General features: G+C 38.6%; 1 protein-coding gene and 2 long non-coding RNA genes across 3 annotated transcripts in view; 2 read left to right on the forward strand and 1 right to left on the reverse strand.

The window, feature by feature from the left end:
• Positions 1–11,906, reverse strand: part of etaa1b (ETAA1 activator of ATR kinase b) — a 12,973-nt gene extending 1,067 nt beyond the window's left edge. Inside the window, exons 1-5 of the mRNA XM_084093109.1 lie at positions 11,589–11,906; positions 11,199–11,327; positions 10,232–10,290; positions 10,039–10,145; positions 6,667–8,084 (exon numbers count right to left, since the gene is read on the reverse strand). Coding sequence (XP_083949235.1) covers positions 6,667–8,084; positions 10,039–10,145; positions 10,232–10,290; positions 11,199–11,327; positions 11,589–11,754 — 1,879 coding nt within the window. The 5' untranslated portion in view covers positions 11,755–11,906. The remainder of the gene's footprint in view (positions 1–6,666; positions 8,085–10,038; positions 10,146–10,231; positions 10,291–11,198; positions 11,328–11,588) is intronic.
• A 2,587-nt stretch (positions 11,907–14,493) lies between these two features.
• On the forward strand, positions 14,494–95,616 carry LOC311069195. The gene is made up of 3 exons (XR_014603496.1): positions 14,494–14,806; positions 17,301–17,450; positions 94,931–95,616. It is a non-coding gene; the product is annotated as an uncharacterized lncRNA (long non-coding RNA).
• Positions 95,617–125,181: 29,565 nt separating this feature from the next.
• On the forward strand, positions 125,182–134,244 carry LOC311069194. Its single transcript, XR_014603495.1, has 3 exons — positions 125,182–125,427; positions 132,634–132,752; positions 132,936–134,244. It is a non-coding gene; the product is annotated as an uncharacterized lncRNA (long non-coding RNA).
• Positions 134,245–143,787: the final 9,543 nt, after the last annotated feature.

The raw sequence follows: 143,787 nt of genomic DNA on the forward strand, positions 1-143,787 counted from the left end.
TTCTGTGGAATGTAACTGGGACATGTAAATCTTTTAACTCTTGAATTGTAATCTCGGAGTTTCAATGTTTAATTCAGCCCTCATAAACTTTTTCTATAACAGCAAGTACATTAGAAGACAGTCAGAGCCAATGTGATAGTTAAAGGTGCCCTAGAATTTGAAATTGAATTTATCTTGGCATAGTTAAATAACAAGAGTTCAGTACAAGGACATGACATACAGTGAGTCTCAAACACCATTGTTTTCTCCTTCTTATTTAAATCTCGTTTTTGAAAAACACCCCTGAAAAATAGGCGAATCTCCACATAACACCGACTGTGACGCAACAGTCGGGGTAATTAATATGTACGCCTCCAAAAATTTGCATATGCCAGCCCATGTTCAATACCAGGCGGAACTGCGCCCTCCCAGGATCTAACGTTACCTAGGCTACTTTCACTTTTAAAAATTCAGCATAACCACGCGCACGCGCGATCTGCTTGCAGTCGTCGAGATGGATGCATGTGTGTGGGAGAAATTTGGAGTTATCTTAAGAAAATATTGTGAAAGGCTTATTTGCTGCATGCATTTTCGTGTTGGATAGCTGCAAATGTGGAACTTCATCGCCGAGGAAGCACGCAGATAACTGTGGTAACAAACCAAGCCGTTCTATCGAACAGTATTTTTCAAATTTAACACTGTTAAGTATGTGTGGTGTGCAGGGCATGTTTGAACCCAAAATTGTCAGATGTAGGCTAGACGAAATTGCGTGGCAGATATAGTGTTGTAGCCGCGTCTGTTCGACTGGTAAAATGTGATAAGGCTACTCAGTTTTGTGGTAACGTTAGCCATGTTCTTCATGTACCAGCCTTTTTACAGCTTCGGCTGAAGTTGTCCTTGTGTTAATTGTCGTGTAATAACTTATGTATGACCTGGCAATAAACATTTTTGTAATTGTGTCTATAATGTGATTGGCTAAACTTATTTTATTTCGGGTGCGGGTCGGGTGTCGGTTCTATTTTAAGCGGGTCGGGTGTGGATTTTAATTAGTGCTGCTGTCGGAAAACGGGTCGGATGCGAAGCACTGCGGGTACGGATTTACAAATTCGGACCCGTGCAGGACTCTGATGTACGGTTGAACGCCTAATCTCTCCATTGTCACGCTGGACATCAGGGACCTGTTTGCTGTCACTCTGAGCTACTGTTATGAGCCCGCAGTGAAACAGCCAATCAGAGCAGAACTCCTCATTACTATTCATGACCCTTCCAAATAAGGTAAAAACCATAGACTGTAAAAAATATGGACAAAGCGTCTGTGACGTCACCCATAGACTTTCTGAAGAACGGTTTTGAAGCCGTTTATGGGGGGTATGGGCGGCGCCATCTTGGAAAATCTTGGGAAATCCTAACCCCGCCCACCTTCTGACGCAGCGCGCGTCACTCAGCTCACTCTGCTACTCTGGTTATCTCTGTGTATATTTTAGGCAACGAAATATGTTATAAAACACCATACTAACTCTTTTCGTTTTCATTTAAAGAAATCTTAAACATTATAGCCACACAAATGTGGTTCAGGCAACGCGTATTGATTATATTCACTGCACATAACGTTTGCCTATTTATAAAAAAACAAAATATAAAACACAAACCTGCCTCTTTTCGTTTAAAATATAATATAAAAATATTAAACATTTTAATATGGTCCAGGTACTATGTGCATTTGTACTAAACAACAGATTTTGCAGTAAACAACATTACAGATCATCTTTGTTGTATTAAAATTTAAAATGACAAAACTCAACCCAGTCTCTTTTTGTTAAATTTCAGTTTTATCAATATTAGCCATTATAAAAGTATAAGTAAAAGGTATAAGAAGCTATACAAATAAAGCAAACAATTCAGTCAAACATACAAAGTCAGCGCTCTAGTCTAACCATACAACGGTAAAGTTAAATAGCTTATAAAGTTATGAAACTTCCCCTCAGCCAAAACGATTGCCCAGGGAACAAATTATAGATTCACGAGACCAAAAATCGCCCATTAGATATAGACAAGACGAATTATATCTCATGTTTAACCACTACAGAGACGCCAGAGTCAGCGGCAAACGTCAGAACGACTAGCCGAGGAAAAGCTGTACCAGGCGGGGTGCATGAGCGCCGAGCGCCCGGTCATCGCTGGATCTCACAACTGGATAAAATTTTCATAAATCTTTAAATAAACCACAGATTTGAGCTTTAAAGGGACACTCCACCCATTTGCACTAAGCTTTGCATTGTTAGAAACCCAGTCATACTATTGAATGGTCGTGCAACACTCTCTCATTTTCCCCTGAGACGGGAGAAATCCGTTATTTACCTCTTACACTTCCTCCCACAATGACGCAAAAATAGTGTAAGAGGGGGGGATTTCTGTTGAGACTACAAGCACTAGTTCCTCATCTCTCCAATCTTTCCCAGGGGCGGGACCCGCTCACGCTACAGACCTATTACAGATCAGTGGGTGGGACTTTACTCTCTGAAACTGAAAGCAATATCCTCCATCTTGTTTGAAGCTAAGCTAACAGGCGCTGTGGAGACAGATGTAAAGTTATGACAATAGCGGAGGAAAGTACTCAATATGATTTCGGAAGTCTGATGCTTGAATCAGGTGTTTGTGGCTACCTTTACAAGCCGCATTATAGCGAAGAGCAGCCGAGGCAGAAGACCTGCCTGCCGCGGACGAGGAGCCCAGACTGGCTCGAGTTAGGGCGGACTGGTGGCGCCGGTGATCTCACTATGCAACTACGAACACAGAGATAGAGTCCGTCTGCGGCAAAGAATTTCAACGATGACAATTTCACCTGGACGAAATCTCTGAATAAGACGAGGACACGGACGTTTGTGTTGTGAACTATCCTAGTTTCGCACTGCATATGTTCTGACTGAACATCCCGGTACCATACAATAATTCACCTTTTCGAAAGAAATAAAAACGAGGAGTAATGCACTAATGAGTTCGCCAACTAACTAGACATTTTGTGTGAAATGAATTTCAAGCTCTGGTGGTAGCTAGCCTTGTAGACGGAAGAGTGATTTCTCTTATATGCAGATATGTGCTGTTCTGGATTAGTGGGAGTGGCTTGTGGAGCTGTGCAATGTGGTGCATTGTGGGAGTTGTTGTCTTTCATACAAATGCATCCTGAAGTTATTTTTTGTCTTTCCTCGGTCACGAAGGCACCAAATTCAAAATTTATTTTACATTTCGACTACATATATGACCCACTTTCAATAAAAAACAATGTTCCTATGGGTGGAATGCCCCTTTAAACAACTACATTCTCTCCTGAAAAACTCTTAAAACTACATTTCATGATACAGAAACAGTAGTATTATATTTCAACTGTGTTAAAAAATGGCGCTTCTTATGTTGTCATTCTCCTTCGCGCAGCCTAAGCGGTCAATCAAGCTGTCAATCAAAGTTAACCACACCCTTATTTGTCATACATTTTATATCTAAATACGATCTAAACTAACGAGTTAGAAAAAAAATTCACAGCCCTCATGGTTGTCAGGCACTCGGAACCTATCGAAAAATACAATAAAAGTCCATGGGACCAACCTGTAAAAACATGAATTTATGCTGTGAAAACGGACATTTTAACATTGGGGCTATGGACATTTGCTCCCTTTTGGGACCTCGCCCTAGCGGATTTTCGATGTATTGCAGTTTTTCGCACTTCCGGGTAGGCTTCATTTTTCAGATTAGAATGTTGCCGCTTGGTAAAAACAGACCATTTCATTCTAGGGCCAATTTCTAGGGTTGAAAATGGACCTGTAAAACCATATATGGACATTTTAAATGCCCTTAAATAAGCCATACCCTCTATGTAGATATCAGAGACAAAATTAAAATATTATTTCAACACATTCTAGGGCACCTTTAAAGTACAAGTTCATCCCAAAATAAAAATATAATTTTCGCATCCTCATGTCTTTCTGCAGAGGAAAAATATTTGAAGGATGTTTTTCATTGCTCTTTTCCAAGGACATAATCAAGTAGCGCTGAGTTAAAAAAAAAGCTTTTTCGATTCTCATTTTTATGAACCGATATCAATTCTTAAATCCAGAGAATGTCTCTTTTAATCTAATTCGCTTTACTACTAGTTATAACACAAAATAAACATGAATGAACACCAGAAGGTAGCCTATGTTGAAAGATACAATACAACTTCCTGAAATCTGTATTGGGTGAACGCTATGCGAAACTTTTCTGGGAGAACGCAAAATTATTGAAATAGCCACACTAAATCTTTGTGAGAGAGACACACTGAAAAACATTTACACTGAAAATATTCACTTCCTTTGTAGCTCTAAAATTTCAGTCACCAGGAGTCCTGCTAGGTTTAATGTTAAGGACACCAACGGCACTGGAGTATCTCACAAACATTCAAGAACAGCCATGTTGGAGTATGTGCAAGTGAATATAAGATTTAAGAGTGATGCCAAGGCCAATATTTTCAGTTAATAATCACTTGGGCCCAGTGTTAAAGGTGTTTTTTTTTTTGCCCTAATTTTGTCAAATTTCATAATTGATGAAATAAATGAATGGAATAGCACTGGGAGCACTTCGACTCGGCGCAGTAAAAAGTCACGTTGGTTCTAATGACAGAAGTGAGAGGGAGAGTGACTTTTTACTGTGCCGAGTCGAAGTGCTCCCAAGTGCTATTCCGCCATACATTATAGTTATCCTTTTTACCCGCTTAGAAAAGCGCCACGTTTTATTTTGTGTCACCCTACTTGGTCGTGTAACTACTCGTGTAACTGTATTTAAATAGGGAAAACGTGGAGGTGTTTGGTCGCTTCTAACTTCATCTCTGTTTGGATCCTAATGAATGAACTGGGCTAAGCTAAGTGCTATCAAAGTGTCGCCGCGCGCCAGACCGATCGAGTGCACGCACTGAGACGAGAGACGCATGTATCAACTCGTCTTAGTTAAACGTACAGTATGGAATTTTTTCTCAACTAGGGGTCGCTAACCTATTTACAATAACAAAGGCGTAGTTTGATGACGCAACATTTGCTAAGAATTATGGATCTTGTCGTCAACGTCAAGCCGACCGATCTAATAATGTTTATGGATGACTGAATACATCGATGTTTTTATCATGACTGTGATATGAAGCAGTTCGGGATTGCTAAGAGACAGCTATCAGCTCCACAAGCGACGCGAGTCCCGCGGATATAAAAGGAATATGGACATTTCATTCTACCGAACTACACGCGAGTGCAGAATTACTACTCACAGGTCAGTTTATTAGACAAATTAAACTTGTGAGGTAACGCAGCGCTGTTTCACTTGGTCTAACATTACACTAGCACACTAAACTGCATTTGAATGTGTTGAAATGTATGTGTTAACGTTAGTTTGTCTGTATGAGACTAGCAGTAAGCTAGATCAACATTAGAATAACATACAGATCATATTCTAACATTGTATCATTGTTGAACTATATAACATTGATTCGTTTTATGTAAATGTGCTCTGCTCACCTGTTTAATAAAGTACATGTAGGAGCAGTCGAGTCTCGGACGTGGAGCTCTCGTTTATATACTGTCTATGGGAGCTCTCGGCATCTCGAAAACACTGCGCTGATATTGATTCTCGTTTTAGTTCTCCTTTTTTATCCAAAGTCTGCTTGCCATGGTCCATAATGTTTGAACGAAACAACAACTGCGTGCAGATAGACATTGCGAACTACAGTGGTCCACGTCTGTCGTCTTGGTTACTATCAGAGGGCTCTAGTTCATAGCTCTGGTTACCATGGCAGTACAAGCGGAAACCAGGGACAACGCGGATATGACGCCATTGACTGCGACAAAACGGAAATAAAGAATCGTGCCGTGTCTTCGAATTAAATAAAAATTTCTCCTGGTTTGAAAGTTGTTGGAAACGGTCGGGATAATGTAAGTACACAACTAAAAAAAAAATATAACATAGATATAGTGATTTTTGCTATTTTTAAAGCAAAAAAGTTACATATTGTGCCTTTAAGGGAATAACAGTTTAATATGAAAAAACGGTGGAGTGTTCCTTTAAGTGCGATTACATGGAAAGGTCAGGTCAGGTTCCTTTATTTGTACCCGTAGGTAAATTAAGTTACAGAGAACAAGTTTAGGCTATTTCTCAAACATATAAACGATAACGCCATACAAACACTAAAATTAAGTGCGATTAATCATTCAGCCCTACCCAAAACACACCTAAAACATACATTATATATATATATAAAAAATTATTTTTTATCAGCGAGAATATATATATATATATATATATATATTCTCGCTGATAAAAAATAATTTTTTAGCAGTTAAAGATTTGGAATGTACTATACATATAATGTACAAATCTATTGGACTACTTTTAAGATAATTTTATGGTCCTTTGGTTTGTGCTTTCGTTGAATTGTAAAAGAGCATTGTGAATATTCTTGAGAAAAATTCTCATTTTCCACGGAAGAAAGTCATGCGGGTTTGGATCAACATGAGGGTGAGCAAACGATGACAGATTTTTCATTTATGTTTGAACTATTCTTTTAACAGGTTAAGCAAACTTGCCTATTACAGTCATCTCCTGTAGGAGTATTCTATGATGCAATTTCAGAGCTAATGTGCTGCAGGTGCCAGTGCCACAACGTACAAAGCTTACCTTTGTTGGTTAGCGTCATGGAGTCCGACAGATGTCTTTTGAACGTGTAATGGTGGGAGTTAGAAGTATTTCCTACGGTTGCGCTGTGTGGCATAACAGTCTTTGAGGTGTCCATGGATCCGGCAGAACCAGGCCTGGATCCTAAGGCACTTTTCACTTGATTCGATTTGTTTTGTGCATGTCCATAGGGTTGAGCACTATGACTCCCTAATACAGAGCTGGAACTTTTAGTTGTCGGTAACACACCGTAGCCCTGTTTAAATCCAGAGCTGCCACTTGTACACGGTACTGAGTTTGAGCGAGCAAATACGCGTGTGGATTTTGTGGGTTCTTGTGGTTGGCCCCTGCTATTGATGCCCATGTTCTGAGAACAAATGGTGTCAGAGGAAGGTGCTTTAGTTGCAAAGCTTCTTGATTTGTCATGTGCAAGATTTTTGTACTTTTTGCTGCATCTTTGCTGTTCTTGACTGGCCGATAACTTTTCCACATCATCGCAAGCCTGAAAAAGAAGATCATCGTCGTCTTCGTCATTCCACAGACCATCGGAATCAAACAGAGACTTCATGTCCTCCTCTGAAACCCCATCAAACTGAACAGACGAGGACTGACTTGAAACTCCACCATCTTTGGTCATTCCATCAAGCTCTCCTTGTTTTGTACCCTGGGATGGCTGTGTTGGCTGTTTTTCTTGATTCACAGGTGAAGTCTTTAGCAGCTTCTCAGTAGTGTGATTCTGGACAGAAGCAGGTGGCTTCAACCTAAAAGTGCTTCGATTAGACGTTTTGACATCAGGAAGTGTCTTGGTAAAGGTGCTGCTTTTGCTGGTGCTCTGTTGAGTTTCAAAACAGATGTTTCTGCCATTAGATACAGAGGGATTAACCTTGGCCTCAAAATTACTTTTCTTAGAGCAAGACTTGGACTGAGCAGTGCTCTGTTTCTGAGCTACATTCAAAGACACTGGGTTCTGTGTCATTTCCAACACAAATGTGTCATTCAGAAGGTCATCATTTTCCCAGTCATCATCAAACTTCGCCTCAGTAGCTTTAGGTGCGTCCACAGGAGCATTCTTGATTGCTGCAGAACTTGACCTCTGTCCAGCCTGAGCTCCAGCTTCAGTACTGCTTTCTGGTGTGCAGTTTGCTGATGGCGGGCTCAGTCTCCCACTTATGTGCTGAGTGGGACCATCAAACAGTGCCTGAAGCTCTTCCTCTTCCTGGCGGGCTAGAGATGAGCAGCCAGGTAGTTGTTCCAACGAGACCGGGATGGATGTTGATCTTTCTGTAGTCGCTGTACCATCACTTTGTAGCTTGAGTTTATTTCTTTTTTCTGTGCTCTCCTGTTGTTTCTCTTTGTCCTGACGAGTCATATTGATGTCAAACTGCTTGGCAAGTTTCTTGAGGTCCTCAACATTGCTCTGCCTAAAGGAAAAAGATGAGGAATTAATGTAAATCTGAAGAATCAAAAATCTCTGATATTAGTGTGTATGCCAAAACAAACTAAGGGTGCTCTGATTGATTGGGCACTGAATGTTATCGGCCGATTATAGCTTTATATAGTTTGATCGGTGGTCTCTATAAAGGCTGATCATATGACAAAATTCGCGAGACAATTTTTCTACGCACAGCTAAAAATACTTCAGTCTGGCATTTCTACCAGGCGTCTGAAAAGGATAATAAATTTGCAACGTCTTGGCAGAGAGTGGAGACATTGCAGCGACAGCAGCCCTAAAGCAACGACAGCAAGAAACTAGGGCTGTGATATTTTAGCGCATTTCTTTCCTTCACAGCACATTCCTTCCTCCCTAAAAGTACAAACTTGACGTCCAGATCAGCTGGATCAGTGATTGTCGTAAAATACAGTCTACTGTTTCTAAACTGCAGAACATGTTCGATAATAAAAAAGAGTTTCCAAAACTGCATGAAGCCACGAAACTGATACTGTTCCGTTAGCTTTCTGTGCGCGCTCTTCAAGACGGAGTGGAACCGGGACAATTAAAGTGAACTTTGAGCTTCGGGTTCGCCGCCTAAACAGTTAAATACACACAGAAATATGTCAAAATGCCCGGCTTAGTGAGTATTCACTTAAACACCGTCAGGTTATGTCTTATCTGAGCATAAACAGTTGGGAAATAAGTCGCATATGTAACAGAATATTGGATCCATGCATTCCATCTTAAAGAGACAGCAGCGTAATATTCCTGCTGACGTTTGTGTCAATGTTAATAAACAAAAGACAGAAAAATTCACTCACTGCTATTTAGAAGATTTAGTAGGATTAATCTATATTTAATGTATACAGAGGAGACTATGCAATGTTTTACATTTGATTACTTTCTGTTGATAAAGACTGTTCTGTTTTTTTATTATTATTATTTATTAAACAGGAATGCTATATTTGTTGAGCTCCAAGTTGTTTCTAATCACCTCTAAGAGAGGGAATGGAATATATTGCACGTTGCCTGCCGATAAATAATGAGTTTAGGCTTTGGCTTTGATAGTCAGTGTTACTGGTGTGACAGTGTTCAGCCGCACCACCGGTTACATCACTTGCCCACTGAGGCACCTCCCCACATCCTCGTTTTGACTCTTTTATAGTAATCAAAATCATTTAGTTCAGTTAGAGAACAGACGCTACAACTAAAAACTGAACGCGTATGGTCAATTCAGCGTGAGCCGAACAAGACTCGCAGCCCGGATCATCAGCAGGAATCAGATTTCACCTCACTCTTGACTGACAAGAGGATGGCGGAAGATTTGGTTTCAAAGCGAAATGTAAAAACAACTATTTAAGCGAGTTTGTCATTGCACTGTTTTGTTGTTGCGTTTTTCATTAAGAATAATGAACTCACCATTCAAGCAATTGCCGCTAATTCCAAAGTTGAGCTTCCATAGGAATTAATGAAAGCGCTCACTCTGCGCCAGTGGACACACACCGTAAAGGATTTAAAAGAGAGGTGGAAAAAGAGGGAAAAGTACCATATCCGTACCGGTTGGCCCGGATCGGCACGGAAAGGAACGGTTAAGAAAAGAGAACGGTTTGGCCCAACGGTGGAAAAAACGGCTAAAGTGGATTCGCAGCACTGAAAACAGCATCTTCTCTCCATGTTGGCAACACAAACCAAACTCTTACAGTCTCAGCTACAATTGTGACAACACGATCTTCATGTTTTCTAATCTTATCTCCACTTTTTCCACTTTTTTCAAAGTCACTGTGAAATGGGAAACCAGTGGTAAAATTGAAAAAGATGGTGAAGACAGTCATACAGTTGCAGCATATCTGACAGGTAATAAAGACATTTTATGCATGATAGTCAAAAAAAGGGTTGCGGCACACTTTAAGGATTGAGCCCGTTAGTGATCAGAGGACACGTACCGTGCTGAGATTCTCCTGACTCTGGGCTGTCTGATCTCTGGAGTGCAGGGTATGGCACTGTCTCCAATCCACTGGAGCACTGAGTCCCTTTCTTTAGACTTCTCAACCTTAAACATAGTATAACTATTAGATTAAAATTACCATTACATACATAGTTTCCATTCTATATGGATATGTATTGTTCAATACTTACTTTTGGTGCAATCCTATTGACAATTTCTGATATCTCAATGACTTTTGCATCTCCTCCTCCTGTGAATGGTTACAAATATTTAGTACTGATACTGATTAAGAAAGTGACATTTATCTGTTTAAGGTGGTATTATGTACAGTGGCAATCCACTTACAAATATATCTACAGTTGGAGTTTATACGACAATATACAAAGATGGAGTAATGCAAACACACAGAGCTGGATGTAAAAAGCTTGTAATTTTTCAATTTTGAACTTCAAGTCAGTGTGAACCGGAAGTTGCAACCGACTTTGCTTCAGTGTTGTCGTGAGATTTTCAAGTGAAACGGAATATTGAATAGAGGGCAGGGTTTTATTTTAGCGCACCTCCTCTCTATCCCTCGCTCATAGAAGACTGATGGTTGGAGGAAAGTGGTTAAGGATATTCCAGCCAAGCCATCAAACTGACATCATCAGAGAGGGAACGCCATTCCAGAGCAGAAGCACATTTTTAGATTTTGATAAAAGATTATCACAACAAACTAGTTTTTTTTTCCTGTGTATTAACTTGCATATCTCAATGACTTTTGCATCTCCTCCTCCTTAATTGTTCACCACAAGAATAGTAATGTGCACTAACAAAGTAAATAGTGTAAAGTTTACTTTCATGATGACTTTAAGTTTTATGTAATGTACAACTGTTGCTGCACTGTCACATCATTAGTTATGAAAAATATTTTTTTGCATCCATAAAATTAATAGGAAAATCAAATCTAGTCTTTTATTAATGTTTTTTTGTTCATTTAAATCAGATTGTTCAGTAATAGACATTACCAGACAGTTATTTAATATTTAAACAATTAATTGAATTGACGAGGGGGAAAAAACATGCCATATGTAAAAATTTTGCTCATACCACCAACCCTTAATCGCTACACAAGTGATTGAAAATAAATAAATACCGACTAAGTTTCATGATCACACTTGCCATTCACGTTTTGCGTGGGTGAGTTGGGATCCCAGATGATGTCTTGCGGAGATTCAGTCTCATTAGGCGAATCTCCGCTGTAACAACCGTTGAATCTGATTCTTGGTCGACGTTTTGGGGTTGTAAAATCTGAGAATTAAGGTAAAAATGTCAACAACACTATACTTTGTATGAAAAAAAATCACGTGGACACTAACAAGTAGCATCATGAGTTTTTGGACATGTACCACTGTAGAATAACTATTATTTGAAGCACACTGGAGTGCCATGCAAATAACATTATACATTAATATCGTTCAGTCGCACGGTAATACACCATGACACTGTAACAGTAAGTTACTTCTGTAAGGATAAACAGCTGCTTTCCGATCTGGTGTCTTACAAACTTACCTTTGCGACAGCTGTATGCAGTGTGATAAGACGGAGACTGTGACTGTTTGAGTCCGATCATTCGCGTCTTTGTTTTCACTTTATTCTGGGAAAGTTTGAGAGTTCTGCTCTGATTTTCTCTCGCATCTGAGATATGTCGCACACCGATGTTTCTCTTGTCGGTCATGGTTTATTTGAACTAATATGAACAATACCGCTTCAGTAGTCATAACTTGGTTGAAATAGCAACAAAACGTTCGCGATATTTGGTTTAAACACTGAAAGTGTTTGGCTACTCAGGTAAGAGTGCTCTCCTGATCGTCGCCATGTTTTCTGTACATTTACACGAAGACGCGTCTCTGATTGGTTCTTGGCATCTCGCGACATCTCGTGAGACTTTACATTCTCAATGCACTTTTTGTTTTTGTTGTCCACAAACAGTTTGACGGTGACCACGTACAGAATTCAGTACAAAAGTATATTTTAAATATTAAAACCAATTGTCGGGGGCGTAAGAAAAATAATATTAAGGAAATTAAAATAAGTAACTTAGGCCTAACAATGAACAAACTATCCTGTAAATGTAACCTAAGTGTAAGGTAAGTTAATATAACGTGCATACACTCCTTTGGACTTAGAAATAGTAAAACAGTGTATTATGGATGTGATACCAGATATGCTGACACTAAAAATAATAAGAAAAAAGTAAAATGCAAGGTATTGATTTAGTATCATTGATGTAGCCTAGGCCTAGTAAAAATGGTGAGTGATGTTTGCTGTAATTAAATAGGCCAGGCCAACATAACATATCACCTAACTAAATAGGCTATTATTATTAATAATAATAAAAACAGTAATTGCTAAATAATAAAAGGTAATTGGTCAAATATGGCATTTCTTTAATAAAATATCTTAAATTATGTTTAACTTAAAATAATCAACTGAGAGTCATTTGTTGTTGAATCAGACAACACTATTTGATTCATTTGCAGTGTTAAACATAATATCAGTATTTAGGAGAAGGTATTTCTTTACAATTATAGTTAAAATGGCATTTCCATCCATTTGGTTGTCCTCAGTAGACCATTACATGCATGTTGGAGATGTTTATCCCTCAGCAAGTCATTCAAGTCAGGTCACCTTTATTTATAAAGCCCTTTATACAATACATGCAGTAGCTCTAAAAAGAAAATAGTGTCATTGGTCAGCTGAGGTCAGTTCGGTGATCATTCAGTTCAGTTCAGTTCAGTTCGATGACTGTGTAAAGTTCATCAAATATGCCATCATACTCTCACTGGTTACTACACTACCGGAAGCTATAAGGTTTATTTAGAAGCTGGATTATTGTAAAGGATGTTACACTGCTTCTGTTTTGTAAATATTGCTGCCTGAATTTGTAAAAACAGCTATTCTCTATACTGTTCTTTATTTAGCTATTCAAAAGATTATTTAGTAATTTAGATAGATAGATAGATAGATAGATCCTATATCTTGAAGTTTGTATTGTGCAATATGTATTTTTGTATTTATAAGTCTTTGCCAATTGAAAGCACTAGATGGTGCCTGTATTCTTTATTAGAGGTGTGTGTGTGTGTGTGTGTGTGTGTGTGTGTGTGTGTGTGTGTGTGTGTGTGTGTAATGTTGTGGAGGCTGCACACTGAGTGTGCTGCTGATATAGAAATGCTGTACGGTGCGGTCAGGCTCCCCTGCTGGAGTGGTGTGTGTGAGGGCCAGACGCTGCTGTCAGCACTCACAGCTGACACACATACACACACGCCTCAAACTCTACCTGCTGAGAAGAACCACTAGTCAAAATAAAAACCTTTAGTTGAGACATGCTCCTCAGTAATAAATGGACAAGAAAAGGCCTCTATGAAAGCAAGGGACCTTGTAGTAGTAGTGTGTCATGGACATGTTAATGCACTGTAACAAAATGATTTGTCAGATTACACAGCATGGATGTTCCGGCATTAATATGTGCCTCTGCAATATAAGTGACTGATATTGAGTGCCTACAACTTTTCTGTTTGTAATAATATAAGGAAACACTAGTGATCCAATATTCGGGCCCACTAGAACCAAACCCTACCTTGTAAATGAATCTCACAAAAATAAGTCCAGGTTGTGTAATTTTTTTTTAAAAATTAAAAAAATAAAAAAAGATTGTATTTTTGCATATATAAAATAAAGCTTATTTTAGTACCAGTCTGACATAATTTAAGCACACAACAATTAATTACACAACTTTTTTTGTAAATCCCATTACTGTACTGTCTCATTTACTTAAATATTTGTAAATACTTTACAAATGAAATAATCTTTTATTAAATAGGCAGCCCATAATGAGAATGTAGTTATACAAATGTATGGAGAAACATGTGCTTGCCACAATGCTAAAAAGTATTAATGGTTTATTTTCTTAATGTAAAATATAATAAAATAAAAAAATAAATAAGGGGTGAAATACGATCCAAATATGTTCTTGACAGATTTGGTGCAATTCACCCATATGTGTTCAAATACAGAAAGCTGTATAAAACTGTTAAAATCATAATTTGTAGTGTGGGTCTAGACATTAAATTAATGTTAATTAAGGGATGATGAGGAATATGCTCTATCATTCTTAGCAAGCATCATTAATTAACAGATTAGAATTGGATCCCCGTATGAAGATATATATAGACATGGTTATTGTTCTGTCAAGTGTGCTTTTTGGGTCATATAAGCCAAAGCCATCTTCACAAAAGCATGAGGCACTGAACAGCGTGTTTAGAAGTCACCATAACACCCTCTGTCACACGAAATGTTAGCATTTCACAGAGCTGGATAGTTAAATAGGAAGTAAAGGGCAAAGACATGTCACTTTCAATCTGAATATGAGGCGTCACGCTGAGTTTCTTGTTTTCTTTTTTTCATCCGCAGTGTTTTCCGTCGCCTTTCCGCCACAAACGGCAAAATGCCAAAGGCCGCAGAGGGAGAGCATTCGGCTCCTGGAGCTTCAGCCGCCCAACCCCTCCGCTCTCCTCCGCTTTTTTATTTATCTGTTCCGCCTTGGTTGTTTAGACCCAATTAAAAGGCTAATTGTGGAGATCAGGGAGGATTGCATTGTTGTAAAAGTACGGAGCGCATGGCTAATTGCCGGAGCAGCTGCCAGTGTTTATGAAAAGCCGGGCGGATCTGCGGTTCTCTCGGAGGATAGCGAGCTCTCGTCCTCCTTCGGATGTGGTAGAGAGAGCCAGGTGAGCGGAGAGCATTCCGGGGCGGGACAGAACTGAAGCTGCAGAAATAATTACCACCACCGAGGGCTTCTCTTTCTCTTATCTTGGGCTCTCGCTCCCCAAAGCAGGCGAAACCTTGAGGATGACACCAAGCATATGTGGCAGAACTCGGCGATATGGAAGGGATCCAGGATACAGATCCTCTGCCAGCTTTTATCTAAATGATCTCACTCTTGTCTGTGCCAGGTGTTTTGGGTGGGAGTATGTGAAATAAGGCACACATCTTTGAGTCACCGCTGAGGCTGTTGTCGAGTGATGCTTTCTCCCATAGCAGATGGGTTTTTCACAAAGTAAACTTTAGGAACGTTGTTCCGCATGGTGGCAGCTTGTTTTGGATGGATGAATACCTTCATGCCGCTTCTCAAAAGCAGAACATGACACCTCTTGAGCCAAGTTTACTCTTTTGACATTGTCATGCTTTTAGCATTACTAAATGCCTTTTAGGTTACACGTTATTTTAAGGTGTCCTTGTTACAGTGTAATTATACATTGTACTGAGTAATGTGAATTAACAATATGTACTTACTATAGGGTTAGGATTAGGGTTGGTTTAGGGTTAGTTGCATGTAATTATGCATAATTACTGATTATACTATAGTAAGTACACAAAACATATGTAACAAGGACTTTTACATTGCAACTTTTTTTGGCATTATGAAAACTGTGACTTTAGAACATTATTTTGACATTACAGCATTCTTGTATGATTATCTGACACTGCATCATTATTATGGCATTTGTTTAGAATAATGATGCTTTATTTTACAGTGTCCTTGTTACATATGTTACATGTACTTACCGTAGTAATAACAGTAAATTATGCATAATTACATGCAACTAACCCTCAACCAAATCCTAATCCTATCCTAACCCTATAGTAAGTACATGTAGTTCCTTAATATTACTCAGTACTTAAATATATAATTACACTGTAACAATGACACCTTAAAATAAAGTATAACCTGAAAATATTTTACTATTGCGACATTTTGGCGTTACAACATTATTTTAAGAATTCTTAACATTACACTATTTTGTCATTACAACCTTTTTGTGCAACTTTCTTGGTATTCAATACTTTTTGGTATTACAGCATTTTTTTCGACATTCTTTGACATGGCAACATTTGGCATTACAAGTTTTTTGGATTTTTGACATTATATAATTCTTCTGGGTTCTGGCATTATGACATTTATCTGACAAAAAAAAAAACATTATTGTGAATTGAGAATGTATATTATTTTACTATTGCGACATGCTTTCGACATTAACACATCATTTAAAAGTTTGCACGATTCTTGACATTACAAAACGTTGTCATTAAACATTGTTGTTTAACTTTTTATCAATATTTTTTTGGTATTACAACAGTCTTTTGACATTACAGTATGTTTGACATTATTTTAGCATTACAATTGTTTGGTTATTGCAACATTCTTGGCATTATGCCAACATTTTGATGATTCATATATATATTACATTATTCGTTTGACATTTCAGCATTCTTTTTGACATAACATCAGCAGAAAATCATTAAGGTTAGAAATGGGTGATCCAATTAGAGTGATCAGAGTGAACTGTGGGTAATTAGACAGTTGTGGAGGTCTTCTACGTGCAACATTTTAGTGCACGTAGATCAGACGAGAATCTCTGGCGTGGATCTCAGTCGTGCTTTCAGCTCTTCCGGTATCTCTTCTCTTCTGTCCTCCTCTCACAGTGCTTCCACCCTCTCTCCTCCAAGGGAGGCCCAACCTGCCCGGCTGCCCCATCGCTCCTGCTCTCTCATTAATCTGTCCACAGGAACGTCCGGCTGCGCGGCAGCTTGACTGCTCATTTATTCTGTTTAGAATAGCGACGCCGGTGATAAATGTCCCGCAGAGCGCACATGTGCTAAAATATTCATAAATTGGAACTCTTAATTTGTGAAGGTGGAAAACCAATAAATTTCAGGAGTGGTGACAAGTCATGTTATATTTATATGAATATGCAGGCCATGGGTGAGACATTGAGATTAATACACAGTGTGCTTGCTATTAACCGATTCTAATTGCCTTTTTGCGAAATTAGCATGTCGACTGATGTGTGAGGAAACAATAACGTGTTTAAGGCTTTGATGTGGTTTCCTACAGAAACAGACCCAAATTTGAGAATTGTCGACAGGCATATTAAAGGAAGGAAATCACAATCCCAAATCTGAAATCAAGCCCCTCTGATTAAAGACAATGTGCACAGCTGTTTTACATCACTTCCATTTTCTTTTGTTCTTTGAACAACCCTTTAGGATTATGAAGCATTATTATTTTTCAATAAATCCAGCCATTTTTCTCTGTCGAGCAAACAGATGGCAATGAAAGCAGCTCACTTTTAAAGTTACTCTTACTATTGCACATCCTAAAGTCTACATTGTTCTGTTTTGCCAACGAAACTTTCGTCACTATGTGTGGATTCCTTGCAGGTGAGCACAGGGTGGCAGCTGCTTCCTGCAGTGTTTTCCTGCTCAGGTCAGTCTCTCCTGGGAAAGCAATGACAAAAACTAGGCCAGATGGTGCAGGAGAGCGAGGCAGAGTGGGCTGCTCTCAACCCGACCAACTGCACTGCATTCAAGGTGAGTGAAAACGGTCTCTACAGAAAAAAAAAAAAAAAAAAAAAACATTTCTTTAATATCTCAGTCATTACTCATAGACAGCATTGTGGTTAAACTACTTAAATAAAACTATTTAATTTAGACCATTTTTAGTTTACCTTTTTTTTTTTTTTTATGTGCTTACTATTTATTCTGTTCAAGTAATTCTTCCAAAGCAGCACAGTTGTATTGTATGTCAGTAATTGCTTACTGTATTTCTATGTTTAATTTTGTTTTTAGGAGAAACAAAATTTATGCTTGAATGAAGAGCAAACTTTGAGCAATAGACCTTAGTCATCATATATGAATTTTTATCTAAAAGTCTTTAGAATGGCATGCATTGTATAAATGTCCTAGATCACACATCATTTTCTAAACTGTTCCATGGAGTTTTTGTCACCTAACAGTAAATCAGAACAACATCCACCTACTAACGCCATACACTGTAAAAAAAATTCCGTAGTTTTTACGGAAAAAAACTGGCAGCTGGGGTTACCAGAACAATTCCGTAAAATATACAACAAAACAGTAATTGCTTTTACCGAATAACATGTACATTTTACAGTTTAAACCAGCATATAACACACTGGAGTTCTGTTATATTTACTGGTTTAAACTGTAAAATGTACGTGCTATTCTGAACAACATGTCAATTTTACAGTATAATCCAGTAAATATAACAGTAAATTTCAGTAATATGATATAAAGTTAATTTACCGTCCTATTGAAGTATTAATATCTGTTTTGTATACTGATAACCACCAATCACAGCAGTGATGAGAGTCACATGATCAATCAAAGCTCATCACAAGCAGTTCTTCCACAAGAAAGTTAATACTAATATAATAAAAGCTGCACAGTGTCATTCACACAAACATTAAACACCATCATGGTAACACATGAAATTTAAAAAATGCAATAAACATTAATTTAACAACATTAAATGTAACATAAACCCCTAATGTACATAACTGATTAGAAAAAACGAAGAAAACTATGAAGAAACAAACATAGTTATTTCAACAAAAATACATCAAATGTGAAGTGTCACAGGGAATTGTGGGAATGTCAATTTATGGTTTTTCACTGTAAATTATACAATGAGTTGTTTTTTCACTTTCAAAAACTGTAAATTTAACGGTATGTTACAGTAAAATTACATTAAATGTACCGTTAGATCTATCACAGTTATTTACCGTATATAGTACAGAAACTTTCTGTTAACCAATTAACAGTTTTTCACTGTAGCATTTTTACAGTCTTTTACCGTTAAAATTACGATCATTTTTTACAGTGTAGCAATGCCCCAGCAACTGCCTAGTAACCACCTAGAAATGACCCAGAACAACAACCTCTTACTAAAACCATAGCAATGCCCCAGCAACTGCCTAGTAACACTCTAGCAACCACTTAGAAATGACCCAGAACAACAACCACCTACTAACACCATAGCAATGCCCCAGCAACTGCCTAGTAACACTCTAGCAACCACTTAGAAACGACCCAGAACAACAACCACCTACTAACACCATAGCAATGCCCCAGCAAATGCCTAGTAACACTCTAGCAACCACCTAGAAACGACCCAGAACAACAACCACCTACTAACACCATAGCAATGCCCCAGCAACTGCCTAGTAACACTCTAGCAGCCACCCCACAACAAACCCAGCACAACTACCTACTAACACCATAGCAATGTCCCAGCAAATAGGCCTAGTAACAGCCTGTCAACCACCTAGCAAACGAACCAGAACAACAACCACCTATTAACACCATAACAATGCCTCAGCCACTACCTAGCAACACCAAAGCAACCGCCTAGAACACCCCATCAGCTGCATAGCAACTCCTAAGCGACCATCCAAAGCACTTTAACAACCACCTTGCAATGCCCCATGCAAACTGTTAGAATATTATAGTCACCAATTAGTAATGTCTTAGCAACGACTAGTGACCTGCTATAAGAAGACTATTATCTAAGACTGATATCTTGTTTTCTTTCCTTTTTCAAGGGAATAATTTTCTTTCATTGTCTTTATTTTGTAAGACTAATTATATTATTTCAAGCAAACAGCACAGCACAACTTATCTCGAATTTCTCTCTCCTCGTCATCTGTAACTTTCTTGTCTGTTCAGGCTTTGATCTAAAATTGGCCTCTGTTGAAGACTTGTGTACAGTAATTTTCATATGGGCTTTGAACATATTGAAAAGGCTCGTAGCTGCTGTCGCTTTTATCCTCCGATTCCTTTTCCCTGGGAAACGACGAGCATATGGCAAACACCCTCACTGGATTCTCAGACAACGGGAGGGACCGTATTCCGATTCCTGCATCCTGTCATCGGCGAATCCCAGGGTGCTACCCGAACCCACCCTCCCTCGCACATGCACAAACACACCGTCTCCTCTAGACTTTGAAATGCGCTCTGCACTTGTCTGACATCCTTAAACTGGAACACAATGCTCCAATCCCTCTATAATTTTGGCTTATTTTTTACCTGAATTTACTTAAATCACCTGCTTTCGACTGTGCTTAATTTGTCAAGTTAAAACAATTAACATTAATCCCAAGATTATTAACAAACAAATTAAATGTTAGTCATTTTTTGAAAATCTTCTGAAATCTCATTTGCATCCATGTTCAAATTGAAAAATAACACTCTGAGGTGTCGCACCATGTATTATGTCACTGACAACTCTGTTAGTTCTTGCATGTACCTTTTTGGAGCTTGACAGATGTGGTCGGAACATAAAAGTGCTTAAAATAGAATAGAAATACGGGTTTAGAATTATGTGAATGTGTAACTAACATATTTTCTTTATTGAGTGAATTAAGTTTTATGTAAGCTGGCTAGACCCCTGAATAGGGGAAAAAAATGGATGATCCTTTTTCATTAATCCTACATGTATCCTTGAAGCTTTGTTTGTTAATGCAGGGGAATTAAGGCACAGTAATAATGATCAACATGTCCTTCAATTGATAAATGAGCACACTTGATTTGAGAGCCACTTGACACCATTGTCACCTGAGAAGGAGTGAGAACACGTATAAAAGCCATCAGAGCCTCGTAAAATAACAGATTTGACAAACTCAGCATTTGTTGGGAGGCGGTCAATGTAATTTATTATCTTAATTGGAGTATCTCCTTTTTTTCTCTTGTAATTAATGTCAAGAATGTCTCCTTAATATAGGGCAATCACAGTAATTGGTATTGCTTAAAGAAGGAGAAAGATCAAAGCTTAATTTGCTCAAGTGAGAACACTGAATCGCTGAACTCTTTCAATTTAATTGGCCAACTTGTGTTTGTGTTTACTATTAGTGGTGTTTGCAAAGGCAAATATCATTGTAAGTATTGTTCAGGGGCACAAATACCCATTTGTCGACGAGTATACAGCATCTCCACCAATCAATTTAAAGAAAACCCTATTTGAGAGGTGTGCTATTAATTTGCAAAACAATCAAAATTACGGGTTTTGTCAAAAGGTTGATAAAATGGGCACAAGAATCCCATAGACTTACAATGACAAGAGACCTGAGCCAGCGACCAGAATATTTTCATTAATTACATAAATTTACATAAAATACCTCAGCTGAATCAATGCATGAATTGTTAATTAGAACAACTGTGTAATCTATTATTAGAAAAATAAATAAATAATAATAATAAATAAATAATGCACAAAGGTATTGGAGCGCATCCTGATTTTGCAGAGGTCCTGTAGTTCAACAACATATTTTGTTGATCCTGGAATAACATTTCTGCATGTCTGAAAATTTTATCTGAATCATATCCCTACCCCTAAACCTAACCCTACCCACAAGGTATCCCTAAAATCAGAGGGAAATGATAGTTGAATAACACTGATGTAGAAGCACCTTGTACAAACTAAACAATGCTGGGTCAATTATGGACAAACCCAACCGTTGGGTTAAACCAATGGTTAGGTTTGTCCATATTTGACCAAAACATGGGTTGAAACAACCCAACATTTTTTTAGAGTGTAAGCCTAAATTTGACATAAACTGTAAACGTGTCCCTCAAACCTGATTGGTTGATTGGAATGTTGTTTCAGGACCAACAAAGATGTTGATCCAGGAAAATGTTGTACTTGGTGAAATCAGGTTCTGCAGTCTTGGAAATCACCCAGAATTGTGGCGGTGAGATTTGCACAGGTAAGCACCACTCACATTATCGTCAGAAAATTGTGGGTTGTTCCTCTAGAGTTTACATAGGTATTAAGTTAAGTGTCGTTATGCCATTAATAGCAATACGAACTGATCTAATTAAAACGAACATATCTAATCTAATTTTGAATTAAATTAGAGTGAAGATTGCAATGGTGTCCACACGGACGGCATTTGTTTATTGACCGCTTTTTCTGATGTTTTCTACAAGGTCAAACAATTACATCTTCAGTGCAAGCATCATGCATTAAGCATCTCCAAGGATGTGTATCTCGTTCTTTCATCATAAAGAAAATACATGTGGCGCTCAAGCTCAGAAATTTGCAATTACCATAGATTATCACCAACACAGCGGTTTGAAGTAATTATAACAGGTCCCACATCGTCCATATAATCACCTCTCAATTTGAGCCTGTTTAGAGTAGTTTTCTGCAAACATGCATTAAATGGTGCCTGTAGCTCTCCCTTGGAGGCATATCACCGAGCTGGGGAGAACGCTCAGCCAGACTTTTATTACAAATCGCCATGTTGTATGCCATAGTTTCTTTGGATATCATTGTAGGCTTTCAAGCACAGTGGAGGGCAAGAGGATGCCAGCTTTTGTTAATTTATTATTGGCAATTAGCTCAAATTAGTTTTAGAGGATTCAGTAGGAGACAGAATACAATACTGTAAGAAATCTCAATGAAAGTATGTTCATTTTCAAGGAAATAAAGCATGAATAATAAAAGAAAATGTGTCAGTTTTACCATAGCATTCAATTCACACACAGTCTTAAGGTAATGATACACAGGGCAACTTTTTGAGCAATGTTGCTGGGCAATGTTGCCGTCAATGGGCAACCAGATGAGACACAGGGCCCACGACCGATCTAAATGATCCAGATATAAATGTATTGCCCATTTTCAATGGGAAAGTGCCTAAGCAACAATCGCTCGGCAAGATTGTCCAGCAACATTGCTCAAAAAGTTGCCCTGTGTATCATCACCTTTAATCAGCTGTGATGAGCAACATGACATTTAGTTGGTCACTTGGTTTTGATTTCTGTGCTGTCTGGGTACCTCAGCCTCCTGTGAGATTTCATTGGTCCAAAATCATGATCCACTTTGTGGCCTAAACAAGCAAAATGGTTAAAGGGGTACTTCACCTCTGGCAAAATAGGCTTTCGATAAAACTTAATTGGCAGCCTATACAGTAGAAAAGCAAAACATTTTTAAAATCGGTGCTATTCAATTCAAAAAGTAAGCGTTTAGCGGGAGTGAGTTACTTTGGGTTTCCAGTGAAGGATCCAGCACGTGGCTATAAAGGCTGCAAAGAATACGAAATAGAATACGGAGAGACGAAACAACGGGAAATCTGAAAAACCTGTGTTTGTGGTCAACATTTCAAACTGGATGACAACGATCACAGTGTTTTAGGCCAAACGGAGGGGAAAGGCTGACAGAAGCTGCCGTTCCATCAGTTCCATCCAAGCTTGAAGCAAAATGTTGTCGGCTATAATGCTGCTTAAAGAGTCGACATAGTACGATACAATTTTCAATGATAAACCTACCATTTCATTAACTGTTATTTTATGCTGCCTTCACATGCTATCGGAATTATCATAAATATGCTTTCCTAGTTAAAATTTGTACATGAACAAAGTCGTATTTTCCACTGGGATGCTGGGAATAATAATTTAATAATTGATACCCCAAGTTCCTGAGTTGCGCGGGCCATAAACTTCAAACATGGAGGGGAGAACAACTGTTGCTGTGACTGCTATTCTTTATTAGTTTTTTTTTTTTCTTCACAACTGCTACATCGCCTTGTCTTGTTGTTAAAGTAGTGCATATTTACACGTATGAATAATCTGAAGCATATTTTATGTTTTATACACTGCAAAAATAGCCTGTATTTGACTGAAATTCCAGAATCGTCAGCAAGATGATGAGCGTGGTGAATGTTTATTTAATTGTCAGTGAATGAAATGCTAAATATCTGTTTGGCTTTAATACGTTTCCTAAATGAGTCGTGTTCTTTCCGACAACAAAGCGCTTTACTGCGCCGAAGTGGGAAGTAGGAAATTTCAGATAGCACATAAAGGCAGCATTAATAACCCTCTGTCGATCCGACTGCCCGTGGGATACAGAAAATGCTTAAGTTTTCACAAAACTGTAATGTTTTTTTTTATAAAGATTTAATGTTGATAAATATTAACAGTGATTAATTTAAAGTAAAATTTGACATGATGCAATACTGACTAAATTTTAAAGAATATTTTTGTCAAAAAACAATAAGACTAAAACAAAAATATGGAGAAAAAAAAACAAAAAAACACTGCCTGTCATTGTGATCATGGCTGGATAGGACAAAAACTCAGAATGACATCGAAGAGAGAGATTTATTCAGTTGTCACTTAACTGTGTCATGTCTGGTTAGGAAATGGTGCAACTCTATATTAAACATCAAATATATTCTGACTCCCTTTGATTGTGCAACATTTTCACTTTCAGTGTGAACAGACACTTTCCGTTTTGATGGAAACTTGTCACGGCCACATCATGGATGATGATGGAGACGGCCAGTGTTAGTTTTTTGTTGTTGTGTGTGTGTGTTTATAATTCCACACTTGCTGTTATCTTTCCTCTACCCACTCAGAGCAGCTGTTGAGTTATTTATATCTGAAGCCACTGCAAATAGGCTGGTAATTAGAGGCAGGAGCCCTGTTGAACAGACACTCCAATAGCAGGCGGGCTTTGAGAGGGACATGGCCCACAATGCCCCTCTCTCCCAACCCGCACACCATCCCTCTCAGGGCTGGGAACAAGTGGGAGATAAACCAGAACTTGACTTCACTGAATAATTGAAGCCGTTTTTACAAGGGCAACAGCCCGCTATCTGACCTCATAAAGTGAGTACAAGAGACTATCAGAGCCTTGCAGGAAGAGAGGGAGAGGGAATTCAACTCGGCACAAATAACACAATGTTTGCATTTGGTAGACAAGGGACACAATGATGATTGCTTTTTTTTTTTTTTTTTTTTCATGTTATGCTTGAGGGTCATAGTTCTTTTACCACATTATTCTTGGAAAGATTATGTATAATTTATATCATTTGAAAGCATATGCCTTTCTATATGGTCTGTGTGTAAGTTATGAACCATTTTAGAGGCAGAGAATAGATGTAGTTTTCACACAAAGCTTAGCAACTCTAGCATGTTGAGTGAAAAGTCCTGTAGTTTAATGGTTTAGTCTCTTTTTCAAAATAAATAAATACATTTTTTTTTTTTTTTTTTGTGCTGAGGCTGTTTAGGTAACAGCAAAGACTTTATGTATTGAAGGGACTTTGGTAACACCTAACATGGTAAAACACACTGAGGTAAGAATTGCCTTACATGACTAAATAATAAGGTAAATTTAAAATTTTAAACATAAAATTACATTTTATGTCATATTTAGGCAACTTGCCATGCGTTTGAAATAGTGAAAGAACCATGTTATTTATTTTAAGCACATTTTTACAATGGTCTGATTGGGGGAAAAACATTAGGGTCTTTTAGAGTTGTCATTATTCAAAGTAAGTAGTAAATTAAACATTGACTAACAAAATGTTTTTAGTTTAATCTTAAGTGAAACTGCTGATTTTATATTATAGTTTAGCTTTTTTATGGCAAAATTAAGTTGTTAAAATGAAATGGTAGCATTTTGGCTTATGTCTAAATAAATATATTAATCAAGTATGGGAAGTTATAATAAATCATCTTTTTACTTTATGAATGTTTTTGTCTTATTGGATACACAATATTTTAATATTATTTTTGTGAAAAAATATGAATTTGGCTGTAACAAATTACAGTATTTTTTAATGGCAACTGTGACAACAGTGCCCTGGTTTCCTCTAAATTTGGCATTACTATACCATTGTACAGTAAGTTAGCAACATTATTTATTTAGAATAAAACAACATTACAGTCGATTAAATAGGAGACACTCAAAATTGTCTTCTGTAAAACAGTTTCAGTTGCATTTTCCCTCCTCCTCGAAATGATAGAGGAGAGAGGCGGAAAACTACTCCCATTGTGGGACTCTGGCTCCCAGGTGAGCCCTGATGCTTCATGCTAATTTCCAACTTTCAAAGCTTGTAAACTTTATCTAATTATACACAAGAACACACTACTGCGCCCAGGTTTTGGCAGGTTGCGGCTTTAATTTATGAAAAACAAATCTGAAATATGCAGATGTCTTTTGTTTGAAGCAGATGTTTAGTTCTGTTTGCCAGAATTCAATCAGCGGTCTCGTGGGGGTCCTGCATGTGATACATGTCCAAGGGGCTGTTTGAAGTCTGACGGGGACGCGGTGACACAGCGACTCAGTCACTGAAGTTCACCCCGGCCTGCAATGGCAGCCTGCAGCGGCATTTCGGGTTGCTTTGACATTGCTTTCAAGGAAAAGTTATGGAAATGCAGGCTGATCCAATAACGATGTGATATTTTATCCAGCTGGCTCATTTGTACCAGAGTAAAATGGTGAAGCTCATGTAGTCCTTGAGGCCTCAGATGTAATTCAGATGACCCCTTTTGTCTTCATGTCATTTACGGAGACAAGCTAGTTCTGAGCCTGTCGTAGGATCAGATAGTTTCCATCTTCATATGTGCAGCAAAACTGATGAGGAGAAGTGTCGAGGCAGACGGAAGAAGGATTTATTCCCAATGTAGAGCTTTTTGTGTCTCTGCCACGATGTGTTTACATCAGATGTGTTCCGACAAACACTGTCAGCTGCATTCATTTTTAATTAATGGAGCTCATTAAATGATGGGTTCGAAAAACGCAGCAATTATCATTTATCTTGATATATTATTTACAAGGTCTCATTCTCCTGGATGGGGAGGTAAATGTGTGCCGGGGGAATTCTGGGAGGTTACAGGAGGTTGGAGAACAGGCCGTTGGGATTTTGAAGCACCTGGCATCAGAGAGAGAGAGAGAAAAAAGGGCAGCGTTTGACTTCTAAGCGGAATACCAAGGACCATTGTTCAGAAGCTTGTTGTTTCGCTCCTTAATGAAGCTACATGAGGATATTAATGAGCAGTCTCTTCTAAACCCAGAGCTCATCAATTATTTACCCTTTCTTTACTCTCATCAGTTTGTTTTATTCGTCTGTTTCTTCCATTTGGCTTCTCCATTCATCTCTTCGACGCGTTTCGTCTCTTCAACAGATGGGTGCCGGTCTGAATTTCCGTCTAGCTTTGGTTGTTCTTTCATCTTGGGCCTTTGAGTGTTACCTAGCCTATTGTCAGCGGGACGGCAGAAAAACAAAAAGCTGGAAACGCAATATGACAGATTCACGCTTTTATTGGATGTTCATTGGAAGAGCAAAGCTGGGCATGCAGAGAGATTTATAATGTTGAAGTTTCACTTTTATGTTGGAAATGTTAGTCGTCGTGTCTCTGCTGAGATGAAGATAGAAATCATTACTCAACATCTAAAAATGTTGTCACCTCTATGTTGTTCCAAACCCGTATTAGTTTCTTTTTACAGTAAAATCTGCTTTACTATGTGCACATAACATTTACACGTAGCTTGAAAAGTGAAACGTCCAATATGGATGTATCGACAACATGTAAAAGTGTTTATGTATGCACAGCTTTAGAATTTTTTATGCATACTTTATATTATATTTATATTATAAGGTGCATTTTACAATTCTGTAGATATGTTTGAGTCCCTAACCCTTACACTCTTAAATGGAAAGGTTCTTTATTGCATCCATGGAACCTTTCTATTGTACAAAATGTTTGTTTTTGTTTTTGTGTTTTATGGAGGAAACAGTTTCTTCTGTCTTTACACTTAGAAAAAAAAGACAAAAAAAGAAGGTTATTTTAAGAACTGATCAATGAAAGGTTCTTTGGGGAACCCAAAATGGATCTTTTAAGGCATGCCGCTGTGAAAACACCCTTTTGGAACCTTTATTTTTAGGAGTGTACCCTAAACCTTACCTCTTCTCAACAATATAAAACATTTAATAGACATTTAAACCAGATAAATACATTAAATAAACGTGATTATTCATCTTGAACCTTAAAGCACTCATAAACAATTGTTTATAACAATGTTGTTAGAAAGCAAAATTCAAACATTTTAGATGCTTTCAATAGATTAATTATGCATGTTTCAGTATCTATGCAAATATTTAGTTCTGCTATAACTAAAAAAAAAAGAAGAATTTGCAGTTGTATTTTGTAATACGTTGTGATTGGTCATGTGATGCATGAGATCCAATGGCGCTTGGTTTCAGTGATGTCATCCAAAACCGCCATTTTGTATCTGAACATAAGCACAAATGACTGGAGGATTATCAGTGGGTAAAATGTTTCAAACACTTCCCCAGTTTTCTATTGTTTGGAAAAATAGATCGCAATTCGGTTTGGCACTGCTGATGCTGCACTTACGCATAAAAAGGAAACAGAATTGCAACTTGCCGTTTGAATATCAATCTAGTCTTTCAAATGAGGTGATCTATATTTCACAATAAGAGTCAATCTGACGACAGAAGGATCCTTCATCATAGTTTGTATATGTATCTTTAAGGTTTTCTCGTGTTTATTGTTCATGGAACTTTTTTGTGGACTCATATATGCGACCCTTGATGTCAGCCTCATTATATAACAGCTGCACATCAGTCATAACACTGTCATTGCCATGGCATTGCAATTAACTCCCTCAATATTGTCTTCTCTCGCCCCCAGACTTCAGCTATAAGTAGATTTTGTCCCTGTCCCTGCTTTCCCAAACCATGTCTTGGCTTGGAACTTTCCCCCTTTTGTGGATTCATGACAGATGCCTAATTGAATGATGAATGTTCCTTTATTACGCTGTAATTGAAGTGCCACATCTGTGATTGGTTGTGGGGGCTGCGACCCATCTTTGATTGGTCGGGGTTCCATGTGGCTGGCAGCTACGGCCCACTATCCATCTGTCTGCACATCCTCAGACCTTATTCTCACCTCACAGATCCATCGGATGGGTGGGGGCTACTCAGCGAATCATAATAAATTATGCAAACGAGGCCTTCAGCTGACAATAAGAACTCCGAGGTTTTGTTCGGGGGCCTGCTCGTCTCATCTTGACCCAGGCCTGTCTGATGCGGCCCTGTCCTGTTCTCCTACTCTTCTTCTACTCGCCTGCCTGACCTGACAAGCTTGCGATGAAGATTAATGACCCCACCCTGACTGACAGCGGCGGGAATTGAAGGGCAAAGGAGGTCGTTTATCATCCGGTGACAGGTGCCATTCAGTCCCGCAGCCGGCCCGGCTACCGAACACATGCGTTTTCTTTTCTGTTTTGTTTCTCCTTTCCTTAATCCCACCCCTCACCCCCAACCCCCGCTCTCCTACTTCAATGCAAGCTGAAGGCAATGCCTTAATAACTCACCCAGATTTAAAACTCATTCTTTGGAGCGAGCCTGACACGAAAATAAGAAAATCAATCCTGCACGTGTGCCGGGCCGCTACTTGCTGACTCTGAGGCACTCAGCTTTAATTTGGATCGGGAAGCTAAGGGCCAGCGCAGGAAGACATTTACAAAGCATCATCCATTATAATTTACCAATAACGCCAACTTTGGGGATCATTACTGCCCGAGCATTAATGATTCATTCTTTCATCTGCAGAGTTGTTCCCTCTGGGCTCCACTCTTAGCAAGTGAGGAATGCTTCTTGGAAATGCACCTCGCACATATCAGCTCTGTTTGAGCCGACTCTCCTTGTTCAAGATGTCTTATGCATTACTAGCAGTACATTGGACATAAAGTGGTGACTAGACATGTGCCAATATACTGTAATATGACAACATCACGATTATTAACTTGCACAGTGTTCTAATCATGGGCACTCCAAAATACTGTGAATAAATATTACAAATGAGCCTTTTTAAGAATGCATTTTAAGAATACTTTTCCAACAACTGGTTAAAATGTGAACAACCTCAACATGCATGAGAAACATCGTGGAACAAGTGAAGGATACGTGATGAATGGAAAATGCACATTAACTCTCTCACAAGATGGCACTAATGGAAGAGCAGAAACGCAGCCGTTACCCCGGTAATCCCTGTAAACAATGTAGCTGCGAAACAACTTGTTTCCGAACAGTATTTAAATATTTCAAACTAATATTTGTATCTGCAATGGTGTTCATCACAGCACCAAATTAAAGACTTAATAAGCTTTTTGTTTTCAGACATAAACATGTTTTACATTTTAATCTGGACTAAACCATCCTGTCCTAGCTGATAGCAACATGTTGCACAGACTGATGATGAAGAATATCATTCCAAAAACACGTTTTAATGATAATCCAAAGGGTACAATAATAACAAAAGGTAGCAGCAAACACTCTTGACTCAAACAAGACCAGACACTGAACACAGTATAAGGAGGAACTTAAGTACTGACACAAACAAGGTAAATTAATGACACTCAGGTGAAAACAACGAATTAATCATGTGCATAACCAAAGGCGTGGCAGGAAATTCACACAAAGGAACCCATGTGACTGATGAAAACAAACTAAATGTCCATGAAAACGAGACTAACAAACACAACTGACATGTGGTGACACTAGCCTAGACATTGATTGAAAAATTCATTATTATTGTTGCAACACTTTACAATAAGGCTACAAAAATTACTAATCTTAATGTTAATGGCAAAATTTACTGATACATTATTAAATTCAAAAATAACTGTATTATTTAATGGACCTGAACAAACATGAACAAGCAATGATCAGTGGATTTTTTTTTTATTTATTTTTTTTTTACTAATGTTAACAAAGAATAATAACTTCTGCAGCAAATGTAGCTTATTAGTTAATGGTGTGATAGGTGATTCTCAACAGAAAGTCTCATATCCTGATAGCAATCACTGTGTTAAGTGGTCTAAATGTATTTTTTTATAAATATATATATATCATCTGTGGAAGGTGTAGGACCATAAAATGTTTGTTCAAACATTGCATTCGGTCCGAATGAAATGATAGCATATGTGTTCCCTGTCAGTCAATGTGTGTTTGCACACCACTGCGCAGCCTGTTCACGCAGACATCTCACGTCATCAGCGCGTTTCACGCAGACAGAGCGAGAGTGGCAGGCAAACAGCAACAACCTAACAAACTTTCCTTCTGAACTGACAACAAGTGGCAAGTATATTTCAGGTTCTGTGTACCACTGACTTTGCCCTATGCAGAATCAGTGAGATTCGACTGTCGGTTCGGAAAATCATGGGTGATTTGTATCAATTCGAATGACCTCATTCATACGCTTTCATATGATCTGCTCAAACCTCACTGACAGTTTAGAGATGGGCTTTCATCTACTTCAAAAAAAAGTATATTTCTGTACAAATCACATTGTGCTTATTCATACAAAATCACTACTTTGTAAAATAGTAATGTTTTCTCATGAAGTTTGGCTGGTAATGACATGTTCAGTGCACCTTGAAAGCATGTGAGTGTACACATCTCAATCATAAGTTTTAAAATATGACCTTATAAAAACTGACCTTGACGTACAGTCCTGAAGGTCTGCAAGGGTTATATTGTTATACATAGGTTATATACATGTTTTTTTACATCACATTTTTTTCAGTCAAGGTGACTGTAGGAACATTCAGATAACGCCTACAAATGAGTTTTATTTTTAACAAGTTCAGTGTCGATTTTCAATCTTGGTCTTGACTCAGGTGATACACTGATTTTATTTTGGACATGCACTTTTCTCTGGTATCATTTAGACATCCACTATATTTCTCTGTGGGAGTCTTCTCCTGTAGCTTTATCTTCGATATTCCGTCACGGGCTAATCAATCTCTGACACATTAGCACTGAGCTGAATTAATGAAGTCACTGTTGCATTCTATCATTTAGCTCCAACCAATAAAGCAAAGAGAGTGTGTCTTTACCTGTCCCACAATGCTCCGGCAATTCTGAATTATTTTATGCACAAGGTTTATTAGTTAATGGAGCTTAATAATTCATGAACGATTAATGCAATCTTACCCAGTAATTAGCATTGTGTTTGAGAAATATGGGTATGTATCTTCATTAAGTATCACAGATAGTCTTTTCATCTTAATTACGGCCTCTCGTTGTCATTTTTCACTTTCTTATTATTCGTTTTTTTGTTTCTAGATACACAAATGGCTAGCACTGAGAAATGTGCTCATTACGGATAGCTCAGAATCTGAAGCGAAATGTTATTTGAAGGTGTAAAGAATGACTCTGGAGAACGCTCTGAAACCGGCTCTAGCTGCATGCTTGCAGCAGCACTTAACATGATTAAGAATCAAGCCGCAATTCGTATTTTTGGTCTAATATAAATAAATCGTATAATGAAGCCATAAAAGTGCCTCCATTATTTCAGCAGGGGCACGGGATTAATTATCAGCGAAAGCTCCATTGATTGAAGGATCCTGCCGAGGTATTTAGTGTAAACCTCCAGACTACATTAAAGAGTCTGCGGTCGTCATTGAGATATGTGATCCTTTGCTTCCGGCAGGTATTTAAGTGAAAAAGAGGTTAAAGTTGGGATTGACTTGGCAAATGTTCAGTTTTGCTCTATTAAGTCTAATACTCAAAGCCACATGGAGTTGTATGTTTGCTGAGGATTAATTAGTTTCTACACAGTAACACAGTTACCAGTAGCTTCCCTTACCAAAAAAAATACTGTGGCGTACCGTAGTACAGTGATGGTTCTGGAATGCAATGGACATTAATTTTAACTTCATTTACCATGTATGAAATACAAATACTATCATGCTATTATTATTATTATTAATATTTAATTCTGTTAACGATACACATTCAAACAATATTTTGAAATCATCATGATACCATGTGCGTGTGTGGCTATTTATATAGTGAAACAAACAGTATGTGTGTGTGTGGTCCAGCTACATTATAGGGACAAAATGTCCCCGCAAATATGGCAATATCCAAAATCCTTGTCCTTGTGAGGACATGTTGTGGTCCCCAAGAGGAAAACAGCTTATAATGCATACTAAGTGATGTTTTTTGAACATGTAAAAATGCAGAAAGTTTTGTGTGATGGGTAGGTTTAGGGGTAGGGTTGGTGTAAGGGGACAGAATATACAGTTTGTACAGTATAAAAATCATTATGCCTATGGAAAGTTGTGGGGACCAAAAGCCCCATGAAATATAGTAATACCAGTCATTTTTGACCTTGTGGGGACATTTATTTTTGGTCCCCATGAGGAAAACGGCTTATAAATCATACAAAATTATGTTTTTTGAAAATGTAAAAATGCAGGAAGTTTTGTGTGATGGGTAGGGTTAGGGTTGGTGGATAGAATATACAGTTTGTACAGTATAAAAATCATTATGTCTATATGGAACGTCCCCATTAAACACAGAAACCCAAGGTTTATGGGTAAACTATTGGTTAAATCAGGTAGAAATAGCTCTTTAAGATAACAGTTGCAGGTTAACACTTTTTACAGTGTATTCTTAAGTCCACCATAAGCTGTGTCCAGTTGTTTATAATTATAAATTACTCTTATATTTTTTTCATACTTCATGGTGAAGCAAGAGGCTTGCAAATTTAGCAGTATGATATCATTGTTGTTTGCAAAAGTTGTCTGCAATTGGACAGACAAGCAGATTAGCCCCACCCTAAACAGACGCCATTGGTCGAGTCAGCTTTGCTTCGTCACAGTATTTGACAGGTTTATACAGTTGGAATACAGTTTTAAGTATTATAGTAAAATAAAAAGAAACACAAACATTTCCTTCATCTGTTTTGTGTAGTTAGTATAGTCATGGCAGTCACATCTTCACCTTTATCTTCAGCCAGCTCTCTCTTCTCCCCGCCGAGCCTCAAGGGCATGTGTGTGTCATAATAGCCGCATCGCTCCTTACGCCGGGATTCATAGGCCCTCTTTTTCCAGTTGTATTATCTTAATTGTCCTGGCAAGTATGTTCGGTGGTTATATTACCAATTTATTGCCCCTCTTGCCACCCCATTAATCCAGCCGTTAAAATACTGTAACCATTGGGTCTGCATAAAGCTGTCCCTGTGTTGCCAGTGGCTGTGTAAATGCCATTGACTGAGTTGGAGAGTTATTTTTTGCTCTTCCTGGTCTGGCTGGTTCTCTACTTTTGCACAATTGTAGCCATTACTCTAGGCTTGACATTATATCTTCTTGTAGCTTCTGATCTTTTTATTGGCCACTGTCAATATTGAGTGTCATCGGTCCCATATAACCAAACAATCTCAAACGACATCTTTTATATCGTAGTTGTTTCTACACTGCAGTGAGAGGCAATGGAGACTTTTGCTTAACGTGAACGCACTGTTCACAACCATTCTGACCCATGATGCCATTCATTCCTTCATTCATTTGCTCGTTTATTCAGCCATTAATGAAACTCATTCATTCATTCATTAATTCATTCATTCATTCATTCATTCATTCATTCATTCATTCATTAAACCCATAAAATAATTAATTAATTCATAAAACTCATACAACTCATAATATCATTCATTCATTCATTCATTCATAAAACCCATAAAATTATGAATTCATTAATTCATTCCTTCATTCATTTGCTCGTTTATTCATCCATTAATGAAACCCATTCATTCATTCATTCATTCATTCATTCATTCATTCATTCATTCATAAAACCCATACAATAATCCATTAATTAATTCATTCATTCATTCATTCATTCATTCATTCATTCATTCATTCATTCATTCATTCATTCATTCAAAAAACCCATCATGTCATTCATTCATTCCTTCATTAATTTGCTCATTTATTCATGCATTGATAAAAAATAATTCATTTATTCATCCATCCATTCATTCATTCATAAAACCCATATTGCCATTCATTCATAACATGCAATGGTGAAATGTTCACAAAATGATCAGGAATGTGATGAATTAAAAAAGTAAATAGGGTCTGTTTTTTTATGTTAACTGGCATTCTCTTGTCTCTCTGAGAAATATTTCATATTTATGTCCTCTAGAATTTTTGAAGAGTCTGAAATTGTGGCCGTTGTTTTTGTTTTGTTTTTTTATTGCAATCAAAAGTCAAATATTTCTCATCAAATTCCACTAATGCTATGCTGTACACATTTATTTACTAGCTCTCTATTCATAAATTCATTATGTTTCTATTTTTATTGCAATAAAAGTGATCTGAAAACTCCATTAAGCCTTCTGAGCTAAGAAAGAGCAACCTCTCTGCAATAAAATTAGATTTTCATATTAGTTCTCTATAGTTTTTCACTAACTGCACGCTATGTTTTGTTATGGCTTTCAAGGTAATGTAAAAATTAAAAGTAGACTTTTTTTCACATAAAGAATGTGCCATTGAAAAGTTACGCTATTGCAAGTGTCTAGATAAAATATTGTTAGCCATTAATGCATCAATCTGCCAGAAGAAGCAAGCTGCCAAGGCTGGGTGAAATGTAAATGGATCTGTTCTCTCTGGCTCGGTGTGTGTGGATGTGCGTGCATGGATTATGTTCTTCTGAGGAAATGCTTGCAGTTATGTCACATGAAGAAATTAGCGCTGGTGCCATCAGTGCCAGATCTGTGCTAGAGCTCTATGTAATGCTAACAGGCTAACGGCATGGGGGTGATGTCATATGTCAGAGGTTAAAGGTTTAACACTGATCCTGTTACAGACTTTGGCAGCGAGCCTTTATGTACCACATCTGATCTGATGACTAAGAGAGCACTTGCTAAACGCCTGATCTCCCTCACCTGCTCATACCAATAAATACTGCTAAATAACAGCTATGATATCATATTTGCTGACATTGTTACCTTTAAGAGGATAAGACATCATTTTCTGTGCACTGCAGCATCATTTAATCACTCAGTTCATGTGATCTAGCCTCTAGAGAGATGGCCATGCGTCAAGACATACAGTCATTTAAAGATGACAAGACTCAACAAAGAGTTTCTCATGCTGTAATGGCACTATACCGTGGTATGACACAGGTAAAACAGATTTCTTTTTTTTCTAATTTATTTTTTTATTTTTATTTTGTCTTTTAAATTTTACACCACTCATCTTTTAATTAAACTGCAACACAGAATCGTTGAAATAATTGTAAAAAAAAAAAAACCTGTGATTTTCAGCTTCATTACTCCAGTCTTCAGTGTCACATGATACTTCAGAAATCATTCTAATATGATGATTTGGTGCTCAGTTTTTATTAATTATTATTGGTGCTCAATTATTAATAATGGCTCTTTGGTTCAGTTTTTGTTGCTTTGTGTGTGTGTGTGTGTGTGTGTGTGTGTGTTTAAACTGTGGTATTTCTTTCCCCCCAGGATTCTTTGATGATCAGAAAGAACAGCATTTATTTGAAAATTTTTGTAACATTATAGACCTTATGCCACTTTTGATCAATGTTTGATCAGTCAGTCCTTGCTGAACAAAGCATTTATTTCTTTGAAGTGTATCATGATTTCCACAAAAATATTAAGTAGCAAAAACTCTTTTCAACATTGATAATACTAAGAAATGTTTCTTGAGCAGCAAATCAGTATATTAGAATGATTTCTGAAGGATCATGTGACACTGAAGCTTTTTCTAAATTACATTTTAAAATATATTCACATAGAAAATAGTTATTTTAAATTGTAGTTATATTTCACTATTTTACTGTTTTCTTGATCAAATAAATGCAGCCTTGGTGAGCAGAAAATGTTTCTTTCAAAAACATTAAAAAAAAATCTTATTTATTCCAAACTTTTCACCTAAGAACTGATAAAATGTGCACCTTGGATAAAAGTGTCTGCCAAATGCATATATATACAAAAATAAAAAATAAAAACATTGTTCAACCTAGAAAAAGAGAAATTCCATTTTGTCTATACACTATAATAATAATAAAAAAAAAAATCTTTATAGAAGAGCTGACCTGTTTAATATTAGACTTATACTGGGCTTATTTTCTTCCATTTCTTCCACTCTTATGTTTGTACAGATCCACCTTTTATGTTAATGTAACATTCATTAAATGTAATTGAATTGGAGAGCCAAGAAAAGTGGCATTACCTGCTCTTGAAAACCTAAAGGTCTGTGCGTTCGAGAGGTGCTGTGCTGATTGCCTGAACACTGTCATGGCTGCATTGCCACTACCAGTGTGTGTGAGTGTGTGTGTGCGCTGAGAGAGTGTGTGTGCATGTGTGTTTGGTTTTATCTCCCCATTTTAGCTGCCTCTCATGGAAAGTCTCGCACACAATAATTGCCTGACCTTTACAGCAGTGGCATTGTCTCATTAAGGCTGATGGATAATGATAGCACCTCTGCCGAACGTGAACCTCGCTGATAATGAAACAACAGAGCAGCCCCGCCGCTCCATCTGGGGTCGTCAGATCATCGGCATGTTCCCCGTCCTCTCCTCTCATACGAGCCCCCCCGCACACACACACACACACACGTTCACAGCGCTCGCAGACAAACACCACAGCTCATGCTTTTTTTCAATTCTCATCATTCCCCTCCATCCCAGAATTCAGTGCTGAGATGATCCATGGAGGTTATCAGAGGAGAGCGCTGTTGGCCGCAATGACCACAGCTCCATTCACCGCGTTCCCAGGCTGAAGTAAACAGACAGTGGACACACACTCTCTTTAAAGCAGTGTGCTAGAGGGGCCTGTGCTTTAGGGTAGCCCAGGGCAGATTGGAGGGTCGTGGGGTCAGACGTTTTAGCCCAGGGTGTTACAGAACCAGCAGGGGGTGCTGACACTCTGGGAACCATGTTCTGCTCAATTCTACCTTCTTTTGCTCTTTCCCACTCTCTTCCTCTTTCCCACTCTCCTTCTTTCAATCCTTTCCCTTGCCGTGTCTGTCAATGGCCGTATGTTTGAGTAGCGAGAATAAAAATTGAGCTCGCCGAAAGAGATGCGGAGAGAGGCTAACGCTAACATCTCTGCACAGAAAATTCACATTCGACAGATATTTCAGATATTTCTTTATATATTTCTGATATAAAAGATAGTTTTAATTTTTTAGACTCGTATTGTGAAAGGCTTGCTGTTTACTTGTTTGTCCCCCAACAAATATGTGTGCAAGGAATAATGCATTGCAAATTAAATTCAGAACGGGTTTTTGAATGGTAATTATGATAATAGACACTAATATACAAATGCAGTGCATACATGAATAAATAAACACAATACATTCACTATGTTATTAATTTTAGTATATTTGCAAAGTGCACACAAATCTGATTTGATTTAGACAAATAGCAAAATGTTTAAAGGAGTATGACATTGGTTATTTTTATTATATTTGAAATCAACTGCCACAAATACAGTATAGTCTGAGCCAACATATATAATCTAAACAATAGTTTGTTTATAATAAGCACATTTTGTTTTTATTTAATTATGTGAGTTTAGCATTTTTATAGTTTCTGTATATTTTTATTTGAATTGTAAGAAATAAAATAGTGAAAAACATTCATAAAATGTAAATACCTTTATATTTCATATTACTGCTACTAAATCTTTTATGGGCCATGTCATATAAACAATATATTACGTTATTTTGTTTATAATTATGCTTGTGTGAATTTACCATTTGTTAAATTTGCATTTTAACACATACATTCGTGAAATCAGATCACAACATTTAAGTAATTGTAATTTTATTGCCTGATTTTAATCTTCAATTTTTTTTCTATAGATAAGCATTTTATACAATGTATCATGATAAATTTGTTTTAGTCCAGCCACATACATATGCATTTAAATACAGTACATGAACTGTAAATGGCATGCGTGTATAGTGAAAATGTATTCCAGTGTTGTGTGTGTGAGAGTTTGCCGGGCCGTTTGTAAGGATGGCTGGAGTAGATGGGCTCTGTGATTCTGCTGAAGCCTCAGGGCCCCCACCTCGGGGACGGGTCAGAAGTTCAGATCCCTCGTCTGCTGTTCACACAGGAACAGCAGACCCATAACCACACACACACACACACACACACACACACATTGGAGCCAACACAGAAATATCATAAATAGAGCTTGCTTTTCAAAATGGTCTCACAGACACAGAGCAGTGAAAATAATAATAATAATAAGCTCTATTCAATCCCTCACAAATTCACAGACTATAAATTAACACGTAATAATGTTTAAAGCACATTGTGAGCTTAAACCTTTACAAGACAAGTCAAAAATGAAATCTCTTTTGCATCTTGCCTTAGTCTCCTAGATGTCAATAATATATGTATCATTTGCATCTGTTTTAATTTCTCCAAAGGTATTTTAGGTCAAGACAAAGGAGATTTTTAAATGAAACATCAGTAAATCTCCTGCAAGAGCAACCAACAAACAATTAAATTTTCCTCTAGGTTGTCTGTTTTGCAAATGCATTTGTTTGCAAACAGCCACAATAGTTCACGATGGCAGTGCAAGTTTAAAGTTTGAATACACAGTCGACAAAAACCTCAGCTCTCACTGGGTCGTTGGTCTTGTTTGCATTGCAGATCATTTCCAATTTATTTCGACATGTACCGCACGTTCATCATCGCAGGGCTGTCACTGTACTGTTTTTAAATACCTTCATCCCCCAGAGCAATACATGTAAAGCATGTCAAAACGAGTGTATATGTGTTCAGCTTCTCCAGAGATACATCAAGAGGAGGAAATGCCATAAAACAGCCCTTTCAAACAGTTTCATCTGACTCAAACAAGGCACCCACAAAGTGCTTATGGCATAAGTGCTGTCAACAGCAGCAAACAAGCACCCCACTCTTATTTACTCACTGTTTAAGATCATAAAAGGAGGATTCAGATCAATAATCCCTCCTTGGTAATCTTGCATTTGATCATTGTGCCAGAAAGTGCCCTTGTTGCCCCTCAACGGCCGTGGTTTCCTATGTAACAAAACATATAAACATTCACTCACAACATTTGCGCTAACGCTAATTGACTGAGGGGCTGCCCGGTTTACCAAACTGTTAAAATCACATTTTTAAGAACAAGTTCATTTGTAACTTCACACACACATGCGTTCAGAGACATTTCTCAAATGCTGTGAGGATTTGAAAGGCTTTCGATCATTCCCAGCCCTGTGCAGCAGCCATCTTGTGCTCAGGCGGAGCTCTCCCAAGGGCTGGAATGATCCCAGTGCTACAAGGCTCTCTTTCATGGAGCTGGTCGGCTAGAGAGGAGTACATCCCCTGTGACGGCAAGCTGGCTCCAGCCAGGCGCACAGAGGAGCGGGTGTCAGACCTAAATGTATTTTTCAAACTCAGACGAGACACAAATGGCTTGGTTAGCTTCCCAGTCATTTTTTCTTAACACGTGTCAGTATTGTTTTTGAAACTTTTCATTGTGATGTAGACATAACTGAACACACAACATAGATCAGGGGGATACAATTACAGTTCTTGGAGGTCTAGTCTAAATTTACTTCCTAGTAAAGGTCTGAGGAGTCACACTTAACTGTACAGTATTGTAATATTTTGATGGTTATGTTTCCCACCATTAAAAAAAAAATAATAATAAAGAAACGAACAGTTTAAATTCTTCAGAAAAAAAACCACTTCCTTGTTTAGGTTTGCATGCTTGAGCTTGTGACAGGGCTATGTATTCGTCTGACCAATAGAAGATAGTGGGAGTGGTTGGAAAACCTGTTTGAAAACTTTATTTTTGCAATTCTGATTCGGTCCATAGTGGAGCAGAAATTACACACAGTAAAGGGATAGTTCACCCAAAATTGAAAATTCTGTCATTAATTACTCACTTTCATGTGGTTCCAAAACCGTAAGACTTTCAGCCATCTTCGGAACACAAACATAAAAACATTCATCAACTCACACACATCAGTTGCGGTAAACAGAAGCTCAAGCATGTTTGCTTGATGTGCGAGAACCAATGAGGTTCATTCTCGTGTTACGCAGCTTCTGTTTATGTTCGCTGATGAATGTTTAAATGTGACTAAAAGTCTAAATTCAATCTGGTCATTATATAAAGCGATTGAGTCTCTTCAGAAAATTTGGCCTAAACTGCTCAATTCAAATGGATTAGTTTTACAATCTCTTTATGAACTTGTTGAAGAGTCAAAGTTTCAGTTGCGTAGCTGTCAATGGAGAGTACATAAAGTTCTCAGATTTCATCAAAAAGATCTTCATTTGTGTTCCAAAGATGAACGCAAGTCTTATGGGTTTGGAATGAAATGAGGGCGAGTAATTAATGACAGAATTTTCATTTTTGGGTGAACTGTCCCTTTAAGAATTTTTTTTTTTTTGCAGTGGAAGCAAACCTGGGTCTTGTTATAGCTACACCAGTTGTTGACCTCTGACATGGATTCTTCACTTGGTATTTAGAAGTTTTTGCTGTACTCGTAAACATGAAAATAATGGGTAACGTTCATGCAATAGATTTACATGAAGCATCTTAAGGCTTTGGACTCTCAGCACCAGCTTGAATGTTGTGACCTGTAACTGTTTTTTTGTCAGTGAACATGAATCTCTTTTGCTGTAGTGTGTGTGGCCTCTGTAGCAATATGGCAAACAGTCTGAACTCTTCTGTTCCTTCACCGAACCTGCAAGCACAAACTTTCCAATTGCTCATCCCTCTGCTAGCGCCATTTAACATCAGCGCCCAGGTTTCACCTTGTACTCATTTGTGCACTGCTGGGAGTCAAGGAAAGCTGCAATCTCCTACAAATGCTCCCTTTTGGAATTGCATAGCAGTGGCATCTAGCCAATGATAGATATGCATAATATTTCATGGGGAGACCCAGCAAATAGAATACCCTGCTGTGCTAAAGAAAACAATGTGTTTCTAAGCACTGAGATATAATCCATCACTGTGCCGTCAGAGAAGAGGAGGCGAGGGAAAAAAAAAAAACACCTACCTGTTTTTCACATCAGAGGAAAAAGAAAAATGACAGGGCCTCACTTCCAGAAATGTCTCTGTGCATTCATGCGTGATCCAAGAGGTCTTCTCAGACCCTAATCAAAGGATTGCTCTGCTTTCAGTACTGAAACGCAAGCTAATTCAAGCCATGGCATCGTTTCAATCAGTCATCATCCCCTCAAGTGAGAAGGCCAACATTTTGTGGGATTAATTGCGCCCTAATCCAGAGGTAAAGGAAGTCACGCCTGGTCTTCATAAGGTTTTACTGCTGTAAAGACTTTGCTTCATGCTCTTCTTGGTTTGAAGAGGCTTGGACGCAGTAAACCTGAACGTGGGAGTGATGTGGGTGTCAGAATGTAATACATGCTGTAAATTAGATCCTTCATTTCATTCCTGTTTTACTCTTGAGCACTGTCAGACCAAAAAAAAAAAAAAAATACACCAAAACATGCAAGAAATGACATCAGCTCTGTCATTCACTGCTCAGTGAGGTGCTTCATTGTATGGCCCATCGGCTTTTCAGCCCCATATCTTTCCGAGTTGCCCTTGAGTGCCATTAAAAGCTCTGGCGTGGAGAGCAGCAGTACTGGGGGCCAGGGGAGCAGAGCACGAGCCTGCCAGCAGCTCTGGCCCATGGCCGAATCTCCGACAGAGGCCTGATGGATGTGGTTGAAGGACTGAGGCGTGAGTGGGGGTTTGCTGGCCCTGCTGGGGGATAGACAGGTGTTTTGTGAGGACGAGGCCAGGCCGTTGGATCCCTGGATCTACGGTGATGTGTGTGCCATCACCGGCTTTTGGCTCTGTCTTCCAGCCCTGGAAGGAAACCGTTCATTTTCTGGCCAGGGACAGCCAGAGAACCTCTCGTTCACACAGGCGCAGTCTGATACCTACATTATGCAAAGTGACTCTCGCACCACTTCGACCTAAGGGAATGGCAAATGACATCAAAGTCATTACTAATGATAACAAATCTATTAATGTTGAATGATAGCCTCATTAAATGGTTCAAATATAAGTCCAAGCTTATGTGTTAATGATATGTTAATGATTCTGCCAATTATTAGAGCTTAATGGCACCTGCGGAAATAACATTACCGACTGGAATCAAACTTCCAGTGTGGTTCTCTGGCACAGTGTGAGACCTCTGCCATGTGATGAAAGCACTCAAGACCAAGCCCTAGAATGTCAGGGGACTCATTACCTGTTAACGCTGAAGGAGGAGATGTTATCACACTTACTGCATGTTTGCAGGAAATTGCTCGGTTTATATCCTATGGGGAGCATTGCTTTGCTTTTCTTTACTGAAATCTCTTTCAACAGAACCAGTTTCTTCTTTGCTTTCTAATTGATTATTAAGCTTTCCAGTTTATTCCATGGAAATCTGTTGCAACGTCTAACTCCTCTTCAGAATTTACTCTCTCTGAACTCTGTGATAAAGATCTAAAACGGATTACTTTTGAACTGACAAAAAGTGCTAAAGGAATAGTTCACCCAAATATGGAAATTTGGTCATGACTTACTCACACACATGACATTCCATGTGTTATATTCTTTTTTTCCGTGAAACACTTAAGATGTTAGACAAAATGTTGGGGCTTCTGTTTCCCATGCTACAAAACAAAGCACTACATACATGTCATAAAAGTATTTAATACAACTGGTTAGCTGTATTGTAAGTGTTCTGAAGCCATTCGTTACATGTGAGGTTTTGATAAATCTGGCAAACAGTGAAATAAGTTAAGCCCGAAGTATACTTTGGCCGCCCACGTTCTATGACGATCTGCACACTGGGCCCTATTTTAACGATCTGAAACGCAAGTATCAAACACGAAACGCAAGTAACTTTGTGGGCGGATCTCGGTGCGCTGTTGCTATTATACCAGCGGGATAAATGACTCTTGCGCCCGACGCAAATCTAAAATGGGTTGGTCTGAAGTAGCTACATTACTCATAGGTGTGGTTTGGGCGTAACGTGAAATAAACCAATCAGAGCATCATCTCACATTCCCTTTAAGAGCAGGCGCGTTTGTTCCATGGCGAATTGCTATTATAACGGCAGATTTGCCAGACGCACGGCAGGAACGGTTCACAGCCGAGGAGACCGATGTTCTCGTCAGGTCCGTAAAAGACAGATAAGTGACATTGTATGGGGATGGGAGAAACCCACCCAAATTAGCTTCGGTTAAACAGGCGTATAATAATTTTGGTAAATGTGTTAGCTAGATTTATGCCTATTTTTTCACATCTTCATGGACACAACAATGATTTCCCTCATGTGGAATATTTTTCCTTGTAATTATGTATGGTTTGCAAAAATGGCAACTGCTGCGTCTGTGTGTAGATGAGAGAAGCAAAGTGTATGCGCGTTGTGCACACGCTACATTATGGCCAAGCATGGCCCTTCAAATAGCATCTGAACGCGCCACTGAAAATGCACCAGTGAACGTTTGCGCCGGAACACGCCTCCTCTTTTCGCTGAACCGCCCCCGGGAGCGCAAGTTCATTTCCTAATTTACCGACGTGCGTCTGTGGAGGGAAAAGTCTGCTGTGCGTCGGGTGCAAAATAGGAATGATACATGCGTCGGTGTACAAAGTCAAATGCGCTGGGTGCAAGATAGGGCCCACTGTCCGTGTGATGCAATTTTTATCATCAGGAGGGTCCACAAATATCCGCACACACTGTCTGTGCAGCCCAATTTTTGTGTCTGTGACAGTGCTTGTTCAACAGTGCACGTGCGAGTGACTTAAAAATACTGTCCACTAGATAGTGCGCATATGTCGAACGCGTCTTTCCGTGCTCACAGCCAAAGGAGTATTCTTTGAAAGGGTTGCATGCTCAATTGTGCACGAGACGGAGTGGAACGCGGAAAATTATGTAGCGAAATCTCTCACAATTGGCCATGTGGCAATCTGGAACCAATGAGGCTTGGTGTTGATAACATCAATACTAGTTGCAATACTGGTTCCAAAATTGCTAAACATTTTGTGTTTCTTTTTTGGCAATATGAATCAGCCTTTCCTTTATTTGTATGGTATGAGGTTGAGTAAATAGATAACATTTTCATTTTCAGCTTGCATTAGAAGCCTTAATCCATGCAGATGTTAATCATCATCCATTTAGATCTTCTCAGACATATTCTAACTGCTGCTGGGAACATCTCCTTGGTTCAGCTGTTGTGACCCCTACGGAGCCTTTTGGGAAGGCTGGGGCAGGGGTCAGGCCTACAGAAGGTCACTGGAGGTGTACTGGTCTCTCTCTCACCCCATCATCAGAACTCCACCTGTCAACTACACAACCATGGCAAAGCACACATAACATCAGCTTGTACATTCCAGACCTCCTCTCTCTCCAACCCTGCTGACCTTGTTTGAGATAGACCCTCTAAAAGCATGTGGCCATGACGCATCAGCAGAGTGTATGGATGTATGGAGAGCATGCAGAGATAGGTAAGCATAATGGCAGACGAGACTCAATGCTCTGGGACTGCTCTGATTCTAGCGGGCTTTAAAAAAAAAAAGAAAAAGAAGCAGATTTGACAGTGACGGTTCCAACAGTTCGAAGGATATGGAAATCACAGTATCCCCAGAGATCACATTGACACATGTCAGAATGAGCTATTATTCTCAGTATTGGACATTTTGCACCACCAATCCCCAATGCAATGACATAAACCTCGAGGGGCCATCTACAAAACTAAACAGAGATTCAAACTGACAGGAAGTTTTGAAGTTTAGGAGGATGGAAATGACAAAGAACCTTCCATACTGACGGTGGAACGCCGGCTGCTTCCTCCATAAGGTGGTATGTGGACTCTCTCTAGACCGGTGCCAGCTGTGTGATCATACACTGATGTCTTGGCAGAAGGGGCTTCCACATTTCCCTCAACCCCCCTACCCAATCCCCACATAACCCCCTCTTGTCCAGAACCACAGAGAAATCACTCCAAATGTGCCATGACAATCTGACAGGACAAGCATTGCGGGTCCGTTCCATCTGTTTCCAATTTAATTTTGTGGAGGGGGAAGCTGTTAGATGAACAGGGAGCTTTAGTGGGTGTCAGGCCTGTTAGATGAAAGTTGGATGGGTTATTTTCAAATGGGCCGCCTCACCATCTCCACAAGTGTGTCGGCACTTGCCCGAATCTTAGAACTCACCGCTATGATCATTCCATGATCAAAGACCTGCAGCCATGAAGCAGACAATGGCTGAGCTCATTTAGACCATTATATGAAAAGACTGCATCAGGCTGGATTGGTTGATGGTTCGGAGCTAGTGACGGTAAGTGGGGTAAGAGGTAACATCTTATTGTAGTTTACTCTTGTCAGAGGATGGGAAAAAGAGAACCATTACTAATTTAGGTCTGCAAAAAGCAATTTTCCTAATTATGTGATGAAGGGAGTCAAAGGTCTGGAGAATGTCAGACTGCTAGCAGTCAGAAAACCATTTAAAATGGTTCTGAGTTGGCAAGTGGTCTCCCTTTCTCAGCTAAGTCACACTTTACTTTATTTATTAAGCAAGGTGTTTTAAAGTTACAGTAATAGCTGCATGTAATGACATTTCAATGCTATTCACTAAAATAATAATGCAAAGCAAATAACAGCTGCAAACATGGGCAAAACATTTGTGATGAACACAATTTACACACACCGCAACTGCCCATCATGCAGGTTGGTTTTGTCAGACGCCGCTGATAGACTACTGCAATTTGGCATACCTTACTGGGACTCTTCACCATCATATGATCATTATTTGATAAATTACAGTTCCCACAAACAACAATAAGCCTATTTTACATGTTTGTGATGTAAGAAATTACAATGACTTTAAAGCAACACCCAAGATTCTTTTGTACCTTAAAATAATGTTTCCAAAATCGTTTCAGTAGTTCATCAACTCGTAATTGCATTTTGCATTTGCTTAATGGCTATAACCGCACTATGCAAGTTTGCCAGATCGGGTAGCGGATCTGTAGTTCGAATGAGACATAAGAAACTACAAATTTGACTTGCTTTACAGCAAGCGTTACTATAGCCGATAGGTGGAGCCTATATAAAAAATAGCCGTTTCTGATGTCACAATACATCATACTTTCATAAAATCATGCAACATACTCTACTTTGTCTGTGGACATCGTTATTTCCAAAGCCGGTGCTGGATATACAAATAGCGTGCGTGCGACGGTAGGCTGCGGTAGGCTAAATTATTTATTATTATTATTAATAAAAATTATGTATTCCGCTTCCAACCTGTAGGGGGACCGAAGAGGAAAAGTGCTTTGGTGTTGCTTTAAGGCCACATCTACATTAATCCAGATACATTTGAAAACGGCGTTTTTGTTTCAAAACACTCTCCGTCCACACTAATGTTTTCAAGCGTTTTCCAAAAGTTTATCGTCCACACTGAAACGTCAGAAAACTTACTGCGCATACGTAAACCCTCTTTAAAGCTCACTGAAATGATACAGACGGAACAATACATAATAAAGTTATCACGCAATTCTTCTGGCAGGATTTTTTTTTTTTTTTTTTTACAAAATATCTCACTATTCGCTGATGCGTCAAGGTCACACTCACTCACCATTATATGTTTGGTCTAAAATGCAACTGCTCCCATGTTTTGTTGCAGCCAGGACAGAAAATTCGAGTACATTTTCTGTCATCTTAGCAGGACTGTGATATGAAGAGTGTGCAGAGTAACATATTTTAGCAACTGTGTGAAAGTGAATAGCACATAACAGGCACAATACCTGGTATAAACATGAATATCTATTGGTACAATATGCGTCACATGACTAAACATGCATCATCGTTTTCAATTGCCTCCGTTTTCACAGTCCACACTACAATACGAAAACGTCTCAGTGTGGACGGAAGGCCAAAATGGAGAGAAAAATATGCGTTTTCAAACGAAAGTTAGTGTGGATAAGGCCTAAATGTGGATGGAACAGCACTATATCAGTGCAGATAGTGTCTTCACTATCAGAAAAAAAGGTACATTTATGTTTACAAGAAGTTGTTGCTGGGCCGTTACCTCAGCGGCACATTCGCTGTTCCCTTTAACATCAATCTGAAGCGTATTTGTACCTTATTTATTTCTAAATGTTTAGAATATTTGTACCTTAAGGTGTACTACTAATGCTTAGAAAAACATAATTTTATGAGCTGAAGTACTCACGCAACTGTTAATTTGCCCCCTGATGTTCATCTCCTATCTGCTCAGTGAGCATCCCAGGAAATTTCTTCAACCTCTTTTAGAAGAGCAGGAATGTATCTACCCAATACAGATGGTATGAGTGGGGGTGGGGGAAGTCTCAGAGAACCTTGCGCCAGTCTCTCGCACCATCCATCACCCTCTCCCTGTTTTTCTTCCAGCTTTCCGTCTGTCTCAGTCCAGCTTTATACGCTTTTCTCCAGGCGTGATTGGTGAAGGAAGCGTTTGAGATACCTCCGGAAGAAATTAGCCCATGTCGGTTTTCATTTATGAGCTGTGGAACTGGCAGATGCCATGGAGAAGAAAGAGTTTTTCGAATTCTCCGGCTCTTACTCTAGCTTCCTCCTCCAGTCCTCAAGCACATCCATTTAAATCAAGGGTTATCGGGTCAATAAAATCCCTGACCTTGCCCAATCATAAAACAGTCACAGCAGCAGAGCGGCGATTGGTCAAGTTCATAACTCGATTTGTGGCATATTGAGTGAGAACAATAAAAATCAAGATATATAATATATGGGAAAATAAATCAAATGTTCGGATATAATTCTAGAAAATCCAAATGTAAAACTGTTTTTAATGGCCTCAGTTTTTAGATTTGAATCATTATCAACTACTTATTTTTGCCTTCTAGATAATTAACAAATTTTCCAAGATGACCACAAAAGTTTTGTGGACGATGCTTTGAGAAGGAAAAGCAATACACTTTGGTGCTTTTCTGTGAAACTACACTCAGTCTTGGAAGTGGCCATATGGTTGTAATGTAAGCCTGAGTAAATGGGGACTTAGCTAGTCCAAGTCTCAGCTACTCGAATGACTTGTTCAACTTATTCAATTTGTGGAGGTCAAAAGTTGATAGCACTGTTTCTCCTTTCTAATGGGAGATTTCTTCTTAGCTTTGAATAGGCTTAACTTCATATCGCTGGCTCATTAAACAGATCCTAGCTAATCAAATAAGCCACCACTTAGCGGAAACACAAAAACAGAGAATTTGGCGAAGACATAGCTTGGCATTAGAGAGCTCAATTTGACGCTTTAATGACAAAATTTATGAGCAGCCATCCCGAGTGCCAAAAGATGTCTATAATTAGACCTACTCACAGTTTCTAATTACTCTTACAGGTCTCAAAGTCATCACAACAAATATGTGAACATGCTACATCAGTGCTGCTATAAAGGGCTTGTTACATTCATAATTTTGGTGCCTGTTTAAAGGCATCTTTAATGACAAATTACTAGTGCAACAAATACATGACACATGATTAACTAGACTTGTTTTAATACCCTAATGTATTTTTGGAGTATATTTACCATCATTAATAATGTCCTAAAAATGACCTTGTTGATGAAGTGCATGTCAAGAGAATGTAATTTTTGGAAGCAGGTGATGGTGATGGTGATGGTTCATGCATCTCAGTATCCATATGCCCTTCTGGAAGTCTGGCTGTCCAGGCAGATGGTATGGACCAGGAATTTGTTTTTGGTGTTTAATTACGCTCATAATCAGGGGAAATAAAGATCAATTAAAACAAAAGAGAAATTAATGAAACGAGAGAGCCATAAGCATTGCACAGTTGTCTGGGCAGTCTTGAAATTTTACAGCACAGCATGCTGTTCCAGTGCTGGTGTAAATTCACATTCTCTGCAGGGATGAGCTCCAAACGTTGTTACACTTACTGTGGAAAGCCTAATGCATGGATCTTATGTTTCTTAATGTCCCTCTGTGGTGAAAATCAAGCTTTTAATGTTGTTTATGTTGTGGTGTTTTTAATATGCTTTAAGACAAACCATGTACAAATGCATAAGTCAACACCATTGCTGAGTATTTTCTCCTTAAAACTGCAGTGAACCAAAGACAGTCTCAAAAACACGGTTTGAAATCGCTGGTGTTTCTGACGTCACAAACTACCTCGTAACCAATCACATCAATGTGTGATTGCCAATGAGTGGATCTCTGAGCTGGTGTGAGTGAGTGGAGGCGGGGCAAATTTGTAAATTCATAACCACGTATACTAAATGAGGCAAGGGTGAAGAGTTACATTCAAGCTATTTTAAAGCATGAAGAATTTATTTATTTATTTTTTCCAGGGAAAAAACATTTAAATATGTAATTTTTGTGATCAAATATGAGTTTTAAGGGATAAAATTATTGACGACAGGGGGACTTTAAATTTCTAAACTTGTATAAATATTTTTTATTCAATTGGTTTTACATTCATTTAAGACATATTCAACTCTGTTTACATTAACACCCATCAGACAATACATTGCAGTGCTTACCAAACTGATCTGAGCTGCGTAGTTGCAACCCAGTGGATCATGCAATTATTATTATTTTTTGGCTCTTTTAGTGATTTTAGATTCTATGCCAGATCATAACAAAATAATACTGTCTGTAAGACAACAAGTAAGGGATAATGTAAATCTAGCCGGTTGTTATGCAGGTCTGGCCGTGTTTCTGTGTTGAATTAATGTAGTTGCTGGAAATACAAATATTACCTTCATTATGACCTCTAGTGTTGTTGTTCTTATGCAGTTACACTACATGTTTTGATTTGGTTTTTAGCCAGCTTTACATGTTTCAACAGACTTTGTAAGTTCAAATCCCAGTGATATGATCAGCAAACAAGGAAGTCTGTCAAGTGATGTATGATACATGCTCTAAAGGAGTGCTTGCAGAATAACATTAATCCAATGAGTAATTCTAGGGAAATACCTGCAACTGTTTTCAAACAAGTTTCTTTGTCACATCAAGACAATATCAGTAAATGTATCATACTTATAATAGTCAAACAAAAAGTAAAATGAAACATGCCATACGAGCTCCTAAATCTAGGAGCTGTTCTGTTCATTGGCGCTTGTGTTTTGGATGCCTGGCACGGCTTCAGCTGCCCTCTACCAAGCTGTGTTTGTCATACGGTAGGGCAGTGCCCACCACCTGAGCCAGAGAGACTGTCAGAGGGTTGGGAGCGCTTGGGCACTGGCACACAGATGCCACCACACAGACTGTTACCTTGTCGGTTATAAATAGACCATGAGCCATGCTGTGCCAACCCTCAGCTATCTGAGCAGCGGACTCCGGAGTCAAGAGAAGAAATCAGATTGAGGAGTTTTATTGCTTAATGCAAATCACAAGAAACACCCTTTGACTTCAAACCAAAGCAGAATAAATCTAATCAGATGGTTTCAAGTATATTCCGGCATTGTAGGAGTGAGGGCAAGAAAAGAATATACTCGATTATAAAAGTAAATTCCATATGCTTGGCAGGCCATTTTTTAATTACATTAGCATAATTCCACCTTTACTGGGCTAATGCAATTTTCACAGTGAACATTTAAAAGGCTTACAGATAACCACAGATCATTAAACAGCTGAAGTGTTGAAGCCGCACATGGAGTTTTATTGTGCGTCTGTATTGGCTGTGATAAACTGAAGAAAGAATTAAAGGAATAGTTCACCCAAGAAATTAAATTCTGTCATTATTTACTCACCCTCATGCCAACTGCTATGCTGCTATTTTTCTTTTTTTTCATGGAACACAAAAGAAGGATCTTTGAATGAATGAAGAGTTATTCGTCAAGATTCATTACGCTTAGGGCTCACACAGAATGCGTTTTTGCTGAACGCGAGACGCTGGCCAGTTGAATGAAAAAAAGGTCTAGAGACATGTTCTTTAAAAATGTAACTTATTTAAACTTGTTTTTAGAATGCCGTGTCATGCACGAGTTTCTGCAAAAGACTCGAGATGCCAGCACAACGGTTAAAGACGTCATTCTAGAGCGTTTACATTGAAAAATAATGGAAAAGTAGCACAGTGGAATGGAAAAATGTGTTCTGAACGGCCCCTATAGTTGTTTGGCTAACACCTGTTAGCATGACGCATCAATGCATCATTTTTTAAATCTGACACTGGAATTATTAAGATTCCAGAGTTTCGACAGACTGGAAGATAAGGGAACATCAATTTACTTTCCTGTTCCTTATACAAAGCCAACAGCTTTGGAGCTTTGTCATTGATTATCATTTGTTTATCAAAACTGCAATAAACTCTTGCTTTAAGAACTATAATACGACGTCAAAATGTAGCAATTATGTGATTAGCTCTAGTCATTTACTTCTAGAGATGGTTGCGTTTTAGCCCTGGGAGAATGCGTGGGTTGAGTACTGTGGACATGCGCTCACTAACGTCAAGCTAAGTATGCAGTGATGAATGATTCAATGATATTGTCTCAGACAACAGACTGCTAATCGTTCAGATGTTCTCCATGGCTACCAATTTCAAACATTTAAACAAAGCAACGTCAATAGAACTATTTTCTTTTCACAATCCTTCGCTTCTGATCTCAGTTACCTTGTCCATAATAAACACTGGAAATGCAGTACGTCAACCCTCCGAAATCCCGCGGACTTGGCTCGTCTTTACATACTGTCTGTTTTACTAAATAAAGCTTACAGCTGTAGTCCCACTCCTCCCTCGGCGGTATAAAAGTGGGTTTACATTATGGCTTTCGGCCCCTTCTGATGTGCCTCGGAGGACTCGCTTGCACCGCAATAAAACTCCGCACACACTGTCAGGCCTATCCACTGCTCCGTCTAAATAATTCATTCATGCATCACTGCTCCTCAGACACTGTTTTTCAAATGCTGTAATGAGAAAAGCTGTAAAAGGGTTGATGGTGAAAAAAGGCGGATCAAGAAGCTGAAAGACAAGCTGGCCCACGCAGTCTTTCCCATAGACTTAAGTGCTAAAAAAACAAGCGACTTCAAAAGGCCGACCTGCATTCCTCTGCGCAATTAGATATTTCTAATGTTACTTGTAAGGTGCGATGTTCAGTCGACCTTGCTGCGGCGAACAAAAGACAAAGCAGAGGGGGACAAGAACGCTCTCCTTGATTGTCGATGTTTTAAAGGTGAAAACATGAGGCTGTGCAGGGATAAATTATTTGGATGGAAGGAGCTGGCATGAGTTCAGAGGGCTTTTTTAAAGTAAACCAGATTGATTCTGGAGAACTGCGATTGGTTTATTTTCCTAGTCCCCGTGGTCTTTACATTAGGCCCACTTGTAATTGTCCTTGTGTTTCAGCTAATCCTCTATTTCCAGGGAGGAGATTGGGAAAGAATTTACTAACTGAAGAAAAAAAAAAAAAAAAAAAAGCTTCCTTTTTGATAAGGATTCATCTTATTCATGAGTTTTGCAGTTCAGGAATATAAATGCAACAATGAACAAACTTTGCAAGACAACAGTATTTTTTTTTTCTTGTTTTCATGTTTTAAAAAGCCCAAAACCTAAATAGCCTTAAATAATATACATTTATTTGAGAAACAAAATAGTATGTGATATTAAGCTGTTTTTTTATAATGTGTTGGAAATAACTTTTATTTTTTCCTATCACACTGATATTTTTTCTTCTTTTAAAGTTACACTAACTTTTTTTGTTCGGATAGTCAATACATCATCAATCCTTCTTCCAAAATGTGTTTTTGTCTTACCCTGATTCACCATGGTAAGCCTGTAATAAATGAAAGCTTTAGCGTAAGTTCTGCCAGGAAGACTCAATCAGCGCGTCATAAATTACCTCACTTCTAACCAATCATGTGCTAACACTCGCAGTATAAAAGATTGGTACTTACATTTGTCTGAGTTCGCAGATGCTGACGCTGCCAATTACCTCCATCCTCCCCAACCACCACCAAGATGGTACCTTCCCCTTCATCCTCCCCACCACCACCAGGATGGTCCCTTCCTTTACCTCCAGGGGGTCAGCTGCGCCCCTGCCTTCGTCTTCAGGCAGGATATGCAGCTTCCGCTACCCTCGCATTGTGCGCTAAGGACGGGGCCTACGCCAAAGAACTTTATAAATTTATGCTTGCTGGGCTGTTAATAAATATACGCTTGTTATATCAATTTATCTCCCGAGTCTTTCTGGTAGAAGTGTTTATATTTCAGACCTGTTGGGATGGTTTTCGTGGAAAATTGCGTACACGCGTCACTCGCATACATGTCTCTTCATATCTCTAAATAGAGAAAAGTGGCTCTGTATACCTTGACGCGTGTATTGACATTGTGAGGGATTGACATTGGTTAGTCATCACAAAAGGTTAAGAAAGTTTAACATGGAGCAGCTAAATCTCCAACCTCTGTGAATCATCCATTTTAAACAAACGCCGAACAGAGGAGAGTGCTGGCAAAAAGAGAGCGTGACTGATAAAACAAGAATCAACATTTGCTTGGCTTTTCGGAGATGGCGAGAACTGAGGGATTTGAAATGTTGGAAAGGCGACACGGACATTTTATTTCAAGGAAGTACCGTGTCTATCAATGAGTAAAGCTACAGTAACGTCTTCAGCTAGTCAGCTTGAGATACTTTCTAAACTGGTTATTTCTCTTAAGCCTTGCAGTTTTATGAGCAGTAGGATAATCATATTGATCCGCACAATCACGCAGAGCCGAAGCACAACCGTTCCATGAAATGCATGCAGTTTTGTTTTGTATCTGCTAGACTAGAGGATCAAAAGTGTACCTTTTGAGCATAAATTATGTTTTGTTAGATGTATGCCTTAAATATGAAAAAAAAGAGTGTTCACTAGATAAAAAAGCAACTTAATTAAAAACTTTACTATCCCATGCAATTTTGCTTCTCAAGTAAATTTATCTAGTTTAAAACATCTCATGCAGTCGGTTGACAATAAATATATAAAAAAATATATATATATATCTATATCCTTTAGTTTATGTAAGAAACATGAACCATGATTTACTACTTGCTAATCAGTGGCAGGTGGGAGGGAGGGACCTTCTCATTATCATGAGCATTTGATTGGACAAAAACTTAGGCATAGGCTAAATATTTTTTTGTGATTTCTGAAAATAAAATAAAGATAGATGACCTCAAAGCTAAAAATGGTGTTTAAAGTTTTTTTTTTTACTGGAAAACATGACAAAAGTCTGATTAAAAAAAGAAATCCAGTAAAATTATTGGTTTCAAATTATAGTGTATAAAATAAAAGAATGTTCAAAACCATGAATGGTGTGAGTATTTCTAATTCGAGCGAGGCATGCTTTGAAATGAAGCCAAGGGGAAAGGCACTAGAATGTTACAAAACTTTAAAGATCGACTATCTTTGGTTTCCTTTGTTCATCTCTTCTCGCTTAGCAAACGCCTGAACATGAAACTTAATGAGCCATAGGAGCAGGTCTGTCACATAGAGAGCCAAACCTTTGATGACAATTGCTGTAGACATGATGTAATAAGCGTATTAGAAGGACAGTTTTTATATAATAGATGGTATAAGGCTTTCAACTGCGAACCACTTGGCGTTGCATGAAAGGACCCCAGCAATTAACACATTTGTTGAACTTCCCATGCTGATGCAATGTAACAGCATACAGGCTTTAGAATATTGTGTTGCCAGTGACCCCGCTAGATTTCCATGGTGTCTACTTAATGTGTGTAATTGACTCTTATTAAAATTTCATTACTGGCACATAAGCTCTGCAAATGCCAGTTTGGACACATAATGGTATAATAATAACTTCTTTTAAAGTTTGCGTTCTCTCACTTGCACACTGTGCTCTTCCTCATTTACCCAATGACATTCTTCAGAGGGGGATGTTGGAGAGCATTTATTGCCACTGACTGTTAGATTGTAATCTATGTCAGATGTCTGGACTGCTTTTGTGTTGTAAGTAATATGTGTGATCATCAGCGTGCCAGAAGGTTCCAATCTGTACTGTGCCTCATGGGAAGAGGCTGGAGTAGTCGAACCCTCACATCTCCAGCCTCAGTCTGGGGTAACAGCGCCTTTAAAGAGCTCTCCAACTGTCCTTAAGCTAACGGCCTTTAGATTGGTTCAAGCTCTGCGCCCAGGCAATTGCATCATTACAGACTGCGTTTGGTTTGGCTGAGGGAGAATGCATGTTAAGATTTAGCTGGGCATGTGCAGGACACTCCCTGTACTATGCTAAACTATTCTACTCCACTTTTTAAATGAGTGTCTTATGCTGCATGTTTTGATCCAAACCGCAATAAAAAATATTGTAATATAGTAATATATTACAATCTAAATACAGTAATAATATTGCAATACAGTAATTTTGAGATATTGGGGCAGATTTACTAAACAGGGCAAATTAGTGTAAGAGCGCAATTCCAAAACAGCGCCGATGGGAGTGGAAAGTTCTGCGTGTGATCTACAGACGCAGTCAGATTTTCCATAATGACCAACGCAATCTACCAGGTTTGGTTTAAGACGTGCTTTTTTTGGGGCGGTAAATAATGGCGCAAACACCAGTACATTGACGAGCGCAAACCTCAGTAAATCACCTTGCGTGATTCATTTAAAAACTCTCCTCCCATAAATTTTGCGTCTGAAAGGGAAACTCCTACAAATGCATTATGCAATATCAGCTGCAAAAATAACCCTATCAACGGCTTTTCAGCGCTAATTTTTCACTGCATGTCTTTAGTAAATCCTGACAGTAGTTTTTTAACGCCAAAATAGGGTTTGCACTGGTACAAGCTGTTTGAGTAGGCCCACTGAGTAGCCTATATAGTGAGATATTTTTACAATTTAAAAGAACGTAATTTAAAAAAATGCAGTTCATTCATGGCAAAGCTGAATTTTCATCATCATTACTCCAATCTTCAGTGTCACATGATCCTTCAGAACTCATTCTAATATGCTGATTTGCTGCTTAAGAAACATTTCTTATTATTATCATTGTTAAACTGAAAACAGTTGTGCTACTTAATATTTTTTTATGGAAACTATGATGGTTTCAGGATTCTTTAATATAGAGGGTCCAAAGAACAGCATTTATTTGAAATATTATTATTTTATTTTTTTACAATATAACGTTCTTTATTAAATGCATAATAAATGCAGCTTTGTACAGTATGACAGAGCCAGAGACATTTCGGATGGTTGAAATTAGCATCTCTGCACTATAACACACAGAGCTAATCCCTCTGGGAGTGTGGGCGTCAAGAGACACAAACAAGAGCGTACACACAGCAACTGAGAGGATTACGCATGTTAACGCTCATTACGTGCTGTTTTTGCCGGTTTAGCATATGAACAAGGAGATGAGAAACCTGGTGAGGTCATTTCAATCACGCTAGGGTTTGCAATACAGTCTTTTCTTTAATCTTTCAAATAGTTTTCACCCCTTAATAACTGTAAGCAATTTCAGGCATTTTGCTTCCTCCACTGTAACCTAGCGCCCTCTCTTCACATTCTAAAGACTTGTTCAAATCATGTTCCAATGTCAGCAAATCTGAACACACACATTTATTGATAGGCAGAGAGCGTTTCTGATTGGCTTGTTTTGTGTGCTGTTATGCTGACTCTTTTTTTTTTTTTTTTTTTTTGAAATGCTGTTTACAAAGCCCGTTTACAGGCTGTTACATATTGCCTTCAAGTGGTGTCGGAATGATTGAGCACACATGAATGGCACAACAATGTCAAAATTACCAGTGGGAAAACTGTGGATTTTCTCCCTGACTTGGTTGCGGAAATAATAATAATAATAATAATAATAATTTTGGATGCAAATTTAGTATTGATTATAAATAATCAATAGCAATAAAGCTCATCACAAAATAATATATATTTATGATGTGACCAAAACTTCCCATCATTCTCTGTGGCAGCAAAAATAATTATAAAATACTTGGACTAAGAATAAATTACAAAGGTTATGCATATAAATCACACAGGTAATACTAAAATGTTCCTATCTTTGTAAGACTGTATAAAAGAGTGAAACATAGGCCGCATCTGATGTTGCATTCTTTTCTACTATATAGTAGGAGATAAACAGTATGTGAAAAAGTAGTATTTCCGAATGAACAGTATTCATAAAACAGCAGGCAAAAATGATCCAGATGACTTCTAGTGAGATTCTGCAGTGCACATCTGATGGACACTACTAGCCCATGAGGCCATGGGAGAGGATTTGAAGAGCCTGTGCTCTTTGATACCAAACTTTCATTTGAAAGCCAAATTTCTAGATTCTGTAAAACCACTTTTTTTTTTTTCTATCTTAAAAATATATCTAGATAACGACATATGCTCTCAAATTACCAAAACTCAACCCTGAATGTCAACAGCGACCGTGTCTACTAAACAATCCCCTGTGAAGGCCTCGTCGACATGACAGTCATCGGCACAGATACAAAAAACAGACACAGACCCTACGGCCAGCTTCAGCTCCATACCGGCGTGATGAATCGATCTTCAAGCTAAAGAAACTGGATGAATATTTGAAATGCTACCGATCCCAATCTGAATTCTGACTTGTAATGCAGCCTGAATCATAATCATACACCGTTTGTTCGTTGGCCAGAGGAGAACTGGCCCCCGACTGAGCCTGGGTTCTCCCAGGTTTTTTTTTTTTTCCATTCCTGATGGAGTTTGGGTTCCTTGCCACTGTCGCCTCTGGCTTGCTTAGTTGGGACACTTCATTTTCAACAATATTATTGATCTGACTGTACTGACGCTATTGTATGAGAAGTAACTAAACTGAGCTGGACAGTGACATCAGTTTTTGTAGAACATCTTTATAGATGAAATAAACTAATTTAATAATTGATGATCTTTACAACGAAACTGAATTGACGCTGAACTGACTTCAGTTGAACAACAGCTGAAATGCATATTTTTTTCCTGTTATCACTGTAAAGCTGCTTTGAAACTATTTGTATTATATAAAGTGCTATATAAATAAAGGTGATTTGACTTGACTATTGCTGTGATCTCATGTGAGTGACAGGTTGTCCCGCCCTCGCTCCATTAAACATCATCAGAGAAGAGAAGAGCAAGAGGGAGGGGAAGTTATTTTGATTAAAGATTATGCACATTATTATTATTATTATTATTTTTAAATAATTATGTGCACTGATAAATAGTTTATAATAAATACTGCAATATTCCATAAAAAAAAACAAGAATTGTCAATTTTGATTTCATGGGGACTTCCCATAAGGACTTAAAGGCGTATAGCAGTTTCTCAAGACACCAAGATCTCAGGGGCATTTCCTCTGAGGAGGCAAGGGAGGTAGTGCCTCCTCAGAAAATTAGATGAGAAAATAATTCATATTACAAAAATAAAACGTACACAATGTGACATTACAATTTTTCTAAAGTAACACTGTCACCAGTGACACCAACAGGTAAAGTTACAGCCCATTGAGTTTAACGGAGCCCCTGAAGCGTGCGGTGGGTTTGGTGGGGGGTAACGGAGAATGAATGGGGGAAAGTCACACGAGAGGAGGCAATGCCTCCAGCGCGCTATGACTGATTATGATTAGATATGATTGGTTTGTGCGATAAATCCTGTCTTCTTATTTTAGTGTGTGTTCCGCATTCGTGAATTGGTCCATATGAAAAAAAATGATGCCGTTAATGGGAAGACTAATTAAAAAGTATGTAAACAACTCATCCACTCCAGATATCAGGGTTTAGTGAACAATCAGCTTGGTGAAATTAAAGGGTTCATCTTCGTGTCTGTGACCAGTGTTTATAGAGCTTGATGACCGATGCTCCGAAAATAAGATGACTAAACATGAGTTCACAAATAAAATATATGTTTAAATTATTACTACCTTTAGTTTTTATCTTGGAATAAATGTAAAAATGCTAAAAACTTAATGAGATGTGTACTTGGTTTTAATAAACAGAACATTAATGACATTTTTAAAGTAAAAATACAAAATAGAATGTTTTTTTGTTTTTTTTCAGATGTAATGTAATGCTTATTTAAACAGAGAAACTAAATGTTACAACATTAAGTTTAACTGTGAAAAAAAAAAAAAAAAAAGAGCAAGATATCTGTCAGGTATAGTAGGACATTTTTGTATTGAATAGCAGCTTTAATCATGATGCTTCTGCTGCAACATACGCTTGATTTTATTATAGAGTAAAGCTCTAGCATATGCACCTCGATCGTTGTCGCTTTCACCCTGTTTGACCTAGTAAACAACAGTGGAGGAGGATTCATGTAAAGGCTCACTAAATTTGCATGCTGCCCCATGTGTGCTTTCTGTATGGGGCTGTTTATTCACTGAAGGTCAGGCTTTTGTAAAGAAAAACTTCTTGCCCGATGAGATAAGAAAGCAAATTGCAGATCTATCATTTCTGAGCGTCTCTCTTGCTGTCTCTGTGCTCCTGTGCGCTGTTGACTAGCAGGGACTCTTGTGTGAAATCAGTGGAATAGCGGCTGGTTGACTTGATTTATGACTCACTCTGGGCTCGGCCTTATCAGGTGCACACAAGTCCCTCTTTCTGATGCAGCCTGTGTCTGAATGACAATAGAAGACCAGCAGCATTATACTCCAAATTTTGCCCCAGCTTTCTGGACACCACAGATTACATCTAGTTTATTGATTTACGGCGGCCATCTTGAGTCGCACACAGACAGAGTGGCTCTGTGCCATTGCAGTGATAGACTCGTTTTCAACTTGGCAAACAGCGTTTTTATGTGAACTTGCTCTTAACAATAAAAGGAACATTTGCAAGGGCATTCTCGCTACAGTTATAAGCTCTTGTAAAGAATGGCCGTGGGTGACTGTTTTCGAGACAGAAGGTTGGAAATTTGAGCGATAAAACGGCAGTCTCGGTACCATCCCGTGAGACGAAACGTTAATGTTTGATGATGGAAGGGGGAAAAGGGTGGAAAAAAATAAAAGTGAAATCTGGGGCAAAGAGGTTTATTCTAAAAGCTCTGAAGGGGGAAGCAGCGCTCCACATTACTAAAGTGTTTCTTCCACTTTTTCCCTCTCTCTGTAATTGAATCATTGCCATCTGTATCTCTAGAGATAAGATATGTTATTTGGGAAAATTATTTAAATTTAAGAAATGTGTTAGCTAATGTAATTAAGTTTAAATTACCACAGCTGCACTTCGTTGTTGGAAGTGTAATTATGTAATCTAACACATTAAATGATGGAAATGAGCATCACTCTGGCGGACTTAAACATCGAACGCCTTTTGCACAAAGATGAAGAGTGAATTTGTTTTTGTTCTGAAGATCGAATGGATATGACTGGAGCAATGTTGCTATAAGGAATGTACTGTAAAAACTGCTATTGCACGGCAGTCAAATCATGGGTTTGACCAAAAATTAGGAGGCAAAGTCCCTTAACTATAGTAAATATTTACTATATAAGAATATTTACCACATTCTTCAATAAGCAAACAATATAGATAGTAATATATTTTAATATATACATACTTAATATAATTAACATATATTTGAATACTATAATATTTTTTGTTTTAATTATAATTTTATTTTATGTTATATTATCGTTAAACGTATACTATTTTTTTTCTGGTCTTCCTAAACATGTTTTTTTTTAATTCTGACCCTAATTCAATATGGTAAACCCGTTTTTTTTATTATTTTTTTTTATACCTAGCGGGATGGTTTTCGCTGGAAATTGCATACACGTGTCTCGTCATATTCGTAAATAGAAAAAAAAGTTGCTCCGGCTACTTTGACGCGTGTCTGGTGTGGGAATAGCTGGGGTTAGTTGTCACAACGAGCAAGAGAGGTTGACATGGAAAAGCTAAATCTTCAACCTTCGGGGAATCACCCACTAGAGGGCCAAAAGTTACATAATGTACCTTTAAATTACATATGAAATACATTTAAATGGACAGTGGTAGTTAGTGAGAATGTTACACAATTATTTGGTGAATTAGCACCACTTCTCTTAATAAAATAAATCATAGGCCTACAGTAATAAATAACAACAATAGATTTCAAAGCATATTTTATGTAGCCTTTTTATGTTTTATTTTTAACTTATTTTTCCTGACCATTGGTCAACAAATCCTCTGTAAACACTTCAAGTGTCATGAAGGTTGCAAGCGTAGAGCTTCACCTTTAATTTGACTGAGCTTAGTGGTTGTGAAAACTGGATCAATCACAGATCATCAGCAGTTCATTTCAAAGTTTGATGTGGAATGACAGTGGTGATATTTATATGTGGATATGCGAACTAGTTGCTATCATGATATCGATCATAATCACGATTGTTAAATTGACAGAATAATCAGCCAATCACAGTGATGTGGAACTGTCACTGTCTTTGCCATTACCACTGTCATGTTCATGTCACATTCTGCCTCTCTCTGAAACTAATATGCATTTAAATTTTACTTACCCCAAACGTGTGAATAGTAGCCTTTTGTTTTACAGTTTTCACAAAAATATTAAGCAGTAACTGTTTTCAACATAGATAATAGGAAGAACAGTTTCCTGAGCACCAAATCAGCATATTAGAATGAGTTCTGAAGGATCATGACTGGAGTAATGGCTGCTGAAACATTTTTTAGTTTTGCCATCACATTAAAAAAGATATATTTTAAAATATAGAAAAATAGAAAACAGTTGAATAATCATAATAATAATATTGTAAAAAATATATTACAAAAACTTTAAAAATGTTAAAGATTCCAAACTTTTGACCGGCAGTGAGTCTTTAACCATCTTAAATGACACCGAAAGAGTGCCTTTATTTATTAATAAAGACAGGGAAAGAGCATGCAAGCTGTTCGCGGATCGCATCTCTCTCTCTCTCTGCAGGCATTGTTTGTTTGTGTAAGCACTGACACAGGCATCTTGCTACACTTCCTTCGGCATGCCATATTTGCAAACTCCCTGGCTCCCAGTTGCGTATGTCAAGTGTAACCCAATCTAATATGCCTGGCTGCCTGTGTTCAGATGGTCTGTTAGTGTGAGTGTGTGTGTGTGTGGGTGGGTGTGCGTCTGGGTGGCTGCCCGCTCTGCGCAGGCTGTGTGAAGGGCTGTCAGGGCTGGCTTCTCCTCCCAGCTCCCCCTTGGCTAAAGGAAATCACCCACACCTCTGCCACAAGTCCTGGACGCCGGCCGAGACACTGTCATGGATACGCACGTCAAATTGCCCTAGGATTAAACAACAACAACAACAACAACATATGGGCCGTATAACAGCTCCGAGAGGGAGTGGAGCTCCCCAGAGGGAAAGTGAATAACAGGAGACAAGTGACCGGTGCCTTGGCAGCCAGGGCCAGAGGAAGCTAGAAGAGAAAGCTCAATAGCGAGGGATTAGAGCGCAGCGGAGCAGGGATTAGCCACTGTGAATACAACAGAGGCTGCTGCGCTAATGTTCTCCTCCTGACACACGTCGCAAAACGTGCGCACTCGAGATGTATAGAACGAGCTCGGCCGAGTGCGAGGGGTAGCCTGCAGCAGATGTTGTTGGTTTAAGCGGGGGCATGTGGCGGTTTGAGAGGCATAACCCCATTATGAGCACAAAGAGTCCATAAAGAGCCTCCACTGACTCGCTTTAGAGCTCTGTGTTGAGTAAGGCCCGAAACATATGCTGATTTAGGGAAGCGCACGTGAACGCCATCACACTTACCAATGTGGAACTCAAATCGTGGATGGAAGCAAATTGCTATTTGTACTTTTTTAATGTTTGTGAATGTTGGCTGTTTCTTTGGGATAGCTACCGTAGATTAAAAACATTGATCAATTTTGCCAGAAAACAGTTTGTACAGAAAAACTAAACTTCCCATAATTCTTGGTAATACATCAGGAATAAAATACAATCAATTACCTACCTATGCACAGTTTTTGGTTTGTATTTTTTATAGCATTTTGTTGCTACAAATTTTGGAAATTATATATTTTTTTATTTGTGTAAGGTATATAATAATAATAATAATATCACAAGAAACATCTTATTCCTTAAAATGGCGTTTTAACAGAAGTAGAGGCAGATTTTTTCCTCACTATTATGACAAACATCAGAGTGAAACAGATTATCGAATAATACAATAAAATAAGGTAGGGAACTTGGTTCTATACATCATTTGTTGATTGGATGGAGGCAGATCTTAATGCGAGCTTGCGGTCGACTATAAGACGGCCCGGGTTTAAGTGAACTACGTGAATGATTGGAGAGGTATGGCAAACTTCTCGAGATGTATCTTTTCACTGAAAGAATGAATTATGCCATTTTAATGCATGGATACATTTTTTCACAATAAGAGCAATAACATGTATTTAAAAAAATAGATTAAGTGAATTTTCATTTCAGTTCAACTTTAAAGGAAAACACTCTAAAGAATCAGAAAAGTATCCTAAGCTATAAAAGAGCAATACAGTGCCCATGCGCAAGAATATTTCAGGTTTCATTTAAAGATAGAAAAAATAAGTAGAGTGAATTCTAGCTGACACTGGTCTGCCACATTGGTCAGACTTTACCCAGTTTTCAAGAACTAAGAGGCAGTAGGAAACAGAAAGTAGAACAAAAAGGGTGAGTGAAATGCTCATACCGTAATTGCAGCTTGTAAATGTAATGAATTGCAGTGATGCTGTCAGCAGAAGGTCAGTGTGGTGGGCCTTCTTCACTCCTGTTGACATGCCTGTCGGGACTTTGTGGAAAACATCCCAACTGCACTGTTTGGCTTTGAGGCCTGGGGTTTTGGCAACCTGGGAGATATCTTTCCCTAGAGCTCCAAAGAGAGCTTTCACAGAGTTCTGCAGACCAGAAAACAAACCAGTATTGTAAAGCGGTCCAGTTCTCCTTAACAAAGTGCAGAGATCATGTCAAAAACTAGCTTATCATCATCATCATCATCATCAGCCAGCAGTTTTTGTTCTAATAACAATCTATAAGTTCACAGAGTTCTCCTTCTTGAATGATCTTTAGAATAGTTAATAGTTAGCTTTAAGTTAACTGGATCATCAATAAGGAAGAAAATTCCATTAGGGTATCTTTAATATCCGTAATGAGATTAAATGGAGAGCAAAGGGAGGAAAAATGTCCCTATCTTCTAAAATGTTGATCATCTGTTTGAAAACCCCAGCAATCTCAATCTCTGAAAACTGTTTTTCAACAAATTCACCATAGGGTAAAGAAATTCATTCTTAAGAAAAAAAATCTTAAATAATATTTTAATTGTTTATCCTCAGCTGCAATGAGATTAAAAGGAAGAGTGAATTGAGACTTTTTTTCTTATGTCAGTTTATATTCTTTCCTGTGCTTTCTTTCTGTTTCCTATCTTACTGCTTATGCTCTAGTTTGTTCCCTCTAACGTCACCACAGGCTATGTCTCAGCCCCCACCCCTTTTGCTTCACTGGGCTCCACCTTCCCTCCTGCTTCACCGTTGTCCTCGTTTGCTCCGTCTCCACCACGGTCTTCCGAACCCCTGTCTCTACCTCAGTGCCATGAGCCGTCGGCTCCGCCTTGAACCTTCAGACCTGCGGTGTCACCCTATGTCTTCAGCCCCTCGACTCAGCCTGGTTCTCCTGCTCTCATGGCAATAACTATGTCGGAATCCGCTTGGTTCCGCCTGGACTCACTGCTGAGGCTCCACCCTTGCTCCTTCCTTCATCGGTTCTGTTGTGGGCTTTCATCCTCATGGCTCGGATCTCGGATCCCTGGCTCCTCCCTCCATCAGTTCCGCCATCAGTTTTCCTCCGGGTCCTTATCTGGGTTGCTCTGTGATCCCTCCCTCTGCCAGCTTCCCCGTGGACTCTTCCTCCCATTCCTCCATGGACTCTTCCTCCTGTTCCTCCATGGGCTCTTCCTCCAGTTCCTCCATGGACTCTTCCTCCTGTTCCTCCATGGGCTCTTTCTCCAGTTCCTCCATGGACTCTTCCTCCTGTTCCTCCATGGGCTCTTCCTCCAGTTCCTCCATGGACTCTTCCTCCTGTTCCTCCATGGGCTCTTTCTCCAGTTCCTCCATGGACTCTTCCTCCTGTTCCTCCATGGGCTCTTCCTCCAGGTCCTCCATGGACTCTTCCTCCTATTCCTCCATGTGCTCTTCCTCCTATTCCTCCATGGGCTCTTTCTCCAGTTCCTCCATGGACTCTTCCTCCTGTTCCTCCATAGACTCTTCCTCCAGTTCCTCCATGGGCTCTTCCTCCAGTTCCTTCATGGGCTCTTCCTCCAGTTCCTTCATGGACTCTTCCTCCTGTTCCTCCATGGGCTCTTCCTCCTGTTCCTCCATGGGCTCTTCCTCCAGTTCCTCCATGGACTCTTCCTCCAGTTCCTTCATGGACTCTTCCTCCTGTTACTCCATTGGCTCTTCCTCCCGGTCCTCCATGGACTCTTCCTCCTGCCCCTCCTCCAATGGACCTTTTTCTGTGTCCAACAACAACCAAACCACCACAACACTATGTGTATATACTACGTAGGTCAATAGTTGTCTTATGTGTACCTATTTTTATTGCTCCTTTACTGAATTTTGAGCTATGAAAAAGCATCTGAGTGATAACATTTCCTCTGGGCAACTCTCAAACTGGAAAATATAAAACATCACGTTTCACAAACTTACATGAAGCACCTGCTGCTTGTTTGATATGCCAGCAAACAGTCATTCTCAATTTCAGTCTATTTTCACCATGTCTGTCCCTCCCAGATCAGCAGTAAATCAAATACTTTCATTCTGCTGTGTCCTTCATTGTCCTGGCCCCTCTATTATAATCTGTCCTCAGTTTTACAATGTGCCTGTATGCGTACTTGTGTTTGCTGATAATGAGAATCCATTTCTCCCCCCCTCTAAAAATGACCGTTGACAAACAAAAGGCAGGAGTGTGTTCCTAAATTCCCCGCAAGGCCATCAGATGGGGATTATTATTGTTTATGTCTCTGGCCTGCCCGGGCTGCTCGGCTACCCCGCACTGCCGAGTTGGATCTCGCCTCGCCCTGCCTCACGCACCTCCATGATGGATGACCATTAAGGCAGCTTATTGGAAATAGCTTGATTTATAGCCTACCGCTGCCTCAGTCTAATGGCTTCATTTCTTTCTACCGGCACATGATGTCAAAGCCAAGGTCATTGTAGAAATGGCCCCTTTGTTGTGTTTTTTTGCTTGCTGATGACCAGAAGAGGGCGGGAGGTGAGGTGTGTAGCTCAGATACTCTGTTTGGATATATGTATTAATGATTTTTATCATTCAGACTATTTCATATTCTGTTTCTGCTCACTTCTCCTGACCTGAATGGGTAGTACGTGACATCTGCTTCTTTCCGCTAGCTGACTGAGGCTTTATGGTCAGGTTTGATCTGTCTTTTACTCACATCCCATTTAAATGAGCGGCATCAAATATGCCCTGCCTCCATTAAGGGTCTGGTCAATAAAAACGCCATTAGTACTGTAAAACCAGACGATATTATCCAAACATCCAAACTAAATATTTTATTTTTCTAGATCAGGCTTTATCAGGTCCCTCAATGACCTTTTCATCAGAATGTGCTTAAACTATGGCTAAGAGAATGAGAAAAAACTGGCTCATTGTAACTATGACTACTGAATAACACTGAACATTCCAGATATATTTGCAATGAATTTGCTGATGATATAAATTAAACAACATTGTGAATATCATAACGATTTAATGCACAATTTGGCCATTCAGTTTGCTGTGTCAATGGACTAATTTATGTACTAATATATATTTACACACAATTGTGTGTGTGTGTGTGTGTTATTGTGAAATAAGTGCATATAAGTGTCACAAATGTCACAATGCAAAAAGCCCTACATTTTGTTCAATTACATATTGTAAATCTTACAAAGATGGTTCCTCTGAATTTTTATTTTATTTTAACCCATTTATTGAGAAACATATTGAACATCATCAAGAAACAAAAAAACAAAAACAACAACAAACACAAGATTTGAGATTACCAAATATCGGATTAGCCAGTAATATCACACTTTTTTAACATAATTATGTGAAAATCATGCTAGGTCTTTCTGTCTACAGTATGTGTAGTTTCATACTGTATGTTAATATGCAAGTATAGCGCTTGGTGAAGATTTTTAATAGCAGCACAGGGTCTCAACAAGGTGTCGGATACATTGTGTTGCCTGGTATCAGTTTTAATGTGCGTGCTCTTACAGATGTGAATATTAATTAGTCCACCATTCTCTCTTTAATTCTCGCATTAAAATAGCACCAGTTCACCAGGTTCAGTTGTCATTTTGCACAGCCCACAATTACAAACTTGACATATCCATCTAATCACCGCCCACATGCACACAATGATTCATTTGTCATTATTTGTTATGATATGTATTGGCATGTATTTAATGAGTTTCATGAACTCTTTAATAGTTTTAATAGTTTCAGAGTGTGTGTAGACGTGATTGTGTGGGTGATGCATGTGCATTCCCACATGTTGGGCAGTTTAGTAGCGAGTAAATCATTAACAGGTCTTGATGGTGTCCCGTCTCATTAGGTTTTTGTCAGCCTTGGATTCGCACTCTTCCTGGTGCTTTTTAATCACTGAACAAATACAGAAGCTCACGCAGGGCTTGATTTATAGCAGGAGGCCCTCAGATTCGGCTGATGTGTCCTGGGAGTGTCTAGCACACAGACAGGTGTCCTGCAGGTCAGGGTCAGGGCCACAGCCACACCACCACAACCCACCATCTAGTGTTTTCACCTAAACACCCACGGTCAAGGTTTAAACTGATGCTAAGGAGGCTGTCCCTCCATTTACACAAAACTTATCTCCATCTGTATTTTTGACTTACCAAAATCTGTAAGTTATCTGTTGTCAGGTTTTCTTCAATGACTGATTGATGTTTGCATATTTGTTCAAACTTCTGCCATAAAACAGCTTTAAACTGGTGGGACATTGCTGTTTTTGGCCAAAACAAAAATTTAAAAAAATTTTTAATAATCTCCTTTGTCTTTAATTATCAGGAAAAATCCTTAAAACGCCTGCAATTCTAGGTAACTGGACACACACACACACACACACACACACACACACACACACGTGTGCGCACACACATATTCAAATCAGCTCAATTCACATTTATTTGTATAACGCTTTTCACTATACACATCGTTTCAATGCAGAAAATGCAGGAAAAAGTCCACATTACAACTGTTTCCAATATTAAATAAGTTAATAAACCCTTCAGAAAACCCTTCATTTACACCATTCATTACACAAAAAATATTTAGGCCTCAGTTTAAGATTTATGTATTTGAATAGCATATAAAATTTGGATTAAGCAGGTTTAGCATAAACAAACAACTAAACTTAATGTGATGCATATTTGTCATATACATAAATGAAACAAAATGTCTGTAAAAAAAAAAAAAATCATGGCATACTTTTTCATTAACAATTTGCATCTATTTTATTTTATTTAAATCATATAATCTCATTTTCATATCTTTGCTTAGAATCAGCGCAACTCTGTTCGTTGTGATAACAAGTACATTTATTTGTTTAAAAAGTATGATCATGGTTAAAATATAGCTGACTGTGGAACAAGCAATTTTCAATTGATAAATGGATAAATATAAATATATATAAATATAAACCTGGTTATTGTGTATTTAAAACATTTCGTTTATTAGTACTATTACAAAATTCTTACCAGTTTCATTTATGAATATGCATCAAAAATAAGTGTATTAGTTTATGTTAAAACGAAAATTGAAATACAATATGAAATATGAAAATTGTATTTGTAAAGTAAATGCATAAATCATGAAATAATAAAGGTAACACTTTACAAACAATGAACAGCTTTATTTTCATTAACTAACATTAACAAAGATTAACAAAAACAGTAGTAAATGTATTGCTCATTGTTAGTTCATGTTAGTTAATACATTTACTAATGTTTAATAAAGGAACCTTATTGTAAAGTGTTACCATAATAAACTAATGCAATAATAATCAGGTCTAAATATTTTTTAGTCAAAAATATTATGCTACATACAAACAGCATTTAACTAAGTATAAAATGCTGCCCAGATGAATCTACTTAATCACTGACATAAATCGAATTTTCCAACACTATATGTAAATACAATGTAGTTACATAGTTCCTCCCCGGCACTGACACCATGGTATTCCTGTATGGTAATGATACCATAGCATCTGATACCTTCAGTGTATACTTCTCATAAGGGATCAACTGTATTTAAGCAAATAAATAAATAAATAACAGCAAGTTCACAGTAGAACATATAAACTGGCGGGTTTCATCTCTGCATTGTTCTCTACACAACAGACTGTGTGAGCATAAGTGTGAAGCAGTGCTGGGATTTTGTTGTTTCCCAGGGGATGGAAGAGTGGAGCTGTAGCCTGAACCCACTCTTAAATCACGTCTGCGCACCAGGCAATTCCTCTGCAGGCAGGAGAACACTGCTTTTGATTTATGAGTAATCCCCATCTCAATTTGTCACTGAGGCAAGGAATATATAACTCGAAACACTTTTTATTTACAAAATTTCCTTAGGTTTGTTTTTAAAGTGTGGTGTGTAAGGCAAAACTACTAACTGTGTGTTTTTGGCATTTCACAAAAAAGATGGTATTTATTTTAACTAGACAATCACTGCCAGTCAGATCTGGTAGTTGGCAGATTTAAAAGCGTACCCAGTTGGGTTATGGTTAAACGTCTGTTATGTGTAAAGTTTAAGGAAATATGTGCATACAAATGTTTATATTAGAAAATGAGTGTAATTTCTGCAAATGTATTTTTTTTTTTTTTTTTTTTTTGCATGTTTGAAAAGAATTAACTACTTGCTTGTAGTCTTATTTGCCTGATTTGCATATGTTAATGGGAAAATCTCAACAACCAGTCAAGAACATTTCCAGTTATAATTCACCCAGTTTAAAGAAAGATGTAAGAAATTATATTTTATAAGGAAATAGACCTTTTTTTTTTTTTTTGCATTGTGATATTATTTCCACAACAGTTAAGCACAATTCCTCCTAGATTGTATTACTGTGATGCAAAAATATTAAAATGCTCATTGTTTAATATTTTATTATAAAGATTATAGCATTTGTTTGAATCTCTTTATTTATTTATTTAACTGAAAGAATAAAATCTAAATCTAAAGAGAAATACTACTGAGAAAAGTACTCAACTTTTACTCAAAAGTAAAAAATAATAATAATAATATTGACATCAAAATGCAAAAAAAACCCTGATTTTCAAAAAAGTCATTAAAAATATATAATATATAGTTTTTTATTTTATTTAACAAGAACACACACGCACACTTGTGTGTATATATATATATATATATATGTGCGTGTTTTTTCTTCTTCTTGAGATTCACCCTATAGTGCAGCTCACGTGAATTGCAGCACATTGTTTTTACATGCGAGCTGAGACCCCCTCCTCAGACATTCAGCCGTACCTTGATGGCGCGCTGAAGATTGATGCTGTTCATCTGTTAGAATGGGCAGTAAAAAACAAACTGCACGGTGACTGCCCTACCATCACAGCTCTCATCTCAGACGCTGTAAAAGCGGCGTAACGCTCTCAGAGGTGAACGCTGATCTCATCCAGGCTTTTTGTTTCATTAACGCTGCCCCAAACAAACACCTGCCGTGTTAAGTGCTTCAGCGAGAACCCCCACCCTCCATCTTTACATCCCTCATCTGCATGAGCCGTCATCATCATCTGTATCTGACAGACAGCAGCACACGAATTAACCACAGCATTGGGGAGAAGGTTCCCTCAGTGCCATTTCATTCATTTAAAAAGCTCAGTTGATCGGTTTATTGCTGGTTACAAGTACAAGGCATATTTTGGCTTTTTAAATTGTGGTTTAGCCGGTCAGGCGGGTTTTACATGTGAGAAAAGGGGGTGCTTTTCCCAATAGCTTCATTATGGTCGCCAATTCCATCTTTACCAACATAGTTCACCGTTTCAGAGTTTCCTGAAACCAATGTTCTATCAAACATTTGCAAACGGAATCACAAACTTACACGGTTGGAACTACAGATCTCGACCTGTGGTGAGATGCATAGTTTCCTGTGGAATCATGTGGACTTCAAGAGATCATGCTCTTGGGCACAATAAGCAAACTAGCAAAACATTCTATATATTTAATTCCATTTACTGCCATTTTTGAAGAGTGTGCGTGTGTGAAAACACGTGGGTAACCCAAAGTATGATAGGGAACCCGCTATGAATCAAAGGTTGAATAAAGCTAAGCGACGGGGAATAAAAATATTGAAGCAGTTCTCAGATATCATGTTTGTTACAGCGGCATCTCAGAGAAATTACATTGTGGAAAAAGCTTCTGACTGAACATGTGTACGGGAGTAAAATGTACAGCAGTTAATTACTGTATGCTAACATGATTTTTTTTAAAAAATATGGCTTTTTGTTGTTCATGTAAATTAACTATGATAGACATCTGTCATAAATTGTGACTTTATTACTTCGCCACCTGTGCTTGACGTCATTAATGACAATATTTAATTGTTGAACCAATGTAGTTCAAACAACTAAGGTGCGACCAATGTTACTACTGTTTTGGGAATCAGTAATGACTAGCTAGTTAATTTATTCAACAATGCATCTTGGTTAAGCAGTGAGTTAACACCCTGGGGTGCGTTTCCCGTACAACGACGTAACTCGCTGGTTCACTACCATAGTACGATGCATCGTTGAAGAAATCAACTAGCTAGTCACGACTGTTTCCCGAAACCATATTGTCGCAAAGTGGTCGTTCAACCACATTGGTTTATGAGGTCACGCAGGTGGTGGAGTAATAACTTCTTTTAATGAATCTGTTTGAGATCGAATTAATGCTAGATGGTTTGCTATAAATTACGGACATTTGAGGACAATTTCTAATTTTTCTCAGTTATTTTGCCCTATTTCCAGATTCAATCATAGGCTCGTTCTTACATAGTAGAGTACGTTCGCACATGCGCACTCTTCAAAAACGGTGCTTTAAATCTCTTGACAAACTAAAAGACGAAAATGACATTTGTATGTATTCTAAATAAAAGATGTCAGCTTGCTTATTTTGCTGAAGATAAGGATTTATTAAGGTTGAATGTCATGCAAACTAGAAACTATGCTTCTAACCACAGGTCGAGAGCTGTTTCGGTTTCGGGAAACACCGACTCGTTGAACTATGCTGATAACGACGGAACTCGCTACCATAGTTGGCTAACGATGCTTTTGGGAAACACACCCCAGGTCTGTGCCATTAAAGGAATAGTTCACTTCAAAATTAAAATTCTGTCATCATTTACTCACCCTCAAGTTGTTTCAAATGAGTAAATGATGACAGAATTTTGTGAACTAATCCTTTAACGGGCCAGTGTTGCCCATCTAAAACCAAATAAGACCACCATGGAGTTTATGTAGAATTTTTTCCAGCAGGACAAAGGATTTGGATTATTAAAGAAGCAATAAGTGGTTTAGTCCTTTTAAAAAGAAAGGCACAAACATTAAAAGCGAGTCATTACCAGCAAAACAAAAGAAAAGAATAATGTCAGACAGGAGAAAACGAGTTCGGATCGTGTTTATTTCCCCTGGTACCTGATGGGTCAGTTGCCAGTGGGCTTTCCTGGGAGCGGTCCAGCCTCGGCTCGTTTTGCATCTTTTAATATTGCATGCAGTTCATTTAGTGGATGGGCACAAGCCCAGAGCCACTCCTCTCAGGGGCGTACTTCACCGCACAGGGGAGCCTGGGATTGATGGCTCTCCACTCCCTGCAAGCCGCACGAGGCTACGTCTCCCCACCTCTCCCCCCTAAAATGCTGCAAACATCCTTTCCCTTGGCTGCTAACTCATCAATCACACTGTCACTTTAATTTATGTGCCACTTCTTGTTTCGGTATCATTTATTTCTGGGCAAGAATATTGCAAGCTACCACACAGTTCTGGAGGGAGAAGCTTCTGTTAGTAGATAGGAAGAAATGTTAACCCTTCACTCTTAAAAATAAAGGTTATTTATTGGCATTTACGTTTTCACGAAGAACATTTAACATTTCTGTTGCACAAAAGATTCTTTATAGTGGCAAAGGGTTATTTAGTTTAAAATGTTCTTCACACTAAGAAAAAAAAAAAAAAAAGGTTCTGTTCACTGAAAGGTTTTTGGGGAAACCCAAAATAGTTCTATGATTGCCATCAATGCAAAAAAAAAAAAAAATCCTTTTTGGAACCTTTATTTTTAATTGTTCTAGCTCCGTAAAGGTGTTTGGTTGTATTGGCATGTATTCATTTTAGAGCCTATGTACAGAGTGCCAAGCTTATGTTGGGAGGGAAACCTTTTTTCTTTTCTTTTTTAATAGAGGTAAAAAAAAAAAAGATTTCAACACAAGCAGGCCTTTAAGACTAAGTTAATACTTATTAATGTCAAGATGCATAGATATACAGGCAACTTCACTGCCTTAACTGATAATTATAACAACCATCATTAATACTTGAACATCAATAATAAAAGAGCACCAAATCAGCATATTAGACACTGAAGACTGGCGTAAATTCAGCTTTGTTCACAGGAAGAAATTACATTCTAAAACATTTTAAAATAGTAGACAGTTGTTTTAAATTGTGATAATATATTAAAATATTTTAATGCATTTTTCATTAAATAAGTGCAGCTTTTGTGAGCATAAGAAACGTTGGTCACACTTTATTTTAAGGTGTCCGTATTACAGTGTAATTATACATTTATAATTTATTATTACTGAGTAATAATAATTAACTATATGTACCTACTATAGGGTTAGGTTTAGGAATAGGGTTTGGTTTAGGGTTAGTTAGTTGCATGCAATTATGCATAACTTATAGCTATTTCTACAGTAACTAACGTGTAACAAGGTCTGAAAACTTCTTTCAGAAACATTTTTTAAAAATCTTCTTGGTAACAGAAATGTTGTATTCAGGCCTACTGTTATCTCAACTCAGAATGACTTTTTTTCTTTTTTCTTTCAGCTTTGTTTTCATTTGTCAGATGCTAATTGAGGAGATTGGCCAGGGTTCATGCAGGGTCACTCTAATGTAAAGTCAGTGTGGGGTAACGTTTGCTTGCACTTCACTGATTTGAGGGCATTCCAATCCTCCCTGTGGGGTAACCTCAATCTCGTTCTACTCCCAGCAAAGTCATGACCCTGACTCGGACCCTGTTCCCTGAACTGCCTCAGTTACCTGACTAAGATTCCATAAACACACACAGATATGGCACCTCCTTCCCAGCTCCATGGGTGGCAGAGAGCTGAATTTACCCAGAGGCAAAACACAAAACCCTTACAACATAATAAAACGTGACAGCTGTTTTACCTCATTAAAGCTCACCTCAGAGTGAGCAGCGTAACATCGTTTTTCCGAAGCTAAAGCTGGTGTCACTAGATGACTTCTTTTCTCCAAAACGTAAACACGTCTTCCGAGGTTCACATTATCATATCAGGAATACCCTTCCATTTGGCCGAGTTTGCAGTAAACACTGTTGCCTGATATCCGCTCTCAGCTCCATTTACTGCCCTGACTGGTGAATACACACGAGAAAACTGAAGACAGCAGACACTGGAGGCTGTGAGACAGTATGAGTAACAAGGTAGTGTAATTTAAGGTGCTATCGAGATGTAAAACGTGGCTGCTGTAATCTGCAGAACGGTCGGACCGTGGCCGCAGGGTGCTCTTTTAGTTTTCAGAGACACAGGAACAATCAGCCTCCATGCCAACAGAGCCTTGTCGTTAGCTTCTAATCTCCCGTGAGTTAAGCCAGATAGTGGACAAAGCTGATTTCTGCGCCCTGTTCTCTGGATCCATCTTCGGAGCACGATTCAATTATTTCCTTACTCAGCTGCTGGAATTAAGTTACAAGAGCCTGTAATGCAGTTCCAGAGACTGTTCCTGTCCAGAAAACACTGCCAATCACCATGTCAGAGCCTGAAAGTTTGTGTGGTACCTGCCCTGAGCAAAGGGTTCAAGAGCTGACATGAAGAATGAAAGGATTTTAGGGCCGGAAGAGTGACACCAAGTTTTTAGATACACGTTAAATGAGTGTTTTCTCTTTAAGCGGTATTGATTTTCATGTACGGTACATGGCGCCGCGAAAATGAGGTCTGTCCCGTGGTTTTGTGTTCCACACCAATCGAATGGAAACTTGAGAGGAGGTACGACCAGGCCGTCTGGCAGTCGTTTGACTGAAATGTTTGAAAACTGAGTCGACGAATTTCATGGAAGGACGCAGAGCCCTAGCAAGGACACTGTCACTCTTTCATGGAGTTCACCACGTCTGCCTTTGCTTGATTAGGAAAGGTCTGCTGTTTGTGAAGACCATACATACAGAAATGTGTTTAAACGGGGAACGTGGACCACGTCATGGTGGATTAGCAAAAAAACAAGACTCGCATTGCCTTACGCACAGATTAGCATTGTGAAAGCACCACCAAGAGACTGTTTCCTGCAAACACCCGCACACAGCTGTACATTCAGCTGGATTATCCCCTTATCTGTTTAAAAATTTATCTGCACAGCTTTTTGCCTTGTAATTCTTTTGCTAGAATGTCATAATCTCTCATTGCACTACGTAGATCTTAGCAATAACAAGCTAGCTGAGAGTCCAAGGGCTTGTTTGGTCGTGACTCCCACCGTGCAGGGGGTTCCTGTACAGGGGCCTGAAACAGAGAGACTCTGAACTGACTATGACACCGAGCCGGACCGGTCCACACTCACCTTCACACAGCCCTTTGTGAAATATAGTCTGTACATAGACAGTCACTCTGAATAATAGGCCTGGTTGCTGTAAATGTCAGCTCTTTAAATCACATCGGAGCTTGGCGGCCAGGCACAGAATGCTTCATCACTGCTTAAACTACAGACGGCCATTTATTATGTGTATGTTTATAAATCACTAAGGAGACCCCACGTTCCTCCCACCCATAAAAGAGAAAAAGTGAACAGCGAGAGGGAGAGGAACAACATATAGGACGTGGTCTTTGGGGCTGAATGTCAAAGGAAATATGAACGGGCTGGCTGTGAGAAAGATAACAAGCACTGCATATTGGACATAGCTGGAGCACCACCTGGTAAAAGTTGATTAAGTGCCCGCCTCCCAGAGACAGCAGTGCGACGGAAGAATCCATTCTTCTCCTCCTAGACCCCGTTTTTTTCTTCTTTTTTTTCTTCTTCTTCTATTAAGGGCTCATATCAAGAGGAATCAAGTTTTCTTGTTCATTCGTGAAAGCATACCATAGTTTCATAAACATACTGTGGATATAAGATTTCAAAACTTCCTCCCCTCTGCAAAAACCAAGAGTATTTATTGAAGAAAACTGCTCATAACCGCCGACATATATTCAGTGTTCATGGTGAGGTGATGAGGATGGGGTTGGATACTACTATTATTATACTATTATTCCTATACACTAGTAGAACTAACGGTAAGATTAGAACTTTGTTCTATTTCTGGCTGTGTAGCGCCTAAATGAGCAGCTGAAAGGGATTTTTAACAATATCTCCAATCATTTCTGTTCATTTTGACAGCTGTGCATAACATTTCAAATCTGTCATCGTGTAACAACTTTGCAAAAAGACTTAAAATATTTATAAGGACATGGACAATTCCATCATGATGAATGACTAGGACCTCACAAAGACTCATATACATTATTTTGTATAATATTGTATAAAACAGTTAGGCCGGATATTTATTCTAGCATTGCATGCAATTCTGAAGATACTGTACACAGCAAATATCAGATGGGCTTACTGCAATTCAAGGCATACATACACATACAGTGTCATGGTTTTACTTCTGTTCTCTCGTTAAATATGTCACATTCCTTTTTCTCTATTTAATTGTTGCTTCTTTAATATTTTATCTGCAGGGAGAATGTGAACGTCTGTCTGTCTTTCTCTGGCACTCATTTCCTACCCGTGATCTGAGAAGTTATTAAAGTAGCTTATAGGCAGGTCCGGATAGAGTCTATGTTTTTTTTTTTTTTTTTTTTTTTTTTTTTTTTACTGCACTTATTTAGGGGTAAGTACTTTAATTCAACAAAGCATTAAAATTGACCATTCAGTTTCTGAATACACACATCTGATCTTACTGGGCACAATTTATCAGTGCATTTTATTACAAAGGAAAACAGTATTTGTCTTGGTTATCTTTCAATATGTAACAACTTGCTTTGCTTCTAAAACAACTTTCCTGTTTGGCTGGCATTAGCTAGGTTGTATGGGTTATTGGTTACTGTTAATTAATAGCCAAATAGCTATTTAGAAATTGTTGTAGGTTAGGTAATGCACCCTTTCTAACATTTTGATAATGTTAGTTCTGTCATGACAACTCTCGGAGTGTTTGGCATGGTAATGGGTATGACGATGTTGATTTATTTGGTCTTGGCGGAATAGATCTCTACCGTATTATTTGACGTCTTTCGTTTCTGAATTCACCAAATGTGTCAACATTTGTTGTTGTTTTGAAATAGGTGTCCCAAACACTTTGGACAAACAGACAGTCCCACCCCAGAATCACGTCACTGGTTGAGCCAATGTCAGTCCACTCAAACAAACAGCAAGTGCCACAAAGCCACAGTGTTTACAGTCTTTGGGGAAGTCACACTACGAATGGCTTAGTTAAACCCTTCCCAGTACATTAAACTACAGAAGTATTTTTAGATGAAAAGCTTTAAGAATCAATGCGTGTGTTTGTAAAAGGATGGCAGCTGCAGACCCACTGTGACTTCATGGCATTACCACAAATTAACATATCCGTCTCCACAATGCCACAAATATCTTAAAGTGCCTATGGTTTCTTTTTTAATAGTTATAGTTTCCTGTTGCAAAGATTCTCCCTTTCTCCATCTCTTTTTCCATCTTTCGGATAGAAAGTGCACAATTACACCAAACCAAACTTCCTCCATGTCCCATCAAGTCATTCCCATTTATTCTCTGCACGAACCATGTTCTTTGTGCCCTTGGACCAGAGGAAAATAGCTGTCTATTCAGGGGCAGGAAAGATGAAGTACACAAGTGAACACTGTGGCCACCATGTCATGTTTGTAAATGATCCTCTCCGGTCCGCAAGGAAAAAATGCTGAGCGGCGCAGAATGAGATCTGGAGCGGTGATATACAGTCCTCCAAGGCTGAGAATTAATACACAGTTTAGTTCTGCAAGCCGAGAGAGTCTGTAATTAATAAAGGGGAAGAAATGTGCCAAGAAATGAGTTTATAATTAATCTCAATGTTAATACATCAGGGCTCAACACTTAGCCTGTTTTTTGTCATTTTTATCTCCCCTTTTCTCTACGGGTGGTTCTGTGAATCTGCAGGCAGCTGGGAAGCCCACCCTAATCCGTGACTTCCACCCCCGAGAGCTCCTGGGTGAGGCTTAATTGAGACGTATCTGTATTGACTGATGCAATCTACAAGTCGCTCATTGAATATGAAAAATTGAGTTTGGAAGGAGGAGGAAAAATCAATCATATGGATCAACATGTACGGGTTCCGCCCGCATCTCCATCCCCTCCCACGGTCTTTATTGGATATCTGCATGAATAATGGACTCCTCACAGACGGCAATTACCACAGCTGCTTCTTTATTAAAGGAGGAAGGATGGCTGCAATATCTACCCGCTTGGATAGCCGCTGACCAATCAGACGCATGCTGAGGTCACCATAGTCACCACGGTCAGTGTCCTCAATGTGGCTGCAGCATTCCCGTTATCCTCTTTTCTGCTCTTGAGATACACTTTGCTCCGTGTGAAGGTTCTTTTAAAGAGGCTTTAACATAAAGGATACAAATCCCCTTGATCTTTTGTCAAAGAAACAGTGTAAATTTTACAACTCAAAACTTCCTGTCCATGGATGAAAGAAACACATTTATTGAAACTAAGCTGGAAAAAAAAATGGCTCATTCAGAACTTCAGAAATGTTCTGACGTCGGAGAGACATAAGAATATGACCTCTCTGAAGGATCCCAATGTTAGGAACAAACAGCTGAAACTTATTTTTTATAAGATTCCTGATCATTTCAGTCCGATCTGACAGTATATGCAGCACATTTTAAATTGTGTCATGAGCCTGTCACAATGTAAAGTAATTCCCCATAGAAGACGGAAGAAAAAATATATATTGAGATCTCTTGACTAAGAGCAGAACAGTGGTTTAAAGGGGTGGTTGATTATGATTTCACTTTTTTAACTTTAGTTAGTGTGTAATGTTGCTGTTTGAGTATAAACAACATCTGCAAAGTTACAGTGCTCAAAGTTCAAAGCAAGGGGAGATATTTGCTTTTAAAGAAATCGCTTTTTAAGGACTACAACAAACGGCTGGTTGGGACTACACAAGCTTCCTCCCGGGTTAGTGACATCACCAACCCTAAAATTTACATAAACCCCGCCCCCGGAACACGATTTATAGATTATCAAGACAGAATAAGCTAATCTAAGCTAATCTAATGACTAGAAGATAACTACACATAAGATACATAAATTCATCAACTAACCATTCAGAAATGTCATGTTGCTTTTTGTCACTTCTTGAGTCTCTCCATCATTGTCTGAATCTGGTTTGAACATAAAAGGCTAAAAGTTTTTGAAATTTTCAGTGCATGTGTGTGTGAGTGCAAGCTGTTGAAGCTCCGCCCTCTGTGACGGTAGCAGCAGCTCATTTGCATTTAAAGGAACAGACACAAAACGGTGCGTTTTTGCTTACCCTCAAAAATTGACAATTTTAACATGCTATATAAAAATATATGTGGGGTATTTTGAGCTAAAACTTCACATACACACTCTGGGGACATCAAAGACTTATTTTACATTTTGTGAAAAGGGTATTATACCACCCCTTTAAGTTGGTAGCACTGTTGCTTCACAGCAAAAAGGTTCTCAAATTGAGTTCCAGTTGAGCCAGGAGTCCTTTATGAGTAGGTTTAGCATATTCTCCCTCTATTGGCATGGGTTTCCTCCAGGTGCTCCTGTTTTCCTCACAATGCAGGATAGATGAGTTATAGACAGTAATTTACCTGTACAGTAGATGTGTTAGAATGACCATCCATCCATGGTATTTCCCTACCTTTGAGGCACTTAAATTGACCTGTGAACGTTGACAGGCAGATATTCTTTGTATATAGTAAATGGGGATATAATGCATTTATGTATGTATGAGAGCAAAATGAATTTTCAGCAACATTACTCCAGTTTTCAGTGTCACATAATCCTTCAGAAAACAAAACAGTTTTAAACTGGTAACATCATTTATATATTTCCTTATTAAATAAATGCAACCTTGGTGAGCATAAGAGAAAAATCTTAATTATTTTTAAACTTTTGACTGGTATAGTGTATATACACATGCAGGGCTTGACATTAACTTTAACTGCTTATCAGCCACTGTGGTTAGTGTTTTTTTTTTTTTTTCAAATTGACTAGCCACTCAGCATTTTCACTGGCCACAATTTTGACATCAATACCATGTGGAAAAACTGACATATATATAGTTTTTTTTTATATGATCTCATAATTTGGCCTGCTGTCACTTTAAGACCTGACACACAGACCCATTATACACATGCATTCTCTTTCTCAACTGTTTACATAACTGACTGTGTTTACGCGAATGCTCGCCAAGAACGGTATTTTGACATTATTTTGTGTGTATTTGACTATTTAAGCGCAATAAGCAGCTAAAAAGAACTCGATTTAGTACTGAGAGGCAGCTTTATGTGCGCACACTTTAGGTGTGAGTACAAAATCTGTAGGAATTAGTAAAATTATGCGCAATACGCACAATCTCATGGCGAAATTCAAGCCCTGCAACACCAACAATATTCATCCGGAACAAATAAAACGTGAGGGGAGGCGGGTTTGTGTGTGAACTTGCTCTCTGAGAGATGATAGAGAGAGAGAGAAAGCACAGCTGCTGGTGTCGTGTATATATTCTGCGAAAAATAAATATTGGAAGCGTTTTAGTTATTTCAGTATTAATACGTACCGAAAAATCTATATTTTTGACAACACTACGTAGCACTTTATTATTTCAGATGCCTTTTTAAAAGTCTACAGTTGAAAAATGTATATATTATATATAAAATTCAACCAGCCAAAGTGGCTAGTACTCTGCGTTACACGCCACTGCTGAAATACACCCACATTTGGCAGTTGTTAATGTCAAGCCCTGAACACGACATAAATGTTTTTATATTTTTTTTATTTTTTTTTTGTCATTTTAAAGTTAAAATGCTTAGATTTTATTTATCGATACAAGTTCTGTATTGTCTCTTTTGTGTCCAGAAATAAAAATTGATAAAACATTGATAAAAAGTTGACACTTAAATATATCATAACTGTCATAAATATATGAGATAGGCAGGATCTAATCGCAGGCAGTTTGTTTAACTTTAAACTCAGAAACCAAGACACAAAGAAAGCAAATGCGAACAGAACAACAGAACTAACATGTGATGAGAACGGACCAAGAATTGAAAGAAATGCAGAGAATACACAGGGCAAACCAATCAATGAAATAGAGAACAGGTGCAAAACTTATTCAAACAATGAACATCCATGGAAACAAACTAAAACACAGGAAACTGAACTGAAATGCATATCAAACCCACCCAAAACAGATAAATCATAGTTTTAAGGGTCAGAGAGAGAGAGGGTTGGTTATATATACCATTGGTTATATATACCATTATGACTATTTTGGTACAAGTACCTGGACTTTGAGGAAAATAAATAATTAGGTAAATTATATATCTACTTTAAACGCAGTGCTCTAGACAGCAAGCTAGCCAAAATGATTGAATTGTCTGGCTGGATTTGTCCTTGAGACTGAACCCTGTGTCTTTTCTCTTCACTCTGTCCTCATGGCTAAACTCTAAAGAAAATATCTGCAGTATTTCAGCTTTGCTGAGAATCAGTCATCGGCCTCCAATGATCAATGGGAAAGAAAACAAATCTTGTCCAGAGGAATTTGGCTGTCCGACACCATGGCCTTTAGCGAGTTGCTCGGCTAATCATAAATGACATAACGCTGCAGAGGAATAAGTGTGAAGTAACTAGGCTCTGACAAGCTAACGGATGGGTCGCTGGAGTCTGCTTGCATGACCTTGCCCATTTGAACCCTGCACTTCCTGTGTGTGCACCCCTCTATTACTAATGGCCCAACTATTCCAATTTTATTTGTGTACACAAAAATATAGATAAGTGTGACATACTTGACTGCTGAATCACCGCCACACATTATAGGCCGCCGGCCCGCCGGCTATGTTTTCTCTTCTGGTGCCACCACACACAAAGTGCTCCGTTTCAGTGTCACGGACAGGCACAGAAAGCACATTGTCCCCCAGTGCTTGGGAAACGTCTGCGTTGGGACATTAATAGCGACAAGTGTAATTTCCCCTCTCTGACTTCCTTCCAGTTGAGCCTTTGGGAAAGCCAGAGGATGTTACTGGCTGGGAATGGAGGTTTATCTCAAAGGGACAGAGGTTAATTTACTAGTACAATGGGAAGTCATAATCTCTAACTGATGTGCTTAGGCTAACATCACTATTACCATTCCTCAAACTTATTATTATATCAAATCATATGTGTAATTGAGGAAAGGTGTGTGATTACTTGTCTAAGCTATCAGACAAAGCGATCATAAATAGAGTAGATGGCCTAATAAGGACTATGCTATCTTCAAATTTAGATTTCATGGAATATGTCTTCCATTAAATCACTCACTGAATTAGTTTACACCAACAAAAGTAATTTTTGAAAAGTCAGACCATATATAAATACTCTAGCTCCCCTTGTGAAAAAAAGCACTTTAGCTTACATTTAAAAAGAGTACTTATTACAGAAATAATACACTTTAAACTAATATAGTGTGAACTTAATTGAAGATGTGAAGATGAAGATGTAATGTAGGACTTTCATAATTACTTCTATTGTCTTTGAAAAATGGTTATATGATAAACTAAAATCTCACAGATAAATCTTCAGTGTTTGCTAAGCATAATGTTGCATTTTTGTGTTGATAACAACTTTACATTATCCCGCCGTCAATTTCTTTTACCTGTGGATAGTTATACTTACACAAGTGAAGCCTGGCATACAACCTCATGGCTTGACCATTGTATTAGTAATGCTGATGCTCATTCTACTTTACAATCAGTGGACATTCTTTATGAGGCGTCTACCTCTGATCATGCACCCTTTGTAATGACTGTTGATATGGAAAGTCTACCTGAGATGAACTATGAGTTTAAGAGGGTTGGTTCGGTAAAATTAGACTGGACCAAACCTACTGATTATCTTTTGAATAAGGTGGTATTACCTAGAGATGCAATTATATGTACAGATTTGAATTGTAATGAACGTTCTCATGGTACAGCCTTGTGCGATATGTATGATGTGGGAGCTGTGTATGAGGCTAGTAGACCATATTTTGAATGCACTGATAAGAAATTTAATAGTAAGCCAGGGTGGAAAAAAATATGTGTCTGGATGCCATATTGAAACTAAGAAAGCATTTAAGGCATGGAACTTAGCAGGTAGACCCAAACAGGGGACTCTTCTGGAGCAAAAAAAAAAAAAAATTGACTAATGCTAGGTGTAAAAATGCAGGTAAACAATAATATAAACGGTTTCTGGAAAGATGTAAGAGCATCAAATAGGAATGATGTGATATTACCAAGCTGAACTGTGGAGGCAACATTATTTTACCTTGTTTAATTGTGTAATGAATGAACCGTATGAAGTGGAAAAGGTTTACAATACTGATATGTTGGGCATTACAACTAATGGAGTTTATAAAGCAATAATACAGGTCACAGACAGGAAAGCCAGTGGCTTGGATCAAACTACTGCTGAACACCTAAAGTTTGCGAGCCCTAGGGTTGCGGTTCTTCTTGCCATTTGCTTTACTGGTTTGATGAAACATGGGCTGTTGCCAGAGTCTATGTTGTCGGTAGTCTTAGTGCCTGTTGTTAAGGATAAGGCTGGCAAGGTGGGAAGTCTGGATAACTATAGACCAATTGCGCTGGCTAGTGTCTTATTAAAAGTTCTGGAAAGAATTCTATTAGATTGATTAGGTGTATATCTTGTTACCACAGATGATCAATTTGGCTTTAAGGCACAGCATTACATTGACTTGTGTATATATGCATTGAAAAAAATAGTAGAGTTGTATAAAAGACAAAATTCCTCTGTTATAATTGGCTTTATTGACGCCTCTAAGGCTTTTGATAGAGTTAATCATCAAAAGTTGTTTGGTAAATTAAGACAAAGGGGTGTGCCTAATAGCATACTAAGAATTTTGGTATATTGGTAAGCTAATACTGACAATAAAATGGGGTAATAGTGTCTCAGCGCCTTTTGGGGTTGGCAATGGTGTGCGGCAGGGAGGTCTACTTTCACCAGCCCTTTTTAACGTTTATATGAATGAATTGTCCGAACAATTAAAGGGATACTCCACTTTTTTTGGAAATAGGCTCATTTTACAACTCCCCCAGAGTTAAACAGTTGAGTCTTACCGTTTTCGAATCCATTCAGCCAAACTCCAGGTCTGGCGGTACCACTTTTAGCATAGCTTAGCATAGATCATTGAATCGGACAGGACCATTAGCATCTCTCTCAAAAAAATGACCAAAGAGTTTCGATATTTTTCCTATTTAAAACTTGACTCTTCTGTAGTTACATCGTGTACTAAGAACGACAGAAAATGAAAAGTTGCGATTTTCTAGGCTGATATGGCTAGGAACTATACTCTCATTCCTGCGTAATAATCAAGAAACTTTGCTGCCGTACCATGAGTGCAGCAGGCGTAATGATATGACGCAGCACCTCAGCTGAATGGATTCGGAAACGGTAAAACTCAACTGTTTAACTAAAAAAAGTGGATTATCCCTTTAAGTGATTGTAAGACTGGATGCATGTTGGGTAATATTTTAATCAATCATCTTATGTATGCTGACAATCTGGTAATTTTTTCTCCAAGTAGTGCTGGCTTTCAACAGCTGCTAAATGTATGCTCTGATTATGGGATTAAATATGATGTGCAATATGATGCAAAGAAGAGTGTTGCCATGATATGTAGAACAAAAGGGGATAAGGACCTTAATTTTCCTGATTTTTATTTGTCAGGGCAAATACTAAATGTATGCACTAAAACAAAATATTTGGGACATATCATTAATGATGAAATGTATGATGATGGCGATATGTATAGGCAGCGCTGAATGTTATATGCCCAAGCTAATATGTTGGTGAGAAAACTTTATGTGTTCGGATCAGGTTAAGATAAACCTTTTTAGAGCATGCTGTACTTCTTTTTATACTGCTCCTTTGTGGGTTAATTTTAAAGAAGTAAGCATATGTAATCTTAAGGTTGCCTACAATAATTTTATGAGGATTATATTACAAAAACCGAGGTGGAGCAGTGCAAGTAATTTATTTTGAATGACAAGAGTAAAAACCTGTATAAATGTATTTGTCGGCTGGATAATTCACAGAATGCTATTATTATGCTGTTGTCAAACCCTAAGCTAAGTGTGGTGCGATACCAGTCATCTATGAGAAAATATTGGCATAACTGCCTATTTTAAATGTTTTGTACTGTATGTAATTATGTGTAGGTTGATATTTGTTTTCTCTCTAATGGACCTTGAGTCTGGAAATAAAGTTAAATAAATAAAATATACTTTAATGTAATTTCTATTGAAACTTGTTTGTACCTATTGTCATGAAAGCGTAGAAATATACTTTTAAGATTTGAAGTACACTGCAAGTGCAAATTCAGTACAATTACGTGCACTTCTTTTTCGAGAGCAATCTTTATCCTCAAGCTCACAACAGGACATTTTCACTTTTTACAGTGTTTACAACTGGTATGCATATTTAATACTTTCAGTTCTACCTCAAGTCCCCTTTGAAGTGTACTTTAGTGAGGAAGATATTGTTACATCAGCTTCTGGTTTCCACAGTGAAACTCATTGTTTTGTATAGAAAATGACTAAATTGCATGTTTTGAGGTTCAGGGGTAATACAATAGGAGGACTGACAGCATGTTAATACATGACACTGAGATTATGTGCTGTACTAAAAAACTGCTGAAGGTTTCTATAGCCACTAGAATATACACTCTCCCATGATGCTATAAGAAAGCTTATAAAATGATAAGCATACATAATATATTAATGTGGTGTATTATTTAATTTGATATGTTGCTAGGCGGCTGTAAACAGCCTTCAGAAGTAATCCATGGTTTGCATTGATTTTATCAAGTTTATGGGGATTTTAAGGTATAGCTTTAACATTTGACCCCTCATCAGATTATCACGTTAGGATCGTGCACATCAGTGTTTATAGCAGACTGCTTAGGTCACAGTTTGCATTTCACTCTTGTACCTTTTATGAAAGTATAGCTAATGCGTGCATGTTCAGGGAAGGTCAGGAAGTGCGGTTCATTTTCAGTGCAGTACTAGCACATTCTGTCTATCTTTTGTTGGTCAGGTTTGTCTCAGTCCATCTGTCTCTCTCTCACTCTCTCTCAGGCCTACAGCGCACACACACACACACACTTTACGTGCCCTTGCAGTGCTGGTGATCATTACCTTCAGCTTGCTCCCTTGTTAATTACCAAAGCCAGTAAGACCTTGGCCACTGTTTAATTAGTTTTTCAAGAGGTGACAATTATTAAGGATTCCAATTACATCTGCCCATGCGCTGTATGCGAGAGGTTACTAAAGACAATCCATCTGTAATGGAAGACATTCTCATTTTATTGCTCGAGACAATTGTACAAGTTATTTAATCAAGAATACTAGGTTTATAAGGTAAATAAGATGTCAAATCAAGCAAGCACAAGTTGACACACGACCGCTTAATAACTTTTTTACAACAAAATGAAACATCACTGAACTTACTTAAGCTGGACTGTGACGCTATTTTCTTCTGGAAACAAACCTTGTTGCATTTTCCTGTTATTTCCTCTAAAGCTGCTTTGAAACAATCTGTATTGTAAAAAACGCTATAAATAAATGTGAATTGACTTGACTTGATTATAGCAGCATAATTCAAATTTGTATAGCGCTTTTCACAATACATATTGTTTCAAAACAGCTTTACAGAAAGTGCATTTCAGAAATGTACATAGAAAAATACAGTTAGTTAATTATGTATTAATTTAGGGCATAAACATAATCTCTTCTCACACATTCTTACTTTAGATCTCTCTAATGTGACATCAAATCAGTTTCTCTTAGAGAAACTTTTGCAAATAGAGACTTTTGCTTAACTCTTCTGGTTCTCAGATTTATTTATTTTTTTCTTAGGAAAATACTCCAGTTATGTCACAATTCTTCCACAGAAGTTCAGAAGATATTTCAGAAACATATCAAACTGTTGTCAGATCTACCAAAACTGAAAACAAAAGGCAGACGTTTCAATCTGACCTCAAACATTTCTCATCAGATTTTCTCCAAACCTAATATTTTTTTTAGTCACCTTAGTTTCTTTTTTTTCTTTTTTTTCGCCTATAAGGACAAAGAAGGAGAAACATCTTAAATGACAAATTCATTTTTCAATCAAAAATGAAAAATCTTCATTATCTCAATTGTTTTTTATTGACATCTAATTAGACAATTAAATGGGGGTATTTCTCCTGCTTCTCAGATTTTTTTTTTCTCTTCATCATATTCTTCCAAGAACAAACAAATTTTGAACTTTGAACCACACCAAACACAATTGAATAGCTCCATATTCTGAGTGCATGTCAACAATTTTCTAATTTCTTTCTATTTTTATTTAATCTAGTCATTTCAGGTGAAAGACAAGGCACCACAAGGTAAAAATAAAATAAATCATTCATCAATCAAACATATCAAGGGGGAAAAAAAACGTCTGTAAAAACCTTCAGAATATAGATAGGAATAAAACAGGAAAGTTCTGAAAGTTTAGTCAAAATTTTGTCAAAAGTAGATAAATGCCCCGTTTCACAGACAGGGCTTTGATTTTAGACCTTAGTTCAGTTAAAACAGATCAAACATGCATTTTAGACTTGAGCCTTGTCTGTGAAATCGGGGGATAGTGTAGTTAAAAAAAAAAAAAAAAAAAACTTAAATGTGTATTTTGGACAACACGGGCTCATTGGAAAAACGTACCTGTGGCAACATTTTGGCAAACCGCAAAATACGTACCAATACGTACATTTCACTGCAGTTAAGAAATGAACACTAGAACTAGAACACTAGAACACAGTAAAACAGCAAGCACTTTTAATCGTTTTCACACACAGTTATGATTACAGGGGCATATTATGGATTAATAAAGACTTGTTTTCACGCGGCTCCTTGCACAATTATGTTATGACCTCAAAACACTTTTTACTATAATGCATGATTTGTAAACGAATATATTTTGGAGTTTGCATACCCTAACCAGCTCCATATCTTTAGTGTTATTGACTTATTAAACTTGCTTAGTAGCTCAGTTGGTACAGTATTGTAGGCCTACTTATGATGCGAAGAGCTCGGGTACGAACCCAGATGAGTCACGATGTAAGAGCTCAAAGTTCAAATAAAGCTTAAATGCCACACTCAAAAAAATGCTGGGTTGTTTCTGTAAACAAATTGTTGGGTTGATTGTGCTGGGTCAAAAAGTTGGGTTGTTTGGGGTACTGTAAACACATTATTGGGTTGCTCATGCTGGGTCAAATTAGTTGTAAGGGGGTCATTCACAAATAAACCGCTGGTTGGGTTATTTTGACCCAGCAACTGGTTACTGTTTTCATTCTTTGCGGAACTTTCTGGATTCTTCACTTCTGACTCGAGGAGCACGCCACTCGGCCCAGGCAGTGTTTTATGGTAAGTTAATATGAATGTTTACCTATATTTTTAATAAGTTGTGGTGGTAGCAGCAAGCTAATTTCACTGTTCAACATACAGTCTTTGATATGGAAGTGTGAGGGGTAACTTATTTATTCTGTGAAACATTAATTAGCCACAGCTAGCCGGTTAGAATTTTTTGACAAAATGCCGCATCGTTAAATCCTTAGTTGAAATTAAACCAGCTATATCAGCAGCCTTTTTGAAATATGCAGTTTAAATTCTAAATTCATCATGTAATTATCGTAGGCCTATTCATTGTGGACGTTGCGTATTTAAAAGTGAGAAAAGCGTTTTGTATGAAATCCATACGCGCAGTTTCCCTCACAGGGCTCGCGCGTAAAATCAGCGGGAAATGAGTCTCTAATGTAGGCTAGCTAGTGAGTTGTGAGTGAAAAGTCTGCTGGCGTAGTTTTAGAAATACTCGTCAGAAGAAATTAGGTAAGTTCCAGCACAGTCTGCGCGTGTCTTCTGTAATGTCTCGAACCATCATTTCTGCCAAAAAAAAAGGCTTTCAAGAGCTTGATATAGCCTAGTTTTTTTTTGGTAAATGTATGACTTGCAATCTTTATAAACATCGACTGAGGAAAGGAGAAATAAATGGACAGGCGCCAGTTTTGAGAAGAAAAGTATACCCGTTTAGTTGAACGAATGATCGTCAATATTTAAAACTTAAAAAATGTAAACTTACATGATAGCCTACCCTACCATAATGCATGTCATCTTTCATTTTATTGTGTGTAAGTTAACATCTAAACGAGGCGATCATCAGCGCTGCCAGTCAGGAGATTAACGAGCAGCTTTGTGGGTTTGTGAGTTTTAATGTTAAAGACACTATCAACATTACAGTAATATTTTACTTTTAATAAAATAATAAATAATTTTAATGCCTTAATGTTGATAATATTTGTCCAAATTACTCTTTTATTACTATAATTCAGTTTGCAAATACTGAATACACATTTTGTTTGTTTTTCACATTTGGTCATTTGGTAATGTTTGCAATAATTTTAATTGCATATTCAATAATAAATTGATACTTCCACAAAAATAGCTTAACTTGACATAGGTCAACATTTAACATAGGTCAGCCGGAACCAGGGACACTTTCCTATAACACCTGATGTACTCATTATTTAATAAGAAGAATGGCATCTATGCTAATGTTTGTCTTTCTGTTCATTCTAAAGTTTACTGAAGTCAGCCGGATCCAGGTCGTATCCAGATCAGAAGGTGGACCTGCGCCTGGACCCATCCATGACGCATCCCTGAAGGGCCAGCCTCATCAGCCCTGTGAAGGCCTCATCGACACGACTGATCCTCAACAAACTCATCTCCATACCGGTGTGATGACTCCGACTTCCAACCAGATGGAACTGGATAAATATTCTGAATGTTCTTATTCAATCTGACCTCTGACCTGTAATGCTGCCTGGATCATAATCATACACTGTTCGCTCGTTGGCCAGAGGAGAACTGAGCGACTGAGTCTGGGTTCTCACAAGGTTTTTTTCTCCATTCTGTCACTGATGGAGTTTTGGTTCCTTGCCACTGCTGCCTTGGCTTTTGGCTTGCTTAGATGGGGACATTTAATATTCAACAATATTATTGATTTGCCTAAAGGTGGACGATGACGCAATTTTCTTCTAGAAACAAACTTTGTTGTATTATATTCATGTTACAGTATTACTGTGAAGCTGCTTTGATACAATCTGTATTGTAAAAAGCGCTATATAAATAAAGATGACTTGACTTGACTTGTGTAATCAACAGGTGAGGACCAACATGGTTGAATATTTACAAAATGAGATGACTGGTGAATTGCTGCACATTCTGTGCCTCAGGGATGAAATGAGGGGGACATGTAAGACCTTTGACATTGATTAACATTTGTATTCGATAAAGAAAAGTATTAAAGAAATGTATAAAAAAAAAAAATGAGATTGAAATCATACAGTGGCCTCTCTGGTTTATTGTATTACAGAGATAATAATTATTTTACATTCATAATATAACAAATATTTGTTTCTAATTTTATGAGACAAGAAATAACCCAGCACATGAGTAAGACTTAACCCAGCAAGAGGGTTAATTTCACCCACTGGTTGGGTCAAATGAATGACCCAGAAATATGGGTTAAATGGTAAAACCCAGCACTTGGGTCAAACCAACCCAGCGCGTGTTCTGTCCAATAGTGACCCAGTGTGGTTAAGGTTGGGTTATTTTTTAACCCAGCAGTTTTTAGAGTGCATGATTATGATTACGTTTTTATGACGCATCTGCTTTTGTTAACACTATCGGGTAGGTTTAGGGCAGGGCATTGTGTAGGTGTAGCCTACGTTATGGAGCATTAATCTTTTAGCGCTACTCACTGGACATTTCAATTCAGAACTAAAATTGTACGGTGATCCGTACAAACTCGGACATAATAAAAACGTTGCTATATTCACGTTCATCTGTTCCAGAAAAAAAATGAAACACTTTTTTAGCGCCACTCACTGGACATTCACTTTGAAAGTGTGGCGAAACGTGCACTACGCAACGTATTTTGCGCTTTGCAAAAATGTTGCCACAGGTACGTTTTTCGAATGAGCAGAGGCTGATTTTGGGTGTTTTATTTCCACACTAGTCTGAAAGAAGACGTGCTATGGATGCAAAATAGCCCAAAATCTCAAAATTGATCAGTGCATGAAAAGAAAAGAAAAAGACAAAGAAAAAAATTGCCTGTAGTGTCTTGCCTTAACTGAAAAATAACTGAGAGCTCAATTAAGTCTCCTGAGCAATGAAAGAACAACCTTTGAGTAAAGACAATTTCCTCTGGGTTTTCCAGAATGGATCCTTTTTTAAATTGTTGAAATCAAAGGAGATTATTATCTACCACGTTCCTTTACAAGATACGCCCCAGACCCACACAGACAAGCTCTGTGGGATTATTTCATTAAGGCGTGTCAGAACCTGAATTTTAAATCAGAACCTCCACCTCTTGTCTGTCTTAAGGCTAACCCTTTCTCTCTCCATTATCCCCCAGTTAAATCCACAGAGTTAAAGGTCAGGCCAGGCACAGGGGAGTCGCTTCATGGCAGTGTTAAAGCGCCGCCTTTATGCAAGCCAAGCTCAATGAGGAACCCCGGGCCCCTGTGCCGCCGAGTGGGCAACCGCCAGAGAAGGAGGTCACATACATATTCATCAAATCGGACATGCACATGTAAACTGCTTTTAATAGGCTTTGACAGCAGAAGTTGTGCTTGCCAAACGTGCGCGCATCAAAGTTAGATCACACGGTGGGTGACCCACTGATAGGGCGGCCCATCTTAACTCATGCCCAGACCCACTTCCTCGAGCATTATTGGAGTCTTTTAACTTTTAGCAGCTTAAGGTCAAAATGTAGTCAGCGTAATGCTAAATATTGACTCTGCAGAGAACACATTCCCACAGTGCATTGCAACTAGGTCAAAGAAATAATCAATTCAAGATGGTAGACTAAGCAAGGGAAGTGTTGATTATACATTACAGTAAATACAGTTATTTTGATACCAAAATGTATTGCTAAATTGTATTACTTATTGGAGTTTGTGGTGTTAGCTTAGCAACATGCTAACAGTAAACACTACTAAAATCAATTGTGTGATGCTCAGAGTTACTGCCTATGTAGTGTTCCAAATCAGTCGCTTATGAGGTGCCATTCCAGTTACACTCTTATAAATAAAGGTTTCAAAGGGGGGTTTCACAGTGATGCCTTAGAAAAAACATTTTTGGTTCTCCAAAGAACCTTTCAGTTAACTCTTTCCCCGCCATTGATGGAAATTTCTGGCTTTCTGTGTTTCTGTGTTATACTGTTATATGGTAGGGGGCGCTATTACACATCTTCTGAAAGAGTACTGAATCTCCTGATCAAAACACAGGTGAAGAAGAAGCAGAAAAAAGAGATAGCACATGTTATATGCATATGTAAAATTACATGATCATCAACAATAAATGGCATAGAAATCCAAACTGCCTAATGTTACCGAATGAAATGTCGACCCAGGACGAGGTATGTACAAACTTTGGCGGTGTTGATGGACTCAATCTACTCCATATATGTTTTGATCATTGTTCTGAACCCAGTCTGGATGTAGTCTTTGACAAAAATGCATTTTTCTCAACGTTTTGCTCAATATGTTGCTTTTTTATGAAAGTGAACCACATTCAAGTGTTGATGAAAAAAAGAGAATGCATTAAGCTAGAATAAAAAGGAGAGGCTCTGTTCTGCTTTGCAATATATATATATATTGCATGTTCAGATATTCATACAACAAAATATTCTGGGGGCCATGAAACTTTTGTGAAAATGATCAAAAATGCTGGCTGTGGCAAAAAAAAAAAAAAAAAACGCTGGAGGAGAAAGAGTTAACAGTTCTTTAGTAAAAAAAAAAAAAAAGTATGCGAAGAACATTTGAATAATCTAAAGAACACTTTCCCACTATAAAGAACCTTTTGTGCAATGGAAAGATTTAATGGATGTTATAGGTTCTTCATGGTTCCATCAATGCCAACAAAAAACTGTGTTTTTAAGAGTGTGGCTGCCTATGTAGTCGGCGTACAAAAAAACAGCTTGCTGTTTTAGGCTTTGGAACACAGCCAGTGTAATTCTTAATTTAGTTGTCTACCTGCTATTACTTTGCGGTGCATTGTGCATGTCGAGGCATTCTCAGTCTGATGTTTTCGCCAGTTAATCTGAACGAAGCATCAAATCGGAGAGCCTTCAAACTTCCCCCAAATAACACTAGAATTATTGTAAAAGCTCTCTGGTAATTGGATCAGATGAGGCAGATAATCAAGACTGAAGTTTTTTTGTTTGTTTTCCCTTTTTGGCCAAGCCGTGCAGTTGCGTTACAGCCTCCTGTTCGGCATTTCAAAGATGAGGGAAGAAAAAGCCTTTGACGTGACACTCAAAACCCAGTGAGCTGCCAGCATTGACAATGCTAGCGTGCTCGCTGTCTCGCCATCATAAAGCAGTTTGTTGATGGGTTACCTGCCCTAGTCTGTCTGGTGCGGGACCGGTAATACAATCTGTCTCATTCAAACAAGAGGAGACTGCCCGCAGGCATCGTACCATGCCCTTAATCACGACAAAAGCTAAGATGGGACTTAGATAGCACATCAGCCTTCCCTCAGATTGCTAATTATGATATCATTTTTCAGCCACGGAGGCTGGAATGGGCAGTTCTCTGGTGGAAGAAGATATTCCGTGCTCCGAGGGAGTCTAGGAGAACAAGTTTACGGTCTCCAGCCGTGTCGTGTGCTGCAAATTATCCTTTCAGCGTAACCTGCATTTGCCACTCGCAGTCGGCAATAGTCCTCAATCTCCGTAAGAAGCACTCGAGCCCAGGCGTATTTTAGCTGGCTTCACATGCGGCGCGAGGCTCAAAAAACTCCCTGGAAGTGAGTCAGCCTCTGTAACACAAGCACTGAATCGGCCTTTGACAATGTAACCAATGTTGTTCTAAGAGGGCCCCCCTGAAAAAATGATTTAATCATTTTTCTCTTTCTCACTTATTTTCCCAGCATGGGAGCTGAGCAGCATTCCAAAACAGTGAGGGAAAGACATTACAGCAGCCATTTCCTGAGAGGAGGGGAGGAAAGCTCTTACAAGGCACTTCTTAATAGGATCGCCGAGCGCTGAGGCCTTAAGCAGACTACTCGTCTCCAAACATCTTCAGGGATAAAATACAACCTTGGGTTTAGTGTAAAATATATTTTCCACAGAATGTGTGGGAAGTGTGTGATTTTTCAATGTTAACAGCGCAGGTTTATAAATGCAGTGACTTTTTGACCGAATAATAGATTTGTTTGAGAAACCTGTATGGAAACAGTCATTATTTTTGCCATTCCGTTTGCCATTATAGTGCATAAATTGTTCTCATGTACTAAAAAAAAAAAAAGGGATAGTTTACCCAATCATGAAAATTGTGTTTACTCACCCTCATATCATCCCAAATCTGTCTGATTTTCTTCTGTGGAAGTCAATGGGGTCCAATGTTGTTTTAGCCCCTCTGTCAAAAGCACTTCTCCAAAACACTTTATTTAGTGTTTCATGGTAGAAAGAATATCAAGTCAAGACTAAAACTCATTACAAATGTCTGAGAACCAAGAATAAAACCCAATGGTCATGTCTCCAGCAGACATTCTCTCCACATTGAATGGAGAGGTAGGACAAGTTGTGCTGAACCTGTGTCTCTTTGGAAATAAAAAGCAGCCTTTGAGGTCCAGCAGCGTCTCTATTCTTCTTCAAGCACATGTATTGTCTTCTGATCCAACCTCCATCAATAGCTGACATCCACTTGAAATCTTTGAAGTAGTGTGTATATATGCCACAAGTGGTCTTCATGTTACAGTAGATCGCTTTCCCCCGTCCCATTACTTACAGGTTTGACGGGGCAACTTGCATTAGTGCTGCGCCGGTGTCAGGGTTTGAGTGGCACATTAATAGCGGCCCCTGCATGATACTTATTGTATTCAAATGACTGCAGAAACTGAGTACCTATACATTGTAATTATACACCCGATGTTGATGGACGACTCTGGTGTTTAAAGAGAAGAAGAATTTCCTTTGTAAATTAACACTGCTCTAATTGCATCGTCCTTAAAATAACTGGGGCACTGACCCTGGCCAGAAGAATCCAGCAGTGCGAACCTCGCACTGATTTAATCACTTTGCCCTTAATAACGTCTATTTTAAGAGCAGGGTAAGTGTGTTCCTTTGGAGGGTTTCCCAGATCTATCAGTCATAGAGATGGAACGGCTTAAACCCGAACAGGTTCAAATGCACAGCCAGATGGGTAAAAACTATAAATGCAATTTTTTTTTCATTTTTTTTTTTTTTCAGATAATGTAAGGTACATGGGTTAGTCCTGAGATGTCAACAAGTCTTGAGTCCCTCTAAAAAAAATAAAAAATAAAAAAATACATACACATGCATGCATAAATAAATAAAACCCCAAATTATATTTTACATAAATTAAAAGGAATTGTACAACATGTTAGTATGTTGGGTATTTATTAAGTATAAAAGTAATTGCAATCTAATGATAATCTTCTTTGACAATTATAAGAATTACAAAAAGAGAAAAGATAAAGGTAATTAGACAATGAGGAAGAAGCGTGTCATAAAAAAAAATAATGCAACAAAAATCTTAATGCGTATTTCAGTATAGTTTTTAGATTAAATTTTACAGAATAAAACTTATACTGATATAACGTTTTTGGTAATGATTATATTCTTTTAAGTTACTTTGACACCATATAAATGCATGGTACAATATATGGATATGGTAATTCAGTGCCTTGATATATTACCATTTTTTACTATCACATTCACTTAATGCACCATCAAAGTACTTTCTTGTAATGAAATGTGCGAGTCTTGAAGTGCAAAGAAGGAATGTGACCACATTCTTTGGCATAGTTAATGATTGTCCATTTTCAGAGCGGCTAGCAATAGCAAGTTAGCTTTGAAAGCGTGAGATCCCACCCACTGACCTGTACCACCTGACTGCTGCAGATTCATTTCACCGTTGATAGTGTTCCCATTCAAACGCATACATCCGAGTCATGAACCGCTCAGAGTAGAACATCGGCTGTGGTGCTCGGTGACTGACGTCTGTCTAACTCTGCATAGCATGAAGCACGGTGAAGTGTGATGTCTGCGCGAGCAGGAGTGCTGAGGTACGGAAATACATATGTTGACAGGCAGGTAGGACATCGTACCGGACCGGATGCAATGATTGGACGAATATTTTATAGTCCCACACCTTCCACAGATGATATATATACACATAAATAAATTTAGACCACTTAACTTAGTGATTGCTATCATGATGTGAAGAGACTATGTTTCTGGAACAAATCGCCTACCCTGCTTTTAATGGGCAAAGCTGATTTGTGTATTCATTCAGGATGTCTCATCTGTCTCTCCAACATTCTCTGTGTCTATCCTGTGCTCATATAACCTGCGTGATAATTCCATCAAACATCATTTATGTAAATGTAATTACTGGAGAAACATGATAGCTAGATGCAGGAAATTTATTGCTCAGAGGGGTTTGGCTCTAAACATTCAATTAAAATAATAAGTTTCGATTTAATCAAAACCTAATAAAATACAGAGGACAATCGGTCTACCGGTGAGGAGATGAGTTCCTCTCCAGAACTGAGATTCTGTGCCATGTAAACCGGGGTGTGCGCCAGGGGACCGTACCAGCTTTGGCCAAGTTCGACACCGATGATCTACAGCGGGAACCTCTGGATTCAGACGTACATCGAAGAAAAGACCCGAGCTCGGGTTTCATGCTCATTCCGTCCACCTGCGCTTGCTTTTGTCTCACAGCTTCAAAGCTGTTTTCATTTTTCTTAAGCCTCATAAAGGAATTATGTATCTCAATGTTGTCACAACACAAGAACTTTTGTGGCTAAGCAGCAAACATCACAGATGTAACTTGAAATTTGTGAGATATCTCTTCCCAAGCAAATTAAATAAACACAATTAAGCAAGCCAACTGGTACTGTAATTAAAGGAGAAACACACCATATTTACTTACTATTCCATACACCATTTCTGGATGTTTAACACGCCAGACTCGATGCTTACAGATGTGTTTCCAAGGTGATAAACCTTTCACTTTGGGAGGTGACGCGTGCTCAGACGCGGGGGTGCTTGATTCATGTTGTCATACGCAGATGTCTCAGAGGCAGAGACCTGAGAAAGAGGAGGGCATGCAGACCCCAACCCTCCCTGCTGACAATTTACCAGCACAGCACCGAGAGGTGAACCGTGCCACCTTTTTAATTACAATAGCTGTTTTTCATAGTATATGCAAACCAAAGCTTTGTAAGGTGATGAAACATCTGCAGAGTGAGAAGAGAAAAACTATTTATCAAGTTACCCCCTTGTCAAGCGCTCCCATATGTACCTTCCCAGGAGTCACTGCTGTGCTTTTACGCACGTAAGTTTTTCTGAGAAACAACAAAAACATCCATATTCAGTGTGCTTGGCTCTTTTATTTCATGACCCATGACTAATTATGTGCACTGTATTTAAAATCAAAAAACTGTATTGAAAAACATGCATACACATTAAGACACCAGCAATGTGGTAACATCTAATAGAGTTGGTTTTATTCAAGTCATAAAATATATCTTTTAATATGACTGAATCAGCCTGGCTCCTTTACGTTTCTGAAATAAAACTAATTTCAGCTACAAATAACTCCTTAACCTAGTGTAAAATAAATATACTAAAATGTATTTGAAATACGTTTATTTAATGCTAAGTATACTACAAATACATTTAAATATTCATGTACTTAATATAAATACCCTGCAATTATACTTTTAGTATAGTAAATTGGTATAATTAAAGTCTGCTAAATTTGAACAACTAATTTTGTACTTAATGCACTTCAGTCATCCGGAAATAGTCCTGAGGTCCAACTAAAGATATACTTAAGTATATCTGACTGTGCTAAAGTGGAACTATTGCAAGTATATTTTAGGTATACTTTAAATATATTGCGTTTAAAGACTGTTATTATACAAAAATAGTACAAAATGACAAATAGTGACATTAAACACATTTTAGGCTTAATATTAAGAAATAAAGAGGTACTCCAAATAAAGTTTAATTATAATATATCAGTAAGTATCAAGCTATATGTCAGTAAATATGTTAATGGATTTGTAGTATACTTTGTATGAAATAAATGTTTTTTTTTTCTTTCTTTTTTTTCACTAGGGTAGAGTCTCTTTTTTGAGAGGCATGTTTTGGTTAAGTTGTTAAAAAAAAAGAATGGCCTGTGTGACATTGTGATGTAACAAATAATTTATATATTTATAAATATTTGTGAATTCTTACAGTAGTGTGATTTCAAAAAAGTGCTTTTGGACCCATTTTGCATTTTTTCCCCCCTTTCCACTAAGGAAATAAGCTATTCTCATTCTTCTTGTTGAGGATAATGAGGCACTTTGTCCTAATTTCTTAAAATTCACATTTGAATTGCGTCTCAAAGGACAATTCATCTAAAATGCAAAAACATTCAATGTTTTATGAATACGGCGAGTCGTTTAGTAGTTTCTCCTCCTTTGCATTGTGTGTCTAATCCAGGAACATGACCTCATTTCTGTAGTTTTTATTCCCTGTGCTTCTTTGCAGCATTTTCCACATTTAGAGCACACCCAAAGCCCAGAGCGCACAGCTGAACACAAGGATCTGCAGCAACAAAAATGGTGCATGGTGGGTGAATCCCATTAAAATGATTTATTGATATTTTTGGGGGGATGTGTTCACTATTTATTGCACTTTTTGCTGTTTTAGGATGGAAAACGAACAAGAGATTTTGGTGTTCAGTTCTAAATAAAATGTGAATATTATCATACTAAATCAGCGGTTCCCAACTGGTGGGCCGCAAACCAAAAATGGGCCGTAGGCCTCTTCCTGTAGGGTCACGAACAGCAGGGAAAAACAATGCTATGTAAATAATAAAATGCAAATCACTACATAATTGTGTATATATATAGGATAGTAAAATAAAATTATCAGCCTATCAAGTCTTATCGAGTCTACAGCAGGCCTATCACTGAATGTGCTTCCTGTTCAGCACATCAGTGTTTCCCACAGAGTAAAACAGTCGTTTTCTTATTAATGATCATCATTTCCTGTCGCTTGTGTTCCAGTAACTTGAGTGCATCGCAATAACATTGATCTGAAGATCCTTTAGCCCAGCACTTGATCCCCTGGCCTGTGCTACTGATAGTCAAGCCATGTTTTATTCATCTCTAATTAACTATTTTCATTTCAGATCATGAAACTATACACCACAGGTGCGGGCATTGAACTTTGATCAAATCATATTTTCCCATCTCAGGTCTACATAGCACTGCATTATTTCCTTTTAAAATAATTTTTGAATTTAAGTGATTCTTCATTTGAATAGACTTAGTAAATCACACATTATAATGAAAAATATTACAAATCCATTACATTTTAAAACATATATTTTACCAATAACCAAACTATTATTTTTAGTCTAAATGACATGAATAATAATAATAATAATAAATATATAATTGTTTTGTCTTTTTGCACACAACCCATTAAACAGTAATGTTAATGAATGGCCATATGCAAATAACCTGATGTTGAATTATAAATTTTAAAAGTCTTTTGCATTACATCAGATCATTTCACTAACTTCTGTATCTTGCAAATATATTTGTAGTAAGTCATTACAGCACTGTTTCCCACACTGACCCAACCTAACCTCCTTTAAATAAAAAAAGGACAAATTTACAATGTAAAAATGTGAGCATCTGTTTTCATATCCAAGCCTGTAATACATATATTGTGTGTGTGTGTGTGGTCCTGGTAAACCCTACATTTTGGATATCCCCACAAAGATGTCAATATCTGAAATCCTTGTCCTTGTGGGGACATTTTTTGGTTCCCATGAGGAAAACAGCTTATAAATCATACTAAGTGATGTTTTTTGAAAATGTAAACATGCAGAAAGTTTTGTGTAATGGTAGGTTTAGGATTAGGGTTAGTGTAAGGGGAGAGAATATACAGTTTGTACAGTATAAAAACCATTACGCCTATGGAGAGTCCCCACAAAGTTAGCGAAACCGAGTGTCTGTGTGTGTGTGTGTGTGCGGGTGTGTGTGTGTGTGTGTGTGTGTGTGTGTGTGTGTGCGTGTGTGTGTGTGTGTGTGTGTGTCTCTCACATGTCCAGTGCCAATATTCTGTGAACTGCAGATGTCTCACAGGCTCATTGAGGTTTGACAGGCTGGGATGTTCATCAAAGCAGTAGGGAAGCCTCCATTTCATTTCCATCTCTCCACACATACTAATTACCGTGCCAACACTAATTAATTTACACCACCTTGCAAGTTATGAAACCTCTTCTCTTTTTTTTTCTTAAGAAAAATCATACCTGAATCTGAATCTGAGCTTCAGACAAAAATACAACCACAAAAACATCCCAGACCAGACCTTAAAATGTCCAGGATGCACGAATCTCAGTGCTCAGTTCTTCTGCATTTCGTCTCGGTTGACAGACAGGATCGGGTGTGTCTTGAAGCGGCGTGGGGTGACGGTGGACAACAGTAAGGCCTGTGTCATGTTGTGTCAGCAGTGAAGACGCACCATATTCCTGTTTTTAGCGAGCAGGTTCACAGCACAGCAGGAGAATGTGCACACAGTCTCCACCTATCACCCTCTTTCTCACACACACATATCATTAGCTACTACACTTTAAAGTAAACGGCGGCAAAAGGCGGCGAGTGCCTCAACACTTTAAATTCGATTTAGCTGTGCATGTGAAAATGCTCTTTGTGCACTTGAATAAATGAATGGGTAATTGTGCTGTCTGCGACGTTATAGAGGGGTTGATGGCAGCTCGACAAAGTCAATGTCGGAACGAGGTCGTTTTCGCATACGGTGTCGTTGTCTGCGTTAGTCTATCTGCGAGATCTATCCACACCTTCGCGGTCTAAATGCAGGCATCTTTTTGCGTCTGTGCCAAATCGCTGACATCGCAATTAATCACATCCTAATGAACATCCGCCTCCCACCCGTGTTGCGTCGGAGAGCTTAATGAGCTTAAGATTCGAGCGCGTTAGAAGGATAGTTTTCATTTACCCTCCTGTAAGCAGTGAAATAAATGATGCTGTGTTCACCGTGTTCTATTAAATTTCTCATGACCTCTTTTCAACGAGCCAAAGCCACAGCTCTGCGTTATGAGCCAAACAGGAGTGGTGAAAGGACGATGTTAGAGGCGCGGGTTGTTCGCCCAGTGACGCCCGGCATGTATGATTCAGTAGTGTGGTGTTAAACACACAGTTCTCCTCATACTGAGGCATCCGCAGTGGCTCCTATACAGGGAGACGGCTCCACTGTTGCCCAAATAAGGGGCTGTTGGTTGGCGAGGCCGTGTAACTCATGGGTGTTTATATCCTCTGATGTGGAGATGGTGTTACCTGTGACGGCTCATTTGCTGTATTTCATCCTGAAGTTCACTTCAAAGCGGTGCTGACGGCTGGAAAGTAAGGGAGTCACTGAGTGAGTTATGCTGAGGTATCAAAGCATCTCCCTTATAAACAGTGTGCTCATTTGTTTCTTTAATTCACTTTAAAATGGCGTAGTATGATGTGTCTGTTGGAATGGCTAGCCTGTTAAAGGAAAAGTTCACCCCAAAAGGCAAATCCAGTCATTATTTACTAACCATCATGGTTTTCCAAACCTTCTTTTATGCAACACCAGAGAAAATATTTTAAAGGAGCTTTGAACAATAGATTAAAATGACCTCAAAAGAACCAAACAATGTGATCCATATGACACATGCACTATATTCCAAATCTTTTGAAGCCATATGATAGGTTTGTGTGAGGAACAGACTGAAATGTAAGTGGTTATTGAATGAAAATGTCTCAAATCTCATTCATCATATTTGAACTGGTGCATTATGACTGAGGCTGGCCACATTGGACACGTCAAAGTGACAGGATTAAAGATTATTATTTTACAATAAATGACTGTAGTCAGAAATTTACAGTGAAATGAATGCATGATGGGTAATTTTCTTCTGAATTACTGTTAATCAACAGCAAAATGATGCTGACATCACAGTAATTTACTGCAATTTACGTTTTTTACTGTGAATTTACATTATAAAGTTGTTGTCACCATAATGATGATCAGTGTTCCATTTGCTTGGGATCTTGAACCTGGTATATTCCTATTCAAATTTCAGTCAGAAGTCAGAAGTGTGACAAATGAAAACATTTCTTAAAACGATGACAGGCTAGAATATAAAATAAGCTAATTGGCTGCTTTTAAGTCAGTCAAACTATACTATTATTTGCATTATTTCAGCATCAAGATTTACCAATATCTTATTTCAAATTCATAATTGTTTGCAGATGGATATTTCACAATAGCTGCTGAGATTTATCTTTGAAAGGTGTAACATCATCTTGCAACACAAGATTTTTGTTTAATTTCGCATCACCTAATTATGCACAGATGTCAATACTCAACAACAATGATGACTCTCAACAAATAATAATAATAATAAAGATAAATTCTGAACATCACAAAATAAACAAACAACACAAACTGCTTAAAGTGAACCATAAGTTCAGCAGCACAGATAAAACCAACAAGAATCAATAAACTCCACAGCATAATATAGTCATGCCACACTGCATGCTGGGTACCTTCATAGTACATATGCACTGTAGAAATACAGTATGATATTCCAAGAGTGCGGTTAGATGCACGAGAAGTCCTACTGTGTAAATACTGTGAAAGTCATGCAATTAGTAACCTGGAATATATTGTAATTTCACACTAAAATATTTTACAGTGTATGGGAACATGCTACATCAAGTTAATTGGAATTAACATCTGACATCATCACAGTGCTATCATGCAGCCATGAGCCCAAATATGTGATGGATTTTTAATAGATAAGATAGTAAACTATCTTTTATACTAACCATGATTCTAACAATTCTAACATATAAACCTTACTTCCCCTTTTAGGTCTAACATTCTAACAACTTTGGACAGAATGTACTAAAACGTTCTGTTCTTTGTCTATTTGTGTTATGGAAAATTCTCAAGTGACAAAATAAAAAATATACTGTCTGTATTATGTCTGTATATATTGAGTAATCAACTGAACTCTTGACCCTTTACAGTGTTTTTTTGATGATTCAAGATATTTTTGCTAATGCCAGTAACAGAGGGTAAAAAGGTGGAGGCTTGCTTTACCAATTGGGATTCTCTCTGAAATTTGATCGTCTGGCCTTGCTTCTTCTTGGGGGAGATTCTCTGATAATTGCTCGAGTACTCTCCCGGCCGTGATTAAAGCATTTAAAGGACATTTGCTGAAGTCTGTCTGTTTATTATTGCTGCGCAGAGAGTTAGAATAGTGGAACAAGTTATTTAGCGAAACACTGGAGACCTTAACAAGTGATAGTGCGGAGCAGGTTAAGAACACCAGAGACCTTATTCCCAAGTGATAGTGTTCAATAGGGGGCGAGACGTCTTAGGCGGGGTTAGATTGCGGCTTAGGTGTCAACCCGCGCGTTCAGAGGTAACTCAACTGAGTAAAATATTTTCAGGTGTCAAGGACACCAGGTTCAACCTAAGTCAGGTGCGAAATAGGGAAAAAAATCTACCACAATTACGATGTGCAGGGTCACACCTGCAGCGTTCTGATTCCATTTGAGAAGTGCTTTTCAAATTCTTTCCCATTAACTGATGCGAACAGGGCCGCAGGACTGCCAAAAGTTCTCCTTCCTCAAGTCAACAGAGCAAGGGTGCTGTCAGCTTATCTTGGGCTGGACTTCAATTCAAACTCGGGAGGGTTGGCCAGAAATACGCTCCTGTGTCAGGCTAAGAGAAATCTGAAGGGAGAAAAAACAGGTGTGAAATGTACAAATCTTTGACCTTCAGTGCCCTTGTGAATTTATTTAGATGAGATTTTGACAGTGTTGGAGCGATGCCGTGTGCTCTAAGCATATTAAACGGAGCTGCATGTGGCGGGAATCTTTCGTGGAATGGCAGCGCAACTCCTGAACTGCTATAATAACAAACGTCCATTACGTCAACTGATATGATGTATATACAATATGATTATTTTTTTTCTGTTAGACTGAAGTGACGCGTTGAACGTATAACTCCACTGACAATATGATTATTTTTTTTCTGTTAGACTGAAGTGACGCGTTGAACGTATAACTCCACTGACGTGAAAAGAAAAGCAAAGTTTACCTCACACAATAGACGGCTTTTAGTGAACCTGGCGGTCTTTTGGATTGTATGTCACAAAGCGCAGCAGTACGTCAGTCTTTTCCTCAAAGTATAATATTTTTATGTCCAGTCTCTATTGATTTTATATTTTTGTTATTCTCCAAAGATCATGAAGTGTGCCCTTTTCACAGATCGGGTTTTCTAATTATACACTGGTCATAACCAATTAGAAACCTTTCAAAAGCCTGATAACCTTTCGTGTATTTTCTGGTTAAGTTCAGCTTGATCTTGATGCCTGACAATTAAATTGGGCCCTTTCATTAATCTCAAGTTGTCGTCTCTGTTTATGCAGGTTGTGATGATGGGTGGGGGTTGAGTGTGTGTGTGTCTTTATAATTGCATCTGCCACCTCAAAGGCATTACCTCACAGTGTCCTTGAGATATTTTCTGAATTGCTTTGAAATGTTTTTAATGGCAAATCACAGGCACCGCAATTATGCCTCAATGCAGAATAATCATGATTGTTTTAAGGGCAGATCACTTTGAGGGATATTTCTTTTGAGGTTTTATGTGTATAGCTGGTTTCTCGATATTCCTAATGTGGTAATGGTGTTGACGTCATTTCTTTTCTTTTCACTCGCCTTTTTTAATCTCTCTACCTTCGCATTTTCCTTGCATTCATTTGATTTTCCACTTTCACAACGTATCTTCTTTCAGCTAAGCTGCCGTTCTTGACTTTGTAATGAGAGTGTACTTATAAAGTTAAGGGGAAAAATCTTCTTCCTTTTCGAACAGAGAGACTAGATAACCGTGCTAGGGGATGGGCCTCTCAGTTGCCTCTCTCAAGGGCTCATGGGTAATTATAAGCTTTCATCATTTGTCAGATCACCAGGTATTTCCTACATTAATCTTTTCTTGTGCCCTCCCACATCTTCTTGGATAGGTGCTCTAAGTGAGGAATAAGGTGAATGGGCATGACATACTGCCTGAGACGGATCTTCGACGGTGACCCCCCACCCCTCGTCCCAGCAGGAGGGGGGGATTCGTCCCTGTGCTCCGGGGCTGCTGCATGCTAATTTGACCTATTGTTTCAGGGTGACTGCTTTCTCAGTGCCTCCGAACAAAAGGCCTTTGCATGGATCTCTGTTTCGCCTTGTTTAATATTTACATTTGAATATTAGCCTGGCTCCAGCGCTAAGGATATCAAAGCTACTGTGAAGAAAGGCATTTTGCTCTCTGCTTTTGACTGGAGGATTTTGAGAAGGGATTTGTGTCGATGTTTTGAAGTTTGAGATGCTGCACGCATTCTCGTTAGCGCCAAAAGCTAGAACACAGAGAATATTTATTTGACAATGATTAATTGTAACGTATGAGTTCAAACCCATTTTGTATGTCAAATGTTGTTCCTTCTTAAAAATAAAGTCTGTCTGCACTAGTTTACACCCTAGCATAGAAGCATATTAATGATAAACTCAAGTTAATTATAAACGCTACACATTGCTACAGAATTTTTTAGTATATAACAAACCAACACATTCGTAACTATTTTACGTTTTGGTGATTTGGTGGCGAAATCGTATGAAATCATATAATCTCATTTGCACGTTTTTATATGATCTGCTTATGCTCCACTGAGGGTTAGGTTTGAGGGTATAGACTTTTAAAAAGTTGCTGACTTCAATTTTTAAGAACAATCATCTTGGATGTTTAAGTCATTTCAACTTAAAAAAAAAAAAAAAGCATTGAATCTTATATAAAGTAAAATATTTGAAAAAAGCTGAAAATTACTTAACTTATTTTGATGGGTTAAAGTAATGTAAAAACATATGTTGTCATATCTTATTGATCATATCATTTATTTGCTTTTTTTTCTAAAAGCAGCACAATTTTGAGAAAAAATCGTAAAAAATTCATGCAAACGAATTCACGAAAAGTAAAATAGTTACGTTTTCTCGTGAGATCAGGCTGAAAAAACTGTATTAAAGCTAAACTGTGTCATTTCTGTTCCACTAGCATCAGCAAACAGAACTAGAAACAAATTTCCTGAGTTTACCTCCACATTGTCAGCCATTGGTCAACCAAGATAGTCCCGCCCACAATCTCACAGCATTGGTTGTTGCTATGTTGGGCCAGTTGTGAAGCTCAAAACAGAACAACCAATTTAAACACTTTATTTTCGATGGTCCACTTTAGACATTCTACTATAAGTAACTTTGCAACTACATGTCAACTAACTCGCATTAGAGTATTAGTAGACTGTCTGCTTAATATCTGCTAACACTTTATGGTAATGTTCCCCCAACAGACATTCTACTGACTATAAGTAACTTTGCAACTACATGTCGACTTATTCTACTAACTCAAAGCCCTAACACCTAACAGTCGACTAATACTCTAATGAGAGTTAGTTGACATGTAGTTGCAAAGTTACTTATAGTTAGTAGAGTCTCTAAAGTGGACCATCAAAATAAATTGTAACCACAAAAACTATTACAATCTAAATGAGAAAACCAATGATTCCAACAAAATCTATGGTAACACTTTATTTTAAGGTGACATAATTACACATTAGTACATGTACTTACTATAGTAACAACAGTAAACCATACAAAATTACAAGTAACTAACCCTAAACCAAGCCCTAACCCCAACTGTAACTCTATGTAGTTAATTAATATTACTCAGTAATTATTTGAGTAAGTACAATGTAACTACATCACCTTAAAATAAACTGTAACCAAATATGTTAAAATAAACAGGAACACATACAGCATATCAAAAGTACACACTTTCCCATTTGAAAACTGATTTCAAGTGCTTTAAATCAGTCTTTCTATTCTAATAATGGCTCTTGAAGAAGATGAACCGTGTGCATGGCTGAAGGAATCTGACAACCAAGTCTCATCTAAGGTTAGTTACCCACAGCACAGCCCCCTCGCACAAGCCCCATGTTAATTAACACAAACTCCATGCATCCGCCGTGGACAGTACAGTAACCCTGCGCCATGTGATTGCGGTGAGGACGGCCGACCAATCCCGAATCAGAATGTGTGCGTCTGGCTCCTTTAGGCCAGTGGGGAAGGAAAGGAGACGTCTCGTAATTAGGAGACATCCACTATAGATACGTCTGCTGTCAGGATGGGTGCACGAGGGTGGCGTGTGCCGTGGAGAGGAGTGTGTCGAGGCCTCGCTGAAGCGTCATTTCTGGAACGCGTCCCGAGGAGACATATTCGTGGCAGGTTGCTGTGCGGTAATTGGAGATTTCTGGTGATTAAAATTCTTTTTTTTTTTTTGCATTCTCTCGCATCTGCATAGCCATGGGAGAGCCCTGGAGCTGTGCGTCTGTGGGTTTGGGACATGTCTGAAGAATGGGTCACTTACTCTCCCCCTCCCGTCTTTTATTTTCCTCCTGAACGAGCGGAGCAAGACCAGACTTGCTGTTGCATCTGAGGGCGGATAAGGGTCAGAGGTCACTTGTAATGGCTTGTAATGGCAGAACTGTAAGAGAGCACCGGGTGCCGATCCACTTCACTTCACTCCCCGTTCTTTATGCCCACTGCCCTTCTCACACAAATGACCTGGGATGGGCCTGCACTCACTAATGGAGCGTTTGTGTGTGTGTCCATGTTTCTAAGTGAAATATAGGAAGCCCAGATATTTCAGCTGATGATCAAAGTTTTATGGCTACTTCTTTGTTTCCACCTTTTTGATGGTCCACTTTAGACATTCTAATAACTATAAGTATCTTTGCAACTACATGTACATGTAAAGTTACTCATAGTCAGTAGAGTGTCTGTAGGAGAGCATCAAAATAAAGTGTTAGTAGATATCAAGGAGACTCTGCTAATACTCTAATGTCGGTGTATGAATGAGTGAGTGAATGGGTGAATGTGAGGCAATGTAAAGCGCTTTGGTGGCCATAGGTCTGTGAAAGCGCTATATAAATGCAGTCCATTTACCATTTTTTAATGTCTGATAGTTCACATGCAGATGCAAAGTAAGTCATTGATCAAAAATACAGTAAAATATTGTGAAATATTTTTACAATTTAAAATAACTGTTTTCCATTTGAATATATTGTAAAATGCAATTTATTCCTGGTATGCAAAGCTGAATTTTAAGCGTCATTACTCCAGTCTTCAGTGTCACATGATCCTTCAGAAATCATTCTAGTGTAATGATTTGATGATCAAGAAACATTTCTTATCATTATCAGTGTTGAAAACAGTTGTGCCGCTTAATTTTTGTGGAAACCATATGTGTGCGATATAAACTATAATATAGTTGTATGTAAGATGCATGTCTAGATGTTGTTGAAAATAATTCCAATGAAATTATTTTACTTGTTGCACCAGTTGTAACAATTGGAAATCTTTTTGAGTCGTCCAGTTGTGTTGGATGACATTTGTTCAACAAACAGCGTGAGTTTGTAACGAGACCTGTTTAGTCAAGCAGTGAAAAAAAATTCAGTTATTGAAAATTATTGAACTAGTCAATTCATTTTTGCAATTTGTCTTGTAGTCACTTCACACATAACAGTTTTATTACTCAATTCACTAAAAATGTTTGAAAATAGGAACATGTTGTAACATGTAAAAATGTGTAATAATAACATGTTAATTAATTATTAGGTAACACTTTAGTTTGGGGTCCAATTCTCACTATTAACTAGTTGCTTATTAGCATGCATATTACTAGGATGTTGTCTGTTTATTAGTACTTAATTTAACCTCAATTTAACAGTCGGAGTTAATCGTGAGATTTGGACCCTAATCTAAAGTGTAACCAATTATTATAAATATATTTTATTTAATTATTTAATTCATCATCAATTATTTTAATTTATTAATTGACATGACACAGGCAGAATCTGAAGATTACACAACAAAATAACCACAGAGGTGTGAATTACTGTGTCATCATAACAGTTGCAAATGTCAGTTAAGTCAAATTTATTTGTACAGAGCTTTTCACTATATACTTTATTTCAAATTATAATGTTAGTGTTTATAATATATTAATCTTCATGTCTCATAGTCGCATTTAGGAGATTAAAGATAAATGTTAGATATATGCAATTGCAAGCAGACAAATGTCAAGTTTGGCATCCTAAAAAGTGAAACTGATAATATATCCTGCATTTTTGTATTAATCTTGTTATTCAAAGATGAGGAGATGTCTCTCTATGGTGTCATGTGTATCGATAAATAAATTTGTGTCAAAAGATTATAATGTTAGATTGGACGTCAACGACAAAAGATATGAAGCGTTTCCTCCTCCCTTTTATTTATTCCTTTTAAAGTTGTCTTAAGTATGCATGATCATATGATTAGCTGCATTTTATAATATGTATTTAGCACTGTTCTCCATGCTGTCTGAATCGATCAGGTAACAACCCAAACATCAAACATCTACTCTAAGCCATATGCTATTTCATAACTAAACGTTTCAATATCCTGACCAAATCAAACTCCAAAAAATCCAAAAATATCAAAAACAGCATACCAGCCTCTTCTGCCCCAGCACTTGAACCTTAAAGTCATATGATATGTGTCAGGTGCCTTTCATCCTACTGAACACTTAAACGGTACAAACATCCCTAAGTAGAGTGTTTTGTGCTCTGAGCGTGATGTCTAAGGACACACAACCATGCGTCCTGGTACCGATCTGCGCTCGGCTCTCATCGTGACAGCTCAGAAGCAGTGTGTGTGCGGATGTATGGCTTGTGGTGTTGCAGCGCTGTGGTGAGTTGTGACCGTTGCTGGCTCTTTCCTCTGTGGCTCTGTGTCAGGAAGCAGCTAATCTCAAAGCTAAGGAGAAGATGACTACAACACCAGCCGTGAGAAATGTGCTCGCTTCGTCCTCACAGAGACAAACATGATGTTCAAATTAGATGAAAAGTTCAACATTTAAGGACAGGATCATGCAACTGGGAAAATACGCCTTAGCTGTAAAAAAAAGAGAGAAAAAAAAGAAGAAAAAAAGGACATGATGATATCAGATGCTAATCGTATAGTACTTTGATATACACTGGGAAATGTTAAAATGCTATACATTTAACAAACAATTAATGCATTCATCACACACATGAATGTATGAGAATTATTTAATAACCAAAGTTGGGTGTAGATACTAGCTCTGCTCACTTATTCTCTCACAAGAGGGCCCTGTTTACACCTGGTATTCAGATGTGTTTTGTTCAATTGGATCACAAGTAGACGAGGGAGACACATACCCGTTTACACCTGGTGTTTTAATCCGTCTCTTTTGTCCATTTCAAACGCCTCTGTTCTGATTTCTTCGAGGGGAGGGTCTATGGGTGGGTAAATGTATGATCTTTAAATCTAATGGGCAAAATAAGCTCACGCAATTAAAAAAAATCAGGAATGGTGAGAGAACATTGTGCTTGGTACATTTTTCACCTTCAAACCAAACTACTTAAATCCCGTCCGGCTAGTGCACTTCCCATAATGTTTAAGCATTAGGTCAGTAGGCGGAGACTAGAGTCTTTTGTGGCTGTTTGAACACATTCGACCACATGAGCATTTACACTACGAAAGCAATTCGGTCGAATGCTTTTCAACTCCCTCGTAAAGTGGTCGAAAGTGGACAAGCTCAAACTGTTTTAGACCCCGTTTACACCGGTATTTAACGTCGTCCACTTGTGATCCGAACGACCAAAACACATCTTAATACCAGGTGTAAACAGGGCCTAGGTTTAGGGTTATGGGTAGGTTCAGTGTAAGTACATAGTTAAAGACACCTAATTTAAAGTGGGACCATTAATTTGAATAAATTGTTAATATCCAACCATGGTAACACGGTAAACCTTCCTTTGTGTAATGTATGCATTAGGGCATTTGAGTATGCTGGTGGCAGTGGTGTGTTGATCCCCAGCGGAGGCGTGTGTGTTTGGGGGAGTGAACACACTGTTGTGGGATTGAGTTCAGCTCTGGCGCAGGAGGTGTGCTGGAAAGAAAGGGGATCCACATGATGCTGTTTTATTTTCCTGTGCAGACAATGGGATGCGCATACCTGCTGTCTCGCTGACGGGAGTAGACGTGACCTCCGAATGTGACACCAGAGCCTGCTGGAAAAGACAAATTTAAATCTGCAATTACACCAGTGAAATCCAGTGAAATATGCAATGCGGTAAAGAACATCAAATCATCAAGATCCTTTTACTCTTCTCCTGATGATAGATAAATGAGAGTGTTTGAGCTGTCTATTATCATCCATACCATCCATGTTAATTATTTCATAATACATAAAGTTGCACAAGATAAAATATTGATTTATTTATTTTAATACTGTGCTTGCTAAGGCAAATTACACTATTTATTGGGAAGACTTTACAATAAGGTCTCGTTTGCATCTCTAACACTAGCTTTGAGATAATTATTTTTAAAGCATTTATTTAATATTGGTTAATTCACAGTTAGTTAAAGATACAACTTTTGATTTAAAACATTAGGAAATGTTGAAATTCACATGATCTATGGTGAATAGGCTGTAGACGTAGTGTTCATTTTTAGAGCACATTAACTCATTTAGTTGACTAATGTTAACAAATGAAACCTAGCCTTTTATTGTTATGGATTTGACTATTATTAACTTTGTACTAAAGACATGAATGATCTATTAAATCATGTGAGAGAGGTGGTATTACCTTTTTAAAGGGTTAGTTCACCCCAAAATGAAAATTCTGTCATTAATTACTTATGCTCACATCGTTCCAAACCCATAACACGTTTGTTCATCTTCGGAAGACAAATTGAGATATTTTTGATGAATCCGAGATGTTTCTGACCCCACATACACTGCAACGTTATTGCACTTTCAAGGCCAAGAAAGGTAGTAAAGACATCGTTAAAATAGTCCATGTGACTACAGTGGTTAAACCTTAATGTCATAAAGCGACGAGAATACTTGTGCGCAAAAAAACAATCAAAAATAATGACTTTATTCGACTTTTTCAACATGAACGACATGAGGGTGAGTAATTAATGATGGAAATTTCATTTTTGGGTGACCTAACCCTTTAAGTGATCGGATTCATGTTGTGGAGAATGAAAATAGTAAAAACTTTTTTTGTATTTTAATTTGAACTAGCCAAAACAAAACAAAAAATACAACTGCATAGCAACACCCTGGTAACAATCTAACACCCACTGTACCAGTGAGTTCTGCAAAGGCACACAGTGCTCACATTTATACTGGAAATGTAGAAAACTGCATTATCATTTTTTTTTCTACCATGTTAAATGTGTAATAGAATATATAATTTATCGTTTTGTGGTGTTCCGTCAATTATATCAGTGTTGAAATGGTTGTAATATGAAGCAGCTCTGCAGGAGCGCTGTAACAGCTCTCATTATAGCTCATCTCCTGAAAAGGACAGCAGTCTCTCCATAAGGAGATTTAAACTTCAGTTACAGGTTCAAGGTCTTCTAGTGTGCTTGAATCAAAGCAATTACTTTTAGACAGTTTCTCTCTCTCTCTCTCTTCCGGCACTCATTGCTCAATACAAAGTGGTGACCTTGCTAACTGTGTGAATACAATGAATTCTAATGAGAACATTACAGCCTTAAAAATATGTGTGTTTAAAGATCCACCTCTTAATCTATAAATGACTGCTGTATTGAACTATATGCGGTGGAGTCAATATTTACTTACGTGTGTATTTTGGTATACTGTGATTACGTTCCTCCATAATTTGTGTGAATGTCATGCGGTGATGTGGTGACGGGGGGCTGTAGGGGGCAGCAGGGCTTTGTCTCTCAGCAGCAGAAGCTCTATGAGTGTGTTTCTCATCAGGTCAGCGCAGGTCAGTGTCACTGCAGACTCTCACACACACACTGCGGCAGTGAGTGAGATAAGGCATGTGTGCCGGCCCGGAGACCTTGTGCTATGCTTTATAATTGCTGGGCACAAACAACTTTTTTCTTCAGGTTTTTTATTTTTTTTTGCATTTAGGATTTTGCATTTTAAATTTTACATTTTAAAATGTATTGAAATGAATTAGGTTTTTATTAAATGACTGAACCTTAAAGCAAACATCCATAAATCCAATACACATATAACGTCTCGGTTACGTATGTAACCCTCGTTCCCTGAGTAGGGAACGGAGACGTTACGTCGGATGACGACGAATGGGGTTTCGCTTAGAAAGCCTATCACCTTCGAGTATATAAAACGAGCCAATGGCAATGAAATGCCATGGGTCTGTGGAATTTGCATAGCGTATCTCCGCCCCCCACCGGGGGTATATAAGGAAGTACGCTGGCAACATGCAGATATGTCTTCGCTGAGGAGCCGAGACTGAACTCAGGCATTCCCAGCGGTACAGCGGAAGTGGCAGGGAGACGTAACGTCTCCGTTCCCTACTCAGGGAACGAGGGTTACATACGTAACCGAGACGTTCCCTTTCGTGGTCACTCCGAGTTACGTCGGATGACGACGAATGGGGTCCCCAGTCTAATCACGCCACCTCGGCTGTCTTCCAGTGCCCTGCGTAAGTCTGAGCTCCCTGTCGTGAGACTAGCACGGACGAAGGAGTCCTACTTAGCACAGGAATACCAAGGTACACTGGGAAGCATATCTCAGAGGAAATATGCAATTATGCCCAGCCCGAAGGGGGGGACTTGGAATACACATATGACCCAGAGGGGCTGCATATGGAGTATCACTGGGGTGTCCAGCCGCAGGTGGAATATTTCAACCCCAGGGGTGGCAAGGTGGCTTGCCGAGGGAAAGACACATGCTCAGAGAGGCTTACAGTGGAAATACACATGTGGGGGTCGCCTAGAGGGGGAACCATGCACATGGAGGCACCTAGCCAAGCGCGAAAGCTGCCAGTGGCATAACTCTGGCGTTGACGTCGACAGTGCTGAAGGAGACTCAGGGCTTATCAGGCTCACCTGAGGAAATATCGCACGTATCCCGTCCATGGAGAGGAATGGCGAGCAAGCGAAGACACCTGAGCAAAATCTAGTACCGGCTCGTTGAAGCGAGTACATGAGAAGAAACTGGCTCCACTCGGAGATTATAAAATCTCGTGAATGTGTTGGGTGTCGCCCAGCCTGCAGCTCTAGAAATGTCTGTTAGCGAGGCGCCATGCGCTAGAGCCCAAGAGGATGCCACACTCCGAGTGGAGTGGGCCGTCACACCAAGGGGGCATGGTCTACCTTGCTGCTGGTATGCCAAAGCAATGGCGTCCACTATCCAGTGGGACAACCTTTGCTTGGAGAGAGCCTTTCCCTTCAGCTTCCCACCATAACAGACAAAGAGCTGGTCTGAGGTCCTGAAACACCGCGTTCTGTCTACGTAAGCACGGAGGGCGCGTACTGGACAGAGCAGTGCCAAGGCTGGGTCTGCCTCCTCCAAGGGCAGCGCTTGCAGGTTCACTACCTGATCTCGAAAGGGTGTGGTAGGAACCTTGGGCACATATCCAGGCCGGGGTCTCAGGATCACGTGAGAGTTAGCCGGCCCGAATTCCAGGCACGCTTCGTCAACCGAAAATGCCTGCAGGTCCCCTACCCTCTTGATGGAGGCCAATGCAACCAGGAGCGCTGTCTTAATTGACAGGAACTTAAGCTCCACTGATTGCAGAGGCTCAAAGGGAGCACTCTGCAGGGCAGTTAAAACCACTGAGAGGTCCCAAGAGGGTACGAGGGGAGGACGAGGAGGATTCAGTCTCCTCGCTCCCCTCAGGAACCTGATGATCAGGTCGTGCTTTCCCAGAGACTTACCATCAACTGCGTCATGATGTGCGGCAATGGCGGCAACATACACTTTCAGGGTGGAGGGAGACAGCCTTCGCTCCAACCCTTCTTGCAGGAAGGAAAGCACGACACTGATCGGGCATTTCGTGGGTTCTTGATGTTTTGAAGAACACCAGTTGACGAAGAGGTTCCACTTCAACGCATAGGCCTGTCTCGTGGACGATGCTCTAGCAGAAGTGATGGTAGCCACCACCGCTGGTGGTAGGGTACTCAAACCTGCCTCGTCCCGTCCAGGAGCCACACGTGGAGGTTCCAAAGATCGGGACGAGGGTGCCAAAGGAGGTCCTTCCTCAGGGGAATTGGCCAGGGAGGTGCTGTCGCGAGGAGTACCAGTTCTGAGAACCAGGTCCGGTTGTGCCAATATGGGGCAACCAAAATGACCTGCTCCTCGTCCTCCCTGATCTTGCGCAAGGTCTGCGCAAGGAGGCTCACTGGGGGAAACGCATACTTGCGTAGGCCCCGCAGCCAGCTGTGCGCCAGTGCATCCGTGCCGAGTGTGCCCACAGTCAGGGAATAATACAGGTCGCAGTGGGACGAGTCGTGGGAGGCAAACAGGTCTACCTGTGCGTCGCCGAACTGATCCCAAATCAGCTGGACCGACTGGGGATGGAGTCTCCATTCTCCAGCGAGAGGCCAAAGCCGAGACAGCTCGTCGGCCGCCTGGTTCAGGTCTCCCGGGATATAAATGGCTCGAAGCGACCTCAGATGCTTCTGACTCCATATGAGGAGGTGGCGAGCGAGTTGCGACATACGGCGGGAGTGTAGACCACCTTGATGGTTGATGTACGCTACAGTCGCGGTATTGTCTGATCGGACTAGTACGTGCTGACCCTTGAGCAGCGCACGAAAGCGGTGCAGGGCGAGACGTACAGCCAGCAACTCGAGGCAATTGACATGCCAAAGGTGCTGGGGTCCTGTCCAGGAGCCCGCGGCAGCATGTCCATTGCACATGGCACCCCAGCCCGTGGTGGAGGCATCTGTTGATACAACAACATGCCGGGAAACTCGTTCTAAGGGCACTCCGGCCCGTAGAAAACTGAGGTTCGTCCACGGGGTGAAGGTCTGACGGCAGGCTGGAGTCACTGGGACTTGGAGCGTGCCGTGTTGCCATGCCCACCTCGGGACTCGATCGCGAAGCCAAAGCTGAAGCGGTCTCATATGAAGCAATCCGAGCGGCGTTACTGCGGCTGCGGATGCCATATGCCCCAGGAGCCTCTGAAATAGTTTCAGTGGAACCGCACTCTTGTCCTCGAATTGGTGAAGACAAGTCAGCAGTGACTGCGCGCGCTCGCTCGTAAGCTGCGCGCACATGGCGACCGAGTCGATCTCCATACCGAGAAAAGAGATCCTCTGCACGGGGCAGAGTTTGCTCTTCTCCCAGTTGACCCGAAGGCCCAGACGAGCTAGGTGCTGGAGCACAAGGTCCCTGTGGTTGCAAACCTGGTCTCGAGAGTGAGCTAGAATCAGCCAGTCGTCGAGATAGTTCAGGATGCGAACCCCGTGTTACCGGAGAGGAACAAGGGCTGCCTCGACGACTTTCGTGAAGACGCGAGGAGACAGAGCTAGCCCGAATGGGAGAACCGCGTACTGGTATGCCCGCCCCTCGAAAGCAAACCGAAGAAACGGTCTGTGTCGAGGTAAAATGGAGACATGGAAGTAGGCGTCCTTCAGGTCGATCGCTACAAACCAATCCTGCGGCCGCACGCACTGGAGGATGCGTTTGGCCGTAAGCATCTTGAACGGCAGCCTGTGAAGGGAGCGGTTCAAGACGCGCAGGTCGAGGATTGGCCGTAACCCACCGGATATCTTCGGTACAATGAAGTAAGGGCTGTAGAAGCCGGACTTCATTTCGGCTGGAGGGACAATCTCGATCGCACCCTTCGCCAGTAGGGTGTCGACCTCCGCTCTCATGACAGGGGCATTGCCACCGACCATAGTGAAGCGGACTCCCCTGAAGCGGGGAGGAGACCGCACGAACTGAATCGCGTAGCCGAGCCTGATGGTTCTCGCGACCCAGCGGGACAGTCTGGGAAGCTCTAGCCAGGCCTCCAGAAAGTGCACCAGCGGGGTCATAGGAACCACAGACGTACCGTCGGTGGGGCAGCGAGGCGGAATGACCGGCCCAGGCGAGGGTGGCATAGCGGCCCTGTGCGGGGGCACGGTCATTAGCCGCGTCCTGCCAGAGGAGGCCAGGGGAGGACCAGCGTCCCACGGGGGCATGCTCTGGCAGGGGTCTGGCGACAGAGGGGGATGAGAGGAGCGTGGCCCGTGGGCGGCGCGTGCCCCGTGGGCGGCGCGTGCTGTCATCCGAGAACTCTGTGACAGAGGGGGACGAAAGTGGCGGGACCCGTGGGCGGCGCGCACTATGGTCCGAGAACTCTGTGTGCTCAGGATTGGGGGAATCAGTTCTTTCTTTAACCACATTAGGGTACTGCTCGTCGTTGGACGAGCAGCGGGGAGTGGAGAACAAAAGATTCTCCCCCGGCCCTCCACCGGGGGAAGGAGTGGCCCTGCTACCATCTCCTGGAAAGAACTGGTTGCCAATCCTGAGCAGCCCGTCTCAGGGGCGCCGCTTAGCCTGGCGTTTAGCGGGGTGCGGGGACGGAGAGGGCTGTGGCGCCTTCCTGCGGCTTCCTCCGCGATGCGGCCCGGGTGGAGGCTGCTGCTGGGGCCGTGCGGGAGGTGCGGGAGCCCACTTCCCGAGGACTCACGCCCACCTTGTGATGCAGCAATCGACATTGCATCCTCTTCTGGAGCGCCAAACGAGATTTGCGGGGCCTCCGTGGAGGGACCAGCGGTCTCAGTCTGGACACTCGTGGGTACCAGCGCTGGAGAGGGGGGTGTGGACCGTGGACGAGTCGGCAGTTTGTTCCACACCGTAACCCTCAGGTCACCCCGGCCACCAGCCGAAGTACTGCCTCTCGGGGAGACAGTAGATCGGGGTGTGGGTGGGGGGACTCTCACTCGAGTGAGCTCATTGAGTCTCGACCTCAGCGCGGAGATGGTCATGTTCCCACAGTGAGAACATGAGTCATCCACAAGCGCTGCTTTAGCGTGATCAATGCCCAAACACACAAAGCAGCGATTGTGCCCATCAGAATTAGACACATTGCGACCGCAACCAGAAGTGCACGGGCGAGGCATCTTTAAAAAGATCACTGAACATATCAACAGGGTAATGTGCACTCGCTGGGAATCGCCGTCACACCAACACCGGAGAGTTCGCTCGTCTCGAAGATGAAGAGAGAAAGAGATAACTCAGGATTCAGGCTTCTATGTGGAGTGAAGAATAGCTCTCGGCTCCGAAGCGAAAACATATCTGCATGTTGCCAGCGTACTTCCTTATATACCCCCAGTGGGGGGCAGAGATACGCTATGCAAATTCCGCAGACCCATGGCATTTCATTGCCATTGGCTCGTTTTATATACTCGAAGGTGATAGGCTTTCTAAGCGAAACCCCATTCATCGTCATCCGACGTAACTCGGAGTGACCACGAAAGGGAACAAAATATACATATAATCTGTGTATTGTTTTATGTATTTATTATTATTATTGTCATTATTATTCTATTGTGTATTTGTTTGACTATTTGTTAACTCAAAAATGTATATATTACAATTATAACCAAGAGTAAAAAGGGAGAAGGCGAAAGAGATTGATAGTAATATGCAAAGTAAATGGATAAATATATGGAATAAGTAAAGACAAATATGTCCAGAAGAATGCCAATCACATTGCATTTTAATATACAAACATTATGGTAACATCATTGTGGTTACTTTGATTTTAAATATTATATACATATAATCTATTTGTTTGTTTTATGTGTGTGTTTATTAATTTTTCATCCCTTTATTTATTAATTTGTCTATGTGTGTGACTATTTGTTTACTTTAAAAATTCACATAATAATAATAAAAATGTCAAATAAAATGTCTATGTATAATATGTATTCTGTATATTTCAATGTATTCTGTCCTATAAAATTGATATTTTATTAATACTTATTATTGCTTAATTGTATTGTATATAATTGTTATATACTATATAATGTTATATAATATATATATATATGAAGAGTTCAGATGCAAAAACCTCTAAGTGCCAGGCTTTTGCATCTGAACTCTTCATATATATATATATAATTTATTTATTTAGCTAGGGTAGTAACAATATCAAATTAAATTTATGTGCTACATTTTTTACTTATTAATACTTGATTTGCAATATATATATATATATATATATATATATATATATATATTTATATCTTTTATGATTATTTTTTTTATTTTTTTATTTTATTATTATTATTTTTTTGTGCCAAGGTAATGTTAAAGCGCCTTGAGATTTTGTGCATTGTGCAAGAGACAAAGAAAGCCCAGGCACCAGGTGATGTTTATTCACGGTGAATCCAAACAAATGGTAAATAAGAGAAGAAAAACAAAAGAAAATCAATTAAAATGACACACTGCCCAACATGTGCGTTCACAGCTTAGAGGGGAGGGGGGGGGGGAGGAAAAACAAAATAATTGTATTTCAGAGAACAAACAAATTAAACTGACAGTAATCAAGGAGAATCACATTTGTTGTGTGAGAGAATTGTATTTCAATTATGATAAATTATTTTAAAATGAGTATGAAATAATGGCCTGCAATCAAGCTGGAAATGTCACAGCATGTCTTGAATAAGGTGAATAAGGATGCCAAAAATGTGATTTCCATTTATTTACATTTGTATGTGCCCTTGAGAGAACACAAATTAATTTAAGACTCAGGGAGTTTTACAAAACAAATGTATTTAAATAGGGTAAAAATTCTCCCTAAAAATGTATTATGGTTTGGAAAAAACGAATCTTAACTTCTAATATACTGATACCACATGCATCTTTGTATGACAAATTATGTAGTATCAAATATCCGCCTTTAAAGACAGTCTTGTCATATCAGTTTGGACATCATGCTATGTCATTATGATAGGCTATCGTAAGAGAAACTGTTAGGCTGCATGAGAGAGACATTTAGTCTGTGTGTGTGTGTGTGTGTGTGTGTGTGCGTGTGTGCTTGTGTGTGTGTGTGTGTGTGTGTGTGTGTGTGTGTGTGTGTGTGTGTGCGTGTGTGTGTGTGTGCGCGTGTGTGTGTGTGTGTGTGTGTGTGTGTGTGTGTGTGTGTGTGTGTGTGTGTGTGTGTGTGTGTGTGTGTGTGTGTGTGTGTGTGTGTGTGCAGACAGATTTATAGGTTCAGGTCTCTGTCTGTATATTTACAGTCTCACGGCCTGAGCAGATCCACAGTTCAAGAGCAGGGCTCTAGTCCTCCTTATACACAAACAATCTGAAACGAACGTATAAACCTTTTTGTCTACAAATTCTATTCATATAAACAAACCTCCATGCTAATTTTCCAAAGCATTGGGTCTATTTGTCATAATTAGAAAGGTCCGAAAAATAATATTGCCCAGTTATGTTCATTTCAGTGAACTGTGGAATTGGTAACACTTTATTTTACAGTGTCCTTGTTACATGTTACATGTACTTACCATAGTAATAACAGTAAATTATGCATAATTACATGCAACTAACCCTCAATCAAATCCTAATCCTACCCTAACCCTATAGTAAGTACATGTAGTTAATTAATATTACTCAGTACTTAAATATATAATTACACTGTAATAATGACACCTTAAAATAAAGTGTAACTGTGGAATTTAATTGAATTGAAGAAGTCAAGAAAACTTCAAAAATACAGTAAAAACTGTTTTAATGTTTAATTTTAATCTATTTTAGCCATTACTACAGTCTTCAGTGTCACATGATCATACACAATGCAATATTGTTGTTTTTCACTGTATTTTTGATCAAATAAATGCATCCTTGGTGAGCATAAGAGACTTCTTTCAATTAAAAAAAATATATATTTTACTATATTTCAGATATGCAGCATACCTGTCAAAAACTGATTAATAAAATTAAAGTTAACACTTCAACTGGTAATAAGTCGGTATTAACCCTGAATCTACCCCTAAACCTTTACCCATGTATATTACATTATATTATATGACCCAGTACTTTCTTAAGTACACTGTAAGTACATGTAAGTGCACTTACTATAAAATAAAGTGCATTTTGGAACAAACCCCTAAAGTGTTAAACAAAACCCCTGAAACCCTGAGCAGTGAGCAGTGACATATAGAGTCCCGCCTGACACCCGCTCTCCATAATCCCCTAAAACACACAAACTCTGAAAGCAAGCACACAGGGAGATCCAGCTTACATCTCTATTTCTTTCATACGTTTTCTCAGACGCACACATGGAGAGAATGATGGATTGCCGCTATGCTAACAGCATTAGCTGTCGTGCTGAGGGCAGACGGGCGGCTGAGATTTCCGACTCGTGAAGCCGGCAGACTCGGACCCAACAGTTAAGACACAGAGCATTAAATAACACAACAGATGCGTGTTTATTTATCCAGCCCCCAGGCCAGCTCGACTGGTGAGTGCATCAACACCAGGGACATTTCCATGCAAGCAAATGGCGCATGTCATGGGTGGAGCAAACATGAAAATGGCTGAGAGGGTTTTTTAATCAAGAGACAATGCTTGATTTTTTTTAACCCCCACTCCCTCCCGTTGTGTTTTTGCGTACTGGCTTTTTGCCTACTGGCTTCTGGAAGCTTTTGAAAGGGCCAGTTCTCACTCTTTCTCTTTATGTGTGTTGGGATTCGTTTGTCCCTAAGTTAAATATGACATAATTTCCCTTTGGGGACAGTTGGAATATTGATTCATAAATAAATAAGGAAGTAAATAAAAGAATTATTGGTAACACTTTATTTTACAGTGCCCTTGTTACATGTGTTACATGTACTTACCGTAGTAATAACAGTAAATTATGCATAATTACATGCAACTAACCCTAAACCAAACCTAATCCTACCCTAACCCTATAGTAAGTACATGTAGTTAATTCATATTACTCAGTACTTAAATATATAACTACACTCTAACAATGACACCTTAAAATAAAGGGTTACAATTTATTTTGAGGTGTCATTGTTAGAGTGTAATTATATATTTAAGCACTGAGTTATAATAATTAACAACATGTACTTACTATAGGGTTAGGGTAGGATTAGGTTTTGATTGAGGCTTAATTTCATTATGCATCATTTACTGTTATTACTACGGTAAGTACATGTAACATATGTAACAAGGACACTGTAAAATCAAGTGTTACCAAATAAAGAGTAACTCATTTATTTTAAGGTTACACAGGTTAAGGTGTTACAGTGTTACAGTATAATTACACAAATAAATAAATAAATAATTACTGAGTAATATTAATTTACTACATGTACTTAAGGTTTGGTTCAGGTTTGGTTGATTTTAATTATCCATAATTTATTGTTTTTGTAACATGTGTGACTACATCATGTAAAAATCAAAGTGTTACAAAACATAATTATAAAAATGCAAAATGTTTCCTTTAGGGGTATGGTTAAGGTTTAGGTCAGAATTAATCTGTAGTGTTTTTTATTTGCTTTGTTTAAAAAAATGTGTGTGTGTGTGTGTGTGTGTGTGTGTGTGTGTGTGTGTGTGTGTGTGTGCGTGCGTGTGTGTGTGTGTCCACTAGGATAGTAAAACTTGAAATCGCCCACAGACAACTGTCCCCATGAGGAAAACGGCTCAATAAACACATTGAAAAATGCCTGAATAAAAATCGTAAAATGCAAAAAAGGTTTAGGGGATGAAAAAAATACATTTAGCTAAGTGTAATACAATAGATGTCCTCATTTAGATAAGTAAACGTGTGTGTGTGTGTGTGCGCGCGCGTGTGAAAGTCTCTTTCCCTCCACTAATCATGCGGTGGTATTCATGGCTCTGCTTTTCTTCCCAGCTCTCTTCATGCCAGTAGAGCTCCAGCCGTGGCCACTCACTGCAGCTTTTCACTTCGCAGACAAAAAGAGGCGACACTGCGCGGCCACGAATAATGCGGTCAAAAAACGCACTGAGAGGAATTGCTGTGTTTTATGAGCCATTAAAATTTTATTCATCCCTCCACTGAAGCAAGTTTTGGCCAGGGGTCGTCATGCTTTAAATAAACTCGAGTCACTCCAGCACTTCACCCCGTATCTTGCCTTCAGACTCAATGGACTGTTTATTAGTGGTGTTTGCTAAGGCAAGCATCACTATTACTCTTTCTCATATACTTATGGATCTGAACGAACCCCTAACACTCAGAACTATACTTTGGTTTGATATTTGTCCAACACCATCTGTGCTACTGACATGAATGATACCTCAAATCATGTGGCTTACTGAGAAGAGGTGTGTTATTCGTTTTCCAAGCGATCAGACTTACAATTTTCCCCTTGGAAACAAAAAAAAAGGTCAAAGACTGACATGGAAGAAGGGAGCTGTCTAGAAAGCAATCCAGCATATAGAGACTTATCAGACTGGGCCAGTAAACAACCACTTAGCAACCGCAGAGAACACCATAGCAACCACAAAAGAGTTTTGCCTAGGCAAGCACCATTCACATTTTCTTTTACTAATGTACAGGTGTGTGTGTGTGTGTGTGTGAGAGAGAGAGAGAGCAAATATAGTCGGAAGGTGTGAACAATGCAGTTTCTTCCCCTTTACCCTCATATGTTTTAGAGTCGATTGCACTATTAAAAATGAAGGTTTCAAACAGAGACCGGTGCTGTAAAAGAACCTTTTTTGGTTCCACAAATAACCTTTCTGGTTGTTTTTTCCTAGTGTGAAAGAGATTTAAATAATCGAAAGAACCATAAAACTATAAAGCACCTTCTGTGGATGTTAAAGGTTCTTCATAGAACTGTAGATGCCAATAAAGCACCTTTATTTTTAAGAGTGTGCCTTTAAAATAAAACACCCAAACACCAGTGCTGTCCACTGGCAGATAGGTATCCAGTTCGGCGCTCGGCTCGCATGTTGTGCTGCTGACCCTCCCCTCAACTTTGACTCTTGACCCGCAGAGGTATCCGTCATGACAGGAGGCTGCTTAACACAAAACGCTGCCCGCTTCCAAGGGAGAGGAGAAAACAAGGCACAAACACACACAGTGGATTCCTTTATACCAGCCCTCCTCTTTTGTTTTGGACTGAAGAACGTGTTGCCTTTCTCCCCCCTCCCTTCTGCTTTCTTCCCCTCTCCTTTTTCTTTTCTTTTCTTTCTTTTTCCCCCCCTGCGCCAAGCAGTGTTCTCGTTCCGCAGCAGGTAGTGGCTGGGAGCAGCAGGATTCTGGGAGATTGTAAGAGAACGCCTTAATGAGCTGAAGGCCTCCTTGGCTGGAAACAAATGTATGCAAATGAGATGCACAACCCGAAAAAGGATGGTGGTCCAAGAAGAGAAGACGAACTGCAGCTGACTGAGAGAGGAGTGAGTCCCCCCCCCTCCCCAAACCTGCACCAGGATGAGCTCTACTATCTCTCTCATCTGAGAACTGGTAACAAAAGCACATTTTCTCATCCTCCACTGTAGGCAACACTCTTACCGGCTTTTGCTCAATTACACCCGGTGGAATCGTGCTTAACTAGTTCAGCTAATCAGGAGTCAGGGTGAAGCTGGATGTTGATTCCTCTAGATATATGCAATCAGGTGTAGTTAGAATAATTGGAAATGTCAGGAGTATCCTTATGGATAGGAATGTTGGCAGAAAGAATGATTGAGTGTTTTTCTGTACGTAATCTTGGCACATTAAATTTGAAATGTAATTCTTAGGCATGGTGAACCAATGCTTACAACTCATATCATGTTTTATTAGCTGATGCATTTTTGTGTGTGTGATGTTTACAGTTATGGATTTTATAAATATTTAAATGTGTGATTTTCTCTTTTTGGTAAACTTATGTATTGCTATTGCAATACATGATTATTTATTTGTATGGTTTTATTTTTTCACAAAAATACATACATTTCAAATAAATACAATATATTAAATCTATAATATTTTCGTATGATGCTAATTAATTTGCTTACATTTAAGGAAATTAAGGCAGTGTATTTTTTTAACAAACATAATCATTATCGATTTTTTCTGCGTTATATAAAAGAGCTTTAATTTCTCATGTAACTGGATTTGTGGAGAGTCATCAACAGTTGTCTGAAGCGTGTCGTCTTCAGTGTACAGAAATGTAATATTATTTTCCTTTTAACTGATATTATGTTTGCATTTTAATGCGTGTTTTTCCCCCGTTAAACATCATTTTTAATTTTCAAAGGATTTTATTATTAACCTTTTTGGAATTAGCTAGTCTATGTATCGTTTTTAATACAATGCTCGTTTAAAAATTCCAAGCAAATGACTGAGGGCTGAACATCGAGTTATTTGACAAAGCGAGAATATGCTTTAAGTCTTATCAGGTGACATTACAAGTGACAATCATATCAAAGTTTATTATATTTTATTATAAACATTTAAAAAAATTATGTTTTATTTTACATTAATAATAATGCTTATTATGTATTAATTTTGGCGCATCTCTAAATCGAAGAATAGAATAGAATAGAATAGAATAGAATAGAATAGAATAGAATAGATTTACATCAAATCAAGAGGAAATGTTTTGTAAAATTCATGGCAAAATACGTGTCATTTTGAGGTAAAGCATTTTAGCCTGGAGTAATGTTATTTGCGGGTGTGTTTGTCAGCAATGATGTCGCGAGCGCTGCGATTATTTCCCGTAAAGCATCCGTCTTATCTGACCGCTTCTAATAGACAGACATCGAGTGTCGACTGAAGGATTCACAGAGGAGCTGTGCGCGCGCGACAGAAAAACAGAAATCTGCAGAATCTGACTCCCACGCGTGCCCGCGGGTATAGACACAGAAAAGAGAGAGGAAACAAATAAATAAAAAATGCAGCCCTTTAGTGAGAAAATTCGAGAGGCACCTGATGATGGCGAGTTTGACATGTGTTAATTGCTCAACAGCTCTCCTCATTAGGGATTTTGGAATAGTTGAAGCGCTGCGCCCTGCGAGCTGATGTCTGTCCGAATCAATATACAGCTCAACACACGCCATTATATCAGTATTCAGAGTATTTTACATTTTAGCATATTTTTTTCTCTGAATTGTTTATAAAAAAATAAAAATAAATAAAAATTGTAGGCTATTAATAAATATCACTGCATATATAGGCTATAATGATTGTGATATTTTAACATTGTAAATTTTGCCCATATAGGCTATATAATCTATATGTCTGTATATATATATATATATATATATATATATAGGCTATATATAGGCTATATATAGGCTATATATATATATATATATTAATATTGTAAATGTTGCTCATATCTACCCAACAATTTTTTGCAAACAACAAAACAACCCAGCATTTTTTGAGTGTACATAGTAATATTGTAAATTTTGCTCATATAGGCTATATAATTTAATGTTACATATCTATCTATCTATCTATCTATCTATCTATCTATCTATCTATCTATCTATCTATCTATCTATCTATCTGTCTGTCTGTCTGTCTGTCTGTCTGTCTGTCTGTCTGTCTGTCTGTCTGTCTGTCTATCTGTCTGTCTGTCTGTCTGTCTGTCTGTCTGTCTATCTGTCTATCTATCTAGTATTTAGTCTTTTTTTTATTGTATTGTGATGTTGCACACTCCACCTTGCGCAGTGGTTTACCGTGTAATTTCTCTAATGGCTGAATTCCTGTTTCTTGTTATCACGTATGTTTCCAGTGCCCGGCTCTCATTTGCCCCCGCAACAATGAAACGCGTCATGTATCGGGATCCATTCCTCTGGTAAATTACTTGTTACCTGCTGGCATTTATTTATGTGGCTGTGAATTATAAAGCTTTGTTATTGCTCTGCCTTGGGTGAATTGTTTATGACACCAGTAATCGGAGTAATTGTTATTGTTGAAATGACCTGTCAGCTGGCCCTTGCAGCAGAGCTTGTCCTACTGACAGATAGTGACAGCAGAGAGGACTCCTGGACCCGCACCTCTGATGAGTTCTCCGCTGATAATAAGGAGCGCCGGGCCCCTGATAATTCGCCTGTCAATGCTGCCTGCACATCCCAGATCCTCAGCCAAATTGTTGTCATTCATTTTGACAAAGACAGCAAAAAGAGAGAGAGAGGCAGAGAGAGAGAGAGAGATTACCAAAATAAATTAATTTGTTCACACTTCCCCCATCTCTCGGAGGCTGCTCTCCAACCTGACTCGTAAATCGTGCGAGCTCAACGTCTACTTCACCTGTGAATGCTTTCGGAGCATATCTGAGCATGCATGAAGCTGTGTCAGCCTGATTTAAAATCTCTGTCAACGCAAACTTTCAACAAAAAAATTTAATGCAACAGAAATAACACCAGGCAGAGTGATTTTACCACAGTTCAGGCGGTAGAATTTGACCAGAGTCAGATTTCCCTTTCTACCCAGAAGCTCTTGCTCTAGACATATGGCATTAGCAGGTCAGTCTGACTGTGCTGGCGGCCAGATCAACCTCAGAGAGGCTGAAAATCATAATCAATGTCATCGAGTCCGAGTGCTGCTTACAGGAGACATATCAGCCTGCGTCATATCGGCCTTTCTCTGTGTTAAAACAAATCTGGAGTGTTTATGTGTTAAATTCCGTTTCCATTCACTTTAAGAAGCATGTCACCGAGTTGAACTGACGTATAACGTTTCTGCTTCTTGCATTTCTGTTTTTCTTGCAGCCAAAGCTCACACTCATCAATAGCGGATGAAATCACAAGCAGTGCGATCCATCATATTTAATTGGGCCTTTGAGTTCCCAGTAACAATCTTTATTATTTCCTGAACCTATGAAAATCAAGGAAATGGTATTTGTTGAATCGTTTATTTTGTGTCTCTCTTGCTTTGAGTTTCTTGTCATTTCTGACAATTGCTCATAAAAATCACCTAATCCCACAATATGGTTCACCTCAAAGAAAAGGAACAAGCTACCAAATCTGAGATGGAAGATTATGATAAATATTCTTTGAAAATCCATAGCATGGAAATCAGAGGACTGTGTGAAATTAGTTCTGCAGGGTCCGGATGATGATATGACATGAGTAAGGCTCGAATGGCAGGTGATGACAGAGGCTTGATTGCGGCGATTTCATTTATTTGGGAATTCTAGACAGAGTGATGTCAGTGCATGAAATAGCTTTCTTATCTCGTTTTTATTTTTATGATTATTGAACTTTAAAGAATGCCCCCAGTGTTCAAAATAACCGTAAACATGGCGCAGATTGGACCGTTTTTCATTGCAGATCAACGCTCACCCGGTCCCCTCCTGCTTTTTTTTTAAGCTTTCATTTTTTATTCAAATGATACCATTAACAATCTATTCATTTATCAAGGATGCAAAAATTAGGTTTTAAACAATGCCATTAATTATTGTTTCCAGATGCAGCATGCACAGCAAAGTTGATTATGGTGATTTGAATATAACACAAGCCCACACAGATGGTAGACTTTAGGAAAGAGAAGCCTATTTGAATAGGCTAGCAGACATTAATGGCGATAATGATTTATTTGTCCAGTCTGGCTTTTAATGATATTGTTATTCCACAGTTATGTGCATCCTCATCCCAAAACAGCAACTAAACTCTCCAATATTATATGATCTCTATAGTCTGTGTAATGATTTGTAAAATTATCATATAGTGTAAATTTAAAAAGAAAAAATTGGATTTTTTTTTTTGGAAAATGAGGTTTTCATGTTCAATTGAATTTATAGCGAAAAAGATAAATAGCATAAAATCATTATTCACCACTTGGCTATAAAGGTGCTAAATGATGATTTTAAAATTTAATAATCTGTATCTATGCAGAAATATTCTTTCATTGTGAGAATCTGAGGCACATGTTGAGTGCTGAATCGTGGCTGTCCATGTCCACATCTGTTTTTTATTAATACCACTATTTTTACAGAGAAACCTCTTCAAGAGAAAAGGCTGAGCTGTGTAGGTGAGTTTCATCGTCTGATGAGGCGTGGGGTCTCCACAGGGTCAGACACACCATGACACCTCCACCATCTGCCCCACCTCCCTTCCCATCACACACACACACACACACACACGCACGCACGCACGCACACACACACGTACGCACGCACGCACGCATACACACACACACACAAACACACACGCACGCACGCACGCACACACACACACACACACATGCACGCACGCACACACACACATGCACATTACCTCCCTATTGCATTGTGAGAAATAAGCACTGGAATGTACAGTATGATTTAATACGGTGTTTATTCCTTTAATCCATCTCGACTGACGTTTCCTATGGGAAGAACAGAGGCTGGTTAACCTGTCAGTGTTTAATCAGTGGGATATGAGTGAAGGTTGTTGTGGTGAGAGTTGGCCAGATGCTGTCAAAGAGATTTGCTTTAGGCAATATTTGGGTTATGATTTGATAAGATGACCTGAATACACTCCTTCTTTTAAAGGTACTTTACCTAAAACATTAAATTTTCAGATTTATAAATGGTCCATTGATGACTTGGAATCACCATTTGCTTTCTTGCGTCAAACATGATGCACCAGTTTGAATTTTCAGAACGATTTTTATTAAATATTAAAGTAAATGTTGTCTGTTGGCAAAATGCTTGTGTTCCACCAAATAATATTAATATTAATAATAACAATAATAATAAGAAGAAGAAGAACACACACACACACACACACACACACACATAAACATAATGAGTTTTATACTGTACAAACTGTATATTCTATCCCCTTATTCTAACCCTACCCCTAAACCTACCTATGCAGAAAAAATCAGCTTCTTTTTTTACATTTTCAAAAAACATCACTTAGTATGATCTATAAGCTGTTTTCCTCATGGGGGCCAAAAAATGTCCCCAAAAAGATTTCGGATATTTCCATCTTTGTGGGGACATTTTGTCTTCATAATGTAGGGGTTAACATACTACACAAACACACACACACATACGGTAATTTTTATAACAACTTAAAACTTGTTGAGATAACTTAAATATCCAACTTAACTAAACTAAACTAAAGTTAACTAAACCTAATATTTTAAGTTAAGCATTAACACATATTTTTTTTAAAGTTGAAACAACACATTATTTCTTATTCTAATTTTGAATTTTAAGTTGTGATAAATAATCACAACAGTCATTTTTTGAGAAGATGACATGAAGGTGAGTATGATGACATTTTCAGTTTTGGCTGAGCTATTGCTTTTGATAGAGATGAAGAAGCAGAATGAGGACGCAAGACTGCTGCCATGCTTTGTGTGTGGGAGCAGGTGCCAAAAGAGAGGCTAATAAACACCAGCTACAAGCTGGATCCTCACTCCAAATAATGTCTTTTGGCTATAGCTGAGCCATTGATGTAACAATACTGTGTTTCAGTAATGATGCCCATGTTGGGCATCAGTTACGGCTCTCTCTGCTGTTGGCATTGGCTTTCAGTCACTCTCCGTCCATCTCACTTTTGGTTTTGGCTCTTGCCGTTTCTTCCTCGTTCTCACCTTGCCGTCTTTCTCTTTTCTCTCTCAGCATCTCGTCTCTGGATGCGATGCGGGCCAGTTGGGACTTAATCAGAACCAGATGGACACGGTGTCGAAATTGTCCAAAAGGGTCTGAGAACGTGGGGAGCTGTCAGGCCTGTGGAGAGAGTGGAATTCTTCAGTAATAAAACGTGGATTTATCACCTCTCTACCACAGTCATAGCCCTTTCTGTTAAGAGCCGATAGAGAGAGGGAGGCCACTGTCCATTATTCTCGCAAAACTCCGGCTCGGGTCCTCAGCAAGGCCCGAACCATAGCGGCCTTCGGTGAAGGCGCATTAACCGAGAGCTTTCGCGTCCCCTACTGAGTCAAATGAACCTGCTAAAATAGCCGCTTTTCACAATAGGCTGTGTAATTGAAACCAGAATGTGGAGGATTTGATAAATTGCTTGACCCTGTAGGAATGTTAGAGCTGTAAATTTTTAGTGCATTTTGGTTATGTGTTTGGGTAAATGCATGTCTGTTCATGTGTCTTTCGGCGCATGAGTGCGTCTGTGTTTTTATTATTTTTAATAGTAATGGCTTTTCACTGTCGTTTTAGTAAGGGCATGCACACACACACACACACACACACCAAAACCTTTGTGGGCCTTAAAGCACCTTTCCATTTTAAGATCAAATGGTCCATAAATCTTCCGAACTCTATGGAGTTCCTTCACGTACTTGCTGGTTTACATTAAAGATCGAAAAATCCTTGGAAGGCGAACCATCCAATGCATTTTGCAGCATCAAAAGATTTAGGGGCATGCAAACCAAAAATTGCACTGTTCATATGAAAAACAATATGAAAGTGAATGATATTAAATATCCTAAAAATCATTAGGAAAACTAAATTGTAAGAGAGTAAAAAATATAACACTTTATTTTACAGTGTCCTTGTTACATATGTTACATGCACTTACCGTAGTAATAACAGTAAATAATGCATACTTACATGCAACTAACCGTCGACCAAATCCTAATCCTACCCTAACCCTATAGTGAGTACATGTAGTTGCTTAATATCACTCAGTACTTAAATATATAACTACACTGTAACAACTACACCTTAAAATAAAGTGTAACCGTTAAAGTGTAAAAACATTTTTTAACAGTTTTGTATTTATATAGGTCATGCGTCGTCCATGGCAGATAGAAAACGATCAATCCGTTGGGGCGCTGTGAGGTCAGCGCAGTGTAAACACAGCACACGGCACGATTTATGGCGTTTGCTGCGGCTACAACCAGAGGTCTGTATATTTTCACATCATAATTGCTTTTTGCAGCTTTTCAATCACTGAGAGCTCTTTTTGTTTTGTCTCTCACCCTATTCTAAGGACTGAAGCATACACAACGGCCCAGGGGTATTTTCACCTCATTCTTAATTCTTAATTTCACCTCAAGTCTTAATGTCTTTCTTCTCTTTTTTTCAGAGTCAAATGAATTGTGCAGCCCTGTTAAAAGGACCACATCACACTTGAGACTTCGTACCGCGGGGTTTCTCACTTGTTGACAGTAGTTACCTGTGCCCTGGCAGACCCTTGGCCCTGGGATAAAATGGCTTCTATCATGGGCCAGACACATAAATATTTCCTTTTCTATTTTCCAAAATAGCTTTTAATTTAACAAGTTTTATGGCTCTAATATTAAGTGCATGTGTTTTACAAGACACTGTGTCCTCTGAATCACCCCTTGGTTTTCGGCTGCTTTTTTACCTTATGGAGAAGGGGGAAAGACGGGGGGGATGTTTGACTGGGCCTCTACCAGACACTCCCCCATGCTCCCCTTGGCCTGGGCCTCTCCTTCTATGGGACGGCCATGTAGAGCGTCTAGGATTAAGGGACGGGCAACTCCCTCTGTCCGCACTAGTGTGTTCTGGCCTGCTGACCTCTCCCTTGGGGATCCGAAAGTCCAAAAAACCTCTCAATCACTAAAGTTCCCGCACGATGGGGATTCCATGTGTAGACAGCACCAGGAAAAGAATGGGCTCTCGAAGTTACAATAAATATAGATGTCCCTTGATTTTAACCACGGTTAGCATTGCGTTTATAACAGCACCCTTATGGATTTATCACTGGGTAACAGAGTTCTGAATACGTGTGTGTGTGTGTGTGTGTGTGTGTGTGTGTGTGTGTGTGTGTGTGTGTGTGTGTGTGTGTGTGTGTGTAGAATTTATGTCAAGTTGTTCTCTCTGTCAGGATTAAGTGTCTGTTTGCTTTTTTGCTCACATGATGCAGTTTGATGAATAAAAAAGCTCTTCTGAGCAAATCAAAAACTTCCTGTTTAAAAAGCGGGATGGAAACAACTACTTTACCCAATAATGAAAAACTGTCATCATTTACTCATCCTCATATTGTTCCAAACCAGTACAACCTACTTTCTTCCAGGGAAAACAAAAGCAGAAATTTGGAAGAATTTTACTGTCACTCTTTTCCAAGTAATTACAATAAATGGTCACTAGAGCTTTAGAGAAGAAAAAGCACAGTAAAAATGATTCCGTCACAGTGTTGTACAGCACAATGGAGTGGAAAGTTTTTAAGGGACAATTAGCCTACTTACAATTTGGTCAAATTACCAAAAATTGAATTACTTTAGAAGACTTGGAATATAATGCACTCATATGGACCATGTTTACTTTTATTACAGTCTTTTTTAAAAGCTTGAAAGACATGAAGGTGAGTAAATGGTTCATTTCAAATGTATGTTTTAATAAAGTGACATGCTGTCAATTCAAAAGTCTTATACTGACATTGTGTTATTTTTATTCCTTATAGGCTAATATATATAAGCAAAGTGTTACATATAGACAACAAAGATGGTTGTCAAAAAATGAATAATAATGAATAAATTATGCAGTCTCCAAAAAATCCAAAGGTTAACAAAGACGATTATCAAGGGACCTGCACTAAAAGTGCTGTAAATAATTATAAAATTATATATATTTGCTAATATATTAAAAGTGACGATACATAACTTGAAATGGGAGTGATCAGTTTTAAATGGTTCTGAGTCTTATTCATTTGTTTATGGGAAGTTTGATATATAAATCAGTGACCTTATTTTCTCATGATGTGTGACCATAGTTTCAGCTCTATAGCAAGAGTTAGCAGAATTTCAATTCTAATAATAGAATTTTACCAATTAAAATAAGTGATTTTTAAGAACATATGCAATTGGTTCACAGTGTATCTTGCATTTATCAAGCATATTCTCACTATTTGTTAATGATTTGTAATGTAATGTCTCTCTTGGTCTGTGTTGTATTAATTCTTTTGATTATTTCTCAAAACAATCTTTTAATAATTCCATTATTCATATAGTGTCTGCTGATTGTAAATGCATCATGAGCTTGCAATCAGATTTTCAACATGCCTCAATTTCACTAGAGCATTTAATCATAAACATTGATTTTATTTTAAATCAAACAATAAGACGTGAGTGAGGGACGGACAGATGCATTCATGAGAATATAAAAGCCTACGACCTGTACAAGATAAGAATCTCCATCATCTGTAGGCACATGTAGAATAAACAATAGAGGTTTTCTTCACAGAAAAAACAAACACTCTCTCACACATACATCTCCAGCGAGCTCCTGAAATTCAGCATGTCATAAATCTACCCCTCTGAATACGTCTGGCATGTTTTAAGGTTGCTGTGTCCATAATACCATATAACATAAGCACACTGCAGTTGATTGGTAGACATAAACATTGACTGCGGCCCGGACGCAGTTTAGCACCCAGCTACAATTCATCGGTAAACTGAACTGCTGCTGTAAGTGAAAAATCAAGGTCTGTTGTCCCAAGAGTGGGAATGGACTACACCATCACAACGAGAGAACGGGAGAGAAAAGGCAATTTTGCATCAGCATTTTCTTTTCGAAATATTTGAAATACTAAGGCTAAAATGTGGCATTCGTCTAGTCACATTTCTTAAAATGCCACTTAAAGGGATAGTTCACCCAAAAATGAAAATTAGCCCATGATTTACTCACCCTCAAGTCATCCTATGACATTCTTCTTTCAGATGAATACAATCGGAGTTATATTAAAAAATGTCCTGGCTCTTCCAAGCTTTATAATGGCAGTGAATGGCTGTTTCTGTTTTGAAGTCCATAAAAGTGCATCTACCTGTCATAAAAGTGCATCTATCCATCATAAAAGTGCATCTATCCATCATAAAAGTAATCCACACGGCTCCGAGGGGATTCTAGCTTCCGGCCAAGCGGCCATACGCAGTCTACTTATGCCTAAACCGCAACTTACACAACTCATGACGTCGGAAGTAGCGTAGTACGTAAATATCAGCAGTGCGTCACATTACTCGCATAAGTTGCGCTTAGACTTAAGTCGAATCTGTATGTTCTTTTGGCTGGAAGCTAGTTATTTTACTTTATAAAGTTTTGAATATGAATATTTTTCTTACACAAACGCATCACTTCACTTCAGAAGGCCTTTTATTAACCCCCCGGAGCAGTGTGGAGCACTTTTACTGTATGATGGATAGATGCACTTTTATGACAGGTAGATGCACTTTTTTGGACTTCAAAACAGAAACAACCATTCACTGCCATTATAAAGCTTGGTAGAGCCAGGACATTTTTAAATATAACTCCGATTGTATTCGTCTGAAAGAAGAATGTCATATACACCTAGGATGACTTGAGGGTGAGTAAATCATGGGCTAATTTTCATTTTTGGGTGATCAATCCCTTTAATAGGCTTCTGAACCTGTATTTTCTTTTCCATAATGGAAAAGAAAACCTACACCACAAAGACTTTGGAGCACTGGCCTGAAATTCTCATGATGTCATACTAAAACTGTAGAAACATTGGTATCCTTTTACCATGTATAAGAAATTAGCATAACTCACTGAAACACAGGTGAAACCGATGAAGATGAATGATAACGTGTAGTAAGGGAAGGGAAAGTAATTTTAATACAACACCAGAGCACCACATAAGTCTAGAACAAAGATGTACCGGATTGAACTAAAATAAAACACGACTCTGATGGATGTAAAATTGAGTCAGAAACACCTGGCAGCATTAGAGCGGTTTGCCTGTCCTCTTAACCCTTTAGCCAACACCCTTCAGTTCAAATAATGCTTTTATCCCGGATCTGCGGAGGTGCAACTCAGGTTACTCATTTAAAGCGCTTATTATTTATCTTCGTGTTGTGTTTTACCCATTGACATCCATTTAGTGCCGATGACCCTGCTTTTACAAACCCTAATAATTCAAAAATGTTATAGCGTGTAACACTAACATTCTCAGGCTAATCCATCACAAAGCCTAACAATAGCCTGCCTCAACTGTGGCACGGTGCACTAAAAGCTTTTATGCTAAATGTGTAGCTTCGTCCAAAGTAAAGTGTGAGGGGTCGGGGCAAAGGGGTCCCTTATCAGATGGATTTGTTTCCTCTACATCTAAGTGGAGAGGGATTTATCTCATACATAAACAGTTGCAGGAATGGAGGTGGCACATCTTTGAATCAGCTCAAATATTTGGGCGTTCTGTTTCTCACGCGTCAATGACTTTGTCTCTTACTCACACTTGAGTTAATCCTTCATTGGTTTTTCAACATATTGCCACAGGTATAGAGGTTTAATTACCGTGGAGTATTACGTCAATCAGAGAATTACAGGGGATTTGAGATCAGGGAAAACTATAGCTTTGTAACAACTAGAATTTTTTTTTTTTTAGAACTTTCGGTAACACTTTATTTGACAGTGTCCTTGTTACATATGTTACATATGGTACGTTCAGGTTTAGTACTTTTATTAGTACTGGGTATTACCCAGTTATACACTGTAAAAAAAAAAAAAGAAAGTTGCTGGCTTAAATTTTTTGTACAATAAACTTGGATGTTTAAGTCATTTCAACTTAAATTACATTAAACTGACTTAAAAATGTTGTTGAATCTTGTACAACTTATAAAAACTGCTGCTTAACATACCTTGATGGGTTAAAGCAATGTAAAAACATATGTTGTCACAATTGATCATATCATTTTTTGCAGTGTAATTACTATATTAGGTACATAGTAAGTACATGCGGAACATGACTGCAAAATAAAGTGCCACCAGAAAAAAAAAGAAAAAAAGATCACTATCAATACATTATATGAATGAATTCATTAATTTTAGAAATGAGTACCATTAATTCTAACAATGGCACAGGAGCAAAACAACAATACATAGCAAGTCACGTCGTCCATTTATCATGTTCTCCTCTGCTTTTCAGTTTAAAGAGGTAGAAGAGGCTCTTCCACTTGCTTTAATGTTTGGTTTAGGGTAAGTAGCCGACGGGCTCCCCACTGTTACCTGAAAACCTCCACAGCACTCTTTCTAACTGAATCTCTTGTGCAGAGGCAGTCAGCCAGTCTGATAGACTACATTGCTCTTTATAAACTGTCTATGGTCCATAAACTACACAGCAGAAAGCGTGGCTTTGGGTTCAGGATTAAGACCTCTGCAAGCTTCTATTAGTGTAACCGGGTCCCTTTCTCTACATGTAATACAAAGACATGCAAGCATGTTACTTCAAGTGCTCCAAAAGTCTGCATATTTTTGATTTGGGTAAATTCTTTCCCAGTCGTTGTAATATTTTGGCATCATGACACCATGGCAGCTAAGATGGTAATCCAGCCAAGTGCCCATCCCTGCGTTGCCTGAATGGGTGCGCCTTAAAATGCTTGTGTAAAATAAACAGTCCTACTGGTATAAACTTGCGGCCTGTCACATGCTCTAACGCCCCATTCACAACCAGACATTGCAAAGCGTTAAAAAAAGCTAAATATTCGTACTGAAGCAGTAAGCTTACAGTGAGAGATGACTGAAAAGAAAACAAAGCAGATGAATAAATGGATAAATATAAAGATTTTCAATAGGATGCATGAATGAGCCAGCAGGATAATCTATTTTATTTGATGCCTCTGCAAAAACTGTTATAATGAGATGTCAATCACGCTAAAAAGTCTGCTCTACTAACGATAATAACTTATAACACGATTATACAGCCTATTGCATGTTAATGATATGAAGCTGCACAAAGAAATACAGCCGTCTATGATTGTTTTATACGTGTCTTGAATATATCACTGTCTATTTCACCCTTGAGGAATTTGCATTCTATCTAAATAATAGTTTATCCGCGCTTTCACGGTGTTTACAAGTGTGATAAAGTGTGAAAATGACTCCCGTTGATTAAAAGTAAAAACAGCTGCATACCAAAACGTATAATTAGGTTTACTTAATGAAAAGTGCGAATACATTTTCTGAGACCATCCTGTGGATTTGCGCGCGCTTCTTCACTGCAACAACAATAACAAAGTATATCGGCGTCTGATTCACGCACGACGGCTTCAGGGTGGGAAAGTGAAAACACGCAACTTCGGAAAAACTGACAAGGTGAGAGAGCTTCTTGCTGACATTTTTTAACCCGCCACGGATGTGTGGCTGATAATTATGCGCGCTGTAAGGCACATATACACTCTGGGTGTTACTTTGAGATCGCTACCGGATTTAATTCATCATTAGGAAATGGTTGTCTTAAAACGGAGCTTGATGTGTGAATAAACAACTGTTTCATTTACAGCATTACTAGAGAATCAGCCCAGAGCACAAAGAAAAGCAGACCAACGCGTCAAGACAAAAACTCAATGCCTGCTGGGACAATTTTAGGGTTTATATATATATAAATATATATATTATATAAATATGTATATATAATTGTATGCTTCACTGCTTGATTATTATTATTATTTCTTGACCAACATGCAAGGAGTCATTATATTGTCAAGTGACAAAGAAAATTATAAAACAGGTAATGATATCTGCAAGGATAGACCCTCATAACTGTGTATGATCAGAATTTTTATTTTATGTAAAAAAAAATTATATCAGATATTTTGACTTTTTAATAAAAAAAAAGTCGGTTATATTAAGGTCAACGAGACCCAAGTATCCCAAGTATAAACCTCTAATTTCTCAAAAAAGTCACTATACTGCATTTATTATTTTTCCTTGAACATTTTTTAAGTGTTTATGAAAATGAAGTGTCTTCAATAGGCTATTTAAAAAAAAAGAAAATGTTATAATTAATCAAAGTGTAGCAATGTAGTAATATTGTTATTATTAATATTTCATTCACCGATATGGCAATCCACTGATTAATTTTCGAGTGTTACCATGATGTATAGGTTAGCCTATTCAAACTGAAAAGAAGACTATTATAATAGACTACTGTAATTCAGTAATGTAATATTGAATGGTTCTTTTTGATGTATCGGTTTTGGTCATTCTTGGCTCGTTGTCCATCAGATTCTTGCAGCAAAACTGGCACATCAAAAAGACACGTTCCCATAGACCGAATTACAGCCTCCGAAAATAAATAAATGAGGAGGCCACTGGCCTCGGGTCAGAGGTTTATCACTCTTCTGCTATGCGAGTGGAATTTGTGACTCTCTGCCTTGTCTCAACTTGCAGCTCACATATTTACCTAAAGTAGTCGTGACCTTTTCACCTTCGGTTTCAGTCATGTGACACACAGGGATTTAATACTGTATCAAAGTTTCTCTCAAGAGGTCTCTGCATTCATACCGACTTAAAATGAAATTAATAATAGGATTTTTGTCTTCATTGGATGATTTATCTTCACAGATTTGTTGATTTGCATATAGCAATTGCATATTAAGACACTCTAAATAATTATTTCCAATGGAATATTGTGATTAATTGCTTCAAGGGTATTGCGACAAACACAACCTTATACTAATAAAGCGGTGTAAGAGATAAAATAACATTATAATAATTTATTATTACAAAGTAAGTAGAATGCATTCGTTAATATATTTCCGTATAGGTGCGTGTGCTACTTTCAACTCAGTGTGAGTTTCTGTATTTGCTCGCTGAATCAGTAGTAGCCTTTAATTATATATTTTGTTGAAATGCTATAGAACAATATTTTTCTATTTCTAAAATAATATTACTTCACTTCCGCAATCGTGCAAAAGTTCTCATAACTTGATAGGCTCTTTTAGTTTGCTCTTTGAATGTGTGTTGTGTTTATCTTTCGCCCCCAACAGCAGATGCATATACTTCACTGTCTCACCGGGATCAAAGCGAAGAGAGAACATAAGTGGTTATTGTAAGCGAAACATAATACCTCATAACATAAAAGAGAGCGGAGAGATGATGCTGCTGAGTGCGTTTTGGCATTCATCGAGACTTTTGGGCAGGTGGGGGTCGGTGAGCTCTCATTAAAGCCTAACACACAACGGCTATTATTGGATCGGATCTCAGCAGGTGAAGATGGGAGCCGGGCTGGCGCACCTTTCCCTGACATCCGAGGCTGCTTTGCCGGCTCTTGTCCTTCGTAAGCTGCAGCCGTGGTGACCTTGATAGTGATCGAGAGAGAAAGTGAGAGAGCGGTTCAGAGATACTACGCGGTTCTGTTGCACGATGCCCCGATTGTAACATAGCAGCGCTCCTTAGCCTACTTTTGCCATTTAGACAGACGAATGAGTAGCCTACCACATTTCCCACGAATTAATAATAATAATACACTGTAAAAAAAGATTGTTGGTTTAACTTAAAAAAAGTAAGATGCTTGCCTTAAAATTTTGTGTTCTTTGAAATTAAAAATGTGAGTTAATGCAATGGATATTGGTTTAAAGCTCTAAGTATTATGTTATCTGAACCATATTAATTATCTAAGTTGATTTGACAAAAGAAAAAAAGTTGTGATAAATAATTCAAATATGTTTTACAGTGTAATAGTAATAATGTCTGTATATGTAACAACTTTCACATTTAGAGACACTTTTCCAACGTACGCGTCATTGTATTTGCAGGAACCTATTAATACCTATATTATTATCCGATGTCAGCAGCTCTTCTGTGCCATAAGAGCTTAAGTTTTACATCAGTAAATAAATAAATAAATAAATAAATAAATATATGGATATTTTGTCCTATGGCGTTGTCGCCATTCAAAACAACTACACACACACACACACAATAAAATAAAAACAGATTAAAATAATTATATGTTTTTTATTATTATTATTTCTAGTACATGCAGGCTTATTGATAAATCATTCTCATGTCTCTTCATGTGTTGCTACTATTGTTCGTCATGCATGGCAAAGGACGCATGTGTTTGCTTCGTGGCTTACCAGCTCTCCCTCTGGAAGCTCAAACACTACATTATTGCTTAATTTGCGTGCTTTATTTTGGACTCAATTTCTTTAAACCAGCAAGTGCACTTTGATGGGGGAAACAGAAGTCACTTGGTGTGTTTAAATATATTCTTCAAGTCCGTTCTGGCACAAACAATAAATAGGCTTTTTCGTGCGTCCAGTCCTCATAAACAGTCTATTCCAAACCTTATTTAAAAATTTTATTTTGTGCTCTTTACGTACGTAAAAAAATGTAGTAATTATGTCGAAATGCTGTTCATCATTTTTATACTGTTTGTTTTTACGAGGTTACACAAAAAACAGCTATTCTCTATTCTGTGTATCAAATATTTTTTTTCTTTAATTGTGGAGTACGAAGCTGTATAATAAGCGCTTATTGAATTGAACGGACAAGAAAGCAATCCTGCATCCTCTGACCCCCGAAAGCAGCCCGCTTTCATTGATCACCCCCTTATGAGATAATGCAATTACAAACATCAATAAGGAGCTGCGAGGGGAATCATTACGTGCTGACAGTGATAGATGATAGTGCAGAAAATAGCGCGTTTCTCTCCAACAATCCTGGAGCCCAGGGGCTTTCAGGGGTGGGCGAAGTCACCAAGGAAACAGATGACATCCAAAATGGCCCTGCAGTTTTGGACAGTCCATCTCTTTTCTCCAGACTTCTCTCTGTTATAGTCCACCAGCTGCCACATAACATTATTCTATGTGGTAACACGCTTGAGACGTTAGTGAAACAAAGTTGCAATATCATACAGACACACCAGGCATCGCTTTCTCATAATTCTATTTATTGGTCTTGCAATTTTATATAAATCGACCTGACTGTTCATCTATTTAGGCTATTGTTCATTTGTTTTGGGTTTTATGGTGTGATTGCCGAAATGTATATTTTAAATTGATCGTCTGTGAGACCTTCAAAATAAACAAGAAACTAAAAAGCATGATTTGATTCGGTTAGTTAAAAAGAAAGTGACATAAACTATTTACTATATCGTAAAAATAATGTTAAATAGCTACTTTACTTGAACAACGTGAAATGTTGCTTGGTCTTACAACACTTTCATTCTTGCATTGTATTGATTACAACTGCATTGCAAGTGCTTGCAATACTGTAAAATTATGATTTGTTTTAGGCTATAACCTCAGTGGTTTAAATAAATATATATTTATAAGTAGGCTACATCGATTTGTATTATAGTTATTATTATTTAAGACTTATTCATGTTGCATTTGCAAGTAAAATAATTAATACAGTGTGGAACAATGTTATTGTGCTTATGTTTTGTTTCTGCGGTATTTCTCACTAACATACAAAAAGTCTGTCTCTCTCTCTCTCTCTCTCTCTCTCTCTCTCTCTCTCTCTCTCTGTCTCTCTCTCTCTCTCTCTCTCTCTCTCTCTCTCTCTCACACACACACACACACACACACACACACACACGTCGTGTTTTCATGGGGACTCTAAATAGACATAATGATTTTTATACTGTACAAACTGTATATTCTATCCCCTTAAACTAACCCTACCCCTAAACCACACATTATAGAAAACTCTCTGCATTATTACATTTTCAAAAACATCACTTAGTATATATATATGATTTATAAGCTGTTTTCCTCATGTGGACTAAAAAAAATCCCCCACAAGGACAAGGATTTCGTGAGGACAGTTTGTCCCCATAAAGTAGGGTCCACCCCCACCACACACACACACACACACACACTTCATGGAGCAGTGGACAAACATGACCAATGAATGGAGAGTGGACCACATTTGCATCTGCCACTGCCACTGCCTGCGTGCTGCGAAGACACATGACCCTTTGTGAAAGTTTTCAAACTGAAGCAAAACTACTCGAGTACAGAGTACAGATGACAGAAACATGCAACAGCCCAGCCCATGCTGCTCTTTATGGGAGGCAGAAAGTCCTGTTTGGGCACCTCTGTGCTTATGGAACAAATTTCTTTCAGTCATTACTCACAGAGTTCAGTATGTGGTCAAAGCCAGATAAAAGCTTTCTTCTTTCTTCTTAAACAACAGATGGAAAAGGCGTCGTCGTTATATGTCTTTGACTGCGG

The sequence above is a fragment of the Abramis brama genome (assembly GCF_963993115.1).
Source record: "Abramis brama genome assembly, chromosome: 19".
Taxonomy (NCBI): domain Eukaryota; kingdom Metazoa; phylum Chordata; class Actinopteri; order Cypriniformes; family Leuciscidae; genus Abramis; species Abramis brama.